This window comes from Saccopteryx bilineata, chromosome 1, assembly GCF_036850765.1.
Source record: "Saccopteryx bilineata isolate mSacBil1 chromosome 1, mSacBil1_pri_phased_curated, whole genome shotgun sequence".
In the NCBI taxonomy this organism is placed as follows: domain Eukaryota; kingdom Metazoa; phylum Chordata; class Mammalia; order Chiroptera; family Emballonuridae; genus Saccopteryx; species Saccopteryx bilineata.
The window spans coordinates 154,980,612-155,118,710 of NC_089490.1; the positions used below are offsets into that span (position 1 = coordinate 154,980,612).

At 51.0% G+C, this 138,099-nt stretch overlaps 7 protein-coding genes across 11 annotated transcripts; 3 read left to right on the plus strand and 4 right to left on the minus strand.

The window, feature by feature from the left end:
• The first annotated feature begins 2,849 nt into the window (after positions 1–2,849).
• On the plus strand, positions 2,850–18,651 carry CACTIN (cactin, spliceosome C complex subunit). Its single transcript, XM_066276402.1, has 10 exons — positions 2,850–3,071; positions 6,849–7,329; positions 10,018–10,113; positions 10,826–10,971; positions 11,899–12,061; positions 12,140–12,254; positions 14,981–15,173; positions 15,906–16,028; positions 16,163–16,446; positions 17,055–18,651. The coding sequence occupies exons 1-10, from the start codon at positions 2,908–2,910 to the stop codon at positions 17,543–17,545; spliced, it is 2,256 nt and encodes a 751-aa protein (XP_066132499.1). The 5' UTR covers positions 2,850–2,907; the 3' UTR covers positions 17,546–18,651.
• Positions 18,652–23,282: 4,631 nt separating this feature from the next.
• Positions 23,283–37,299, plus strand: TBXA2R (thromboxane A2 receptor). Its single transcript, XM_066276417.1, has 3 exons — positions 23,283–23,841; positions 28,518–29,386; positions 36,159–37,299. The coding sequence occupies exons 2-3, from the start codon at positions 28,601–28,603 to the stop codon at positions 36,402–36,404; spliced, it is 1,032 nt and encodes a 343-aa protein (XP_066132514.1). The 5' UTR covers positions 23,283–23,841; positions 28,518–28,600; the 3' UTR covers positions 36,405–37,299.
• Positions 37,300–37,553: 254 nt separating this feature from the next.
• Positions 37,554–43,727, minus strand: GIPC3 (GIPC PDZ domain containing family member 3). 3 transcript variants are annotated; one of them, XM_066276429.1, is made up of 6 exons: positions 43,445–43,727; positions 42,492–42,677; positions 42,175–42,355; positions 41,267–41,379; positions 40,902–40,996; positions 37,554–40,790 (listed from the first exon to the last, which is right to left on the minus strand). In XM_066276429.1, the coding sequence occupies exons 1-6, from the start codon at positions 43,667–43,669 to the stop codon at positions 37,721–37,723; spliced, it is 3,870 nt and encodes a 1,289-aa protein (XP_066132526.1). In that variant the 5' UTR covers positions 43,670–43,727; the 3' UTR covers positions 37,554–37,720. The 3 variants fall into 3 exon arrangements, with proteins under 3 accessions (XP_066132526.1, XP_066132536.1, XP_066132544.1); XM_066276447.1 differs by having other exon boundaries at positions 40,501–40,790; positions 40,915–40,996; XM_066276439.1 differs by lacking the exon at positions 42,492–42,677.
• Positions 43,728–53,541: 9,814 nt separating this feature from the next.
• HMG20B (high mobility group 20B) lies at positions 53,542–59,415 on the minus strand. Its single transcript, XM_066276458.1, has 10 exons — positions 59,321–59,415; positions 58,985–59,040; positions 58,429–58,537; positions 57,679–57,882; positions 56,977–57,097; positions 56,737–56,783; positions 56,385–56,457; positions 55,601–55,816; positions 54,766–54,898; positions 53,542–54,202 (listed from the first exon to the last, which is right to left on the minus strand). Exons 2-10 carry the CDS (start codon positions 59,020–59,022, stop codon positions 54,190–54,192), a joined length of 954 nt encoding a protein of 317 aa, XP_066132555.1. The 5' UTR covers positions 59,023–59,040; positions 59,321–59,415; the 3' UTR covers positions 53,542–54,189.
• Positions 59,416–81,631: 22,216 nt separating this feature from the next.
• Positions 81,632–93,534, plus strand: MFSD12 (major facilitator superfamily domain containing 12). Its single transcript, XM_066276496.1, has 10 exons — positions 81,632–82,082; positions 87,240–87,450; positions 89,934–90,072; positions 90,195–90,377; positions 90,661–90,753; positions 90,849–90,941; positions 91,422–91,592; positions 91,679–91,773; positions 92,902–93,032; positions 93,131–93,534. Coding segments are annotated over exons 1-10 (1,416 nt in total). The 5' UTR covers positions 81,632–81,784; the 3' UTR covers positions 93,133–93,534.
• A 146-nt stretch (positions 93,535–93,680) lies between these two features.
• TEKTIP1 (tektin bundle interacting protein 1) lies at positions 93,681–98,586 on the minus strand. Its single transcript, XM_066276508.1, has 4 exons — positions 96,584–98,586; positions 94,207–94,445; positions 93,989–94,114; positions 93,681–93,894 (listed from the first exon to the last, which is right to left on the minus strand). Exons 1-4 carry the CDS (start codon positions 96,664–96,666, stop codon positions 93,716–93,718), a joined length of 627 nt encoding a protein of 208 aa, XP_066132605.1. The 5' UTR covers positions 96,667–98,586; the 3' UTR covers positions 93,681–93,715.
• Positions 98,587–98,725: 139 nt separating this feature from the next.
• Positions 98,726–126,858, minus strand: FZR1 (fizzy and cell division cycle 20 related 1). 3 transcript variants are annotated; one of them, XM_066276482.1, is made up of 15 exons: positions 109,510–109,630; positions 108,689–108,747; positions 108,119–108,255; positions 107,012–107,137; positions 106,835–106,898; positions 106,624–106,751; positions 105,931–106,013; positions 104,991–105,174; positions 104,218–104,283; positions 103,552–103,654; positions 103,224–103,408; positions 102,785–103,018; positions 102,283–102,387; positions 100,637–100,738; positions 98,726–100,393 (listed from the first exon to the last, which is right to left on the minus strand). In XM_066276482.1, exons 4-15 carry the CDS (start codon positions 107,126–107,128, stop codon positions 100,352–100,354), a joined length of 1,413 nt encoding a protein of 470 aa, XP_066132579.1. In that variant the 5' UTR covers positions 107,129–107,137; positions 108,119–108,255; positions 108,689–108,747; positions 109,510–109,630; the 3' UTR covers positions 98,726–100,351. The 3 variants fall into 3 exon arrangements, with proteins under 3 accessions (XP_066132579.1, XP_066132566.1, XP_066132573.1); XM_066276469.1 differs by lacking the exons at positions 108,119–108,255; positions 108,689–108,747 and adding an exon at positions 126,659–126,858; XM_066276476.1 differs by lacking the exons at positions 108,119–108,255; positions 108,689–108,747 and adding an exon at positions 126,659–126,857 and having other exon boundaries at positions 100,646–100,738.
• Between the last annotated feature and the right edge of the window lie 11,241 nt (positions 126,859–138,099).

Here is a 138,099-nt window from a genome sequence, read left to right on the forward strand (position 1 = left end):
AGAGAGACAGAGAGGAAGGAGAGGGGGAGGGGTCGAGAAGCAGATGGGCGCTTCTCCTGTGTGCCCTGGCCGGGAATCGAACCCAGGACTTCCGCATGCCAGGTCGACGCTCTACCATCAAGCCAACCGGCCAGAGCCAACAGGACCCAAATATCTTAATTGCCTTAATAGTTGTTGCCTCCTGGGTTCCAGTTTAGCTCTAAAAACTTTTAAAAGCTTCTGACATCTGTGCAGCCCAGTTCAAAGGAACAAACACTCTGAAGTTTGTACTCCTTCTGCCAGAGTGGCTCTCTATTGGGTAATGCATGGATCCCATTTAAGGAGAAAATATTTCTCCCAGACTCTCAGTTTAAGAAGCATTGTGTTGGCCTGACCAGGCGGTGGCGCAGTGAATAGAGCGTCAGACTGCGATGCGGAAGGACCCAGGTTTGAGACCCCAAGTTTGCCAGCTTGAGCAAAAAGCTCACCAGCTTGGACCCAAGGCTGGTCGCTGGCTCAAGTGAGGAGTTACTCGGTCTGCCTAAGGCCTGCGGTCAAGGCACATATGAGAAAGCAATCCATGAACAACTAAGGTGTTGCAACAAAAAACTGATGGTTGATGCTTCTCATCTCTCTCCGTTCCTTTCAGTCTGTCCCTGTCTATCCCTCTCTCTGACTCTCTCTCTGTCCCTGTAAAAAATAAATAAATAAATAAAAATAAAATAAAATACATTATGTTGAAAGATCCTGTCTGTAAGGAAGGCTTTGAAAACTTAATTGTAATCTTAGATGCAGATGCAGAACACCTCTACTCGTATAAACTACACGATAGGTGATCTGGAAGGTGCTTTCCTTACATTCTAGATTAGAATTCATATACCCTCACGGATACATCTGCATTTTGAAGAACTCCGTGCCAGGCTCCTCTCACATTTTTGGCCATCTCTTCCCAGGTACAATCCACATCCCATGACAAGCAGGGTTGTCATCAGGATGGTGGGAGATAGATGGTCTTCTGTTGTTTCCTTTGGAAGACTCCTGCACCTCTACTCCCACCTTGCACCTTGGCACCAAGCAGAAGCACAGCATACAAAGCCAGCATTTAGAATGGTGTTATGAAGCTATATTTTGAGATAAAGATTTAAAGAATTAGCTTAAAATATTAAGTACCATCCTCTGGTGGGCTGGGGAGCTTGGAGCGAGTGTTTGGGGTCCTCCAAATCTCCAGGTCTCCTGTCCTGTCCCCTGTGGTTTATCTTTCCCATCAGCCCTAGCAGGACTCCCCCTAACAGCCAGTCCCTCGTTTGTCCCTTGGATCCCCAGGTTCCACAGAACAAAGCTGAACAACCTAGTTCAAATCGCAACTGTTTCTTTGAGGTCAAAGGAGGGGTGTCAAAGTGACTTTCACTCTCCAAGCTTGTTTCCCCATCTATAAAAAAAAGAAACCACCTGACCTGTGGCGGCGCAGTGGATAAAGCGTCGACCTGGAAATGCTGAGGTCGCTGGTTCAAAACCCTGGGCTTGCCTGGTCAAGGCACATATGGGAGTTGATGCTTCCAGCTCCTCCCCCCTTCTCTCTCTCTCCCTCTCTCCTCTCTAAAAATGAATAAATAAATTTAAAAAAAAAAAAAAAAAAAAAGGAACTGCCCTGGCCGGTTGGCTCAGCGGTAGAGCGTCGGCCTAGCGTGTGGAGGACCCGGGTTCGATTCCCAGCCAGGGCACACAGGAGAAGCGCCCATTTGCTTCTCCACCCCTCTGCCGCGCTTTCCTCTCTGTCTCTCTCTTCCCCTCCCGCAGCCAAGGCTCCATTGGAGCAAAGATGGCCCGGGCGCTGGGGATGGCTCTATGGCCTCTGCCTCAGGCGCTAGAGTGGCTCTGGTCGCAACATGGCGACGCCCAGGATGGGCAGAGCGTCGCCCCATGGTGGGCGTGCCGGGTGGATCCCGGTCGGGCGCATGCGGGAGACTGTATGACTGTCTCTCCCTGTTTCCAGCTTCAGAAAAATGAAAAAGAAAGAAAGAAAAAAAAAAGGAACCTAAGGGAGTCAGCCAAGAGTTTTATTATTTTTTAATTGATTGATTTGGAGAGAGAGAGAGGGAAGCATTCATTTGTTGCTCCACTTATTTGTGCTTTCGTTGCTTGCTTTCCCTGCCCTGATCCAGTTGGAACCCGCAAGGTTGGCGTTTTTGGAACGACGCTCTAACCGACTGAGCTAACATGTCAGGGCCTAATTATTTTTTTTAAGCTTAATTTACCCCCTACCCCCATCTCCCGCCCCCCCCCTCCAAAAAAAAAATCTTAATCCCTTAAATATTGTACATAGGTCTTCATTGGCGGATGGTGGAGTATGATGGTGATTCTAATAGGTCAAGCCAACATGTGAGACTTTTTAGCCTCCGTCCCAGCTCCCATTCTTCGCCCCCTTGAGAGATTGGGACTTGAACCTAGGGTGTTGATTTGAGGCTTCTCCGCCTACAACGACCAAGAAACCTAGCTCTGGGGACGGGCTTCCACAGGGCTTCGCTCACGCCAGCTCCACCTCCTCCCTGAACCCGCCCCTCCTTGGTTCCGCCCCCCTCAAGCCCCGCCCCACTAGCTGTTCCTGGTTCGCCTTTGCTGCGCTCACAGCTCTGAACCTCCAATATTAAGGCACGAGGACCCACCCTGGGACTGCCCCTAGCACTGCCTGAAGGGCGGGTTCTCCGACACTGAAGGCCATAGTTCGGCTGGAGTTTATTACGCGGACTACGTTTGCTGGATGTGGGAGATTACAAGGCGTCAGAGCCCCCGCGGGATGGGGTGGCGGAATGGGTTCTCATCTACCGGCTCAGGTTCAGATGGGGCAGCCTGGTACGCGCCTCGGCCAAGGAAGGCCCCCGGCGCAGGTCCCGGATATTTGTGTCAGCGCCGCCGCCACTGTCCCAGCCGATGGGTCGGGATACACGTTCGCGCTCGCGGTCAACGGGTCGCAGGGGCCGAAGGCAGCGGAGCCGGAGCAGGAGTCGCAGCCGAAATCGGAGCGGGAGACATGGGCGGAACCGGCGACGCCGGGACGAAGAAGGGCGGCGGAGGCGGCGAAGCCGGGAGCGCAGGTAAGTCAGGGAGGGCTTCCTGTAGAAGGGGACGTCAGGTAACGAAAAGAAAGCGAGATATATTTCACCCAGGGCACCTAGTGTTTGGAGGGACAGCAACACCAGGTGTTTGCTGGTTTGGAGGCAGGTGAGAAAGGTAATGGGAAACCAGGAAATCGTGCAGATTCCTGTGTATCGTGGTGAAGAGTTTGGCCATTATTTGTAGGGAAGTAGGGGGCCATGGGAGGATTTTGAACAAGGGAGTGATGTGGTCTGACTTACTTTGCAGAACTTCTGGCTTTCGCTAGGAAAAGGAACTGACTGAAGGAGTAGTCAGGAGTGACACCAAGGAGGAGGATAATACGGTTGTCCGGGCAACAGATGATAGCATAGCATTCACGAGAGGGAGGCTGTGGGAGGTACAATGAGAAAGAGGGTAGATTCGAGTGGGAAGTAGAGGTGACAACACTTGCTAATAGAGATGGTGTTGATGACCAGTGGCAGGATTAAGTTGACTCCTCGGACCTAGGTCTTAGCTTCTCCGTGACCCACAGTCATTTTCTTCTGAAGATGAGCACGTTGCCAGATTTGCCTTGAGTCTGCTTCAGCACAGAGGAACCAGCACAGTGATGGTGACTCACTCAAAAACCTGGGTCCCCTTGCTGGCTCAGCCCCTAACAGGCTATGACACTCAGGCCATTTTCTTCCCCTCTGTAATCCAAGTTTACTCATCTGTGCCTTCAAGATTTCCATGGGGCCTCTCCAGATATTCATTGTCTCCCATTCCTACAGTCCAGAGATTTTCAATATTTTTCATGCCACACTTAAACTAATTACTAAAATACTGCAGCACACCAAAAAATATGGTATATTGTTTGCCACCCTGACCCAAGAAGAAGATATAATTTTGATTCATTCAAACTGGACAGCTATTGTTGGCTATTGTCATTTTTTTATTTGACAGTCTCAGGAAAAAGAGTTAAGTACCCCTGACTAAATAGTCAGGTATTACATGTTTTTTTTTTTTTCTTGTTTTTGTTGTTGTTGTTGTTGTTTTACGTGAGAGGAGGAGAAATAGTGAGACAGACTCCAGCCTGAGCCCCGACCAGGATCTACCTGGCAACCTCATCTGGGGCTGATTTTCAAGTATTGAGCTATTTTTAGCACCTGAGGCTGACGCTTTTGGACCAACTGAGCTATCCTTAGCTCTAGGGCCACACTAGAACCAATCAAGGCAGTGACTGCGGGAGAGGAAGAGGGAAAGAAAGGGAATAGGGAGGCAGAGACAAGCAGATGGTCTCTTCTCCTGTGTGCCCTGACCTGGAATCGAACCTGGGACATCCACTGAGTCGATGCTCTATTCACTGAGCCACCATTCAGGGCCCAGGTGTTGCATGTTTTAAAAACTCTTGTGGCGCACCAGTTGAAAATCGCTGCTCCAGCCTGTTCTCCACACCATAATCAGAGTAGCTGTAGTCAGACACAGTTGATTGCCCTCTAGGGTGACAAGGTGGCTTTTCCTTTTGAGCCTTCTAAAATCGTTATCACTGGGAATTCCAGGAAGCTATAAGCAGCAAAACAGAAATGATGAAGAGATGGTTTAAACCAGGGCTTGGCCAACTACATATAGCCTGTGACTGAGAATAGTTTTTACATTTTAAAATTGTAAGGAAAAAAATCAAAAGAGTAGGATTTCATGATGTATGGAAATTATATGAAATTCAAATTTTGGTGTCTAGAAATAAAATTTTACTTGAACACAGCCATGCCCTTTTGTTTACATACTGTTCATGGCTGCTTTTGCACTACAACAGCAGAGCTTTTTTTTTTTTTTGTATTTTTCTGAAGCTGGAAACAGGGAGAGACAGTCAGACAGACTCCGGCATGCGCCCGACCGGGATCCACCCGGCACGCCCACCAGAGGCGACGCTCTGCCCACCAGGGGGCGATGTTCTGCCCCTCCGGGGTGTCGCTCTGCCGTGACCAGAGCCACTCTAGCGCGTGGGGCAGAGGCCAAGGAGCCATCCCCAGTGCCCGGGCCATCTTTGCTCCAGTGGAGCCTTGGCTGCGGGAGGGGAAGAGAGAGACAGAGAGGAAGGAGGGGGGTGGAGAAGCAAATGGGCACTTCTCCTATGTGCCCTGGCTTGGAATCGAACCCGGGTCCCCCGTATGCCAGGCCAACGCTCTACCGCTGAGCCAACCGGCCAGGGCCAGCAGAGCTATTTTTTTACAGAAAAAGTTTGCTGACTGGATTAAGGCCCTGGTGTTGGTATTTTAGCTCACATGTAGCAATAAGTCTTGTTACTATCTTTGTATTTTTTCATATATTACTCTCTAGTATTTGAATTATTTATAAAAATAAACCACCCTAGATACGTAATTATTGTTTATAAAAACTTGATCATATTTGTAGTCTTTGTTCAGTAGCTCCAAAATAATTTGTTTTCATATTTGAGATTTAAAATTTTTTCAGTTGATTGATTGGGAGGGGAGAGAAAGAGAAAGAAACATCGATTTGTTTTTCCACTTATTTATGCATTTATTGGTTGATTCTTGTAAGTGCCCTGACCGGGAACCCTCAGGCTTGGGTGTATTGGGACAACATTCTAACTGGCTACCCAGCCAGGGCATAGTTCAGATTTTTTGACTTGAGTTTATTAGGTGGAACATTTAACAAACTAAAGACAAATTTTGTTTTTCATCTCCTTGTTTAAAGGCCCCCAACACTAAAGAATCCATCCCTAGAGGCTTGCCCATTCTGTTTCCTATTCCCAGTGCCCTTCCCTGGCCCTTGATTGCTGCCAGTTGTATTCCACTTCACTCCTGCCATCCTGTACAATCAGTTTAAACACCACTTTCTGGCCCTGGCCGGTTGGCTCAGTGGTAGAGCGTCGGCGTGCAGGAGTCCCGGGTTCGATTCTCGGCCAGGGCACACAGGAGAAGCGCCCATCTGCTTCTCCACCCCTCCCCCTCTCCTTCCTCTCTGTCTCTCTCTTCCCCTCCCGCAGCCGAGGCTCCATTGGAGCAAAGATGGCCCGGGCGCTGGGGATGGCTCTGTGGCCTCTGCCTCAGGCGCTGGAATGGCTCAGGATGCAGCAGAGGGACGCCCCAGAGGGGCAGAGCATCGCCCCCTGGTGGGCATGCCGGATGGATCCCAGTCGGGCGCATGCAGGAGTCTGTCTGACTGCCTCCCCGTTTCCAGCTTTGGAAAAATGAAATAAATAAATAAATAAAATTCAATTAAACACCACTTTCTCCTGCGAGCCTTCCCTTAAGAAGAGAGTTGGAGAGTTCAGAATCTCTGATTCAAACCCCTATAGCTCTTGCACCATCTACTTCCAGCCCACCTCCCTGCCCCCATCCTCTCACTCTTCCCCTTGCTTACTCTGTCCCAGCCACATGGGCCTTCTTGCTATTCTGTGGACCTGCCAAGTAAATTGCTGCGCCAAGGCCTTTGCTCTTGTTATGCCCTCTGCTTGGATCACCCTCTACCCAGATCTCCCCATAGCTCTATATGCCACTTCCTCCAGAGTTACCTCTTCAGAGAGAACCTCTCTGATCTTCTATCCCCAAATTTTGCATCATTTTTGTGTGGTTCAAAGCACGATCCAGTATCACATTGTATGTTTTCTTGTTGATTTGAGCTGCACAAAGAAGGAGACCATTAATGTTTTGGTCACTGCTTTGTTCTCAGAGCCTAGAAGAACAGTGCCTGGAGCACACAGATACTCATTAAATATGTCAAACCAATGACTGACCAGGGGGCAGTGAACAGATCCTTTTGGATTCCCTCCCCAGGTCGGATTCAGAGGAAGACCAGTGGCAGCAGCAAGGAAGACAGAACTGGAGCCCACAACCACCCCGAGGACACTCACAGGACCGGTCCCCTCAGTCCGACTCAAGCAGTGAGCTGCAGAGGCAGCAGCGGGGCCGCTGGATCCACCACCACCGGCCCCGCTCTTGGCTCCCAGGCTCCTCCTCGTCCAGCTCTGCATCCCCAGACCACTCCCACAGCCCACGGGAGGTGGCCGTAGCCCTGAGCCAGCAACAGAGCTTGCAGGAGCGGCTGCGGCTACGCGAGGAGCGGAAGCAGCAGGAGGAACTAATGAAGGCCTTCGAGACACCTGAGGAGAAGCGGGCCCGGCGGCTGGCCAAGAAGGAGGCCAAGGAGAGGAAGAAGCGGGAGAAGATGGGCTGGGGTGAGGAGTACATGGGCTACACCAACACCGACAACCCCTTTGGTGACAACAACCTCCTGGGCACCTTCATCTGGAACAAGGTGAGCCAGTCTTAGCCACAGAGCACTTGGTGGTTAGTTTTGTGTGCCATTCACAAATTTTCCCTGCCTTTCTAATCGTTTTCACTTGATAAACTTTTTATAGCTGTTGTTTCAAGAGATGTTATTTAGCACTCGTAGGACACATTCTGGGACTGCACTCTGCCATGCAGTTACACACACACACACAAGTTCTGCCAGCTCTCATTCTGCTGCCTGTTGCAGTATATCATTCAGGCGTGCTTTGCCCCAGAACAAGCCTAACCTCATTGTGACCGGAGAACAGGTTCCCAGTGTAACACCCTCAAGATGGGATTCCATGCTTATGCTCTGTCAGCTCAAAGCTGCCACTTTATTCTTTTTTCTTTTTTTATTGCAACACCTTAGTTGTTCATTGATTGCTTTCTCATATGTGCCTTGACCGTGGGCCTTCAGCAGACCGAGGGACCCCTTGCTTAAGCCAGCGACCTTGGGTCCACGCTGGTGAGCTTTGCTCAAACCAGATGAGCCTGCGCTCAAGCTGGCGACCTCGGGGTCTTGAACCTAGGTCCTCTGCATCGCAGCCCGATGCCCTATCCACTGCACCACCGCCTGGTCAGGCAGCCACTTTATTCTTGAGATGAAAATTACTCACTGATCACTTAACTGTGGTCATGGCCTTGACCACATCACTGAAAACAATCTAATCCAGTATGACCTCATCTTAACTAATTACATCTGCAGAGACTCTGTTTCCAAATAAGTTCACATTCACAGCTTCCAGGTGTTGAGATGTGGACACATCTTTTGGGTAACACAGTTTAACCTGACACAGCATCCATTGGTGGTGGGGGAGGATGAGGGCAGGGGGGCACAGTTGGAGGCTAGAGTGTCTCCACTCATTGCCCACACTCCAGGCACAGACTTTTGCCACTGTCTTAAGCACACCAAGCACATTTCACCTCAGCCTTTGTACTCGCCATTCCTCTGCTTTAGAACACGCCCTACTTCCTCCATGTCTGGTTCTTTCTCATCCTTCAGATCTCAGCTGACATGGTCCCTCTTCTGAGAGGCCCTCTAGCCCTTTGGTCTCCCAGGTCCTCCTGGTATTCTTTTTTTTATTTTTTATTTTTTTTACAGAGACAGAGAGTGAGTCAGAGAGAGGGATAGACAGGGACAGACAGACAGGAACAGAGAGAGATGAGAAACATCAATCATCAGTTTTTCATTGCAACACCTTAGTTGTTCATTGATTGCCTTCTCATATGTGCCTTGACCGCGGGCCTTCAGAAGACTGAGTAACTCCTTGCTGGAGCCAGCGACCTTGGGTTCAAGCTGGTGGGCTTTTTGCTCAAACCCGATGAGCCCGTGCTCAAGTTGGCGACCTCGGGGTCTTGAACCTGGGTCCTCTGCATCCCAGTCCAACACTCTATCCACTGCGCCACTGCCTGGTCAGGCCCTCCTGGTATTCTTTATCAGGGCACTGCCCCTGTGTTCCTCGCACTTTACTAACTTGTACTATGTACCTGATGGATGCTGGATACTGTGTGGGCCCTGGGCACACATCCACAAATGAGGGAAACAAAGATCCCTATCCCTTTGAGGCCAGCGGTCTCATGGGGGAGATGAGCTGTAATAAATAAAGCAGCAAAGTAGAGGGGTGAATGGAGGCAGGTGTTGGGGTGTAGTGGTGACCACAATTTAATAAGCAGGCCCAGAAAGGTCCCATGGCAAAGTTGGTGTCTAAATAGTACATATCCTGCCTGATTGGGCGGTGACACAATGGATAGAGCGTCAGACTGGGATGCGGAGGACCCAGGTTTGAAACCCCGAGGTCGCCAGCTTGAGTGAGGGCTCGTCTGGTTTGAGCAAAAGCTCACCAGCTTGAGGCCAAGGTCGCTGGCTCGAGCAAGGGGTTATTCGGTCTGCTGAAGGCCTGCGGTCAAGGCACGTATGAGAGGGCAATCAATGAACAATTAAGGTGTTGCAATGTGCAATGAAAGACTGATGATTGATGCTTCTCACCTCTCCGTTCCTGTCTGTCCCTGTCTATCCCTCTCTCTGACTCTCTCTCAGTAAAAAAAATAAATAAATAGTACATATCCTAATTTATAATGTGTAGTTCGTGCCAAACTGAACTACATTGAGCAAACTCTGTCCTCAGTGCCTGGCAGAGTAGGCACTCAATAAATGCAAATGAACAAGCTTGCTGTTACTTTGGTTGGTGTATTCACATATGTTCAGGCATTTCCCCAGTGAGCCTTTCTCTACCCAGTTTGGCCTTGGGGAGTTACCCCGTGAGAGGGCTTCATCACACACAGCCAGTGCAGCTAGGTTTCTGTGTAAAACGAGTGAGCAGGTCCCAGATGAGACTGTCCTATGAGCCCCGCAGGAGTGGGCCCAGCTGCCTCTCCTCTGTGCTTCAGCACATGCCTCATTCACAGTAGAGGGAGCTGTGTAGATTGGATTGTATCAAATTGATTTTGTAGACAGGGGCACCTTCTAGTGGAAGGCAGTGAGGTGTGCCTGGGAATGGGCCACTTCTCTTAGCTTCACTCTCCTCATCTGCAAAGCAGGTGCTGGGGTCCAGTCATCTCGGTCTTACACACTCTTGTGTCAGTGCTCCCTCATGGGAGGTTCCAGGGAGGGCAGCAGGAGGGAGGCATCTCTGCTCTTTGGGCTGCTCAACAGGCATGTGGTTGACCCTTCCAGGCCCTGGAGAAGAAGGGGATCAGCCACCTGGAGGAGAAGGAGCTGAAGGAGCGGAACAAGAGGATCCAGGAGGACAATCGACTGGAGTTACAGAAGGTGGGGTGCCCTTGGCCTGTCCACATGTGGTCAGCAGGCCTTCCCTCATGGGGCCCCAAAGCTGGTTTGCCCTCATTTATTTTATTTATTTTTCTTGAGAGAAGGAAGGAGGGGGGGAAAGAGAGAGAGAAGCATCAACTCCTCACCCCACTTAGTTGTGCACTCATTGATTGCCTCTCATACATGCTCTGACCAGGGCTGTTTGAACCATCACTTTTGGAATTGAGCCGGCAATCCCAGCACTCTGGGATGATGCTCTCTCTATTCACAGCACTGCCAGCCAGGGCTGGTTTGCTCTCATATAAATCAAACAGGACCTGATTGTCCTACATGGAAAGTCCAGGAGATGCTACCTGTAGGCATAGCTGGATTCTGGGGCTCAGGCAGTGTCTCTAGCATGCTGCTTCTCTCCACCTCGGCTCTACTGGCCTCTGGGCTTTACTGTCAAATGCTCCTCTGAGAGTGGCCAAAATGGTCCTGCCAACTCCAGACTGCTGTGTCTCCAGTAGAAAGAGCCTCTCTTGCCCCAGGGTCTGTCTGAAATCTCAGGCGTTTCTGGACCAATTTCTGTGTCCAGGGCTGGTGGCTGTGGTCAGGCCTAGGTTATAGTCCCAGCCCTAACCCTAGGGGACTCCACGACTTGAGAGAGCATAGGGTAGGCCCCACAAAGACCCCCATCCTCCAGCCCTCACGCTCCCTGTGTACTCCCCAGGTGAAGCAGCTGAGGCTGGAGCGGGAGCGGGAAAAGGCCATGCGTGAGCAGGAGCTAGAGATGCTGCAGCGGGAGAAGGAGGCAGAGCACTTCAAGACGTGGGAGGAGCAAGAAGACAACTTCCATCTCCAGCAGGCCAAGCTTCGGTGCAGTGCATGGGCGAGCTGGGAGAAGGGCTGCCTATTGCCAGCCTTTTTTCATCACCACCCTGCATCTCTTCCCTTCACCCACCAGACTGCTTCTGGACCCAAACACATGGAGCCTGTTTCTGCCCCATGGCCTTTGCACTTGCTATTCATGCTTCCTAGAAACTACTGTCCCAGCTGCTCCCACTCAACTTTTGGGTTTCTGCCTATTGCTTCCTTGGGGAGGCCCTCCCCAACCTCCTTTCTGGCACTAGTCCCTGCTTTGTGTGTGCACCTATTATGGTACATCCTATCTCCCCCATTGGACAGGGTGCAGAGGAGACCCCTAAAAGAACTGGTTCCACGTGGTGGAGCTGCACAAGCTGTGTAGAGTGTGTTGGGCCATGGGCCACACCCACTGTGCTAGTTCCTCCACCCACAGACCACAGGTGCATTTATAGAAAAGGAAGATGAGGCTCCGGGGGGTTATGAGTTGTCTGAGGCCACACAGGTATCTAAGCCTGGAGGCTGGTGTGTGTACACCCAGAGCCCGCCCCCAATCCCCTCCTCGCCCCTCTCCTTGTCAGCCACACAATCCTGGACAGGGGATGGTACCTCTGATCATGAGGCTCCCTCAGGTTAGACTAGGGTCAGCCTCTGACATGTGTCCCTGAGGGCACAGCACTGAGAAGTGGCTCCTCTGGCCCCACTCCCACCCACTGCTCTTCAAATCCCATGCTCACTCTGGCCCCTGCCCTTTTCCAGGCCTCTGCCTCTGCCTTCTGGCTGACCCACCTTCTTCTCCTAACACCTCTTTCAGGAAGCCTGTGCTGACCACAACAACAGGCTGTGCTCCTCTCTTGGCTCCCACACCGGTCACCCCTGTGGACAGGATTTTGTGAGGGAAGTCACAGCCTGGGCTCTGACATTACCCCCTACTCCCTGCAGCTCGAAGATTCGAATCCGGGATGGACGGGCCAAGCCCATTGACCTGTTGGCCAAGTACATCAGCGCCGAGGACGATGACCTGGCTGTGGAGATGCACGAGCCTTACACCTTCCTCAATGGCCTCACGGTGGCTGACATGGAGGACCTGCTGGAGGACATCCAGGTACTGCGGCCTTACCACCCACAGCCTGGCCTCCCCAAGACCTGCCTTCATCCTTCCCCTCTGTGCCTCCACCTCTAGGTATACATGGAACTCGAGCAGGGCAAGAACGTGGACTTCTGGCGAGATATGACAATCATCACAGAGGATGAGATCTCCAAGCTTCGCAAGCTGGAGGCTTCGGGCAAGGGCCCAGGTAACAGAGGGACAGTGCTGACTCCAAGCTGGCTGACCAGAAAGACACCAGGGTGTGCTTTTGGGAACATATATGGGCATTGGTGGGTAGTTCCACTGGAAGCTAGCCTCAGGTGCTCTGCAGACTTCAGTTTCTTCCATCTGGGCTTTCCACAACCCTCTGGAGTCCTCTATGGGAGTCACCAGGGGGCAGCACTGGGCAGTGAGAGCCCCAGTTTCTGGGCCAGGGGCTGTCCTCTGGAAGGGGGTAGGAGGCTTCCCTGGGAGCAGTGTCTGCAGGGACTTCTTTGTTTGAATTTCAAGTTTTCTCTGGAGGCTCAGTCTGAGTGCAAGCAGGACCCAGCTCTCTTGGCCAGAATCCCCTACAACCCCAGTCTGTTCAACCTGACGGTATTTTTTAACTCAGTTTTCTTTTTATCAAAATGATCACATGTGCATTCACAAGAGAAATGACCTCCCCCAGTGGTTCACTGTTAGAATCACCCCCATTGGGAACCACTGCTCTAAAAGTTCAGGAACAACCACAGCAGCCCCCTCCAGCTCCCTAGAGCCACCACCGGCTTTAACAGTTCCAGCTTCTGTGGGCCTCGTGTCTCTGTACTAACTTTATCCTTCACCCAATTCTGGTGGCTGAAGACAGAAGCCCTCCCCTCCTCCTGGTCTCTGACTGTCATTCATGGCTCAGATAAATTTCCTTCCTCTTATGAAAAGGACGAACGTCCTTTATTTTTGTAAATGGAGTTGTGTTTCTCATGTCCTCTTAGCAGTTACATCCTGCAGTAAGTTCCGGAGAAAGGAAGGGAAACTCTTTGCGCCAGAAACATGCCCAGGAAATCTTTGGTGGCAGTGGGACTGGATATAGAACCGATTGGAGGGGTGCTGTGGGGTTGGTGGACAGAGTAACAGTTATGAGCGTGGCTTGCAAATCCAGGCCACTGAGCAGCTCAGTGACCTTGGCTGGTTGGCTGTCTCCTGGATGCCCAGTTGTCCCTTTCATTGTATGGAGACAATAAAATACCTCCAGGAGGACTGAATGAAAGGAAATGAGTAAGCGATGTCAAACACTGGAAAGAGCGCCTGCACTTCCGATGCTGACTGTCCACCACTAATCCCAGGCTTTCAGCTGAACCTTGGAGGTGCTCAGACACATTGAGAAGCCCATTAGGCTTCCTTTTTCTTGTCCCCAGGCTCTTTCTCTCCCAGCCCCCAACATGGTAGGTTGGCCCCTGCCATCCTCCTGGGGCTTCCTTCACTTCCTTCAGTGAAAGAGCCCCCCTTTCTGGGGCCCCACATACCCCTTTTTGTGGTTTGTGCCCTCATCTTAGTGGGGCACATCCTGTGCTGCCTTAACTTTTGGAGGAAGGCAGGTAGTTCTTTGACTCTCATATGTCAGGAAATGCTTCTCATTCCCTCTGGATGGTGGCAGTGGGCTGAATATAGACTTTGGGAGTAGGATGTTTTCTTCAGAGACTGAAGACCCTGCCCCACTGGCTGAAGGGACATTCCAAGTGTCTGCCCGCCTCCAAAGCTCTATCAGTGGATATTTGGGTGGCGTCCAGGCCCAAGACGTGACTTCCTGTAAACATGACTTAGCAGTTCTTGGCGTCTTTGGGAGCACGTTTGGGTTGTAAGTTTTCACCGGTGGCTTCATCTCTTTGAGTGAGTACAGGACTAAGTTCTACTTGACTTGGTATGGGGGTTGTTGCCGAACACAGTTTTGGTCCTGTGATACTTCTGCGCCTCTCACAGACCAAGGCCAGGTTACTGGCCCATAGGTTGACTACTGAGTCCAGCACTGCTGAGGGCCACTCAGTTACACAGCAAAGGAGCTGAGTCTCTGGATGCTGATTCTGGGGCTCGAGGTTGGTTGGCTATAGGGACTCCAGTCTCTTTCAGTCCTGTCTGATCAACTGTGACCTTGTGCCCAGCGGCAAGGGTTCTTAAATCCTGCTTTCGAGCAGGGAGTATGAGCTAGTCGCTCACTCTTTCATTTACCCCGCAGCTGCATACAGAGGTCCCCGTGGTCCCAGCCCAGTCCTAGCAAAACGGCAGTGGGAAGCCCAAGGGGCTTCCTCTCCTCAGAGCCACATATTAGGTATGCAGGCCTAGGGGCAATCTCGTCAAGGAAGCTTCCTAGTAGAAGGTACATTCTTGCTGAGTACTGAGGTTGGGTGTTGCTAATGGAAAGTATCATATGTGCAAAGGTCCTGGGGCAGGGAGTGGGTTTGGCATCTTTGATGAGCAACAGGAGACTGGTGTGCCCAAGCATGTAGGGTCAGTTAGTACACAGCCTTGTCCTTAGGGGCTTCTTGTCTAGAGGGAATGGATGTGTCCTTGGGCCCCCAGCCCATGATAGATGCTGGGACAGACTTCCCTGCAGGACAGAGGAGCCTGTTTATGTCGGGGTGGTATCAGAACTTCCCACCGTGCCTGAGAAATGAGCAGCTTTTCCTGCTGTGATAAAGTGCCAGGCACAGCACAGCGCTCACATGCAGGGTTTCATCAGGCTTTATAGAGGGGGAAACTGAGGCCCAGAAAGGGTGAGCCACTTCCCCAAGGTCACACACCTGGGACTGGCAGAATAGGATCTGAATTCCAAACAGTTTGGCTACCAGGTGAACCCTTCTAGCTCTCCCATGTGGTTTGGGGAAGGCAGTGGTGAGCATGGTTGGTAAGCTGGGCACCTAGCTCCCAGCCTGGTGTTGAGTGGCCACCACCTCATTGCAGGGGAACGGCGAGAGGGCGTCAACACCTCAGTCAGCTCCGATGTGCAGTCAGTCTTCAAGGGGAAGACATACAGCCAGCTGCAGGTCATCTTCCAGGGTATTGAGGGCAAGATCCGGGCCGGGGGCCCCAACCTGGACATGGGATACTGGGAGAGCCTGCTGCAACAGCTGCGTGCCCACATGGCACGTGCCAGGTGAGTGGGTACCGAGTCTCAGTCACCTCAGCCAGGCACTGTACTGGGTGGCTCTTGTCCCTCTTGGGATCTCACCTGGGGAACAGGAGCCATCTCCATCAGGCCTGCTGGGCCCTAAGTAATCTTGGAGGCCATAGGCCAGTGTCCTGGCCAAAGGTCCTCGCCATGCTACTGTTCCCCCGACCTGGAGTTGGGCTGTGGAAGTCAGGACTTCCCACAGTGGCCTGCCCTTTGTTTTGGCATTTACTAAGCACCTGACCTTTGTTTTCCATAAGGTTAGCAGATATGACTGGAAGCCCTGGGGTTCCTGTCCCTGCCTTCTGGTGGCCCCACACACCCTGTATACAAATTCTCAGCATGCTTGGCACCACTGTATAAACACAGAGCCTGCCTGCAGCTAACTGTGTCCTTGCCTCTAAATTTATCTTTGCCTGCTCCGCCTCTTGTTCAGCTCAGCCTGGCTGTTAGGTTACACCCACGGGTGAATACCCTGATACAGGGACCTGCCCCCTCCTAGCCATGGGATAGTTCTCTGGAGTCCATGACCCCAAGTCCCATTTTTTCATGGCCAAAACCTTGACCCTGGAATGGCCATGCTGGCCTGGAGCCTCACTCACTTACTGCCCTCTCAACTGTGTCCTTGCAATGAAAGGGGAGTCATGAGAAAGCCTGAGGGAGGGCGGGACCTCCTTCCCCCACCCAGTCAGGGTGACCACCTGGCCCATATTCCAGGCTTCGCGAGCGGCACCAAGACGTGCTGCGGCAGAAGCTTTACAAGCTGAAGCAGGAGCAGGGTGTGGAGAGCGAGCCACTATTCCCCATCCTCAAGCAGGAGCCCCAGTCTCCTGGCCACAGGTAGGCCCAGCCCTGAAGTCCCGCTTCCTCACCTGGGGGCCCAGGATGTACCCCCCACCCCACAGGGCCCACCTGCCTCTGGAAGGGTCAGGGCAGCTGCCCACCCAGCCTAGACCAGGCTTCTCTCCTCGAAGCTTGGAGCCTGAGGACCCAGCCCTGACCCCGCCTGGACCTTCTTTGGAGGCGGACCCCGTGGATCCTGAGGTAGAGGGGGCAACACCAGCAGAGGGTGAAGCAGAGGGGGAGGCTGTGCTCATGGAGGAGGACCTGATCCAGCAGAGCCTGGATGACTACGATGCTGGCAAGTACAGCCCCCGGCTGCTCACAGCGCATGAGCTGCCGCTGGACGCCCACGTGCTAGAGCCTGACGAGGACCTGCAGCGCTTGCAGCTGTCACGGCAGCAGCTCCAGGTCACAGGTATGCACCATGGGAAAAATGAGGCCATCGCTGGGTGTGGGCAGCAAGAGGATTGGGACAAGAGGCTGCCAGGGGCCTTGATGACGAGCTGTTTCTGTCCCCTTCCCTTCCTGTCTGAGAGCATCCATTCATTATCTTCACTCATTCATTCATTCAGTTGGGCTCAATGACTGGCTGGCCCCAAGGACAGAGGGGTGGTCATTTTTGCTTCCTCGGCCTCCCTGGGTTACTGTTGTTCTGGGTATAGAGGAAAAACAACCTCAGAAAACCCTCTGGTAGTGGTCTCCTCTCCCCAGCCCTGGCTTGTCTCTGACCACCAGCCTCTCTGGCCACTCAGCAAGGGACACATGGTGTTTGGTGCCCATATCAGGAGGACAGTGAAGCTAGGTGGCTGAGAATAGGAGCACTGGTCAGGCAGAGCAAGTTGGGAGCCAGGGCCTGCCTCTCCCTGGGCCTTTACCCTGAGTCTCAGTTCTTCTGAGAAGCCTGGTAGGGTGGTAGGTTTGGGCTGCCCTTCACATCACCCTAGGAGGCACAGCTTCCCTGTGATGGGGGAAACTGAGGCTCAGCGATACTACAGTCCTGGATAATGGCTACCCTGCCCACAGGTGATGCGAGCGAGAGTGCAGAGGACATCTTCTTCCGGCGGGCCAAGGAGGGTATGGGCCAGGACGAAGCACAGTTCAGCGTGGAGATGCCACTGACTGGCAAGGCCTATCTGTGGGCCGACAAGTACCGGCCGCGCAAGCCACGCTTCTTCAACCGTGTACACACAGGCTTTGAGTGGAACAAATACAACCAGACACACTATGACTTCGACAACCCGCCACCCAAGATCGTACAGGGCTACAAGTTCAACATCTTCTATCCTGACCTCATTGACAAGCGCTCCACCCCTGAGTACTTCCTGGAGGCCTGCCTCGACAACAAGGACTTTGCTACCCTGCGCTTCCATGCTGGGCCGCCCTATGAGGACATTGCCTTCAAGATCGTCAATCGTGAGTGGGAGTACTCACACCGCCATGGCTTCCGCTGCCAGTTCGCCAATGGCATCTTCCAGCTCTGGTTCCACTTCAAACGCTACCGGTACCGGCGGTGAAGGCCCTTCATTCCTCCCAGAGCACCTGACAGGGTGGCGAAGCTGGCAGCCTTCCCTGATTGGTTGGTTCACAGCCCGCCTCAGGCTGGATCTTCTCTTCTCTGGCTTCACTTTCTCTGCGTTAAGCAGTGAGTCACAGCGGAACTGCCTCAGAGGGTTGAGGGGATTAATGGGACAAGCTAGCCCAGGATTCTGACATGCAGGAAGGAATGCTGGTTGGATTCTTTGAGCACAGGGAACCCAGCAAGTATCAACCAACTTCACTGTCCACATGGCCGGGCTGAGGCCCAAGCCCTGCCCTAGACATAAGCCCTGAGCTGGGGGCAACATGTGGCCCACTTATGGGATACCAAGCTTTGGAGGGGCAGGAAACTCAAGTTCAGAGCACTGATTGGCCCTCAGACATAGCCGGTGCTACAGGACCCACACTCTGGGCCCTTTCCCAGCCAGCCTCCCTGAGAACTGGTACCAATGGAACCTGGACCCTTGCTGTGAAGATTCCAAAAGAGCATTTGAAGGATATCTCACTCCCTTTGCCCCTGGTGCTGGCTGTGGGGTCAGTCTCCCCCTTACGTGGCCATGAAAGACACATTATCATCCACCATCAGGTCCAGGAATGAAGGGTCACTGAGAAGTCCTGCAGCTACTGAGCAAAGGAGCACCAAGGAATGCAGCCCCTGTGGGTGCAGCTGTGGTGACCCCATCTGGCCTGGTGTTCCCCTCACCTCACAACAGCTGTGTTCTTCAAGGCTACCTCCCAGCCACCACAGAACTGCTGTCTTTGTTCTTAGATGGGAACAGTCAAGACACTGACAGTCAGTTACTTAGTCACAAACTGTCAGCTAGGCTGACTGACCCCAGAAACATTTCTTTTAGCGATCTATTATGGAGACATTTTCAACCTCAAGTGGGAAGAGCCTCCATCCACCCTGCAGCGCCACTGCCCGGCCTCTCGGACAGCCCTGCCCAGCACCCGGTTCCACCTGCGAATGTTTCAGCTGCTTTCTCTAAAAAGACTTTTTTTTAGGTCAGGAGGGAAAATCTTATTTTCTTGTAACTGGTCTATTCACAAGAGTACTTTTAATAAACGCTTTATTTTAGAATAATTTTAGATTTTTCAGAAATGCTGAAAAAATAGCTTCAAGTTTCTTCACCCACATTCTGCTATTGTCCCCATTATTAACATCTCGTGTAACTGCGGCACATTTGTCACAACTAAGGCACAAAACCCAACCAAGACCTTTTTTTTAACGAGGGAGGGAGGAAAGACAGGAAGGGGGTGAGATGAGAAGCATCATTGATTGCTTCCCATACATGCCCTGTGCCAGGGACTCAAGCCAGCGACCATGGGATCATGTCTATGAGCCCACGCTCAAGCTGGCGAGCCTGCACTCAAACCAGCGACCTCAGAATTTTGAACCTGGGACCTCAGTGCCCCAGGTCAGTGCTCTATCCACTGCACCACCACTGGTCAGGCACCAAGAAAACCTTTTATTTTTTTTTTTTATTTTTTTTTTTATTTTTATTTATTCATTTTTAGAGAGGACAGAGAGAGGGAGAGAGAGAGAGACAGAGAAGGAGAGAGAGGAGAGAGAGAGAAGGGGGGAGGAGCAGGAAGCATCAACTCCCATATGTGCCTTGACCAGGCAAGCCCAGGGTTTTGAACCGGCGACCTCAGCATTTCCAGGTCGATGCTTTATCCACTGAGCCACCACAGGTCAGGCAAGAAAACCTTTTAAAAATAACTACAACACCTAAAAATAGTTGAGCTGTCCTTAGGAAGCTTCTTATAGTCGGGTTTGCTCCATCTCTGCCTTCAGCCCATCGACCTTCCTCCCATTAGGAGGGCATAATCATAAACGCTCCAGAGTTGACCGTGGATATGGGAGGTCAGTGGCTGCTCACTAGACCAGGGGTGGCTGCACCCTGACCACACAAGGACCATTTCTGTTCCCTTCAGAACCCTAGGCCAACATCACTTAACTGATCACTTCACTGATTGCCATAGCAACTTTAGAATCCCTGACAGCCAGCAGCCACTACCAATTGATCCATGGCCTGCTTGCCTGTCACTACATCAGGGCAGACCCCTGGAAGTAGGTTGAGTCTGGAGCAGGCCCCAAAGGAACTTGCATGACTAGGTCAGGGCTCAGTCATGAGATGGGTAAGGCCGCATTCAGTTCTCACAGCATGGGCTGTGTGTAGCTGCTGTAGCCCAGCCCTGACCTCACCTGCTCTATGTGACGGGATTTATGTTGTCATGGGAAACAGGCTCACTGAGGCCCACATTTTCCAGCCTAGAAAAGTGGCAGTCGGGGTTTAAGCCTGGATTTCTCCAACTTGGAGAATACCTCCCAGGCCACCACCCATGTCCCACCCTCAATTTTCTCACCTGCCCCCAGAGGAGTCCTCCCAACCCCAATGTCCAAGTTCCTCCTCATATGCCCCTACAATCCAGGAAGTGGGGTCTACCCCAAAAGAGGAGGTGGCTACATTGGGTAAAGGGGGCCATCTGCCCGACTTGCTGGGTGTATTTAACCAGGAGCTGGTAGTCTGGAGGGAGGAGAGCTGGGCTCAGATGCCAGCAGCCCAAGGAGTCAGGCTAAGGTGGGAGGAAGGCACTGGGTCTGAGGGACCTCAGAAGGGACACTGAAGGCTTCCTGGAAGAGGGCTGCTGGGAGAAGAAAGATGGAGCCTGCCTTGCAGGGGAAAAGACAGGCAGCAGATTCACCCAGCACAGGGGGCAGGGCAGGGCAGGGCTGAGTGCAAGCCCAGGAGCTGGACTCCTCAGGGCACTGGGGAACCATTCAGGGTGAGTGAGCTGGGCAGGGACACAAGCTAGGTGTCAAGGAACCCCCTCAGGCTGACTAGAGGTACCATACCCATGCAGGTACCCCATCACCCCCACCCGGGCCCAAGGTCCACCCGGTGTCCTTTAAGCTGCCCTCTACCCCAGCTTCTTCCTGCCTTGGGCTGTGTCCAAATCTAAGAATAGATGCTCCCTGCCTGGTCCCCACCGGAAACCACAGCCACAGGGGGCACGTCCTGCAACTAGCCTTTGCTCTCACCATCTGGGCCCCTCTAGGCCATCTTAAAGTCTCCCAAGCCTCCCATGTGCCCCTTGAGCTAGGATGGGGTAATTTAATGGCCAGAAGATTTCCAGCCACCAGCCCAGGAGGTGGAGGAAGCCCAAGGCTCAAATTCAAATCCCACACTTGTGTGGCCTTGGCCATGTCATTTCCTCTCTCTGGGTCTCAGTTTCCCCATTTATAAAATGAGCATCTTTTCCCTATTTATAAAACCTCCTGCATCTTCACCTCCCAGACTAAATGCAAGACAAGGGCACATCTCTTACCCCTGTCCTGGCTGTTTCCCAGAAGGAGCATTGTACTTATCTCCAGGCAGAAGTGGGAATAGAACAGAACAGTCTCCATCTCTCCTCGCCATCTGGAGCCCCGGCTTCACATTCTCTTCCCACCACATCTGCCTTCATTGAAGGTCCCCAAAGCCTTATGCTCCCTTTTTTTTTTTTTTTTTTTTTTTGTATTTTTCTGAAGCTGGAAATGGGGAGAGACAGTCAGACAGACTCCCACATGCGCCCGACCGGGATCCACCCGGCACGCCCACCAGGGGCAACGCTCTGCCCACCAGGGGGCGATGCTCTGCCCCTCCAGGGCGTTGCTCTGCCGCAACCAGAGCCACTCTAGCACCTGGGGCAGAGGCCAAGGAGCCATCCCCAGCGCCCGGGCCATCTTTTGCTCCAATGGAGCCTTGGCTGCGGGAGGGGAAGAGAGAGACAGAGAGGAAGGAGGGGTGGGGGGGTGGAGAAGCAAATGGGTGCTTCTCCTATGTGCCCTGGCCGGGAATCGAACCCGGGTCCCCCGCACGCCAGGCCGACGCTCTACCGCTGAGCCAACCGGCCAGGGCTTATGTTCCCTTTTGCCTTAGAAGTCTTGCACGTGGCCCTGGCTGATTGGCTCAGTGGTAGAGCGTCGACCTGGCGTGCAGGAGTCCCGGGTTCGATTCCCGGCCACAGCACACAGAAGTGCCCATCTGCTTCTCCACCCCTCCCCCTCTCCTTCCTCTCTGTCTCTCTCTTCCCCTCCCACAGCCAAGGCTCCATTGGAGCAAAGTTGGCCCCGGGCGCTAGAATGACTCTGGTTGCAGTGGAGCAACGCCCCAGATGGGCAGAGCATCGCCCCCTGGTGGGCATGCTGGGTGAATCCCGGTTGGACGCATGCGAGAGTCTGTCTGACTGCCTCCCTGTTTCCAACTCCAGAAAAATAAAAAAAATAAAAAATAAAAAAAGTCTTGCAGTGATATCTGCCATGTCTCTTGCACCTGGGGAACTCCTACTCATCCCACAAAGCACCAGTTCTTATGCCTTCTTCCTCCAGGATGCCTTCCTGGCTTACCATCTGGGCTCCAGTATGCCCTATTACTTCCTCTGTCCTGGTGTGACTGCAGGGGATTAGGAATGTCTGAGTTCAACTCTGTCTTTTTCCAGCCTGGGGGCGGTAGTGGGCGGGGTGGGGGGGGGGTCCTTGAGAGCAGGTCTTACTTCCAGTCCTACCTGGGGCTCATAATTGTCCCAACACAGGGGCCAAATACAGAATTACCCTTGAGGAGGAATTAAAGAAGAGCAAGACTGCCTGGGGGTGACTGCCAATCAAGAAAAGTTAGGGTTAAATGGTTCAGCAAGGCAGACAAGGGGATGGAACTAGGGAGGGGCCATTTGGAGAGATAGGGGGTGTGAACCAAGGCCTGGAGACTGGAAAAGTGGTGGACAGGGAAAACAGAGAAGGGGCTTCCAGACAAACAGCCTAGGGGAGTTCAGGGCTAGAATTCACCTTCACTCAGAACCTGTACTTGTGTACCCCTCCCAGGCCTCAAGGAAGCCAGTTAGTCATGACCCACTCTAGGCCCTAACTGGGTCAACAAAGCCCAAGGTCATGGCTCCATGCCCAGGCCTATGGACCCACTCCACCACCTGAGCCCCAGGACTGTGGGCAGGAAGGGCCTTCAAGAAGCTTCTCACTTTCCTACTGCACAGTCCAGCCACCATGCCTTTGCTCTTGCTGTGCCCAGCCTAGTCACTTTGGGCTGATGAGATCCTGGCCCAGAGCCCCAAGTGTGTGTCTGGGGGCTTCCAAGGAAGTCGAACCTGCCTGGGAAACCCATTCTGGAGCCCTGTTCCTGCTCCCTGGCCTCAACCTGTAAATCATTCCCTCAGTGACAGACTGGAGGCCCTTCCCCACCCTGCATTGGTGGTGGTGGTGGCGGGGCAGAGGGGCTGGGGGGCTGGAGGTGGGTGGTAAAGCAGCCTCCCCACCCCCCACTGCAGGCTTTCTCCCAGTGCCAGTGCCATCTCCCAGCCTTTGTCTCACTGGCCCCCCGCAGGACTGGCCTTTCCCTGGGTGTGCCTCACCCTTAGTCACCCACAGCCCTCTCAGCTCTCCAGCTATAGGAAGGCCTGTCTCAGAATCTGCCCACCAAGCTTCTGGCTGGAGAGTCTAGCCCTTCTAAACACCCTGTACCCTCAACCCCCAGCCCTGGAAGGGGCCTCAAACCTACCTACTGTGTGCGAGACCCAGCCCCAGTGGGTTCACCAGCTCACAACCCTGGGATCTTTTGTGGGGGTCTGGGAACGCTCAGGACCTGACCCCGCCTTACCCAGAACCTGCCCCGCCCCCTCCTGCCCTCGGATGCTTTCCAGATAGTGAATGGGAAGCGGGTGGCGGGGCTCCCGGATGGTGCTGGCCACGCCGGCTACTACACCCCTGCCCCTGCAGCCCCTGGTCTCTCTTTCTCAGGAGGCTACGCAGTCTCCCCGGAGGGCTGGGGAGCGCTCGTTAACCCCCAACAGCCAGGCCGGGGCCTGAAGGGCGTGGCCACTGCAGCGGGGAAGGGCTGACGAGAGACAAACGGATGGAAAGACAGACCGCGAGAGACGAGGATAGAGACCGAGAGCGTGCAGTCTGCACAGCGGATACCCCACCCCGGTTATTTTTAGTTCCCGAGAACGCCCCACCTTCAGTCCCGGAGGGGATCTAGCCCCTTCTGCCTCCCGACACCCCGCTCACCGGGACGTCTTGTGCCGCTGGCGACGTGGGCCCGCCCCCGCCGTGACTTGCTTTCCCCAGGAACCCGGGGAAGCCAGGTTGCCCGGTTCCGTCCACCTCATCCCCACTCTGAGCGGGGACTAGCACCTGCACGTCCGCCGGGCCCTTGCTCCTGGACAGCACGCGGCGACCTTAGCTGTCCCATCCATTCATCAATCTATTCATCATTGTCAGGTGAGAACGCAGCTGGCCAGATTAGGGGCGGGACATGAGTGTCCAGATGTTGCTGCTGTTCCCTGTGGTGACCAGCCCTGCTGTGGGTGTGTCACTCTGAGCAGTGACAGCAGCCAGGTGCTGGGTGTTCTGGGATGTTGATGAGACCAGGTCTGTGCCCCAGAGAGTGGCCTCCCACTTCTGCTGCCTGCCCTGCTCAGTGTATGGCTGTGTGTAGTTGAGGATGTGCTTGTGTGTGGGTTTCCCTGATTCTGAGGAGGGCCACTCAGGATTCTGTGGTGCCACAGGGAGGCTGTGGCTGGGAGAAAGTGTGTGTGTGTGCATGCAATGATGGACTCATATGATCACCGTAATTCTTGTGTCTATCATTGACCACTGGCCAGATGGCCTGGGTCTCCTACCCTTGTCTCATACGTGCCCTCTCTTGTGGACCTCCTGGCAGCCCTGAGTGGTGAGTGCTTCGAGGACACGTCTTGAATAGATAATGAGGCTCAGCGGGACCACATGAGTCTCAGCCAAGGTCCAGCACCAACCTAGTCAGGCTCACTGCACCCTCGGTGAGGGCTGTCCCAAACAGGAAAAGTTCCCGGAAACAGCCTTGTGGTAAAAGGGGTGGAGGCAGGCCTCGAGACTGACAGTGGCTCTGCTTATGTGTGTGTGTGTGTCTATATGGGTGTCTATGTTCACACAGCGGTATAGAAGCGGTCCCCATGAGCAGTTGCGTCTGCTCCAGCCTGGGCTGGAGCTGACCAATGCAGGGACTGGCCTGGACCCTACACTTTCATGCTAAAGGACGTCATCATTGGTCTCCTAGACTGTACAGCAGTTAGAGAACAGGAAACTTGGGAAACAGGCTGAGGGACAGGACCGGCCAAGGTCATGCACAGTATCAGGGCTCCTGCCTGGCTGTCCCTGTGTACCTGGCCAGGAGATATGAAATTAACACAGACAGATACAGGAAGGGCACACCATGCAGGAGGCACAGCTGAGGCAAAGGCTCCTTGGCAGCAGCAAAACAGGCCTGGGAAAACCAGCCAGAATGCCAGCAGGATAGTTGGTGTCCTTTTCATTCCCATTTCACAGAGGGGGAAAACTGAGGTTTAGCAACATTGATTCCCCAGTTTAGCAGTGGCAGATTAGGGACTTCAATCCAAGCTTGTCTGAGGCCAACATTGCCCTCGGGGGAGGGGGGGGTCTGGGTAGGCCTAAGGTGTGGGGTCAGGCAGACTGCCAGGCCAGGGGGCAGGATATTGAGTGGAGAAGGGACTTGTTGAAAGATGGATGGCTCGATGGAGGGGGGAGGAGGAGAGCGGGGCGGGCAATGATGGATGATCAGACAGAGGCAGGCCTGGCACTTGGAAACTAAAGGATCGCATTCCACTAGGCAGTGGGGGAGTTCTGCCCCGTTGTCCAATCTCCAGTAAGGAGCAGTCGCTGAGACAAAGATTTCTGGTACTCAGGACCCAGCCAAAGTCCTGTCAAAGTTCTGGAACCTTAACCCCTTGGAATTCTAGACTCTGGAGGCCTTCCCAGTTCCAGAACTGGGAGATCATTCAAATTCCAGAACCCTGGACCCTCAGAGTCTAAACCTCCCTGTTCTCAGGCTATAGGATCCTGGATTTGTCCAGCTAATCTGGGGTGGGAATCTGGAGTCCATGCTTCCCATGAAGCACAGTGAGGGAGATGGATTCCCCCAAGGGCCACACAGTGCTGTTTCTGGACCTGGAGCTGGGATGAGAATGGTCCCTTGTAGGTTAGGGGCCCTGCCAGCTCTCCTGGCCAATGTGAAAGGGGAACGGAGGCCTTGCCAGGTGCCTCTACTGGCCTGCTTGCCTGGGGAACTTGAGCTGGCCACTATCACTTGAACCAATGGGAGGGGGGGACTGGAAACCACAGGCTGTGGCCAGAGGGAGTTGTGCCAGTTTCCAGCCTCCCCCAGGCCAAAGGCTCTGGGTTATAGGATTGTTCCCAGACATGGGAAACATGAAAATGTCTTAGGGATGTGTGTCCCGGGTGAGTGGGTGGTACAGGAAGGAGCTCCCACAGGAAGGTGGGGACAAGGGGACAATGAGACAACAGGGGCTGGCAATTATTCCAGGCAGAGGCCAGGGCAGTGACTGTAGGCACAGCCCAAGTTCCCAGGAATGTTCAGAAATGGCGCATACCAGCTCTCAAGGGAGGGAGTGCCCTGTCCCAGAAGGAATTCAAGTATAGGTCAAATCTGAGATGGCAGAGTACACCCTGGTCCGGAGTAGAAGACTAAGGTCACTAGTCACCATGGAAAGCACCCCCTCTGCCTGCCCCACCTCCCCCAGCCTTAGTTTCCCCACTTGAGTCCCTACCGCCACCAAAGTGTTGGTGGCCCTGGTGATCAGCCTGGGAGGGAAGCTCTGGGCAGCTGTCAGGAGCTGAATAATTTATGAGACTAGATAAGGAGCTGTGGAGGCGAGAGGCTGGGTCTAGGCGCCAATTATTGAGATGAAGAGTGAGGGCTGGCAGCCACCTGCTGGGCACATTTGCAGGAATTGAGCAACTATAATGTGCTAAGCCCTGTACCCAGATGAACTCATTGCCATCATGAGCCCTGTTTTACAGGAAAGGGAACTGAGGCTCAGAGTGGGCACATGAGAAGCCCAAAGTTAGTGAGACGGTATGTGGCATAGTCAGGATTTGATCTGGTCTGATTAACTTTTTAGAAAATTTTATCCTTTCTTAGAGAAATCCCAATGATTATGAACCCCACACCCACCTGGCACCAGCCTCCATCCAATGGGCAGAATTTGGAATCACTAACACATTTTATGTAATAAGGCCCAAGTTTAAATTTCAGATTAGCTTGGGCCTGGCTCTATGACCTTGAACAACTTAATTAATCTCTTTGTGCCTCAGTCTGCCTCTTCTACAAAAAGCAGATCATCATAGGACCTTTATGAACATAAATTGCTTGACTCTTCCGTCCCTGTCCCTCTCACAGTCCTGCCCCCCCACATTTGCCCACTCTGATCCCTCTATTGGGTACACCCTCACTGCCAACACAAGGGTGACTTGTATTATGTGCCCAAGGTGGAAGGCTGGGAACCTGGGTGCTAGCCCCAGCTCCCTGGATGGCTTTATGTCTTTCCTGATGTGTCCTTTTTTGGAACTGGGAGCTGTTATTTGAATGTTCTTGTTTTACTGCTACTTGACATCCCCACATCTGGCTGATTTGTCCATATTTGCATCAGCCAAGCCTAGATGTCTCTCCAGTCTTTTCCCCCAGCCCCACACTGTGTAATGTGTCCCTCCTGTTGCCTTTTATGGCCCACCCTTGGAGAAACTTTCACTCCAGATAAGCTCTTTTTTGTTCCCAGAATGGAACTGGATTTCTGGATTTATTTCTTTTCTAAAAGCAATGCCATGTAATGGGGGAAAGTGCCTTGGCCAGGTAGCTCAGTTGGTTAGAGCATTGTCCCAATACGTAAAGGTTGAGAGTTTGATCCCCAGGCAGGGCACAATTAAGAGTTAGCCAATGAATGCATAAGTAATTGGAGAACAACAGTCAATGTTTCTCTCTCTCTCTCTCTCTCTCTCTCTCTCTCTCTCTCTCTCTCAAACTGATTAAGCTCTGGCTAGGTAGCTTGGTTGCTTACAGAATCACCCCGAAGCGCAAAGGTTGCTAGTTCGATTCCCGGTCAAGGCACATACAGGAACAGCTCAAAGTTCCTGTCTCTCTCTCTCTCCCTCTCCCTTCCTCTCTTGCTGAAATCAATAAATAAAACATTTTTAAATAAAATCAATATATTTAAAAAATGACAGAAAAGGTCCACATAGTTTTTAAAAATTAAGAAGTAATAAAAATAAGCCCATATGATTTCAACATTTGTGAGAAAGAATATCCCTAAAACATCAGTGAAATGGGGCCTCACCCTCATGCATTCATGAGAAATTGTGACCCATGAGGCTGACCCCAGGGCTGATACAAAGGACAGTGACCTCTGGCCAAGAGTTAGCCTCCCTCTCCACACTGAATGTGTCCTGTCTTACTGCAGCTGCAATCTGTCCTGGATGGTGCAGTCCACCAAGAGCTTGGATGGGAGACCAGCGGGGAAACAGAAGCTCAGAGAGAAGAAATCACTTGCGTGGGGTCATGCAGTAGGTCCCAGAGCTGGAGTTCAAACTTGGGGCTTCTTGGCCCTTTTTAACCCAGCAGATACTAACTGGTGTCCCCCAGGAGTCCCAGAGAAAACAGCACTGGTCTTTACACTTGAAGGTCACTGATTCTGGGGTAGGAGTGAGATAGAGGTAGTAATATTAGTAAAACTTATGAATGCAGAGTGAGAGAAGTCAGGAAAGGCTTCCTTCAGAAGGGGTTGGTCTTGGCTGGGTAGCTCAGTTGTTAAAGCATCATCCAGATGCACCAAGGTTGCAGGTTCAATTCCTGGTCAGGGAACATACAGGAATTAACTAATGAATGCATAAATAAATGGAAAAACAAATCCATATTTCTTTCTCTCCCTTTCTCTCTCTCCCTTTATCTCTCTCTGTCTGTCCCCCTCCCCCAATTCCTCTCTTTAAAGTCAGTACATTTTTTAAAATTTAAAGGGGTTGAGTTGGGGCATTGAAAGTTGCACAGGGTCACTCAGATGAAATAAAATACAGAATGAATCACCAGCAAATCATCTCTCTGCTCCCACCAGGTTTGCCAGAGCCAGTGCCAACCTGCCCCACCTACAGCCTCAGCCCGATGGGGTGGTGACCCTCCCCACTCTGTTCCAGCACCATGTGGTCCAATGGCAGTGCTCTGGGACCCTGTTTCCGGCCAACAAACATCACGTGGGAGGAGCGACGCCTGATTGCCTCTCCCTGGTTTGCTGCCTCCTTCTGCCTAGTGGGCTTGGCCTCCAACCTGCTAGCCCTGAGCGTGCTGGCAGGTGCGCGGCAGGGCAGCTCACCCATGCGATCCTCCTTCCTCACCTTCCTCTGTGGTCTGGTCCTCACCGACTTCTTGGGGCTGCTGATCACCGGTGCCATTGTGGTGTCTCAACATGCCGTCCTCTTTGACTGGCATGCTGTGGACCCCAGCTGTCGCCTCTGCCATTTTATGGGCGTTGTCATGATCTTCTTTGGCTTGTCCCCGCTGCTGTTGGGGGCCACCATGGCCTCAGAGCGCTACCTGGGTATCACACGGCCCTTCTCGCGCCCCACAGCGGCCTCGCAGCGGCGTGCCTGGACTATCGTGGGGCTGGTGTGGGCTACAGCCCTGGCGCTGGGCCTGCTGCCCCTGTTGGGCCTTGGCCGTTACACTGTGCAATACCCTGGCTCCTGGTGCTTCCTCACAATGGGGCCTGAGCCTGGAGATGTGGCCTTTGGCCTGCTGTTTGTGTTCCTTGGCGGCTTCTCAGTGGGACTGTCCTTCCTGCTCAACACCATCAGTGTGGCCACCCTGTGCCATGTCTACCACGGGCAGGAGGCTGCCCAGCAGCGCCCACGGGACTCCGAAGTTGAGATGATGACTCAGCTCCTGGGCATCATGGTGGTGGCCAGCATCTGCTGGATGCCTCTGCTGGTGAGTGGCTGGTACAGAGTCTGCCCTGGGTTCCCGCCATCATGGTGACTGGATTTCAATCCTCAGGTTCTTGTCTGCCCAAGAAAATATGGGCACATAGCCCCACTGTTCAGGTGTACTTCCTTGAGGAGCTCATGAGCAAGATGCAGATAACCCCAAAACTGAGGCAGAATGAGGCGCCTCATCCACTACAGTGTCCCCAGCCTTGCCCAGCACACAATAAACAGTGCTCAGGAAACCATTTCAATAGAATTTTAATATAATAATTCATTTTAATATAGTATGACTATTACTATGTAAATTATATTTAACATAATATAAGTTTTAATTATAAAATCTACATATTATAATTAATATATTGTTACATATTATATAATATGTATTTATATAATTATATAATTACACATAAAATTCTAAAATAGATAATACATAACTATACATAATTATAATGAACTATTTATTAATTACTATATAATTATACTTCATTATAATTTGTAAATAACAATATTAAATGAAAATTTCAGTATTTACTAAAATATATTAAAATAATTTAACCTAAGAATTTAATATAAAAATTTTTTAAATTTTTTAAATTGATTTGAGAGAGAAGAAGGGAGAGGGAGGGAGAGAGAGGGAGGAAACATCAGTTTGATGTTTCACTTATTCATGCATTTATTTGTGGATTCTTGTATGCGTTCTGACTGGGGATTGAACCCAAAACCTTGGCATATCAGGACGCTCCAACAAACTGAGCTACCTATCCAGGGCTAAAAATTATTGATATAAAATTATTTGTCGTCCTGGCTAGATAGCTCAGTTGGTTAGAGCAGTGGTCCCCAACCCCCAGGCCGCGGACCGGTACCAGTCCGTGGGCCATTTGGTACCGGTCCACAGAGAAAGAATAAATAACTTACATTATTTCCGTTTTATTTATATTTAAGTCTGAACGATGTTTGTTTTTTTGTTTTTGTTTCAGAGTGAGGGATAGACAGGGACAGACAGACAGGAACAGAGAGATGAAAAGCATCAATCATTAGTTTTTCGTTGCGCATTGCGACACCTTAGTGGTTCATTGATTGCTTTCTTTCTTTTTTTTTTTCTTTTTTTTTTTTTTACAGAGACAGAGAGTGAGTCAGAGAGAGGGATAGACAGGGACAGACAGACAGGAATGGAGAGAGATGAGAAGCATCAATCATTAGTTTTTCATTGCGCGTTGCAACATCTTAGTTGTTCATTGATTGCTTTCTCATATGTGCCTTGACCGTGGGCCTTCAGCAGGCTGAGTAACCCCTTGCTGGAGCCAGCGACCTTGGGTTCACGCTGATGGGCTTTTGCTCAAACCAGATGAGCCCGCGCTCAAGCTGGCGACCTCGGGGTCTCGAACCTGGGTCCTCAGCATCCCAGTCCGATGCTCTATCAAGTGCACCACCACCTGGTCAGGCTGAACAATGTTTTATTTTTAAAAAATGACCAGATTCAAGGCCCTGGACGGTTGGCTCAGCGGTAGAGCATCGGCCTAGCGTGCGGAGGACCCGGGTTCGATTCCCGGCCAGGGCACACAGGAGAAGCGCCCATTTGCTTCTCCACCCTTCCGCCGCGCTTTCCTCTCTGTCTCTCTCTTCCCCTCCCGCAGCCAAGGCTCCATTGGAGCAAAGATGGCCCGGGCGCTGGGGATGGCTCTGTGGCTTCTGCCTCAGGCGCTAGAGTGGCTCTGGTCGCAACATGGCGATGCCCAGGATGGGCAGAGCACCCCCTCCTGGTGGGCAGAGCGTCGCCCCTGGTGGGCGTGCCGGGTGGATCCCGGTCGGGCGCACGCGGGAGTCTGTCTGACTGTCTCTCGCTGTTTCCAGCTTCAGAAAAATGAAAGAAAAGAAAAAAAAAAATTTAAAAAAATGACCAGATTCCTCCTGTTACATCCATCTAAGACTCACTCGACGCTGTCTTGGTCACATGATACATTTATCCATCCCACCCTAAAGGCTGGTCCGTGAAAATATTTTCTGACATTAAGCCGATCCGTGCCCCAAAAAAGGTTGGGGACCACTGGGTTAGAGCATCATCCAGAAGCTCAGAAATTGTTGATTGGATCACCTGTCAGGACACATACAGGAACAGATCAATGTTCCTGTCTCTCTCTCCCTCTTTCCCTTTCTCTCTCTAAAATCAATTTTAAAAAATTATTTGTCACCTGACCAGTCAGTGGTGCAGTGGATAGACCATTGGACTGGGACATGGAGGAGCTACATTCGAAACTCCAAGTTCACCAGCTTGAGTGCAAGGTTGCTGGCTTGAGCATGTGATCATAGACATGATGCCATGATTGCTGGCTTGAGCCCAAGGTCACTGGCTGGAGCAAGGGGTCACTTGCTCTGCTGTATCCACCCCCCCCCCCGTCAAGGCACATGTGAGTGAGAAAGCGATCAATGAACAACTAAGGCGCTGCAATGAAGAATTGATGCTTCTCATCTCTCTCCTTGTCTGTCCCTCTCTCTGACTCTCTGTCTCTGTCAAAAAAATTGTCATAAAAATTTATAAAATATGAAATTTAATATTATATTAACCCTTTAAAAGAAAATATATACTATAAAATTAATTTTTTTCATATACAACTTTATACTATAGTTTTATAATATACAGTGGTACCTTGAGGTATGAACAGACCAACATACAATATTTTAAGATACGAGCTATGACTTGGTCCTTATTTTTGTTCAAGATCTGAGCAAAATTCCGAGATACGAGTCGTGATTCGGGAAGCTGCCACTAGTTGGCGCGTTGGCACATGGGTCCAGTATCGGCAGCACAACACCAGCATCTCGTTCTTTCTCACGTGTTATCCACAGAATCAAGTCGAATCTTGTGTGCTGTACTCATTCTTGCAGCATTTTTGCATTTTTTACTAACTTTTTGTGTGTGCTATCATAGGGCCAAAGAAAGTGAGTGTAAAGGACAGTGGTGACAAGAAGAAGAGAATGATGTCGATAGAAGTAAAGCAAGAGCCTGACCAAATGGTGGCGCAGTGGAGAGAGCGTTGGTCTGGGACGCGGAGGACCCAGGTTCGAGACCCCAAGGTCACCAGCTTGAGCGCGGGCTCATCTGGCTTAAGCAAAAAGCTCACCAGCTTGGACCCAAGGTCAATGGCTGGAGCAAGGGGTTACTCGGTGTGCTGAAGGCCCGCGGTCAAGGCACATATAAGAAAGCAATCAATAAACAACTAAGGTGTTGCAACGAAAAACTGATGATTGATGCCTCTCATCTCTCTCCGTTCCTGTCTGTCCCTATCTGTCCCTCTCTCTGACTCTCTCTCTGTCCCTGAAAAAAAAAAAAAAAAAGAAGTAAAGCAAGAAATAATAGGAAAACATAAGTGTGGTGTACGAGTGATTGAACTGGCAAGGCTGTACAACTGCAATACATCTACAATTTGTACCATCCTTAAACAAAAGGATGCCATCAAAAGTGCAAATCCAGTGAAAGAAATTACAATTCTGTCCCAATTAAGGACAAATATCCATGAAGAAATGAAGAAGCTTCTGCTGGTGTGGGCGAAAGAGAAAGAGCTGGCAAGAGATACAGTGACGGAGACTATGATATTCGAAAAGGCATGTATTATTTACACCGACTTGAAGAAGAAAGAACCACCAACCTCAAAAGAGGCTGCAGAAGATACATTTAAAGCAAGTCACGGCCGGTTTGAAAATTTCAAGAAGAGATCTGGCATCCACTGGTGGTGAGGCATACTGAAGCTGCGAGTGCTGACGTTAAGGCAGCTGAGGAATACATTGCACAATTTGTTGAGCTTATTGCAAAGGAAGGTTACATCCCCCAACAAGTGTTCAACTGTGACGAAACAGGATTGTTTTGGGGGAAAATGCCCTGGAGGACTTTCATCACTGCAGAGGAGAAGAAGCTGCCAGGCCATAAACCCATGAAGGACCCTCTGACCCTTGCATTGTGTGCAAATGCTAGCGGTGACTGTAAAGTAAAGCTACTGCTAGTGTATCATCCCGAAAATCCTCAAGCCTTTAAGACTCACAAGATTCTTAAAGAAAAACTGCAGGTTATGTGGCGCGCCAATGCTAGAGCACGGGTTACACGGCAGTTTATTATTGAATGGGTAAATCTTGTCTTTGGTCCTGCAGTGAGGAAGTATCTTCAAGAAAATAAACTCCTGATGAAAGCATTACTAATCCTTGAAAATGCTCCAGCCCACCCTCCTGGTCTTGAAGATGACATTCTCTATGAGTTCAAATTTGTGAAAGTCCTCTTCCTCCCACCCAACACGACTTCAATCTTGCAACCTATGGATCAGCAGGTCATTTCCAACTTTAAAAAAGTGCTTTACACAAAGCACTGAGAATACAAATCTGACCCTCCAAGAATTTTGGAAAGATCACTACAACATCATGATATATTTATGCATTATTGACTTGGCATGGCAAGAGGTTACAAGAAGAACCTTGAGGCCTGACCTGTGGTGGCGCAGTGGATAAAGCGTCGACCTGGAAATGCTGAGGTTGCTGGTTCGAAACCCTGGGCTTGCCTGGTCAAGGCACATATGGGAGTTGATGCTTCCAGCTCCTCCCCCCTTCTCTCTCTCTGTTTCTCTCTCTCCCTCTCTCTCTCTCCTCTCTAAAAATGAATAAATAAAATTAAAAAAAAAAAAAGAAGAACCTTGAACTTGGCATGGAAAAAGTTATGGCCTGATGTTGTTGCAGACAGGGACTTCGAAGGATTTGAACCAGAGACCGAGACCAAGGTAGAAGCGTTGGAGGAGATTGTGTCCCTCAGAAAGTCGATGGGTCTGGAGGTAGATGAGGGTGATGTAAATGAGCTCGTCGAGGAACATGAGAAGTAACTCTCAACCGAAGAGTTGAAGGAGCTACAGATGATGCAACATATGGAGCTTCTGCAGGAGATTAGTAGTGAGGAGGAGGCAGAGTCGGAGGAAGTGATTTCTACAAGTGAAATTAAAGACATGCTGGCAATGTGGGAGAAGCTTTCAAGTTTCAGTGAAAAGAAACACCCAGAAAAAATTTCAACTGGTCCTGCTTCAGCACTTTTTAATGACACTTGTTTGTCACATTTCCGTAACATTTTATTATTTTACAGAGGCAGAGATAGACAGGGACAGACAGACAGGAACAGAGAGAGATGAGAAGCATCAATCATCAGTTTCTCGTTGCGCGTTGCGACTTTTTAGTTGTTCATTGATTGCTTTCTCACATGTGCCTTGACCGCGGGCCTTCAGCAGACCGAGTAACCCCCTGCAGGAGCCAGGGGCCTTGGGTCCAAGCTGCCGAGCTCTTTGCTCAAGATGAGCCCGCGCGCAGGACCTCGGGGTCTGGAACCTGGGTACTTTCGCATCCCAGTCCGACGCTCTATCCACTGCGCCACCGCCTGGCCAGGCTCCGTAACATTTTAAAAGGCAGGCAAAAGCAAACCTCTTTGGATAGATTTTTATTCAAAAGTCCTGCAAGTGAAAGTGCCGAAAGTGCAGCCAAAAAGGCAGAAACAGGTGTTCATTAAATGAAAAAATACGTAATGTTAAGCTCAGGTTAAGTTTAAAGTTAAGAAATTGCATTTTTTTACAATTAAGTTTTTGTGGTTTCATTTTTAGTAAAGAAAGTGCAGTTTTAGTTTTGTTTAAAGTAAAGAAAAGCAGCTTTAGTTTACATTTAGTGTTAAGAAAGTGCAGTTTTAGTTTATGTGTCTACAGTGCCTGCATCCCTTCCTCCCTCCCTCCTCCTCCGCCATTCACCTCCGTTAGCCTCCATTAGACTCATCTGTCTCCAAGGTAAGAATACAGTACTAAATAACACTTTTTAAAAATTTCATATATTGGCCCTGGCCGGTTGGCTCAGCGGTAGAGCGTCGGCCTAGCGTGCGGAGGACCCGGGTTCGATTCCCGGCCAGGGCACACAGGAGAAGCGCCCATTTGCTTCTCCACCCCTCCGCCGCGCTTTCCTCTCTGTCTCTCTCTTCCCCTCCCGCAGCCAAGGCTCCATTGGAGCAAAGATGGCCCGGGCGCTGGGGATGGCTCTGTGGCCTCTGCCTCAGGCGCTAGAGTGGCTCTGGTCGCAATATGGCAACGCCCAGGATGGGCAGAGCATCGCCCCCTGGTGGGCAGAGCGTCGCCCCTGGTGGGCGTGCCGGGTGGATCCCGGTCGGGCGCATGCGGGAGTCTGTCTGACTGTCTCTCCCTGTTTCCAGCTTCAGAAAAATGGAAAAAAAAAAAAAAAATTTCATATATTTTGTTATGCATTGGTAAAGTATACATGTGTGTTTCTTAATTAAAAACATATTATTTCATAATTTAGGATGGTATGGGGATGTTTCACAGGTCTGGAACGGATTAAATCTATTTCAGTTATTTTAAATGGGAGAAATTTGTTTGATATTCAAGTTGACTGACTTATGAGCACAGTTACAGAACAAATTGAATTCGTATCTCAAGGTACCACTGTATTATGAAATGTTTACAAAATATAAAATGTTTACTAGAATAACAATGTTGGTTGTGACAGTAATTCCAACTATTTGTACCTGCAAGTCTTTTCCACCACATTTAATTGTGCCCAGGAGAGGAGCAGGGAAAGAGAGCTATTTTGTGGCCACACCAACTGAAGCTCAGAGAAGTCAGGCAGCTCCTCCAAGGTCATACAGCAAAGCAGTGATAGAATCAGTACTCGATCTCAGGGGACCGCAGGTGCTGGTGGAAGGGCAGGGTTGGAGGCCAGCCTGGCTCTTGGCTAACCACTTTGGCCCTTTACAGGTCTTCATCGCCCAGACATTACTGCGGACTCCGCCAGCCATGAGTTCAACTGGGCAGCTGTCCCGAGCCACGGAGCAACAGCTGCTCATTTACCTGCGTGTGGCCACCTGGAACCAGATTCTGGACCCCTGGGTGTACATCCTGTTCCGCCGGGCCGTGATCCGTCGCCTCCACCCTGGCCTCAGTGTCCGGCCCAGGTCACTCTCCTTGCAGACCCAGCTCAACAGGAGGCCCACCATGGCATAGGGCTGGGGGTAGACATCAGTGGTGGTTCTGGAATGACAGCTGGACAGAGTACTCTGTCAGCCATGTCCCCCATTCAACCTCCGTCCTCCCTGATAGTTGCATATGCCCATTCTGAAGTCCAGGAGCTGGGAGTGCAGGGTGAACACAGAGTTTGAGTGTCAGGATTATGAGCTGTCTTCCATCAGCCCTGGAACCCCTCAACTCTTCTCTGATCCCCCTTTCCAAGGTCTCTCTTTTCTCTCAGCCCCCTCCCAACCCCAGGAAAGATGAGTGGGGGTATAGGGAGGGTGTCTGGCAGAGACAATCAGACTTGTAAGCCTCCTGTTCCAGAAGTCCTCAGGAAACTGGAGATTCTGACCACTGAGTATGACCTGTTCTCTGAGGGTCTTCATCCCTTTGACACCCCAACCCTAGAAGGTTCTAGCTAGAAAAGATTGAATGTAAATGGACAGGACACCCCATCTCTTGCCAAAATATATCTCAGCCCAACTTTATTTTCCTTTGGGTGTGAAAGTCAGGCATCATTTGTTAGAGTTTGGTGCATCAGATTGCTATCCAACCATGTGGCAGCCAAGAACAGGACAGGGGAAGGGCAGAGAAGGTGAGGCTGGGTTCTGGCTCCTCTCCTCGCCTCCTTGATTGAGTCAGTTCTCCTGGAATCCTCCCTACAGCCTCTAGAGAGGATTCTGGTATTAAAGCTATTTTAAGGGTGAGGACACAAGAGGGAAAAGACACACACAAAAGATACATGGAGTGATACCTGCTTCCTCCACTCTAGACGGTCATTCCCTCATAAGCTTATCATTGAGCTGTTCACCCACTTAACACTCAGACTCTCAGTGCCTTGAACAAACAGCACCTGACCCATAGTAGGTGCTCAATAAAGACTGATTGAATGGACAAACGACTGAGCTTTTGAGGAGCACCGTGTATGTGCAAGTACATGAACACATGCACAGTGAGTACTTGTAAAGCCACTGTCGTCGTAGTCCCCCAGACCCTAATGCCTGCCCCTTCCTGGGCTCTCCTCCACACTCCCTCAAAAATGACACACTTGGCTGCAAGGGTGGGATGTGCCTTTATTCCCCATAAGCCCTCGAGGTACATGAAGAGCAAAACATCCCCCCCCCCCCCCACAGAACTGGGATCTGCTTACACCTCCCAGAGCCAGGCCCATTGAAACTGAAGCCCCTGTTTCCATTCTCCCTCCTCCCACCTGTGGAGGAATGAGGTCACCTGCTGCTTCTTGGGGACAGCTAGGAGGGGAAGGAGAGGGGATATAGTCCACCAGGGGCCAAAACTATGTCACCCTCAAGCTACAGCTCCCTGTGGTGGGGGAGGAGTTCTGACCCATGTGAAGAAGTTGCTGACTCCCTGAGCATGGGGGAGGGGGCAGGCTGAGCTGGGGGTTCAGGAGCCTGGGACTGCACGAAGGCCACCCTGGAGGCAGAACTAGGGGTGACAAATATTTTGGGTGGAGTGGGCTTATAGGGTCCTATCTGGGGCTTGGGTAAAAGGGCTGGTTTCTGGGGAGCCAAGGGGGCCTGGGGCTGTCGGGCCAGGTGAGAAGTTGATGGGCTTCTGCCCGAGCCAGTATTGGCCTGGGTTCCATGTACCAGATCATGGGGCTGGGGCTGAGACTGAGACACTTTGCTAGGGGCTGGAGTCAGGGCTTTAGGTGGTGGGCCAGGGGGCTGAGGTTGGCCTGGCAGTGTGGGATCAGACTGGGTTTCAGGATCAAGGCCCGGGGTCTGCGGGTGAAGCCCATTTCTAGAGCTGGGCTGGATTCTTATGCTGGTCTGGGTTATGAAACTCTGGTGGATTCCAGAGCAGGGTTGAGTTCTTATACTGGTCTGGTTTTCAGAATTGGGTTGGACCTCAGAGCTGAACTGAATCCTAGACCTAGTCTCAGTTCTGGATCTGAGCTGGGCTCCAGAGCTGGGCTGAATTCTTATACTGGTCTGGTTTCCAGAGCTGGGCTGGGTCTCTGAGCTAAGCTGGGCCTCAGATCTAATCTGGGTTCTGGAACTGGTTTGGGTTCCAGAAACAGCCTGGGTTTTGGAACTGAGAGGGGTTCCACAGCTGGGCTGCATTCTTGCAGTGGTCTGAGTTTCAGGGCTGGGGTGAGTCTCAGAAGTGAACTGAATCCTAGAGCTGGGCTGGGTTCTGGGGATGAGCTGAGTCTCAGAGCTAAGCTGGGTGCCAGAGCTGGACTGGGTTCTGAAGCTAAGATGGGCTCCAGAGCTGGGTTGCATTTTTGAATTCATATGGGCTCCAGAGCTGGGCTGCATTCTTGAACTCGTCTGGGTTCCGGGGCCAGGCTGAGTCTCAGAGCTAAACTGAATCCTGGTACTAAACTGGGTTCTGGAGCTGAGTTGGGCTTCATAACTGGGTTGAATTCCTATATTGGTCTGGGTCCCAGAGCTGGGCTGGGTCTCAGAACCAAGCTTGGTTCCAGAACTTGTCTGGGTTCTAAAGCTGGGTTGAGTTCCAGAAACAGGCAGGGTTCTAGAACTAAGGTGGGTTCCAGAGCTGGGCTGTATTCTTGAACTGGTCTGGGTTTCAGAGTTGAGCTGAGTTGCAGAGCTGATCTGCTTTGTAAAATCTGGCTCAATACCAGAGTGTCCTTGGGTTGTGGCCTGGAGTTGGTACCTAGAACTTGGCTGGGTTTCCATGATGGGCTGAGTCCCAGGAGTTGATTGAACCATGAAGGACTGGGTCCTGTAGCTGGGCCTGCTTTTGGAGCTAGAAGGAGTTGTGCAGCTTAAATCTGTTGCTTCATTGGTCTGGGTCGTAGAACTAGATTGGATTCCAGAGTTTAGCTGCATTCTGGAACTCAGCTGGGTCTCAGCAATTGACTGTGTTTTGGAGCTAGATGAGACTTCAGAGTCAATCTGTGCTCCATGAATGAGCTGAGTTCTGGAGCTGTGTTGGGCACCTAATCTGGACTGAGCTCTGGAAATTGGCCAGTCCTTGAAGTTGGTCTGGGTCTCAGAGTTGGATGGTGTTCTAGAGCTGGGCTGCATACTGCAGTGAGAATGCAGCTCAGTGTCAAGCTGAGCTGTGGAGACAGGCCTCACCTCAGAAATGGACAAGGTTCCAGGGCTCATCTGAATTCTGGAGATGGGCCTGGTTGTAACACTAGGCTGGGATCTAGAGCTCAGCTCATTTTCTGAGCTGAACTCATCGCTAGAACTGGACTGGGCCCCAGAATGGGGATGGGTACTTGAGTGAAACTGGGTTTTAGAACAGGGTTGGGGTCTGGATATGGACTGAGCTGCCACATTCATCTGGGTTCCTGAGCTGCTCTGGGTTCGTGAACAGGGTTGAGTTTGGGAGCTGTCTTTGAATCCTAAGCTGGAAAGGCTTTGGTAGCTGGGCTGCTTCTTGATTCTTACCTGGGTTTCAGAACTAACTGGTGTCCCTGAGCTAGACTGGCTGTCCAAGTATGGGTTTGTCATATAGCTGTCTTGCATTCCAGAGTCAGGTCGAGTTTTATGGCAAGGCTTGGTCATAGAGCTGGGCTGGTTTCCAAAACTGGCATTGGTCATAGAGCTGGGCTGGGTCTTAAAACTTATCTGGGTTCCAGAACTTGACTTAATGCTAGAGCTCGGCTTGGCCTCAGAGCTGTCCTGGGTTCTAGAAGAAGGCTGAGTTTTGGAACTGGGCTGGGTTCTAGAGCTGGGTTGGTTGTCAGAACTGGATTGTGTTCTAGAGATGAACCTAGTTTCAGAGCTGGCCTGGGCTTTAGAACAGGGCTTGGTCTCAGTGCTGGGCGTGGTTTCGGAACTGAGCTTGGTTCTAGAGCAGGGTTTGGTCTCAGAGCTGAGCTGGGTTTTAGAACAGGGCTTTGTCTCAGAGCTGGGCTTAGTCTCAGAACTGATATGGGTTCTGGAGCTGTACTTGGTCTCAGAGCTAGCCTGGGTTCTAGAGGAGGGCTGAGTTCTAGAGCTGGGTTGGGTCTCAGAACCAGAGGAAATCTTAGAGATGAACTTGGCCTCAGAGCTGGCTTGGAGTCTAGAGCAGGGCTTGGTCTCAGAAATAGGCTTGGTCTCAGAACTGGTATGGGTTCTAGAGGTGACCTTGGTCTCAGAGATGACCTGGGCTCTAGAGGGGGACTGAGTCTCAGATCTGGACTGGGCTCTGGAGCAGGGCTGGTCTTCGGGAACCTGCTGGCAGGGCTGGGGCAGGGGGCTGGGCTCAGGACTGGGGCTGCGCTCAGCCCCAGGGCAAACTAGCCACAGGCCTCCCTGGCCTCGCCGATGGCGGCCCACACCTCCACCACAAACTCGTCCGGGAAGGCGAACTCGCCCAAGACGGAGTCTAAATGGCGCGCAAACTCCTGAACGCTCACTGTCTTCTTGGACGTCTCCACCATGGTGGATGCTGCCAGAGTGGGAGGAGAAGTGGGTAAGGGTGCTCTGGGGCCCCAACTTCCCCTTGGGACCCCTACCTCCTCCCCATGGGCTGGCCTCCCCCCAGGGTCCACCAGCTTACCCTGGCCCCTTACCCAGCTCTGGGTCCCGAATGCCCATGTAACTCTCTAGCAGGTCATCCACCCTCCGAGATGCCTCTTCCTCAAATTCACTGGGCTGAGGGCATAGGGGGACAAAACAGAAGGTCAGAAGTTCAGATCCCTCCAGCCCAGCTCCCTCCCAAGGCCTCATCCCTTGGGTGACAGCACGCTGGGACTTTATGAGTCAATACTTCTGTACAACCATTATTGTCCTGCCTCACCAAGACCAGTTTTGCAGATGAGGAAACTGAGGCTGGGCAAAGGAGGTCTTGCCCAAGGTCATGCTGACTCAGCGGCAGAGCTCTAGGTACAAGAGCCTTTGAAGACCCCCCTCCCCTGTACTCACCCCTTCCTCTACTGTGGCAGCTCCCCCAGAACGAAGCCGCAAGGTCTCCCGCCCACTGGTCACTTTTGCTTCCATAGGGCATTTGCTGCTTCGGCTCCTCTGGCTGATCATATCTGGAAGGGACAGATTAGTGGAGGGGCATGTGTTCTGGGTGGATCCACTCTTTGTAAACACTGGTAAACCACCAGCTGAGACTTTCTAGAACTTTCTTATCCTTCAAAAGCCTCCTTATGTCCATAGCTGTAAAGCAGCACTTAAAAGCTCCCAGCCAAGTGACAAAATGGATCTAAACACTTCACCCTTTCTCCATCTTCCCAAACTTCCCCCATATCCAGATGGACTATAAAAATATAGAAACTAGGCCCTGGCCAGTTGGCTCAGTGGTAGAGCATCGGCTTGGCGTGCAGGAGTCCGGGGTTCGATTCCCGGCCAGGGCACACAGGAGAAGCGCCCATCTGCTTCTCCACCCCTCCCCCTCTCCTTCCTTTCTGTCTCTCTCTTCCCTTCCCACAGTGGAGGCTCCATTGGAGCAAGGTTTGCTCAGGCGCTGAGAATGGCTCCATGGCCTCTGCCTCAGGTGCTAGAATGGCTCTGGTTGCAACAGAGCGAGGCCCCAGATGGGCAGAGCATTGCCCCCTGGTGGGCATGCCGGGTGGATCCCGGTCGGGCGCATGCGGGAGTCTGACTGCCTCCCCGTTTCTAACTTCAGGGGAAAAAAAAAGAAAGAAGGAAACTACCTCACTGTTCCTGATACAATGCCAAAAGTTTTATGTCATGTCATATCATCAGAGGCATCTAGAATCTTCCATCCTGTCCCATCCACCCTCCATTTTCCCGGCATCCAGAGAACTCACTTCCGCAAGAGCTCCCCCCACCCGCGTGTCCCTGAGGCCACAAGTGGCCCTCACCGAAGGCTCTCTTGGGCTGCACCAGGCGCAGGGTGAAGGGCTGGGCCTTGGGCAGCTCACGGAGCATCTTGGCGACTTCGTAGTGGCGGCAGCCGACGATAGAGTGGTCGTTTATGGCCTCGATGCTATCACCCACACAAACAGCTTCGATCCTGTTGATGATGCTGCCCTCCTTGATCCTCTGCAGGGACTCAGAGTCACTCAAGGGGCCACCCCTGCAGAGCTCACTTAGACCAGAGAGGGGCATGGCTCACCCCAGGTCATCTAGCAAACCGAAAAGATACCTGCCCCACCCCCCACCCTGCCACCGTGGGCACCTTGATGAAGGCGTATCCAGCCCCGTTGTCTGTGATGGTCAGCCCCAGGGCATCCTCCGTCTTAGTGACCTCCACCTCCTTGGTCTCACCGCGCACATGAGCAAAGATAAAGTCCTCCAACCCTATCTGGCCGCCCAGGAGTTTCTGCATGTCCACTTTGTGGCTGTTTAGTGTGCAGAATAAGATCTGTCCCGAGGGGAGGGGGAGCCCAGAATTAATGACAACGCTCATACTCCACCGTCTGCGCAGAACCACAGGGGGATCGGCTCATGGGCCTGAAGGAAACCGAGGCACCAAGAGGCACGAAACTGGCCTAGTCGCCTGGTGCAAAGGATCCCAGCCCACAGGATCTTCAGAATGGGGTAGGGGGTGAGGAGAAAACTTCTAGAATGAGGAACAGGGTAAGAAGGAAACTGGGAACAGGAAGAAATCTCCTCTCCCACCCCCAGATTTCCAGTTTTAACTTTGTGGTGCCCTGACCCCCTTCCCCACAACCATCTTTTTCAGGCCGTTCTGCATCCGCTGGCGCCCCCTGGAGGCTGCCAGGCGCACCGCTCTGCAGCCCAGCCCAAAACCCATGCCTCCTCCGACGTATCTCCCAGAAAGGAGCTGCCTGGAATCCCAGGCCCCAGCCGCGCCCCAGGTACCACAGATAGGCTTCCCTGAGCGCTGATATCCAACTTAGCTGTGTGGGTGAAGTGAGTTCCCGGATGATCTAGGGACTCTCTAACCCTAGGACCTGTTCATATTTTGTCCAGGGTGCTCAGTGAGGGTGTCTCCAGGCCATGAGCATTACTGGATCTGAGAGGTGCATCTCTGCGATCTGGATCCAATCTCCTCCATCTGGGAGTGTGGGTTCCAGGGACTCCCAGCCCAAGGTTCCAGGCTCCCCCATGTACCCCTCGATCAGTCCAGTGGGCCTCAGGCACTGGTGGTTTGGAGTCCTCACTCACCTCAGTGGGCGCGATCCCGAAGGCTTCGGCTATCTTGGCGTAGAGCTCGCGAACGTTGGTGAAGCCCTCTATCTTGCCGGTGGGGCTGCCGTGCGCCAGTTGCGTGCGGAAGACAAGGCGCGGGCGGGCGCGGGGTGTGGTTGGGGGCTCCGAGGGCGAGGGCGGAGGTGCAGGCGGGCGCGGGGCCTCGGCCCCCCGGGCCTCGCGGGCCGCTGCGCTCTCCATGGCCGGAGGAGCTAGGCCACCCGGGCCACCGCCTCCGCCGCTGCCGGATCTGCTGCTTCCTGCAGCCTCCCCTCCCCCGGCCCAGGGCGCGACAGCCGAGCCGACCAGGTAAGGGGATCCAGGAACCCGAGCCGCCCAGGAAGGCGACACCGCGGGGTGCGGGAGGGGGTGGCCCCAGGTGTCCAGGCCCTGCCAGGGCCAGATGCGCACTCTCCGGGGACCCTGGGAGGTCTGCGGTGGTCTGAACTATGGCGCGGGAAAAACAGGGATCACAAATGAGGAGTGGGACAGCTGAGCGCACCGGAGCGCTCACTCCGCAAAATGCGCTCATTTAATCCTTGCAACAGCCAGGATAAGAAGTGGTAGTAAGGTTATCCTGGTATAACCTGAGCCTCATCCTGTCCCTCTTCTGCCCACACACAGTCCTCCAGGGCTCCTACCTCCCTCAGGGTAAAAGCCCTGAGTTTTTCCTCTGGCCCACGTGGTCCTGCACAATCTCCCTCCCCTTTGCTCTCTCTGCTCTCTAGTCACACAGGCCTCAACTGTTCCTGCAACATGCCAGGCATAGTCTTGCCCCAGGGCCTTTGCATGTGCTTTTGTCCTTGCCTGGAACACCTTCTCCCAGATCTTCAGGTGGTTCTTTCCCTCACTTCCTTCAGCTCTTTGCTTAAATGTCACCTCTTCTAACCACCTCCGATCTCTCTTCTCAGCTTTTTTTTTTCTCTCTCGCATTGAACACCACTTGACAAATCAGATATTTTTACTAATCTATCTTGTGTCCTGTCTCCCTAACTGGAATGTCAGCTCCAGGAGAAAAGGGTTTCTTATCTCTTGTTCACCACTGTACTTGGGTGCCCAGTGCCTGGCGCAGAGTGAGCAGGTGCTCAGGCAGTATTTGATGAGAGAATAAATGAACCCCCAGGTTACAGATGAAGAAGAGGCTTTGGCATCAGGAGGCCTCTGTAAGAAACCCCTGGGAATACAATACTAGGCATCAGGGAATTTGGCTCAATAAGCAATGGTGGAATGAATGCCATTCGGCAGCATAAAAGAGGGGCCTCCAACCTTGGAAGAACCTCAGAAACCAGACATTGATGGGAAAGGCTTTGGATGATGTAAAAAAAAAAGTAAAGTTTGAAAGCCTATAAAACATGACACACACCATAACATGGATGAACTTGAACACATGATGCTCAGTGAGAGAAGCCAGACACAAAAGGCCACACAGTGTGTGACTCCATTTATATGAAATGTCCAGAACCACAAAATCCTCAAAGACAGTAAATAGATTAATGGAGAGGGGATGGGGAAGGTGACTGCTAAGCGATGCAAGGTTTCTTTTTGGAGTGATGGAATGTTCTGGAATTAGATAGTGCCAATAGTTGCAAAACTTTGTGAATAGACTAGAATTGTGCACATCAAAATCTTTAAAAATGGCCTGACCTGTGGTGGCGCAGTGGATAAAGCATCGACCTGGAAATGCTGCGGTTGCCGGTTCAAAACCCTGGGCTTACCTGGTCGAGGCACATATGGGAGTTGATGTTTCCTGCTCCTCCCCCCCCCCTTCTCTCTCTGTCTCTCTCCTCTCTCTCTCTCTCTCTCCCTCTCTCCTTTCTAAAAATGAATAAATTTTTAAAAAAAAATTAAAAAACAAAAAAACAAAAAACAAAATCTTTAAAAATGAAAGAAAAAAAACAACCCAAATGATCAAAATAGTACTTTTTTAGGAAGGCATGCTCATGTGCTACACTCAAGCAGGAGTCTCAAACTTGCGGCCCGCCGAAAAATTTTGTGTGGCCCGCAGACTAATCCACGAAGTTCAAAATATTTAAGATAAAATTAAGTAAGCCCGTGGATTAGTCTGCAGGCCGCACAAAATTGTTCGGGCCGCGAGTTTGAGACCCCTGTTATAGTATGCAAAGACCTGCCCAGAAATAATAAATTCCAAATTTGGGATGGAAGTACCTGTCCCAGGGAGGCAGTTGGTAGGGAGCTTACACCTTGGGGTGGGGTGGGGGAAATATACAGTTGTATCAGTCCCCTAGGGCTGTCATAACAAAGTACCACAAAACATGTGCCTTAAAACAATAATTTAGGCCCTGGCCGGTTGGCTCAGCGGTAGAGCGTCGGCCTGGCGTGCGGGGGACCTGGGTTCGATTCCCAGCCAGGGCACATAGGAGAAGCGCCCATTTGCTTCTCCACCCCTCCCCCTCCTTCCTCTCTGTCTCTCTCTTCCCTTCTCGCAGCCAAGGCTCCATTGGAGCAAAGATGGCCCGGGCGCTGGGGATGGCTCCTTGGCCTCTGCCCCAGGCGCTAGAGTGGCTCTGGTCGCAGCAGAGCGTTGCCCCCGGTGGGCAGAGCGTCGCCCCCTGGTGGGCGTGCCGGGTGGATCCCGGTCAGGCGCATGCGGGAGTCTGTCTGACTGTCTCTCCCCATTTCCAGCTTCAGAAAAATACAAAAACAAAACAAAACAAAACAAAAAAACAGTAATTTACTCTCTCACAGTTCTGGAAGCCAGAAGTCTGAAATCAGGTTGTCAGCAAGACCATGCTCCAAGACCCGGAGTAAGATCCTCCCTTGCCTCTCCTGGCCGACAAATCCTTGGCATTCCTCGGCAGCTTGCAGTACTCTAATGTCTGCCTTTGTCATCACACAGCTGTCTCCTTTCTGTGTCTAAATTTTCATCTTATAAGGACACCAGTCATATTGGATCAGGCCCACTCTACTCCAGGATGACCTCATCTTAATTCATATCTGCAAAGACCCTATTTTCAAATAAGGTCACATTCTGAGGTTCCAGGGGTTTGGAGTTCAACATATCTTTTTTTCCCCCCTTAAGTGAAAAGTGGGAAGGCAGAAACAGCCTCCCACATGTGCCCCCACCGGGATCCACCTGGCAAACCCCCTACGAGGAGGGGTGCTCTGTTCGTTAGGAGTGTTGTTCCGTTTTTCAGCAACCAAGCTGTGCCTGAGGTGAGGCTGTGGATCCATCCTCAGCATCTGGGGCCAATTCGCTCCAATTGAGCCATGGCTGCAGGAGAGGAACACAGAGAGAGAGAGGGAGAGAGAGAGAGAGAGAAAGAGAGAGAGAGAGAGGGAGAAATGAGAAAAGGAGGGTTGGAGAAGCAGATGGGTGCTTCTGTGTGCTCTGACTGGAAATCAAATCTGGGACATCCATACTCTGGGCTGATGCTCTACCACAGATCCAACTGGCCAGGGCCTCAACATATCTTTTGAGAGGACAAACAGTGGTACCTTGAGATACGAGTTTAATTCGTTCTGTAACTGAGCTCATAAGTCAGTCAACTTGTATATCAGACAAATTTCTCCCATTTAGAATAACTGAAATAGATTTAATCCATTCCAGCCCAGTGAAACATCCCCAAACCATCCTAAATTATGAAGACTTTTTTTTTTAACAGGGACAGAGAGAGTCAGACAGAGGGATAGATAGGGACAGACAGACAGGAACGAAGAGAGATGAGAAGCATCAATCATCAGTTTTTCATTGCGACACCTTAGTTGTTCATTGATTGCTTTCTCATATGTGCCTTGACTGCAGGCTTTCAGCAGATCGAGTAACCCCTTGCTTGAGCCAGCGACTTTGAGTCTAAGCTGGTGAGCTTTGCTCAAACCGATGAGCCCACGTTCAAGTTGGCGACCGCGGGGTCTCGAACCTGGGTCCTCTGCGTCCCAGTCTGACGCTCTATCCACTGCGCCACCACCTGGTCAGGCAAGAAAGACGGTTTTTATTTTATTTTTTTAAGGTTTTTTTAAAAAAATTATTTATTTATTTATTCATTATTAGAGAGGAGAAACAGAGGGAGAGAGAGGAGAGAGAGACAGAGAGAGAGAAGGGAGGAGGAGCTGGAAGCATCAACTCCCATATGTGCCTTGACCAGGCAAGCCCAGGGTTTTGAACTGGCGATCTCAGCATTTCCAGGTAGACGCTTTATCCACTGCGCCACCACAGGTCAGGCCTATTTTATTTTATTTTTATAAAGATTTTATTTATTCATTATAGAGAGGGGAGAGAGAGAGAGAGAGAGAGAGAGAGAGAGAAGGGAGGAGGAGCAGAAAGCATCAACTCCCATATGTGCCTTGACCAGGCAAGCCCAGGGTTTTGAACCAGCAACCTCAGCATTTCCAGGTTGACACTTTATCCACTGCGCCACCACAGGTCAGGCAAAAAAGACGTTTTTTAATTAAGAAACACACATGTATACTTTAGCAATGCATAACAAAATATATGAAATAAAAGAAAAAAGTGTTATTTAGTACTGTATTCTTACCTTGGAGACAGACGAGTGCGGCTAACAGAGGTGAATGGCGAAGGAGAAAGGAGGGAGGAAGGGATGCAGGCACTGTAGACACGTAAACTAAAACCGCACTTTCTTAACACTAAATGTAAACTAAAACTGAATTTTCTTTACTTTAAATAACACTAAAACTGCACTTTCTTTACTAAAAATGAAACCACAAAAACTTAATTGTAAAAAAATGCATTTTCTTAACTTTAAACTTAACCTGGCCCTGGCCGGTTGGCTCAGCGGTAGAGCGTCGGCCTGGCGTGCAGGGGACCCTGGTTTGATTCCCGGCCAGGGCACATAGGAGAAGCACCCATTTGCTTCTCCACCCACCCCGCCTTCCTCTCTGTCTCTCTCTTCCCCTCCCGCAGCCAAGGCTCCATTGGAGCAAAGATGGCCCGGGCGCTGGGGATGGCTCCTTGGCCTCTGCCCCAGGCGCTAGAGTGGCTCTGGTCGTGGCAGAGCTACGCCCTTGAGGGGCAGAGCATCACCCCCTGGTGGGCAGAGCATCGCCCCTGGTGGGCGTGCTGGGTGGATCCCAGTCGGGCGCATGCGGGAGTCTGTCTGACTGTCTCTCCCCATTTCCAGCTTCAGAAAGAAAGAAAGAAAGAAAAAAAACTTAACCTAAGCTTAACATTATGTATTTTTTCATTTAATGATCACCTGTTTCTGCCTTTTTGGCTGCAGTTTCAGCACTTTCACTTGCAGGACTTTTGAATAAAAATCCATCCAAAGAGGTTTGCTTTTGCCTGCCTTTTAAAATGTTACGGAAATGGGCCCTGGCCGGTTAGCTCAGTGGTAGAGCGTCAGCCTGGCGTGCGGGAGTCCTGGGTTCGATTCCCGGCCAGGGCACACAGGAGATGTGCCCATCTGCTTCTCCACCCCTCCCCCTCTCCTTCCTCTCTGTCTCTCTCTTCCCCTCCCTCAGCCAAGGCTCCATTGGAGCAAAGTTGGCCCGGGCGCTGAGGATGGCTCTGTGGCCTCTGCCTGAGGCCCTAGGATGGCTCTGATTGCGGCAGAGTGATGCCTCAGATGGGCAGAGCATCGCCCCCTGGTGGGCATGCTGGGTGGATCCCAGTCGGGCGCATGCAGGAGTCTGTCTGACTGCCTCCCGGTTTCCAACTTCAGAAAAATACAAAAAAAAAAAAAAGATGTTACAGAAATGTGCCTGACCAGGTGGTGGTGCAGTGGGTAGAGCGCCGGACTGGGATGCGGAAGGATCCAGGTTCAAGACCCTGAGGTCACCAGCTTGAGCATGGGCTCATCTGGTCACCATGAAAAACTGATGATTGATGCTTCTCATCTCTCTCTGTTCCTGTCTATCTGTCCCTATCTATCCCTCTCTCTGACTCTCTCTCTCTGTCTCTGTTAAAAAAAAATTTAAATTAAATTAAGTTCACCTTATGAAAAAAATGTTACGGAAATGTGACAAACAAGTGTCATTAAAAAGTGCTGAAGCAGGACCAGTTGAAGCTTTTTCTGGGTGTTTCTTTTCAATGAAACTTGAAAGCTTCTCCCACATTGCCAGCATGTCTTTAATTTCACTTGTAGAAATCACTTCCTCCGACTCTACCTCCTCCTCACTACTAATCTCTTGCAGAAGCTCCGTATGTTGCATCATCTGTAGCTCCTTCAACTCCAGTTGAGCGTTCCTCCTCATGTTCCTCGACGAGCTCATTTACATCACCCTCATCTACCTCCAGACCCATCGACTTTCTGAGGGACACAATCTCCTCCAACGCTTTTACCTTGGTCTCGGTCTCTGGTTCGAATCCTTCGAAGTCCCTGTCTGCAACAACATCAGGCCATAACTTTTTCCATGCCAAGTTCAAGGTTCTTCTTATAACCTCTTGCCATGCCAAGTCAATAATGCATAAATATATCACGATGTTGTAGTGATCTTTCCAAAACTCTCTAAGGGTTAGATTTGTATTCTCTTTTTTTTTTTTTTTTATGACTGCTTCTTTTTTTTTTAATTTTTTTTAAATTTTTTATTTATTCATTTTTTTAGAGTGGAGAGGGAGAGACACACTGAGAGAGAGAGAGGAGAGACGAAGAGAGAGAAGTGGGGGAGGAGCTGGAAGCATCAACTCCCATATGTGCCTTGACCAGGCAAGCCCAGGGTTTCGAACCGGCGACCTCAGCATTTCCAGGTCGACGCTTTATCCACTGCGTCACCACAGGTCAGGCTAGATTTGTATTCTCAATCACCTCAAAGCAGTGGCGGAACAAGTGCTTTGTGTAAAGCTTTTTAAAGTTGGAAATGACCTGCTAGATTGAAGTCGTGTTGGGTGGGAGGTAGAGGACTTTCACGAATTTGAACTCATCAAGAATGTCATCTTCAGCCCTGGCCGGTTGGCTCAGCGGTAGAGCGTCAGCCTGGCGTGTGGGGACCCGGGTTCGATTCCTGGCCAGGGCACATAGGAGAAGCGCCCATTTGCTTCTCCACCCCACCCCCCTCCTTCCTCCCTGTCTCTCTCTTCCCCTCCCGCAGCCAAGGCTCCATTGGAGTAAAGATGGCCCGGGCGCTGGGGGTGGCTCCTTGGCCTCTGCCCCAGGCGCTAGAGTGGCTCTGGTCGCAGCAGAGCGACGCCCCGGAAGGGCAGAGCATCGCCCCCTGGTGGGCAGAGCGTTGCCCCTGGTGGGCGTGCCAGGTGGATCCCGGTCGGGCACATGAGGGAGTCTGTCTGACTGTCTCTCCCCGTTTCCAGCTTCAGAAAAATAAAAAAAATAAAAAAAAGAATGTCATCTTCAAGACCAGGAGGGTGGGCTGGAGCATTTTCAAGGATTAGTAATGCTTTCATCAGGAGTTTATTTTCTTGAAGATATTTCTTTCTTTTTTTTTTTTTTTTGTATTTTTCTGAAGCTGGAAACAGGGAGAGACAGTCAGACAGACTCCCGCATGCGCCCGACCGGGATCCACCCGGCACGCCCACCAGGGGGCGACGCTCTGCCCACCAGGGGGCGATGCTCTGCCCCTCCGGGCTGTCGCTCTGTCGCGACCAGAGCCACTCTAGCGCCTGGGGCAGAGGCCAAGGAGCCATCCCCAGCGCCCAGGCCATCTTTGCTCCAATGGAGCCTCGCTGCGGGAGGGGAAGAGAGAGACAGGGAGGAAGGAGAGGGGGAGAGGTGGAGAAGCAGATGGGCACTTCTCCTGTGTGCCCTGGCCGGGAATTGAACCCAGGACTTCTGCACGCCAGGCTGACGCTCTACCACTGAGCCAACCGGCCAGGGCTTGAAGATATTTCTTCACTGCAGGACCAAAGACGAGATTTATCCATTCAATAATAAACTGCCACATAACCCGTGCCCTAGCATTGGCGCACCACATAACCTGCAGTTTTTCTTTAAGAATCTTGTGAGTCTTGCCTGACCAGGCTGTGGTGCAGTGGATAGAGCATCAGACTGGGATGCAGAAGACCCAGGTTCGAGACTCCAAGGTTGCCAGCTTGAGCGTGGGCTCATCTGGTTTGAGCAAAAATTCACCAGCTTGGACCCAAGGTCACTGGCTCAAGCAAGGGGTTACTCAGTCTGCTGAAGGCCCGCGGTCAAGGCACGTATGAGAAAGCAATCAATGAACAACTAAGATGTCACAATGTGCAACGAAAAACTAATGATTGATGCTTCTCATCTCTCCATTCATGTCTGTCTGTCCCTGTCTATCCCTCACTCTGACTCTCTCTGTCTCTGTAAAAAAAAAAAAAAAAAAAAGAATCTTGTGAGTCTTAAAGGCTTGAGGATTTTCGGGATGATACACTAGCAGTAGCTTTACTTTTCAGTCACTGCTTGCATTTGCACACAATGCAAGGGTCAGAGGGTCCTTCATGAGTTTATGGCCTGGCAGCTTCTTCTGCTCTGCAGTGATGAAAGTCCTCCGGGGCATTTTTCCCCAAAACAATCCTGTTTCGTCACAGTTGAACACTAGTTGGGGGGATGTAGCCTTACTTTGAGATAAACACAGCAAAACATATGACGTACTCCTCAGCTGCCTTATCGTCAGCACTCGCAGCTTCAGTATGCCTCACCACCGAGTGGATGCCAGATCTCTTCTTGAAATTTTCAAACTGGCCGTGACTTGCTTTAAATGTATCTTCTGCTGCCTCTTTTGAGGTTGATGGTTCTTTCTTCTTCAAGTCGCTGTAAATAATACATGCCTTTTCGAATATCATAGTCTCCGTCACTGTATCTCCTGCCAGCTCTTTCTCTTTCACCCACACCAGCAGAAGCTTCTTCATTTCTTCATGGATATTTGTCCTTAATTAGGACAGAATTGTAGTTTCTTTCGCTGGATTTGCACTTTTGATGGCATCCTTTTGTTTAAGGATGGTACAAATTGTAGATGTATTACGGTTGTACAGCCTTGCCAGTTCACTCACTCATACACCACACTCATGTTTTTCTTTTTTTTTAAATAATGGTCTTTTTTTTATAAATTTATTTTTTTATTTATTCATTTTAGAGAGGAGAGGGAGAGACAGAGAGAGAGAGAGAGAGAGAGAGAGAGAAGGGGAGGAGGAGCTGGAAATATCAACTCCCATATGTGCCTTGACCAGGCAAGCCCAGGGTTTTGAACCGGCGACCTCAGCATTTCCAGGTCGACACTTTATCCACTGCGCCACCACAGGTCAGGCTCATGTTTTTCTATTATTTCTTGCTTTACTTCTGTCGAGATCATTCTCTTCTTCTTGTCACCACTGTCCTTTACACTCACTTTCTTTGGCTCCATGATAGCACACAAAAAAGTTAGTAAAAATGCAAAAATGATGCAAGAACAAGCACAGCGCACGAGATTTGACTTGATTCTGCGGGTAACACGTGAGAAAGAACAAGATGCTGGTATTGTGGACCCGTGTGCCAACGCGCCAACTAGCGGCAGCTTCTTGAATCACAACTCGTATTTTGGAATTTCGCTTGGATCTCAAACAAAATACAAACCGAGTAGCAGCTTGTATGTTAAAAAATTCATGATGGTCTGCTCATATCTCAAGGTACCACTGTAATTCAACCTGTAACACAGTGTTGGTCAAATTAGTCTCCAAAAGTTCTAAAATGTTTTAAATATTTCATTAAATGCAGAAGTCTCTGGGAGGTTTCTCAACCAGTGAAGCATAGCATTACCACATAACACAACAGTCCCATTCCTGGGGATGGAACCCAGGGAATTGAAAACGGGCTCAAACAAAAGACTGTAAATGCATGTTCACAGAAGCACAATTCACAATGGCCAAGAGGTGGCAACAGCCCAAATGTCCATCAATGGATAAACACAATGTGTCCATCCACAGTGGAATATTACTCAGCCATAAAAAGGAGTAAAGCACTGACACTTGCTACGACATGGATAGACCTTCAAAACAAAACTGGCAGTGAGAAAAGCCACACACAAAAGGTCACAGACTGCGGGATTCCATTCACATGAAATGTTCAGAACAGGCAAATCCAGAGATATAGGAAGTCATGGACTGGAGGAGGGCAAGCCTGAGGCCCCCAGGTGGGACATCTTGGGGAATCCTAGGAACATCTTCAGGCCCAAACACCTACAAATACACAATCACAAGTTTGAAATTCAAATTCCACTTTATTTTTCATTTTAAAATGTCCAGATTAAGCAGTAGCAAAGGGGCCATCTCCATGAGGGTCCCTTAGCTGGATGAGGGCAAAGGATTAGTACCAGCTCCCCAATTCTGGGGTGCAGAAATTTGAGGGCCACAAGCAGAAGGCCCTCACCCAAGTGTGAGAGCGTATCCTGCAAGTGCCTGCTTGTGTGGGGCACTTGTAGTCAGCACCGTTGGGACATCCCTCCAAGTATGTCAGGTGGATTTTCTCTGCCCCATGTCCTGGGCCAGATCCCGAGAGCCACTGTAACTTGTGTCACCCTCTCTATGCCAGTATGAGAGCTGTTGTGGGTCCCCTTGTGTTCTGGGTTATGCTGCCTCCTGTGTGGTGTTCCCACATTCCCGTAGTGTGGCATGACTTGTCAGGCCATAGGGTTCGATGTGTTGTCCAAGGTGGGTGACTTTTCTGGATTTGGGGTACTGGGGAGGTTGAAAGCTAGAGGATGTTGTAGAACTTTAGGGGGCTGGAGCTCCCAAGGCGCAGGATGGGGCTTGGTGCTAAAGAGAGTAAACCCCACCCCACTTCCATGGGGTATGGGTGGGAGGGACCACAAGCAGAGCTTGGTCTTCTTGGGATCCATGGGCGTGACCAATACCCTCATAGGTGCTCACTGCAACGAGAGGAGAGGAGTGCTAATGGGGACTCCATCATCTCAGCCCCCATCACCATCCTGGGGAAGACTAGAGGGCACCCTCCCTTAGCTACTCCAAACAGATTTCAGAGTGGGAGGGCCTAGAGTTGACCCCATCTAACCTAGGCAGCAAGAAATCACCCAGAATAAACTGCCAAGAAGCTTTAGAGAAGTTCTAGTTCCCCAGAATGAATCCAACTGGCCAGGGGGACTGGCAAATCCCACTTGGCAGTGTTAATACAGCACCCAGCCTGATCAGCATACCCCAGTGGTCCCAGCATTAGCCTCATGCCCCATGAATATATAAGTCCCATCTGGTAAATCCCAAATGGGCGGGAACCTCAGAACAAGATACCCTGCTAAACCCCATCCTGCAGAGCCCACAGACCGTGGAAACCCCACTGGAGTACAAAATGCAGGCATTTCTGCTGAAGTAGGTCAAGACAGGTCGAACCAGAGGGGCAGTTTCCCATGCAGGGCTGCCCAACTGGCCTGAATGGGCCGGGGGACCCGGGGGGGGGGGCACAGACTCAGGCACACACCTAGCGACCTGGGCCAGGATCTCCTTGATTCGGACGATGAGCTTTTCATGCTGGGCGGGGTCGCGCTCAATGGCTCCGTGCAGCCGGGCCATGTAAAAGTCAAGCGTGCTGAGTGTGGGAGTCTCGCCCGTGCCTGGGGATGGCAGGGGATCAGTCAGCTGAACCCAGTGGAGGAGTGGACGGCGTCTGGGCTCCACAGAAGTAGAGAGATCAAAGATCGGGTCTGTAAGGGAGGGGTCCTGGGGAGGGGGACCTTGATGGGTGTCAGTGGGGTTAAGTGACGGGATCAAGGCATCTGGGGGTGGGGTGGCCCAGAAGATGTTAGTTGGCCCGAGCGAAGTTGCAGTGGGGGTGGGGTATGGAGGTCTAGAGGAAAGGAAATTGGCTAAGCTAAGACAATTACTAAAAGTGAGACCTATAGGGTTGCAGCAGACGGAAGCGCAGGTCTGTGAGGGTGGGGCTGGCGTAAGCAAGGGCCAGTGAGTGCTGGCAGCAACTCTGACAAGTGCTGTGGGGGTCAGCAGTGCGAAGGAGGGTTAAGGGGGGAGGGGTTTGGGGAGGGCAACAGGGGTGAGGGGCGAGGGGGATGACCAGTGCGTGCAATACTCAAGGTAGGGAGAAGTTCATATGGAGCCGGGCTCAGCTTGTGGAGGGAAACGGGGTCAGTGGGGTAGGGTCTCGCAGTGAACAGGACGGGGCTCACTATGCCCAGAGTCTGCACAAGGAGGCAGAAACACCAGGGGCAAGAATTACAGTGATTAGAATGGGGTTCAAGGTAGTGGAGGGTGGAGCTAGCGGGGCCAGGACTGGACGGACAGGGGCGGAGCTTCCGCACCAGGGACAGGCAACGAGGCGAAGCTGGCAGTGAGTGCCTGGCGCACGGCCTGGAGCTGCTGCTGCAGCGCCAGCGTCCGTCGCTCCTCCAGCGCCAGCTCCTGCTCCAGGCGCTCACGCGCGCTGCTCATGTTCTGTGTGTGCCTCTGCAGAACCGCGTTCTGCTCTTCGAAGACCACGTTCATCTTCCGCAGGCGCCGCAGTTCCGCCTCTCGTGCTGCAGGAGGAAGCCAGGTCAGACCCTGGCACTTCCTCCACCTACCCTCTGCCTGGCCATTGCCCAAACTGCCCCGCGCCAAGCCTTCAGACAGACATTGCTTTGCCTCCAGCCCCACCCTTTAGCTCCTGGGACTAAAGGACACGGGAAGAAGGTGGCTCGGCTTTTTTTTTTTTTTCTTTTCTTTCTAAGAGATGAGAAGCATCAATCATTAGTTTTTTGTTGAGCACTGCAACACCTGAGTTGTTTATTGATTGCTTTCTCATATGCCTTGCCCGCGGGCCTTCAGCAGACTGAGTAACCCCTTGCTTGAGCCAGCGACCTTGGGCTCAAGCTGGTGAGCTTTTGCTCAAACCAGATGAGCCTGTGCTCAAGCTGGCGACCTCGGGGGTCTCGAATCTGGGTCTTTCGCATCCCAGTCCAATGCTCTATCTACTGCGCCACCGCCTGGTCAGGCTCGGCTTTTAGGGGAAAATATCCCCACCCACTGCCTCCTGCCTTAGAGCTGTCTTTTGGCCCAGCTCTCTCCTATCACTTATTTCCCCAAGGACCCCTAGCTGGTACTCACCTTTGTTTTGGTCCAAGAACTCTTCTGTAAAAATGGGGACGTCGAAGGTGGAGAAGCCATCGCAGTCCCCACCCTGGGACAAGATAGGTGGCAACGTTTACTTTGAGGGGACATCCAAACACCCTCTTGGGATGTCCCCCAACTTGGGGGTGTCCTTGAGCCACTGAGGTTGGAGTACATTTAACAACATTCCCATGGTGTGGCTGCCCCTGCTTCTGCTTTTATAAGATCAACCAGAGCCACTCACTTCCCATAAGTGTTGGTCCTGGCACACCCAGGGGCCTCAGTCAAAAGCCTCAAGACTTCCAGACCTTTCTCACCTAGGTGCTCCCCTGGGAGGAGGGGCACTTACCTTGTGTCCATTCAAGAGAGTATTCATGAGCCCGGAGCCCGAGTCCTCTGGTGGGGGAGGGAGGAGGGCAGGGTCAGCCTCCCAGGTCTTCTCTGACTGCTTTGCATGTGCTTGTTCCCCCGGCTTGGAACACCCTCCTTCCCATCTCCCAGTATGAGCCCCGAGGAGGGTTATGGGTAGGTCTTGAGGGTCATGATCCCTTTTATAGAAGGCACTCGTCTGTCTCGGGTTCCTTCTCACCTTTCTTGATTTTCTTTTCCTGGATCTTCTCAGTGCACATCTTGTAGGCTTCCGACTGCTGGTAGGCCCGCAGCTCCTTCATGTACTGCTGCTTCTCCCGCTCAGCCTCGTCCAGGTACCGCTGGCAGGGCAGCATGAGAAGGCTTGGCCCAGTCCTGGTGTAGGTGAGGCCTCCAGGGCCAGGCCCCCATCTCCATCACATCTCACTATGCTGCACATTCCCAGAGTTCCTTACTACCTTCCAGACAAAACCTGGCCCCTCAGCCTACTGCTCAGGGTACCTTTTGCTCCCCATCCCAGGGTGTCTGAGTGACTACAGGCTCCCACCTCCAGGCTGCTCTCCTGCACTTATTTTCCTTGTTGAAATCCCACTAATGAGGATGCAAACCGGTCGTGGGTTGTTACCTTTCCTTGATGTTTATGCACTTTTTAAATTACCTGGATTTGAAAATCAGGTTTCATAGAAAAATCCAACCCCACCCCTACTTCTTTAGCTGTCAGGTAACCACACTAAGTTTTGTCTCGCCTATTGCTACCCTTCCCCCAATAAACTGGGCAGGTGTCATGGGTAGTCAGTTCTCCAGGAGTAAGGAAGGACCCTCCACATCAGGTCCTTTCGGGATGAGGCAGCGGGAGGAATCCGAGTGGGGTGGGAGGTCAGTGGCCCCGGACCAGCCCCACCCGCCGCCCCCTGCTGTCCACCTGCTTCTCTGTGGGCTGCAGTTTGCTCCACTCGGCACCCAGCATCTTAGTGATCTCAGGAAAGGGCAGGTCCGGGTGGCGCGTGCGGATCTGCTCCCGACGCTCGTTCAGGAAGCGCACGTAGCCAGTGACAGGTGCTTTAGGACCATTTGGCAGGATCTTCTTCCGTTTTTTGCCTTTGGGCCAGCCACGCTTCTTCACGGGCTGCAGAACCCCGCAGCGCCGTTGGAAGGGGCCTGGAGGGCTGGGGCGGGGCCCAGAGGAGGGGCGGGAGCCTTGCAAGATGTGGGCGGGGCCAGAGATGAGGGGTGCGGCTAGCCAGGACCCAGAAGGCCTGAAGGTGTGCCAGGTCAGGGGTTAGAATTGTGAGAGAGTAGGGGAACCCTGGATAGAAGTGAAGGGTATCAGGGGTACTGGGAACAGGGGTTCAGGGCTGGCCTGTCTTGTGAGTGTAGCCTCTGTAATGTGGGCGTGGCTTGAGCTGGAAGAAGGGCCCACAAGACCACCAAAAGGTGCTTTCCCCTGGGAGGCGAGCAGTTGGAAAAGCTGGCATTAGTAGTGGGTGGGGCCTGAACTTGGAGTGGCAGTGGACCTTATGGAGCGTGGCATCTAGTATGGGGCAGGGTCTCAACTTTCCGAAGGGAAATCTGGACTTTGGGCCGAGCCACAGCGAAATTAAATCTAATCTGAAGCGAGGTTTGGGGGCTGGGAGCGAGATCCAGAGCCACCCACCACTGCGGGGACTCTCACCTCCTCCTCATGGGACCCTTTCTCGCCGGCTCGTGGGCCCTCGCCGCGCTCTTGCTTAACAGCCACCACGAAGCCCCCATGCTGTCCAGGAGCCTTGCCACCGGCCGGCCTAGAATCACAGGACGCTAAAGTCACACCTACCCTCCACACCGGAGGCGGAGCTGGTAGAGTGGAGGCCTGAGTCCTGGAAGCAGGGGTCTTTGGGGGTTAGAATCCAGGGGTCGGATCAGAAGCACTAAAGGAGCCAGTAGGGACCCTGGGAGAGACTGAAGCCACAGGACGCCAGGGTCACCCCTACCCCTCACCCTCGATGGCAGATATAGCAGCAGCGAAGGGGCCCGACCCCTCCTCCTAGGGGAGCCAGTAGGGGCCCTTGGAAGGAACTAGAGCCCGGGCGGGGTGGTGGAAGGGAAGCCTGCGAGGGCCCTATGGGAGGGCCTTCCTAGGTAGCAAGGAGTCAAGATCCTGGGGGCCGGGGTCGAGGAGCTCCGACAGAGAGTGGGCGGAAGCTGAGTTGCAGCCCCGAGTGGGCAATGGGAGGGGAAGTCGCACTCACGCGCCCGCCGCGCCGGGCTGCTTGGGGCCGTGGGACATGGCCGCTCCCGGCCGCACCTGGAACGCAGACGCGTGGCCGAGTAAGGGGCGCCCGAGCTGCCGACGACGGGGCCCGAATGGGGAGCCCCGGAATGCTGGGCCCGGAGCGCTTGGGGGGGGCCAGATCCGGGGACTGGGAGGGCCTCCAGAGCGGGCGCCCCAGGGATCCTTTGTTGGGCGATCGGCCCCCCGGAGGCCCTGGTCCTTCCTCCCTGGCCTGGGAGCGTCCCTGTCCCAGTCACGAGACCCCCGCGCCCCCGGCCCCTAGCGGGGCCTCGAGTTCCGCGGCTGTTTTCACCTCCAAAGAAACTTTCCCGGACCTCTCGGCAACTGCGACTCTCCAACCAACCGCCGGGAGCCCGCCCCTGCCGTCCGCTCCGCCCCGCACCGCTCCGCCCCCGGCAAGCTAATGATGGCCTCCGTGAGCCTTCGGATTGGGATGCGCTCTTTCTCTGGGGCGTGACCATACAGATAAAAGTCGGCGCGCCGATCTGCGATTGGCTAGGGCGGCCCTTGAGCCGCGTGGGAGGTGGATAGGGAAGGCTGCGGGTGATGCATCAAGTTCGGCTGCGCCCGGCCGCTTTCGGGACTAATCAGGGCACTTTGAGGCCTCGCAGGTCGGAGCTTCTTAAAGGGCCAGTAGGCAAAGCCCGGACTCCTCCTCCTCCGCTCAGGGAGAGATTCCCGGCTTCTGCAGAACCCGCTTCGGTCCCGCCCAAGTTGCCATGGTGACGGGTGTAGGTTGCTAAGGAAGGAGCTATTGACCTTCGGGGCAGTTCCCTGCCTCAGGGCAAGGTTGAACCTGTTCTTAGCATCCTGCAAACCTGGCGGGTAAATTTACTGTTTATGGACTGGACTAAGGACCCCGGCGCTCCTCTGTGCCTGGTTCTGCACTGAGCCAAGGGCCCTGGCCAGGAGCTGCTCTCCTTGCTGTGCAATGGGAGGACATTGACGATGTCCAGGACCTGGAAGTTGGCCTGCTGTGAACCTGAGACCAGGAGCCGGGTTAGGCTGGGGTTGGGATCAGGACCTAGGCTGGAAGAATTTGGGAAGAGGTTGTGGGACGGGAAGGCTGCTACTACCTTGTGAAGTTGGAGGGGCAGGGGGCTCTGCCCTTGGATCTTGGGGACCCCCAGGCAGTAGCCTGCTCTTCTCATGGCCTGGGCTGGTGCTGCCGCTGCTCCCAGCTGCCAATAGGTCACTAGGTGCTCACATAAATCCATTAGATCATAAATAATCCGTTGACATAACCTCCTGCCCTCATCTCACTTTGCTGTCCCCTCTTACTCCACACCGGCTTCCACCACGTTCATCAAATACATTCATTTTATTCACTCCCACCTCTAGGGCTTTGCACTCGCTGTTCTCTCCGCTTGGCATTGCCTAACGCCAGACTATCTGACTGGCTCACTGCTTGACCTCCTTCAGGTCTTTACTCAAATGTCACCTTCTGAATGAAGCTTTCCCAGGCTTGCACCATACTCCATACACCCAGTCTTATTTTGTTTTACATATGTCCATATGTCCTGTTTGTTGATTGCTGTATTGCCAACACATAGAACAGTGGCCATAGAAGCTGCCTAATACATTTTCACTGACTAAATGAATGAATAAATGCTGTACATTTCTTTTTCTTTTTTTGTATTTTTCTGAAGCTGGAAACAGGGAGAGACAGTCAGACAGACTCCCGCATGCGCCCGACCGGGATCCACCCGGCACGCCCACCAGGGGGCGTCGCTCTGTGGTGACCAGAGCCACTCTAGTGCCTGGGGCAGAGGCCAAGGAGCCATCCCTAGCGTCCGGGCCATCTTTGCTCCAATGGAGCCTTGGCTGCGGGAGGGAGAGAGAGAGACAGAGAGGAAGGAGAGGGGGAGGGGTGGAGAAGCAGATGGGCGCTTCTCCTGTGTGCCCTGGCCGGGAATCGAACCCGGGACTTCTGCACGCCAGGCCGACGCTCTACCACTGAGCCAACCGGCCAGGGCCGTGCTGTACATTTCTAAACAGGCAGGTGCAGCTGCTTTGTAAACGATCTGGAAGTCCTCAAAGTGTTACATAAACACAAAGTTACCATGTGATCCAGCAATTCCACTCCTAGGTATCCACCCAACTGAAAACACTTGTCCACACAAAAACCTATGTAAGAATGTTCACAGCAGCAGAATTCACTATAGCCAAAAAGTAGAAAGAACCCAAATGCTCATCAATTGACTATTCGATAACCAAATTGTGGTCCAACAGAATATTTTGTGGAACAATAGAACATTATTGGCCATAAAAGGAATAAATCGCTGTTTCATGCTATAAAAGCAGTGAACATTGAAACAGGATGCTCAATAAAAAGATGCTAGTCACAAAAGGCCACATAGTGTAAGATTCCATTTATATGAAATATCTAAGAGACAAATCTGTAGAGACAGTGGATTTGTGGTTGCCTGGGGATAAAGAATTAATGGGGAGGGGGATAGGAGTGACTGTTGATGGGATGGAGTTTGTTCTAAGGAGATCAAAATGTTCTAAAATTAGACTGCAGTGAATATACTAAAAACCACAGAATTGTACACTTTAAATGGTGCATTATATGGTATGTGGTTTAAATCTAGCTAAGAAGATGAGCGTGCCTTGGAATCTTGGCAGACCTGGATTCCTGTTCTGTTGCTTCACTGGCTGTGTGTCCTCCCATGCCTCCCTTACATCTCTGTGCTCCATTAAAAACAATCTAGGTAGCCCTGAGGGTAAGACAAATATTCAAATTTTATAATTACATTCTTAAGTGTGTCCTAACTTTTAATAATTCTGAGCGATTGAATGACATCTTTTTGTTGCTTTTCATATTATCTATAGTATTCCTTTTATTTTTTTTTGTTCTCACTGAGGTTTTCTTTTCATTTTCAGATATGAATCAGGTGAAAATTCCTAAGTGATGTCACATATTTCTTTTTGTTCACTTATAAACCACCTCTTCTTCTTTTGTACTCATTGATTAGAGAGATGCATGTAACAACAACAAAAATAGCAGGCCAGGCCTTACCAGGGGACCCTAGTTCAATTTCCAGTCAGGGAACATATGAGAAGCAATGAATGCACAACTAAGTGGAACAACGGGTTGATGTTTCTCTCTATATGTATCAATGGAAAGTTAATTAAACAAACAAAAAATCCCAGCAAGCCAAACCATACATTCTTACCTCTGACAGTTATTGTTAAATTTCTTTTTCTGGCCTGACCTGTGGTGGCGCAGTGGATAAAGCGTCGACCTGGAAATGCTGAGGTCGCCGGTTCGAAACCCTGGGCTTGCCTGGTCAAGGCACATATGGGAGTTGATGCTTCCAGCTCCTCCCCCCTATCTCTCTCTCCTCTCTGTCTCTCTCTGTCTCTCTCTCTCTCCTCTCTAAAATGAATAAATAAATAAAGAATAAAAAAAAATGAATAAATAAATAAAAAATAAAAAAAAATTTCTTTTTCTGTGTGTGACAGAGACGGAGAGAGGAAACAGAGACAGAGAGAAGGACAGATAGGGACAGACAGAAAGGGAGAGAGATGAGAAGCATCAATTCTTCGTTGTGGTACCTTAGTTGTTCATTGATTGCTTTCTCATATGTACCTTGACCCTCAGAGAGCTACAGCAGAGCGAGTAACACTTTGCTCAAGCCAGTGACCTTGGACTCAAGCTGGTGAGCCTTGTTCAAACTAGATGATCTTGCGCTCAAGCTGGCCACCTCGGGGTTTCGAACCTGGGTCCTCTATGTCCCAGTCCAATGCTCTATCGACTGCGCCACTACCTGGTCGGGCTATTGTTAAATTATGATGATGAGGCCTGACCTGTGGTGGAGCAGTGGATAGGATAAAGCATCCATCTGATGAGGTCACTGGTTCAAAACCCTGCGCTTGCCTGGTCAAGGCACATATGGGAGGCCATGCTTCCTGCTCCTCCCCCTGCCCTTCTCTGTCTCTCTGCACCCCCACCCTCACCTCTCTAAAATGAAGAAATAAAAAAAAAATTATGATGATGACAAAACCCATTTGTTCACAAAAATACAGTTATCAATTTATTTATTTATTATTATTATTTTTTTTTTTCTGAAGTTGGAAACGGGGAGGCAGTCAGACAGACACCCGCATGCGCCTGGCCGGGATCCACCCGGCACGCCCACCAGGGGGCAATGCTCTACCCATCTGGGCGTTGCTCTGTTGTAACCAGAGCCATTCTAGCGCCTGAGGCAGAGGCCACAGAGCCATCCTCAGTGCCTGGGCCAACTTTGCTCCAATGGAGCCTTGGCTGCAGGAGGGGAAGAGAGAGACAGAGAGGAAGGAGAGGGAGAGGGGTGGAGAAGCAGATGGGTGCTTCTCCTGCGTGCCCTGGCCGGGAATCGAACCCGGGACTCCTGCATGCCAGGCCGACACTCTACCACTGAGCCAACCGGCCAGGGCCTACAGTTATCAATTTAAAGTATCTTTTTTTTGTTTCAAGTTCAGCAGAATTCACACATATATATTGTATGAGTATTAAAAATTTGAAAGTATAAGTCAGCATATTAAAAAACAAACAAACTAGAAACCCTGGCTGGATAGCTCAGTTGGTTGAAGTGTTGTCCTGGTGCAGAGATTGTCATTTCTATTGCCCTGTCAGAGCACACACAGGAGCACCTCAATGTTCCTGTCTTTCTCTCCCTGCCTCTCTAGAAGTAAATTTAAAAAAAACAAAAACTAGGTAGCACCACCATTAAGCTAGAAAACAGAGGAAGATCCGTCCTCTGAACCCCGTCTCTTTTGCTTGATTGGCAAGTTTGGTGTTGCCTAGGAAAGAGTTTTTCTGATCCCAAAGTACCACTCAAAGAATTAAGGGCTCTTCCTGCATATAAAAAAAAAAAAAGAAAGAAAAGCCTGATCAGATGGTGGTGCAGTGGATAGAGCATTGGGCGGGCCTAGGACGCTGCCCACCCACATTCCAACCCCAAGGTCGCCAGCTTGGCATGGGATGATAGACATGACCCCATGGTTGCTGGCTTGAGCCCAAGGTCGCTGGCTTGAGCAAGGGGTCACTGGCTCTGCTGGAGGCGTCCCCCCCATCCACATCAAGGCACATATGAAAAGGCAATCAATGAACAATTAAGGTGTCACAGCTATAACTTGATGCTTCTCATCTCTTTCTATCCCTTCCTCTCTCTAAAATCAATTAAGTAATCAATAAAGTAAACATTTTTATTTATTTATTTTCTTTTGAATAAGTGTTTTTTTGAAAGAGAGAGACAGGCAGGGAGAGAGATGACCTGAGCCATATTTTAGTGCCTGAGGTGGAGACATCCTCAGCGCCCAGGGGCCAATTTCCTCTAATTGAGCTATGGCTGCAGGAGGGGAGGAGAAGAGAGAGAGAGAGAGAGGCAAGAGGGGGAAGAGTGGAGAAGTAGATGGGTGCTTTTCCTGTGTGCCCTGACCGGGAATTGAATCTGGGACATCCACAGGCTGGGCTGACACTCTACCACTGAGCAAACCGGCCAGGGCCCGTTTAATTGCTTTCTTATATGTACTTTGACTGGGGGTTCCAGCAGAGCCAGTGACTCCTTGCTCAAATCAGTGACCTTGGGCTTCAAGCCAGCGACCTCTGGGCTAAGACAGCAACCATGGGGTCATGTCTATGATCCCATGGCCACCATGCTCCAGATGGCCACCTGATACTCCAGCTGGTGAGCCTGTGCTCAAGCTGCCAACCTCAGGGTTTTAAACCTGGGTCCTCAGTGTCCCAAGTTAATACTCTATCCACTGCACCATGATCTGGTCAGGCTAAAGTAAATATTTTTTAAAGTGTTAAAAAAGAAAACAGTATGGAGAGTGCTCAAAAAATTAACAATGAAACTGTATTATGACCCAGCAATTCCACTTTTGGGTATATATTTGAAGAAACCCAAACACTGGCCCTGGCCGGCTAGCTCAGCAGTAGAGCATTGGCCCAGTGAGTGGATGTCCCGGATTCGATTACTGGCCAGGGCACACAGGAGAAGCGCCCATTTGCTTCTCCACCCTTCCCCCTCTCCTTTCTCTCTGTCTCTCTCTTTCTCTCCAGCAGCCAAAGCTCCACTGGAGCAAAGTTGGCCTGGATGCTGAAGATGGCTCCATGGCCTCTTCCTCAGGCGCTAGAATCTGCAATGGAAGAATGCCCCAGAGGGGCCAAGCATTGCCCCCTAGTGGACATGCTGGGTGGATCCTGGTCAGGCGCATGCAGGAATCTGTCTCTCACTTCTCCTTTCAGGAAGAAAAAAAAGAAAGAAACCCAAACACTAATTTGAAAGAATATATTTGCATCCCTATGTTCACTGCATGATTGTTTACAATAGCCAAGCTATGGAAGCAACCCATATGCCCATCAATAGATAAGTGGATAAAAATGTAGTGGTACATATATACAATAAAATATTACTCAGCCATAAAAAAGAATGAAATCTTACCATTTGAAAAATGAAATAAGTCGGTCAGAGAAAGACAAATACCATATGATTTCACTTATATGTGGAATCTAAAGAACAATATAAATAAACAAACAACAGAAACAGACTATAGATACAGAGAACAGACTAATGGTGGCCAGAGGAGAGGGGGTGTTGGGGGACTGGGTGAAAAAGGTGAAGGGAGCCTGACCTGTGGTGGCACAGTGGATAAACCGTCGACCTGGAATACTGAGGTTGCCTGTTCAAAACCCTGGGCTTGCCAGGTCAAGACATATTCGGGAAGCAACTACTACAAGTTGATGCTTCCCACTTCTCCCTGCCCCCCACCCTGCCTCTCCTCTTTCTAAAAATCAATAAATTATTTTTTTTTAAAAAAAGAGAAAATAGTGCCTGACCAGGCGGTGGCGTAGTGGATAGAGCGTCGAACTGGAATGCCGAGGACCCAGGTTCGAGACCCCAAGGTCTCTAGCTTGAGTGCGGGCTCATCTGGTTTGAGCAAAAACTGACCAGCTTCAACCCAACGTCGCTGGCTTGAGCAAGGGGTTACTCGGTCTGCTGAAGGCCCACGGTCAAGGCACATATGAGAAAGCAATCAATGAACAACTAAGGTGTCGCAACAAAAAACTAATGTTTGATGCTTCTCATCTCTCCGTTCCTGTTTGTTCCTATCTATCCCTCTCTCTGACTCTCTCTCTCTGTCTCTGTAATAAAATAAAAGCATTCTTTAAAAAAAAGAAAATAATAAAAAGATTGAGAAGTACAGATTGGTAATTACAAAATAGTCATGAGGATGTAAAATAAGAAAGGAAATATAGTCAATAATATTGTAGTACCTATGTATGGTGCTAGGCAGGTACTGGACATATCAGGGGAACACTCTGTAAAGTATATGTTTGTCTAACCACTATGCTGTCCACCTGAAACTAATATGCAATAAAATGTCAGTGAAAAAGAAACACCTCTCCTTTTCATTATATTCAACAATGTCTTAACAGATATGCATCGAGTAAATACAGTATGGAGCAAAAGTAGGTTTACAGGTGCTTGTATGGAAAATAATACAATAATTAATAAATAATAATATGGCCCTGGCTGGTTAGCTCAGTCAGTTAAGAGTGTTGTCTGGTCCTGACCAGGCAGTGGTGCAGTGGATAGAGCGTTAGACTGGGACACAGAGGGACCCAGGTTTGAAACCCTGAGGTCATCAGCTTGAGCATGGGTTTGCTGGCTTGAGTGTGGGATCACAGACATGACCCCATGGTCACTGGCTTGAGCCCAAAAGGTCGCTGGCTTGAAGCCTATGGTCGCTGGCTTGAGCAAGGAGTCACTTGCTCTGTTGTAGCCTCCCAACCCCCCATCAAGGCACATATGAGAAAGCAATCAATGAACAACTAAGGAGCCACAACAAAGAATTAATGCTTCTCATCTCTCTCCCTTCCTGTTTGTCTGTCCCTGTCTATTCTTCTGTCTCTGTGTGTGTCACACACACACACACACACACACACACACACACACAAAGAGTGCTGTCCAAAAACAACAAGGTTGTGGGTTTGATTTCCATTCAGGGGACACATGGGAAGCAACTAATGAATGCACAACTGAGTGGAACAACAAATGAATGCTTCCTTTCCTCTTCCCCTCTCTCTCCCTTCCTCTCTTTGTCTCTCTAAAAGTCAATTACTCAAAAAAAAAAAAAGTCAGCCTGACCTGTGGTGGCGCAGTGGATAAAGCTTTGACCTGGAACGCTGAGGTCGCTGGTTCAAAACCCTGGGCTTGCCTTGTCAAGGCACATATGGGAGTTGATGCTTTCTGCTCCTCCCTTCTTCCTCTCTCTCTCTCTCTCTCTCTCTCTCTCTCTCTCCCCTCTCTAAAATAAATAAATAAAGTTAAAAAAAATCAATTCCTGGGTGAACAGCTCGGTTGGTTAGAGCACCCTCACAGAGCACGAAGATTGCCTGTTTGATTTCCTGGTCAGGGCACATACAGTAGCAGCTTGGTGTTTCTGCCTCTCTCAAAAATAAATAATAGCCTGACCTGTGGTGGCACAGTGGATAAAGCGTCGACCTGGAAATGCTGAGGTTGCCGGTTCGAAACCCTGGGCTTGCCTGGTCAAGGCATATATGGGAGTTGATGCTTCCAGCTCCTCCCCACCTTCTCTCTCTGTCTCTCTCTTCCTCTCTGTCTCTCTCTCTCTCCCTTTCTCTCTCCTCTCTAAAATGAATAAATTTTAAAAATAAATAAATAAAATAAAATAATGTTGCTATAAACACTGATGTACAAAAATCTCTTTGAGAACTTGTATTCAATTCCTTAAAAAAATAAATAATAGGCCTGACCAGGTGGTGGCGCAGGGGATAGAGCGTCGGACTGGGATGCGGAAGGACCCAGGTTCGAGACCCCGAGGTCACCAGCTTGAGCGCGGGCTCATCTGGCTTGAGCAAAAAGCTCACCAGCTTGGACCCAAGGTCGCTGGCTCCAGCAAGGAGTTACTCGGTCTGCTGAAGGCCCGCGGTCAAGGCACATATGAGAAAGCAATCAATGAACAACTAAGAAGTCGCAACGCGCAACGAAAAACTAATGATTGATGCTTCTCATCTCTCTCTCTGTTCCTGTCTGTCTGTCCCTGTCTATCTCTGCCTATGTAAAAAAATAAATAAATAAAAAATAAATAAATAAATAAATAATAGCCTGACCAGGCGGTGGTGCAGTGGATAGAGTGTCAGACTGGGATGCGAAGGACCCAGGTTTGAGACACTGAGGTCACCAACTTGAGCATGGGCTCATCTGGTTTGAGTAAAGCTCACCAGCTTGGACCCAAGGTTGCTGGCTCGAGCAAGGGGTTGCTCAGTCTGCTGTAGTCCATGGTCAGGGCACATATGAGAAAGCAATCAATGAACAACTAAAGTGCCACAACGAGGACCTGATGATTGATGCTTCTCGTCTTTCTCCGTTCCTGTCTGTCTGTCCTAATCTATCCCTCTCTCTGTCTCTGTAAAAAAAAAAAAAAAATTAAAACAAAACAAAAAAATAAATAATAGTACAAGAATGAACCCTGTGTTTTGTTTTATAGAGAGAGAGAGAGAGTCAGAGAGATGAGAAGCATCAATCATCAGTTTTTTGTTGCGACACCTTAGTTGTTCATCGATTGCTCTCTCACATGTGCCCTGACCTCGGGCCTTCAGCAGACAGAGTAACCCCTTGCTTGAGCCAGTGACCCTGGATCCAAGCTGGTGAGCTTTTGCTCAAACCATTTGAGCCCACGCTCAAGCTGGCCACCTCGGGGTCTCAAACCTGGGTCCTTCCGCATCCCAGTCCGATGCTCTATCCACTGCGCCACCGCCTGGTCAGGATGAACCCTGTGTTTTGATACAACTGTAAACTTACTTTTGCTCCACCTTGTACTTTTTCTGGGGAGAAATGTCTTGCTACGTTTTCTAGGGGGAAAAAAGGTGTATTTAGTCCAATTCATGCTATCCATACACTCCCCAAACAGCATGTATGCTATTTGACGTTACATCATTCATACATTTATTTAAAAGCATATCCATTTTGTACCCAAATTACAAATTGGTTTTTCTTGGCAGCATGAAGCTCTCTCAATTCCTCTCAGTACAACCAGTAACCATAGGTGTATGAAGGCATATAATTTTATGTTAGTTTCTTTGCATTCATTTCTATGCTTCACTTGGAATTTTTTTTTTTTTTTTTTTTGTATTTTTCTTAAGTTAGAAACGGGGAGGCAGTCAGACAGATTCCCACATGCACTTGACCGGGATCCACCCGGCATGCCCACCAGGGGGTGATGCTCTGCCCATCTGGGGTGTTGCTCTGTTGCGACCAGAGCCATTCTAGCGCCTGAGGCAGAGGCCATAGAGCCATCCTCAGCGCCTGGGCCAACTTTGCTCCAATGGAGCCTCGGCTGCGGGAGGGGAAGAGAGAGACAGAGAGGAAGGAGAGGGGGAGGGGTGGAGAAGCAGATGGGCGCTTCTCCTGTGTGCCCTGGCCGGGAATCAAACCCGGGACTCCTGCACGCCAGGCCGACGCTCTACCACTGAGCCAACTGGCCATGGCTCACTTGGAAAATTTTATAGTATCAAACCAGGAAGAATATTCCAATTTGTAGGCCTAGCAATATGAGAGCCATTTAGGATGGCTTAAACTTTTTTTTTCTTTTTTATATCTTTTTATTTTTTACAGAGACAGAGAGTGAGTCAGAGAGAGGGATAGACAGGGACGGAGAGAGATGAGAAGCATCAATCATTAGTTTTTCATTGCATGTTGCAACACCTTAGTTGTTCATTGATTGCTTTCTCATATGTGCCTTGACCGCGGGCCTTCAGCAGACCGAGTAACCCCTTGGTGGAGCCAGCCACCTTGGGTTCACGCTGGTGGGCTTTTTGCTGAAGCTGATGACCTCGGGGTCTCGAACCTGGGTCTTCCGCATCCCAGTCTGACGCTCTATCCACTGCGCCACCGCCTGGTCAGGCTTAAACTTTTTGTTTTTGAAATTAATCTCTAAATACAAATATTGCCCAAATGCCCATTTGTACAAAATTAAATAAAGTGTTTTAAGGTCACCATACTCCCCATTGTCAGCTTGTTACATTTCATGCTAAATCTTTCACACACAATACAATAACAACAACACATGTTAGTGTCTTAGGGCTGCTTGAAGAAAGTACCACAGGTGGGGTGGCTTAAACAACAGAAATCTATTGTCTCACAGTTCCAGGGGACAGAATTCCAAGATCAAGGACTTGGTCTGGATTGGTTCCTACTGAGAGTTGAAAAGAAGAAGCTGTTCCTTTTCCTCTCTCAGCTTCCAGTAATGTGCTGGCAATCTCCGGCGTTCCGTGGCTTGTAGAAGCATCCCCCATCTCTGCTTCCGTCTCACATGACTTTCTCCCTGTGCATATGAGTCTGTTTCCAAATTTCCCCTTTGTATAAGTACAGTCATATTAAACTGGCTCCCAGCCTACTCCAGTGTGACAACTAATTCCATCTGCAACCACCTTGTTTCCAAATAAGGTCATAATCTGCACTGCTGGGCATTAGGACTTCCTCATATTAATTTTAGGGGACATAACACAAAGCACAATACCTGCATACACACATGCATGCATGTGAATGTGCATTTATTGCTATAAAAAATATGAGGTCAGCCTGACTTGTGGTGGCGCAGTGGATTAAAGCCTCAACCTGGAATGCTGAGGTCACTGGTTCAAAACCCTGGGCTTGCCCAGGCAAGGCACATACAGGAAGTAACTACGAGTTGATGCTTCACACTTCTCTCTCTCTCTCTCCTCTATCTAAAAATCAATAAATTTAAAAAAAATTTTAATATATGAGGTCAGCTCTGCCTTGGTACCTTGGTTGGTTAGAGGATCATCTGGAAGCATAGAGATTGCTGGTTCAATGCCCAGTTAGTGCACATACAGGAACAGATTGATATTCCAGTCTCTCTCTCTCTCTCTCTCTCTCTCTTTCTCTCCCTTCCTCTCACACTAATCAATCAATAAATATTAAATTTAAAAATGAGGTCAGATCTTGCTTTTGTGATCACACTGCCCTCAAGCTGTAAATAAATATCAGTCCGCAAATCTCCTTTTATCGGTAACCTTTCTCCGAGTGCTTTTACTTGTTAGGTGTACAGCAGTGCCTCAGTCCCTCCGACACTGGGTAGCATTCCACCAAGGGACTGGCCACCACCTGTTAGTGAGATCTGGCTGATGCACGTTAGTGTCCTTCCCAGTGCCACAGCACCAGCTACAAGCCTCCCTGACCTGCTGTCTGAGGCCATGGACTGCTTTGACTGGGTAGTCAGGAAGCCATGGTGGGTTGTGGCCCTTCCCATTTCATTTTGTGTGTGTGTGTGTGTGTGTGTGTGTGTGTGTGTGTGACAGAGACACAGAGAGGGACAGACAGGAAGGGAGAAAAATGAGAAAGATCAATTCTTTTTTTTTTAATTTTTTTTAAACATCAATCTATTTTTTTAATTTATGTATTCATTTTTTTTAGAGAAGAGAGAGAGAGAGAGAGAGAAGGGGGGAGGAGTAGGAAGCATCAACTCCCATATGTGCCTTGACCAGGGGCTACAGCAGAGCCAGTGACCCCTTGCTCAAGTCAGCGACCTTGGGCTTCAAGCCAGTGACCTCTGGGCTCAAGCCAGCAACCATGAGGTCATGTCTATGATGCCATGCTCAAGCCAGTGAGCCCATGTTCAAGCTGGATGAGCCCACACTCAAGCCAGCGACCTCGGGGTTTTTTTTTGTTTTTTGTTTTTTTTTCTGAAGCTGGAAATGGGGAGAGACAGTCAGACAGACTCCCACATGCGCCCGACCGGGATCCACCCGGCACGCTCACCAGCGGGCGATGCTCTGCCCCTCCGGGGCGTCGCTCTGCCACGACCAGAGCCACTCTAGCGCCTGGGGCAGAGGCCAAGGAGCCATCCCCAGCGCCCGGGCCATCTTTGCTCCAATGGAGCCTTGGCTGCAGGAGAGGAAGAGAGAGACAGAGAGGAAGGGTGGGGGTGGAGAAGCAAATGGGCGCTTCTCCTATGTGCCCTGGCCGGGAATCGAACCTGGGTCCCCCGCACGCCAGGCCGACGCTCTACCGCTAAGCCAACCGGCCAGGGCCGACCTCGGGGTTTTGAACCTGGGTCCTCTGCGTCCCAGTCTGAGGCTCCATCCACTGCACCACCGCCTGGTCAAGTCCTTTAAATTTTTTTTAAATTTTTTTTTTATTTACTCATTTTAGAGAGGAGAGAGAGAGAGAGAGAGAGAGAAGAGAGAGACAGGGGGGAGGAGCTGGAAGCATCAACTCCCATATGTGCCTTGACCAGGCAAGCCCAGGGTTTCGAACCGGTGACCTCAGCATTTCCAAGTTGACGCTTTATCCACTGCACCACCACAGGTCAGGACAAGTCCTTTAAATTTAAAATTTTTTTTTTATTTGTTTATTTTTTTACAGAGACAGAGAGTGAGTCAGAGAGAGGGATAGACAGGGACAGACAGACAGGAGTGGAGAGAGATGAGAAGCATCAATCATTAGTTTTTCGTTGCACATTGCGACACGTTAGTTGTTCATTGATTGCTTTCTCATATGTACCTTGACCGCGGGTCTTCAGCAGACCGAGTAACCCCTTCCTGGAGCCAGCGACCTTGGGTCCAAGCTGCTGAGCTTTTTGCTCTAACCAGATGAGCCCGCGCTCAAGCTGGCGACCTCGGGGTCTCGAACCTGGGTCCTCTGCATCCCAGTCCAACGCTCTATCCACTGCGCCACCACCTGGTCAGGCAAGTCCTTTAAATTTTTAATGCTTATTTGTCAACATGAGGTGATTCAACTCTGTTCCACACCCAGGAAGAGTTAGGGTGAGGGCCGTGCTCCCATAACATCCTTGCTCTCCTAGGGCTTCATTACAGTGTGAATTTAATATAGGGGATCACTTTAGTGGGGTGAAAGGCTGAAAGCACAAAAGGGAAGCACAGGGGTAGCAGCTGCTGGAACAAAAGGGGGGTGGGGACAGGAGTTGCAAGCACTTGAGGAGAGGGCACCCCCACAGCTGTTGGAAACTCAGCCACTCTAGGAGGTAGTGCTGAACCCCAGCTATGTGGCTTGGGCAATTTCCTGTGCCTCAGTTTGCCCTTCTGTGAAGTGGGACAATAACTACCTTGTGAGGTCATTGAAAGGACTAAATAAGTTTAATTCAGGCTTGGTCCTCAGAACCAGGCCTGGCCAGTCCAAGCTATATGAAGCATTAGCTACCCTTGTCCACCAAGAATCAAATCCCTTTTGCAATGAATTTTTCTAGTGCTGGGGTTCCCATTAGGGATAATTCATCCCTCAGAGGATACTGACCCATATCTAGAGATGTTTTTGGTTGTCACGACAGGGAGTGTGGGATGCCTCTGGCATTGAGTGGGTGGAGGCCAGGGATGTTACAATGCACAGGACAGCTGCCTGCCACAAAAAATGATCTGCTGTCATGTGTCTGCCACCTAGCCACTTATGACTTAAGCCTGAGGACATTTGTGCTGAGCCTCAAAATTCTCCCTCCCCTTTGGCCCTGGCCGGTTTGCTCAGTGGTAGAGTGTCGGCCTGGCGTGCAGGAGTCCCAGGTTCAATACCCAGCCAGGGCACACAGGAGAAGCGCCCATCTGCTTCTCCAGGCCTCCCCCTCTCTCCTTCCTCTCTGTCTCTCTCTACCCCTCCCACAGTCAAGGCTCCATTGGAGCAAGGTTGGCCCGGGTGCTGGGGGTGTCTCTATGGCCTCTGCCTCAGGCTCTAGAATGGCTCTGGTTGCAGCAGAGCAGCGCCCAGATGGGAAGAGCATCGCCCCCGGGTGGGCGTGCCGGGTGGATCCTGGTCGGGCGCATGCGGGAGTCTGACTGCATCCCCGTTTCCAACTTCAGGAAAAAAAAAATTCTCCCTCCTCTTTCTTCTCCTACCCTCTCCTCAACCCCCAGCCCTGGTCATCTTGGGCCTGAGTCAGAGAAAGAAGATCAAAGGAAACATCCCCATTCCCCCCTCTCTCCCTGTCCCCTCCCCAGATCTGAGGCTGGACTGGGGCCACCAGGACATCAGATTTCTGACCAGGGAGGGGGGGACGCAGGTCTGGCGTCAGGGGGCAGCTGGGGACGCTCTGCGGATATCAAAGGTAGTCTTTATCTCTCCTGATCCCAAGCCTGTCTGTCTGTCTGTCCTGTTCCAAGGTTTGGGCATTCATCTCTCTTTCCTGACTTCCCTCCTTCTAGGCAGAGGCTTATCTAATCTTTCTGGAAAATTGAATTTTCCCCTCTTAGTCCGGGCATATATGCCCTCCACTGGTTGCTCAACCTGCAACTGAAACCTGTCTTAGAATAAATCATTCCACCCCACCCCCATAGGACTTTTTATCAGATCCTCCCATTCTCTCTCAAAACCCTACCTTAGGTCCTCGATGGATGGGTGACCTGGGGGTAAAGTCCTGACTCCTCATCTGCCATTCAGTCACCCTTCTGGGTCTCATTTCTCTAGCCAAAGCCCTGGTCATGGGGGACTGGGAGGGTCCAGCTCTGTCCCAGTCCCTCAGACTAGGGGCTTCAAATCTTTAGGGCTCCAGCATTTCTTAGCATGAGGCCAGATCCACTGAATGAATGCATCTATAAATAAATTAATGAATGAATGACATACCACTGGGGCACCTTCCCAACTAGGCCCCAGGGTCAGGGGCAGATTTGTTTCTGCTTTCCCACAATCAGGACTAGGAAATAGCTGTCTCCAACAGGTTCAGACCAAGAGGTGTTTTGGGGCTTCCCCTCTTGCTGATGCTGGATCTGCCCCAAGGGGCTGCCAGGATGATCCCCTGGGTTCCTGCTCCACACAGGAAGCTGATAGAAAAGGAGACATTGAGCCAGCTTTTCCCGTTCAGGTGAACTCTCCCCTACCTTTGAATAAATGACTCAAAGATGTTGGAGATCACATGTTGCACAGCCCTCTGGCAAAGGACGCCAGTCTGAGCCTTAGTAAGCTTAGGCTAGTATTTTTATTTTATTTTAGTGATTGAGACAGAGACACATAGGGACAAAGAGACAGGAAGGGAGAGAGATGAGAAACATCAATTCTTCATTGGGGCTCCTTAGTTATTCATTGATTGATTTCTCATATGTGCCTTGACCGGGGGGGGGGGGGGGGGGGGGGGGGCTACAGCAGACTGAGTGACTCCTTGTTCAAGCCAGCAAACTTGGGCTCAAGCTGGTGAGCCTTGCTCAAACCAGATGATCCTGCACTCAAGCTGGCGACCTCAGGGTCTTGAACCTGGGTCTTCCACATCCCAGTCTGACACTCTATCCACTGCGCCACTGCCTGGTCAGGCTAGGATAGTATATTTAAAAGTTGCCTTTCATTTCTACACTTGATCTTAGCCAAAATGCAGAGAAGTGATGCCTTTCATTTATCGTGGTGAAATCTAAAGGGAGTTTGACTTGCAGGAAGGAAAGAATTGAGGTTCTTATCTCTCCTTATCCCTTTATCTCCTCCAAAGCGGTTTATCATTATTTCCCCTCTTCTCTTGCTAGGTTCTCTCTCTTGAGCCTGCCTCACCCCACCCATACCCGTTTCTCAGGCTTCTTTTTTTTCTTTTTAAAAACTTATTTATTGGCCCAGGCTGGTAGGCTCCGTGGTAGAGCATCAGCCTGGCATATGGATGTCCTGGGTTCGATTCCTGGTCAGAGCACACAGGAGAAGTGTGCTCCATTTGCTTCTCCACCCCTCTTTCTCTTTCTCTTTCTCTTCCTGCAGCCATGGCTCAATTGTTTCGAGCACATATGCCTGGGTGCTGAGGATGGCTCAGAGAAACCTCCACCTCAGGCACTAAAAATAGCTTGGTTGCAGCATGACCTCAGATAGGCAGAGCATTGTTCCCAGACGGGGCTTGCCAGGTGGATTCTGGTCGCAGCGCATGCGGGAGTCTGTCTCTTTATCTCCCCTCCTCTCACTTGGAAAAGAAAAAGAAAAAAAAATTATTGATTGATTTTAGAGAAAGAGGAAGGGAGAGAGAGAGAGACAAAAACATTGATCTATTTCTATATGTGCACTGACCTGGGATTGGGGATCAAACTTTTGCGTATCAGGAGGACACTTGAACCAACTCAGCTATTTGGCCGGGGCCAGACTTCTTTCCATAAAAGAGTGTGTGTTTTAGTGGATGGTCTATGTCAGTGTGGGGCTGGGCTGGACGCCATTAGGGCTGCCAGAGCCTCAGGTTTATAAGTGGGTTCCTGTCTATTTACCAATTTCTGTCTAAATTTCTAATTCTTTGCCTGTATGATCACCATTCACTTATTTGACAATATTTTTTATTTTAAATTTAATTAAATGTATTGGGTAACACTGGTTAATAACATTATATAAATATTAAGTGTACACCTTTATAATCCGACCTCTGTGTACTCCACTGTGTGTTCACAACCTGTGTGGCCGGGCAGTATACACAGCCACCATCACAGCCACCTGGCCCATGCAGGTTCGCATTGGATTCGGACAGATGGTAATGAAACAATGAAGCCAAGAATTGGTGGGCCATTAGCTTTAATCCTAGCTTGTACCCAGCAAGCAAGTAAAAACACACACTGAGCTAAAAAACCCACTCATTCAGCACTCACAAAGCTACTGACTTATCCAAGTTTCCTAGAATCAAAGGTTTCTAGCTCACTAGCCTTATTCACCTCTGCTCCCCATCTCCTTCTCTCAACACAAACTCTGCACTAACTAGCTTCTCTTTCAGCACTCCACCATCTTGGCTGCCTCTCCTCTCCTCCATGTGGCCATACTGTGCGCTCCAACCTGCTCTCTGCTCTAATGCTAATCTCAGGAACCAAGAGAGCAAGCTCCCAGTCTGCCCCACTTTTTTTTTTAATTATTGTTCCTTTTTTCTTTTTTTTAATTTTTATTTTATTTATTCATTTTAGAGAGGAGAGAGAGACAGGGGGGAGGAGCTGGAAGCATCAACTCCCATATGTGTCTTGACCAGGCAAGCCCAGGGTTTTGAACCGGTGACCTCAGCATTTCCAGGTCGACGCTTTATCCACTGCGCCACCACAGGTCAGGCCCGGTCTGCCCCGCTTTATAGTGCAGAAATCAAAACCTTTAATCCAATACACAAAATAGGGAAGTCTCTAATACAAAGTCACTTATCTGAGGCATGATGGGATTGCACCACCCCACATCAAAAAGGGTGGGAAAGGCCTGACCTGTGGTGGCGCAGTGGATAAAGCATTGACCTGGAAATGCTGAGGTCGCTGGTTCGAAACCCTGGGCTTGCCTGGTCAAGGCACATATGGGAGTTGATGGTTCCAGCTCCTCCCCCCTTCTCTCTCTCTCTCCTCTCTAAAAATGAATAAATAAAATTTAAAAAACAAAACAAAACAAAAACAAAAACAAACAAACAAAAAAAAAGGGTGGGAAAGGCTTAGTCCTAAAACCAAGCCCCAGGCTACAAGGATCCTGCCTGCCCACAGCCTACCCCCAACACACATTAATATCACCTAGGTGAAGGCTTCCACATGGGTGGGCAGCGCCATCTTTAACAAAGTGAGCATAATGTATTTTATATGACCAATACAACCCAAAGTCTGCTCTCCTTTCCTCACCCTGTATTTTACCCGCTTTACCCTCTTTGTCCTCCCCCCAACATCCTCCCTTCTGGCAACAACCATTCTGTTGTCTCAGATTTTTTTTTTTTTTTTTTTTTTTTTTTTTTTTTTTTTTTTTTACATAGGCAGAGATAGACAGGGACAGACAGACAGGAACGGAGAGAGATGAGAAGCATCAATCATCAGTTTCTCGTTGCGCATTGCGACTTCTTAGTTGTTCATTGATTGCTTTCTCACATGTGCCTTGACCGTGGGCCTTCAGCAGACCGAGTAACCCACTGCTGGAGCCAGTGACCTTGGGTCCAAGCTGGTGAGCTCTTTGCTCAAGCCAGATGAGCCCGCCTCAAGCTGGCGACCTCGGGGTCTCGAACCTGGGTCCTTCCACATCCCAGTCCGACGCTTTATCCACTGCGCCATCACCTGGTCAGGCGTCTCAGATATTTCTTGAGCTCCTACTATGTGCCAGGCATTGCTGGGGACAAATGCAAGAACTAAGACTGCCCTGGTCCCAGCCTCCCTGTGGATCATAGTCCACTGGGCATACAGTTACAGCTGGGAGGGGGAGAGAGCAGATGTCAGGGTTGTGATGCAGGCAGCCCAGGGCACTGTGGGAGCCCAGAGTAATAACTGACAGGGGACAAGGATTTTTGGCTGAGAATTTTTTTTTTTTTTAAAGAATGTATTTATTTATTTATTTTTACAGGGACAGAGAGTGAGTCAGAGAGTGGGATAGACAGGGACAGACAGACAGGAACGGAGAGATGAGAAGCATCAATCATTAGTTTTTCATTGCACGTTGCAACACCTTAGTTGTTCATTGATTGCTTTCTCATATGTGCCTTGACCGCGGGCCTTCAGCAGACCGAGTAACCCCTTGCTGGGGCCAGCGACCTTGGGTTCAAGTTGGTGGGCTTTTGCTCAAACCAGATGAGCCCGTGCTCAAGCTGGCGACCTTGGGGTCTCGAACCTGGGTCCTTTGCATCCCAGTCTGACGCTCTATCCACTGCGCCACCGCCTGGTCAGGCTGGCTGAGAATATTAACAGCTAACACTTCTGTCCTGGTAGCTTAGTTGGTTAGAGCATCATTCTGATATGCAGAGGCAGATTTAACGGCGGGTGCACCAGGGCTGCACCATGGGCCCCTATTTCTGAAGGGCCCTGCAAAACCCCAACTTTACACTTTTTTAAAAATTTTATTTATTCATTTTAGAAAGGAGAGAGAGAGAGAGAGACAGAGAGAAAGAAGGGGGGAGGAGCAGGAAGCATCAACTCCCATATGTGCCTTGACCAGGCAAGCCCAGGTTTTCAAACCGGTGACCTCAGCATTTCCAGGTCGACGCTTTATCCACTGCACCACCACAGGTCAGGCTACACTTTTTTTTTATGTAAGGGGCCCAATATTTTCTTCTGCACCAGGGGCCTCAACCGACCTTAATCCCATCAGAGCCCATACAAAAATCAAACAATGACTATATAAATAAGTGGAACAACAATCAATGTTTCTATCTACCCTCCTCTCTAAAGTCAATTTTAAAAAGTTTATTCAATTCCTGGCCAGGGCACACAGGAGAAGTGCCCATCTGCTTCTCCACCCTTCCCTCTCTACTTTCTCTCTATCTCTCTTTTCTCCTCCTGCAGCCAAGACTGCATTGGAGCAAAGTTGCTGCATTGGAGCAAAGCCATCCCCGGTGCTGAGGATGGCTCCGTGGCCTCTGCCTCAGGGGCTAGAATGGCTCCAGGTGCAAAGGAGCAAGGCCCCAGATGGGTGGGCAGAGCATCACCCCCCAGTGGGCATACCAGGTGGATCCTGGTCAGGCGCATATGGGAGTCGGCTTCTCTGCCTCCCACTTAAGAAAAAAAAAAAAAGTAAAAGTTTAAAAAGAGCTAACACTTTTTTTTTTTTTTTTTTTTTTTTTTTACAGAGAGTCAGAGAGAAGGATAGACAGGGACAGAGAGATGAGAAGCATCAATTGCAACACCTTAGTTTTCATTGATTGCTTTCTCATACGTGCCTTGACCGTGGGCCTTCAGCAGACTGGCTCAAGCTGGTGAGCTTTTTTTTTTTTTACTTTATTTATTGGTTTTGCAGAGACAGGAGAGAAAGGGGAGCATGGAATGGGAAGTATCAACTTGTAGTTGCTTCACGTCAGCCGTTCATTGCTTGCTTGTTGTATATCAGGGGTCCCCAAACTACGGCCCGCGGGCCGCATGCGGCCCCCTGAGGCCATTTATCTGGCTCCCGCTGCACTTCTGGAAGGGGCACCTGTTTCATTGGTGGTCAGTGAGAGGAGCATAGTTCCCATTGAAATACTGGTCAGTTTGTTGATTTAAATTTACTTGTTCTTTATTTTAAATATTGTATTTGTTCCCGTTTTGTTTTTTTACTTTAAAATAAGATATGTGCAGTGTGCATAGGGATTTGTTTATAGTTTTTTTTATAGTACGGCCCTCCAACAGTCTGAGGGACAGTGAACTGGCCCCCTGTGTAAAAAGTTTGGGACCCCTGATTTACAGGGTCCAAACAGGAAAAACAATGGCACTGTCTCTTCAGGTGTTGTGAGAAATATTACGTCCCTTCCTCTAGACCAGGGGTCCCCAAACTGCGGCCTACGGGCCACATGCGGCCCCCTGAGGCCATTTATCCGGCCCCCACCGCACTTCTGGAAGGGGCACCTGTTTCACTGGTGGTCAGTGAGAGGAGCATAGTTCCCATTGAAATACTGGTCAGTTTGTTGATTTAAATTTACTTGTTCTTTATTTTAAATATTGTATTTGTTCCCGTTTTGTTTTTTTACTTAAAAATAAGATATGTACAGTGTGCATAGGGATTTGTTCATAGTTTTTTTTATACTCCAGCCCTCCAACGGTCTGAGGGGCAGAAAACTGGCCCCCTGTGTAAAAAGTTTGGGGACCCCTGTTGTATATGCCTTGACCAGGGAAGCCCAGGGTTCTGAACCTGCAAACTTGGCATTCCAGGCCCAAGATTTATCCACTCCGCCACCACAGGTCAGGCTGGTGAGCTTTTTGCTCAAACCAGATGAGCCCTCGTTCAAGCTGGTGAGCTCGGGGTCTCGAACCTGGTTTTTCCAGCATCCCAGTCTGATGCTCTATCCCCTGCACCACCTCCCGCTCAGGCAAGAGCTAACACTTTTAACATATATTACACCCAGTCTAGAGCTGAGGAGACTGAGGCCTGGGAAGTTAAGGGGCTTGTCCTAGCTAGGAGGAGGGCTGGTCTGGACTCCATGATTCTGGCCATGCAGTTTTAAAACCACCTCTGGAGGAGATCTGGAGGCTCAGGCCGGAGGCGAGGAAACGTTTGTTAGAACTTGAAACCGCTTGTGCGGTGACCTAGTCTAGGAGGACAGTTGAAGGAGGGCAGGGAGAGTCTGGACCACTGGATTTCTGAGCGCTGGCACCCTCTCTGCTCTAGGCGTATTTCTGGCCTGTGAAATAGGAGAGACTTGCTCCGCCTCCTGCCCAGCTGGGATGAGAAAATCCACCTGGGGCGCTTGGCACAGTCGGTGTTCATTAAATGCCAGCTGATGTTATTATGATGATTATCCCATTATTATCCTTAAAAACTAATTAATTAGAACTAATACTTCTTCTCCTTGTCCAATTGGATCTCTTCCGTCTGGGACTCCACCAGACCTCGTGGAGAGCCGAGCTGGGGCTCAGACCTCGCCCTAACCCACGCCCCAACCTACCCCGTTCTCCCCAACCCACCCCGTTCTCTCCAGACCACATTAGGCCTCATAAAGCGGTGACTAGCTGGGGTGGTGCGGGCCTGGCAGCAGAAGTCTGGGTGGTGGCGACCCTTGCCTTACCCCCAGCTTCGGTGGTGAGGGGGGCTCCCACAATCTCAAGACCGTAGAGCGCTAGGACCATGCAGTTCAGTTTGCTCCTAGTGTGGAGGTCGGGCTAACCAAGAGACCACGCTCATGTCCCCGATGATTGGCTTTCCGGCCCCGGCACACGATCTCGATTGGTGGAGAAAGCCGCTGCTCCTGAGATGCCCCGCCCCCCACGCCTTAGTCTCGGGTCCACCGGCTCAGCTGCCGCAGGCGCTTTCGGCGGGGCGGACGAGGCCGGTGCGGTCTGTGGCTGAGAGAGAGTGGTGTCCACGGCCGGGTTCACGGTCCCGTTTGTGGTGCGTTCGACGTCCCGGCCCGAGCCCGGAGTGCCACCATGGGCCCGGGACCCCCGGCGGCCGGAGCTGGGGCACTCCCGCGGCCGCTGTCGCTGGCGGCGCGGCTGAGCTACGCCGTGGGCCACTTCCTCAACGACCTGTGCGCGTCCATGTGGTTCACTTACCTGCTGCTCTACCTGCACTCGGTGCGCGCCTACAGCTCGCGCGGCGCCGGGGTGCTGCTGCTGCTTGGCCAGGTGGCCGACGGGCTCTGCACGCCCCTCGTGGGCTATGAGGCCGACCGCGCCGCCGGCCGCTGCGCCCGCTGCGGGCCTCGCAAGACCTGGCATCTAGTTGGTAAGTCGCGGCCCAGCCGCCCCTGTTCATCTGCCTCCCTGTTGTGTTGAGCCTCCCCCTCTATGTCTGCCCCAGAGCCTGAGCCTACCCCCTCTGCTTAACTCCCTGCTCCCCTTATGTCTCTCTGTCCCATGGTCTGAACCCCCCCTCCTGTTGTCTGTAACATGGCCTGAGTCTCCTCTGTTTGTCTTCCCCTTGTCCTGAGTCTCTCCCCTCCGTCTGCCTCATTGCTGCTGTCTGACCTGTCAAGTCCCCTTCATCTATCTGACTTGGTGTGATCCTCCAGTGTCGCTTCCCTTTGACCCCTTTGGGCTCCTTGAACCATCTTCAGGTTGGGTCTGACTGCCCAGAGCCTCCTCTGTCAATCTATCTGGTCTGGCTTGACCTTCCCATCTCTCTTTCAGGGTGACCACCAGGACAACTTGGTCTGAGAGAGGGTCAGACTGTCTAGAGCCCCCTCTGTCTGTCGTGTTTATTCCCCCAGTACTCTATCCATCCCCTCCCCCATCTCAAGCAACCTGGCCCTTGGGCATTTTGGGGTAGCCAGGGCAGCTGAGAGACGGGGGGCAGGTGAGACAGAAAGGTCTGAGGTCTGTGCCTGACTAATGAGGATGGGGTCTGCAGGGCAGGTAATGAGGTTGTCCTCTGGCCTGGGGCCTTTGCCCACCTAGAGGGTTATCAGGGAAGTTAGGAGACAGGTCCTGGGGGGTTGGGGCACCCTGCCCTGTGTGCACTAGTGATAAGGCCTGCATCCATGCGTCCCTTCTCTGCCCACTCTGGCCCTGGGCTTTGAGATTAGCTCTGGACACTTTTTCTGCTGTTCCTCCCCTGGCAGGAGTGCCCACCACATCCTGGCACTGGGGGGCCTGCTGGGCATTTCAGGAGGCAGGGCCAGGAATCCTGCCATTTAGAGAATTCTGGGCAGCAGCTTTCTAGAAGGAGGAGGGGGTGGCTGGTATCTTCTTGCCTTTGGGAACAATGACTAGGAAGACAGTGATTTGCCCCAGGCCCTCATAGATGACATTTTTGCAAGGTGCAGCAGATCTCCGATTTCCGATTTCCGAGTGGCCCTAGGGTGACTGGTATCAATATGGCCACATCCAAGGCTGGATTTCAGGTTTGTCAGGTGCTTAGTATGCTGAGATTGTTCTTGGGCCACTTTGGACTGCAGGGACACTCAGACCAGTGTCAGCATCATTTGAAAATAGACATTTGAGGTGTTCCACCTTCAGCTGGTGTTGGGTTTTGCTTGCAGAACTGATCCCAGAGTCTCAAAGGCAGTTTTTTGTTTTTGTTTTTTTTAAAGTTATTTGTTTATTTACTTATTTATTTTGACAGAGACAGAGAGAGAATCAGAGATAGGGATAGACAGGGACAGACAGACAGGAACGGAGAGATGAGAAGCATCAATCATTAGTTTTTCGTTGCGCATTGCAACACCTTAGTTCATTGATTGCTCTCTCATATGTGCCTTGACCGCGGGCCTTCAGCAGACCAAGTAACCCCTTGCTTGAGCCAGTGACCTTGGGTCCAAGCTGGTCAGCTTTTGCTCAAACCAGATGAGCCCGCGCTCAAGCTGGCGACCTCGGGGTCTTGAACCTGGGTCCTCGGCATCCCAGTCCGACGCTGTATCCACTGCGCCATTGCTGGTCAGGCTCAAAGGCAGTTTTTTTTAAATAATAGTAGGATCAACTCATGTTGACAGGTATACAGGTATTTCCTGGGCCAGAGAGATGTGTGGAGTAGTGTGGGGGGGAAGGGCTGTTTTGGGTGGCGTGGGGGGTTGTCAGGGGAAACCTTTCCAAGGAGATGGAGCCAGTGTTGGGAAGGTAGCCCTGGCAGAGGGCACTGCATGTGCAAAATCCCTGAGGTAAGACCTGTTACCAGCTCAGAGCCTCCAGGGCCTTTTGTAGTCAGAGGCCTGGGATATGGTGAGGGTCCTCACAAAGAACTTGATTCCCCCTACAGAGGCAGGGGTTAAGTGGACTGGAGGCATTTTTTTTTTTTAAAGACAGATGCTTCCATTTATTTATTTACTTATTTATTTATTTATTTAGTTAGTTAGTTATTGTGACAGGGACAGAAAGAGACAGAGAGAGGGACAGACAGACAGGAAGACAGAGAGATGAGAAGCATCAGTTCTTCATTGCAGCACCTTAGTTGTTCATTGATTGCTTTCTCATGTGTGCCTTGACTGGGGAGCTACAGCAGAGCCAGTGATCCCTTGCTCAAGCCAACGACCTTGGGTCCAAGCTGGTGAGCCTTGCTCAAAGCAGATGAGCTTGAGCTCAAGGTGGAGACCTCAGGGTCTCAAACCTGGGTCCTCTGTGTCCCAGTCCGACACTATCCACTGCGCCACCGCCTGGTCAGGATGGAGGCATTTTTGTAAATAAAAAAACTGAAGGATTTGTGTTTATGCAAAACAGACTTGAGGGCTGAGTGCTCTGACCAGACAACAGGGTCTATTCTACCTGTACCCCTTTCCCGTCTTGAGGTGGAGGCCCTGTGGGGAGAGAAAGTGGAGGTGGCCCCTCGTGATAGCTGATAAGGTGGCTTGAGCAAAAGTCATTCTGGCAACAATTCCCACTTCTCTATTTGCCCGTGAGTCTGTGGGTGGTAGTGATGAACTCACTCTTTCCCTTAACAAGCCCTCAGTTCCCCCCCTCTAGCTTAGAAAGGACCATCAGAGCGAGACGACATTCTTGTGGGGTCCAGACTGGGATAGGTGCATGGACTGGGTTTCATAAGAAGGAAGCAGAGTTCTGGAGAACAGATGCCTTTGGGTGTTTGTTTTTTAATTTTTATTTATTCATTTTAGGGGGGGGAGAGAGAGAAGGAGGACTAGTGATCTCAGCATTCTGGGTTGACGCTGTATCCACTGCGCCACCACAGGTCAGGTGCCTCTGGGTTTTTTGTTTTTTTTTTGCATTTTTCTGAAGCTGGAAACAGGGAGAGACAGTCAGACAGACTCCCGCATGCGCCCGACCGGGATCCACCTGGCACGCCCACCATGGGGCGACGCTCTGCCCACCAGGGGGCGATGCTCTGCCCATCCTGGGCGTCGCCATGTTGCGACCAGAGCCACTCTAGCGTCTGAGGCAGAGGCCACAGAGCCAACCCCAGCGCCCAGGCCATTTTTGCTCCAATGGAGCCTTGGCTGCGGGAGGGGAAGAGAGAGACAGAGAGGAAGGCGCGGCGGAGGGGTGGAGAAGCAAATGGGCGCTTCTCCTGTGTGCCCTGGCTGGGAATCGAACCCGGGTCCTCCGCACGCTAGGCCGACGCTCTACCGCTGAGCCAACCGGCCAGGGCCGCCTCTGGGGTTTTGAAGTATGAATAGAAGTGTGTGTGTGTGTATGTGTGTGTGTGTGTGTGTGTGTTAAAAGGGCTTATGCAAAGGTATGGAATACTTTGTCTTTGAAGCTGCTGAGGTAGGAAGTAGCTCAGAGTAGTAGGAGCTCCCACTTTCATACATTAACTCTCAATTCTCAGATCTACCTCAGGAAGCAGATATTTCCATTTTCTGCAAGAGACCCCAAGAGGCAAAAATCACATGTCCAAAGCCTCCCAGCCGGGCAGCCTAGCTCCAACAATGGTTAACCGGTCTGAACAGCAACAGGGTGGAATCCAGCCCGGGCAGCACATTCTTCTGACCAGAGTCTGCAGTTGGTGCCTGACCCTGCTCAGCATGTCCCCTCCCAGTTCCAGAGAAATAGCCAGGCTAGTTTTGGTTTCATTTCCTCATCTTAGGGCTCCCCAGGGTCTGGGGATGAGGTCACCTCCAAAGCCTGGGGGAGGAGGGAAGTCCAACTGCCAGACTCCTTCTGGGCGTAGGGGTAGGAGGAAAAGTGACTTAAATAGACCTGGTCCCTACCCCAACAGGCCCACAGTCTGGTGGTATAGGTAGGCAGGAAACAAGCAAGTAAACAAAAGAATTCTCATGTGTGCTGAGGGGTGAGAAGAAAAGCAAGCAGGGTCCAGAATAGAGTGTGTTGAGCGATGAGGAGACTGTTGGTAACTGAGCTGGTCAGGGAGGGCTTCTTTGAGGAAGTGGCATTTGAGTTGAGCCCTGAGGGATGAAAAGGAAAGGAGCAACCCAGACAGAGGGCACAGCATGTGCAAGGTCCTGAGGCAGGACTGTGCCTAGTGTGTTGGAGGAACAGCCAGGAGCTCTGTGTGGTTGGATCAGAAAGAGCAAGGGGGAGAGAGGGAGGAGGGTAGGATAGGGAAGGGATGGGGCAGGTTGTGCAGGACCTTGTGGGCCCCAGGGAGGACTTGGGCTTGTTCTGAGATATTGGAGTGTTTGCCAAGGAGAGGTTCCCTTATGAGCTGATGGGGACTCAAGGACGTCATGGTCCAGCATATCCCGGCCTCCTGACTCCTGCTGGCCCCACAGGATCCTTGATAGGGACTAGGAAAAGGCTTGCTCCTGGGGCAAGACAGAAGGGGGAAGTTGTGGGTGTAAATAGTGTGTCTGTAGTGGGTAGTTTTTCAGGGGACCCCACAGTACCCTTTCAACCTGTTGTGTGACCTCAGATTCTCTGTGCTTTAGTTTCCTCACCTCTCATTAGGTGCAACCCCGGGGAGCCCTGGACTGAAAGAGAGAGAGAGAGAGAGAGACACATCTATTTGTTGTTCCACTTATTTATGCATTCATTGGCTGATTCTTCTATGTGCCCTGATTGGGGATCAGAACTGCAAACTTGATGTATCAGGATGACACTCCAATCACCTGAACTACCCGGCCATGGCCATGGGAGGCCCCATTCTTGCTCCCTGTTATTACCTGGCCATACATCCTGGTCCTGCCCCCTCACCTGATATAGTGTGTGACCTCAGGCCTGCTCCAGCCTGTTCTGAGCTCCACTGGACAAAAGGGGCATATAGCTTGGACTGGTGAGTAGAGGCCTGGCCTCTCTGTCCTGTTCGGCTGTTTGACTTCTAGGGGGCCCTGGATATGCTTCAGTTCTATTTGTCACAGGGGCCATAAGCCTGGGGCACCCTGGGCTGCTCATCCCACATACCTCATTGTGACTTTGGGAGGGTCGCTAGCCTTTTTTGTGTCTCTATTTTATTTCCATCTGGTCATACCCCAGGGCGACCTGGGCCACTTTGGGAAGGCCTGGTGATGTGATCTCCCCTTGCTCTGCCCATCCACAGGCACCATCTGCGTCCTGCTTTCTTTCCCCTTCATCTTCAGTCCCTGCCTGGGCTGTGGGGCAACCACGCCTGAATGGGCCGCCCTCCTCTACTACGGGCCTTTCATTGTCATCTTCCAGTTTGGTTGGGCCGCTACGCAGATTGCCCATCTCAGCCTCATCCCCGAGCTCGTCACCAATGACCATGAGAAGGTGGAGCTCACAGCTCTCAGGTACTACGTTGGCAGGGCAGAGTGGGGAGGGCACACGCATAGCAGGCGAGGACACGGGACCCAGGGCCACCTCTGTGTAGGTGTCTGCTTGGCTGTGTGGCTCTGGGACTCTCAGCCTCAGCTTATACATCTGTAACATAGTATATCAGTCATCTGCTGCTGTTTGTGTAACAAATGACCATAAATCAGCTTCAAGTAGCATGTGTTTATGTTATGGTTTCTATGGGTTAGAAATCTGTCTTGGTTTAGCTAGGTTTTCTGTTTCAGTGTGTCTCGAAGCTTCAGTCAAGGTGATGGCTAGAGCTGGTCTCATCTGAGGCTTGGGGGTCCCTCTACCCTGCTCATGTAGTTGGTGGCAGAATTCATTTTCTTTTTTTAAATTTTATTTATTCATTTTAGAGAGGAGAGAGAGAGAGAGAGAGAGAGAGAGAGAGAGAGAGACGGGGGAGGAGCTGGAAGCATCAACTCCCATATTCCCATATGTGCCTTGACCAGGCAAGCCCAGGGTTTCGAACCGGCGACCTCAGCATTTCCAGGTCAATGCTTTATCCACTGCGCCACCACAGGTCAGGCCAGAATTCATTTTCTTACAGATATAGAGCTCCAGGTGTCTTGCTGATTCTTTGACAGTAGCAGAAGAGTCAGATCTCAGGGTGGCGTAAACCAGTGTTTTTATTTATTTTCTTTTTACGAGACAGAGAGACCACAGGATCAACTTGTAGTTGTGGCACTCTTAGTTATTCATTGATTGCTTCTCATATGTGCCTTGACTAGGGGGCTCCAGCCAAGCCAGCGACCTTGGGCTTAAAACCAGTGACCATGGGGTCATATCTATGATCCCATGCTCAAACCAGATGAGCCCACACTCGAGCAAGGGACCTTAAGGTTTTGAACCTGGGTCCTTAGCGTCCCAGGTCAATGCTCTATCTGTTGTGCCACCACCTGGTCAGGCAGGCCAGTGATCTTTATTTGCTTGTCTGCAAACTGGTGCCAGTCTGCCAGAAATTTTGTGCCAATACGGGTAAGAATTAACCGCCCTGATGGTGTATGAAGATTATAGATCTAGTGATCTTAGTCAAATTTGTTTATGCTTAGGGTGATTTCTGCCTTAGTGGTTCCTAAAATAATTCTATTTTCACTGGTCCCCAAGTATAAAAATGTTGAAAACCAGTAGCTTAAACCCTTTTTTCTAAGAAGCACCTAAAGAGGTCAGGCCTACCCAGGATAATCTTTAATTACATCTGCAAAATATCTTCACCTGTGTCACAGAAGTTGCCTAAAGATGGGAGTGACATCCCATCATATTCACAGATCCCATCTCCAAGGGGAGGGGATTAGGTAGGGCAGGGCCAGGATGTGGAAGTCTTCAGGGCCATCTGAGAATCTTACATGCTACACATGCATACAGTTGGTGCCCAGCTTATTCAACGCTTGCTTGAGGTGTTAAGGAAGGTTATTCTGGATTTGATGATCACAAGAGCATTTACGGAGCACTTGCCGTAAGCCAGGCACAGTTCTAGGCCCTTCACATAAATTATCTCCTTTAATTCTCACAACAAACCCAGGTTGTCATGTGCCCAAGGCCAGAGTGCCTATGGGACGTGTGCAGTAGGAAAAAGGTACAGGAGATGGCAGTTCCAACCATAAGGGACAGCATATGTGAGTGTGGCCAGTGTTGCCGGACCTCAAAGAGCCTGGCTTAATTAGCACCAGGTAAGTGCACGTACTCTTGCTATTAGGGTAGTGTCTTTGTTGAGAGTCCCGCCTGTCTGCAACTTAGCCTCTTTGGCTCCAGTCTGGCCTCCTCCTCTGCCTTTGAGTTCCCATTATAGCCAGGAAATGCAGCACTAATGACAGGGGTTGCTCAATGCCCGGGCCCCTGAGGGCCCCAGAGGATAAGAGACAGGCTAGGGCAAACCAAGTTCTGGTGTGTTTTCTATGTGCAAGTGCTTTAGTGCCAACCTTGTGTCATCTTCACTGTGATCTCTGGGGATAGTATTGTACTTTTAGAAAGGGAAACTGAGTCCTGGTGAGGTCTAGAGGCTGCCCCTCACCTGCCCTTGCCAGTCCCTGGAGGGACTTTGCTCTGGGGCTGCAGGCAGGAGCCTTGGATGATTCTAGACCTTGCCTTGCTGAAGCCCAGAATCTGGGTACCAGGAATTCCAGTCTTCGCTATTGAGCATCTTGAGTTCTCAGACTTGGGTTGTAGTCCTGACTGAGCCCTGCTTTGCTGATTCTCTGAATCTCAGCCCTCTGTCATGGTGGTTGAGGGTCAGAATTGTAAATCATCAGATAACATGCAGGCTAGCTAGCTGGAGCCAGCAGGGGTACCCTGGGGCCACCCAAGGTTCGGTGGCTGAAATCTCCCTTAGGCCAGAGGTTCACCAGATGCCACATCAGCTTTGACTGTATGGCTGCCTGGGAAGGAAGTAGCCATGTGGTTTTCTGGGTTGCTGTGCTGAACCCTTGCCTGTCCACACCAGGTACGCCTTCACCGTGGTGGCCAACATCACAGTCTATGGTGCTGCCTGGCTCCTGCTCCACCTGCAGGCGTCTCCACACATGGGGTCCATCCAGGATGTCAGTGACCAGCTGGGGGTCCAAGATGTGCCAGTGTTTCGGGTGAGCTGGGGCGAGGGTGGGGGGCAAGGATGCTGCTGGCAGAATGGACATTGCCCCAGGCCCTGAACTTGTAAGTTGGGCTGTGATAGCCACTACTGACCCCTCTCCTGCTGGACCCCCAGAACCTCTCCCTGTTGGTGGTGGGCATTGGAGCCGTCTTCTCATTGCTGTTCCACCTGGGCACCAAGGAGGAATGCCAACAGCTAGTGGAGGAGCCAGATGAACACAGCCCCTTGTTGGCTCCCACCACAGCCCGCCCCTTGCTGCTCTGGAAACACTGGCTTTGGCAGCCAGCCTTTTACCAGGTACTTCTTGAGGGCAGAGAGGGCCGGAGTTGATGCCTCCCACCTGGCCCTTACTATGTGGAACTACAGGCAGGGATAGCCAATAAAGCAAACTGCAGATTTTCTATTCCACAGGCAGGGCAGACATTGCTATTCAATTATTGTTCTCTTTTCCACCTGGCCAGCTATGGTCACTGATAGTGGGTCAGGTGGCAGCTGCAACTAGGCTCCTAGTGTCTGCTACTGGTGGGAGTGGAGACGGGCCCTGTCTGACCCCTGAACCAGTCCCTCTGTCTGCCCATAGGTGGGCTTGCTGTACATGAGCACAAGGCTCATTGTGAACCTGTCCCAGACATACATTGCCATGTACCTCACCTACTCCCTCAACCTGCCTAAGGTGAGCTGGGTAGGGTGGCCTAGGGATGTGGGGTGGGATCTGAGCCCAAGGAGCCCCACCTGACTGACACACCTTTGCCCACTCTGTCCCAACAGAAGTTCATCGCCACCATCCCATTGGTGATGTATCTCAGCGGTTTCTTCTCCTCCTTCCTCATGAACCCAGTCAACAAATGGATCGGGAGGAATGTGAGTGTGTGGGTCAGTGAGGAACAGTGGGGGAATATCACAGATAAGGATCCTTGGAACTCAGATGCACAGAACCCAGGTGATTCCAAATCTTGGCCTCTACACCTTGTAGATGCCCTGTGTCTTGGACCCATGTTCTAGAATCCTGGCTTCTGAGGGTCTTGTGGCTGCAGAGCTCTATAATTTTCTGTGATAAGCAGTTTACTAGTCAGGGTGGCTCTTGAGTACTTAGAATGTGGCAGGCATGACTGAAGACCTGAATGTTTCATTTTATTTAATTGGTTTGCATTTAAAATGTAAGTAGCCATCTGTCTCTAGAATGTCAGTTGTCTGGTAACATCAGAGCTGGGGGACTCTTTAGGGATGGGCCAACTTGACCCCCTTACTCTCTGGGATTTGGGGCAGTGGATTGAAGACCAAAGAAGTCTTCAGGCTAGGAGCTGCACAGTGAGACAGGCCTGCTTCTGGTCTCTTCTGCAGATGACTTACTTTGCGGGTCTCCTGGTGATCCTGGCCTTTGCGGCCTGGGTGGCACTGGCAGATGGGCTGGGTGTGACTGTGTATGCAGCAGCTGTGATGCTGGGCATTGGCTGTGCCACCATCCTTGTCACCTCACTGGCTATGACAGCTGACCTCATTGGCCCCCACACGGTAGGGCTGGTGGGCAAGGCTGGGTGGGGGTTGGGGACCAGGGCCCAGGCCATAGGTGCTGACCTTCCTGCCTGTGTCCCCCCCAGCACAGTGGAGCCTTCGTGTACGGTGCCATGAGCTTTTCAGATAAGGTGGCCAATGGGCTGGCAGTCATGTTCATCCAGAGCCTGCACCCCTGTTCGTGAGTGTGACTCATTTATTAACTTATTTAACAAAAGTGTCCTGAGTATGTGCTAGGCACTGCTGTAGCTCTAAGGATTTGGTGTGGACAAGAGATCCCACCCTGGTGGAGTTCACAGGCCTGGGACACCTGGTTCTTTCTGACCTCAAGCACTTCGTTTTTTCATTTAACAAACTCCAAGTCTATTGTGTGCCAATTCTGAGGGCACATCAAATAGGTGTATTGGGGGAATGTAAGTGGACAGTGCTACAGGGTAGCCAGAATCTGTGTCACTCAGAACGTGGGGTTTCAGATCTGTGATTTTGGATCACTGAGTTTTTGCTTTATCTGGGAACTAGAACCAGCCTGGTCCTCTGTCATTAACGAGCTGGGGGTAATACCAGCCACATTAATCATAGGAATAAATGTGTGATCCAGACCAGTGACCAGAGGTATGAGACACCACATATGGAGGCCTGACTAGTACAGGAGGCCAGGGAGGACTTCTTTGAGGAGGTGACATCAGTCTTGAGATCTGGTGGATATCAAGGAGTACTAGAAAATGGAAATAGCCAGTGAAAAGGCCCTGGGGTAGGACCAGGCTTGATGTGTTGGAAGGCAGGATGGAAGCCCATGTGACTGCAGCAGAGTGAGTGAAGAGGAGTGAAGGTGGGGAGAGGTTGGGAGCAAGTTAAGCAGGGCCTTGTGGAGGATTTGGGCTTCTACCCCAAGGGAGTTGGGAGCAGTGGAGGGCTCTGGGCAGAGGGGGGGGGGGCTGTCACAGGTGTTCATAGGCACCCACTTGTGGCCGCCTTCGGGAGAACAGTCTGTGGAAGGTGAGGGCTGGAGCCTGGGGACCAGGGTGAAAGCATCTATCTACACTGGTCCAGGTGGGTAATGATGGGCTGGACCATTGGAGGTAGAGGAGGGAGCAGTGGCCAGATTCCCTGAGGAGCCCCATCTATCTGACTTTGAAGGCAGAGCTGGCAGTATTAGCTAAAGTGCTAGATATGGGAGGAAAAAAGGGGGTCAAGGGTGACCCCAGGTTCTGGCCTGAGTGCTTGGAAAGATGAGGCTGCCAAGGTCCAGGCTGAGGCTGGAAGGTCCCCACAACTGTCCACTCACCTGCTTTGTCCTCCCCTACCCCAGCTCGGAGCTCTGCTGCAGGGCCTGTGTGGGCTTCTACCACTGGGTGATGGTGGCTGTGACAGGTGGCGTAGGCGTGGCTGCCACACTTTCTCTGTGCAGTCTTCTTATCTGGCCCATCCGCCTGCGGAGCTGTAAGTCGTACACATCCCCCTCTATTCTCAACCTGGCCATGGGTGAGAGGTCTGGGGCAGGCCCTACGCTTACTAACCCTACCCTGTTCCTCTTGCAGGAGCTCCTGGAGCCAACCCTGACATTCTCCATGGCCTCCCTTCCTATGCAAATGAGCCATAACTGCACATTCCATGCCCTGCAACTTTGGTCCCCAACCCTTGCCTTCCTTGCCTGGCTGCAGGGATGGTGGGTGAGAACAGGATGGGCTGAACACCAGTGGCTCATCTCTGCTGGGGCAAGACACTTCACTAGGCCCTCTGGTATCCAGGGGCCCATGGGTGTGGGGTTGTCCAAGCCTAACTATAACGGATGGCTTGGGGTGCCCTCTATGTTGCATGGGGTCAGGATGTGATGGTTCTGGGGCCCAAGGCTGCCCTGAGCTCAGCCCCAGCTCCACCTCTCCCCTGGCCCAGCTGGGGTCTCTATGGCACTGCTGACTGATTAAAGCACCACTCACGGTGAGGACTGGCCTCAGCTGTCTGCCTGAACCTGGGATGGGAAGGGCAGCGGGGCTCTTGCCCTGGACCTCTGGTTGCTGGGGGCTTGACTAACTCCCTTTACCTGACCAACCAGTTCCCTGGTCCCCAGATGTGGACAGACACCAGAGCAGAGGTGCAGTGTCCCCACAAAGAGACGGTCTTTATCAGAGAGTGGGCGTGGCCATGGGTGGGTGCTGCCGGCCAGTGGATGGGCAGTAGGGTTCCAGGTCCCACTGCCGGTAGTTCTGGGCTGTATAGCGTGGACGCTGCGGTGCCGACAGGTAGGGCACGTAGTCTGACACACCCCTCAGGGGCTCTACCACATATTGGTGCCTGTTGACCACTGTGGAGTAAGACCCAGGTCAACTTCTAGCTCCAGCTTCCTGGACCCAAGCAGTTTCAACTCCACCCTTTGGCCCCTGTGATGCCAGCCTCACCATATTCCTTGCCCCAGATGGGTCTGTCTTGCCACAACATGGTCCCCCACCTCGTGCTGGGGGTCCTGTACTGGGAAGGCACGATGGAGTCGTACCAGGCAGTCTCCTGGAGGTGCTGGGTGTGGGCTGCAGGTAGAGTCAGGGAGGTCATCGTCATCTCTGGCCCTTATCCTCCCCTCAGGGCTGGCCTTGGTCAAAGCAGGTGGCCAGGCACTCACCCAAGGGCATGCTGTGCTTCTGGTGGCTGTAGCATCCATGCCAGCGGGTGTAAGCCTCTCGGTAGGGGTTGTCCAGGGCCCTTGGGAACGTGAACCAGGCTTCGCGGGAGTCCGAATTGGTTAGGCCTGTGTACCACAGCTGGCCAGCTGAGTCACATCCCATGGGTGTGTATTCCCAGCGCACTGCCTGCTTGATGGCTGGTGTCCAGCGGGGCCCCTCCAGGGACAGGTAGTCATCACTAAGGGTTGGGAGAGGGGATAGAGGCTAAGCCTGTGACCATCCCTTGCCCCTTCCTGAACCACAGCTTGCTCATCTCTAGAATGGGCCTTTTACCTTCATTGCCACGTTGTGACATGGAGGGTGCAAAAAGACCTGGCCAACACGGCAAAGGACCTTCCTCCATCTCCAAGTTGGCAGAGTTCTCACTCCAGTAGACTCAAAACTAGAAACACGTTTCATAAAAGGTGGGGTGAGCCTGATCAGTTCTGAACATCAGTCTCAGGACCTGACACGGACTGATTTGCCATCCAAAAGGACATTTCAAGATCACTTGCGGTGCCCTACCCTTTTGAAACAAATTTTTCTGAACTACAAAATGAACATGGTTTGTAAAATGCAATTAAAAATGCTCTAAAGTAATACACCACGAACAAGTATTCCCTTACTCAGCTGCCAGCCTGGACCTAGGCTGCCATTCTAATTTCTGCCTTTCAGAAGTAGGCAGTGCGTGCATGTGTCCCTACTAGTACAGAAATATGGGAACTTACTACAGTTTCACATCTTTTAAGTATTCGTGGAAATGGGGCCCTGGCCAGTTGGCTCAGTAGTAGAGCATCGGCCTGGTGTGCAAAAGTCCCAGGTTCAATTCCCGTCCAGGGCACACAGGAGAAGCGCCCATCTGCTTCTCCACCCCTCCCCCTCTCCTTCCTCTCTCCCCTCTCGCAGCCAAGGCTCCATTGGAGCAAAGATGGCCCAGGCGCTGGGGATGGCTCCTTGGCCTCTGCCCCAGGCGCTAGAGTGGCTCTGGTCACGACAGAGCGATGCCCCCTGGTGGGCGTGCCGGGTGGATCCCGGTAGGGTGCATGCTGGAGTCTGACTGCCTCCCGTTTCCAGCTTCAGAAAAATACAAAATAAATATTCTTGGAAATGGAGTAGCACAAAGGGCACTTACTCATTTTTGTTTTTATAGCTGCAGAATATCCTGACTGAAACACTTAACTAATGGATACTATACCTAGGTTGTGTCCTCCAGGATTCACATCCAACTGGAACCTCAGCATATGACCTTATTTGGAAAGTGGGTCTTAGCAGATAAAATTAAGATGTCACAGTGGGGGTAGGGTGGCCCCTGCTTTTTTAAAAATTTTTATTTATTTTAGAGAAGGGGGAGGAGCAGGAAGCATCAACTCCCATATATGCCTTGACCAGGCAAGCCCAAGTTTTTTTTTTTTCTTCTTCTTCTTCCACCCCCTAAGCCCAGGGTTTTGAACCTGCGACCTCAGCATTCCAGGTTGATGTTTAATCCACTGTGCCACCACAGGTCAGGCCTTTTTTTTTTTTTTTTTTTTAAACGAGGTAAGATCATGAGACAGACTCCTGCCTGCGCCCCCACTGGGATCCATCTGGCAACACCCGTCTGGGGCTGATGCTCAAATCAACTGAGCTATCCTCAGTGCCTGGGGTGATGCTTGAACCAGCTGAGCCACTGGCTGTGAGAGAATGGGGAGAGGGGAAGAGATGCAGATGGTTGCTTCTCATAGATGCCCCTTGACCAGGGATTGAACCTGCGATGTCCACATGCCAGGCCAATGCTCTATCCACTGAGCAAACTGGCCAGGGCCTGATGTCTTTGTAAGGAGGGAACTCTGTGGACATAGACACATAGATGGAAGGATAGATGGAGTGCTGTGTCTATAAGCCAAAGAACACCAAGACTTGCCAGTAAATCACCAGGAGCTAGAATGTGGAACAGATTCTCCCTCAGTCTCAAAGGGAACTAGCCCTGCTGATCCCTTGATCTTGGGACTTATGGCTTCTAGAACTGGGAGAATTTCTGGTGTTTAAGCTGCCCAGTGTGTGGTGTTCTGTTATAGCAGTCCCAGGAAACTCCTAGATAACCTAGTTTCTCAGTTTGTTGTGTGTGCGCATAGTTGTGTTTACAGTGAGTGATCATGTGTGACCTGTGCACACCCCTGCCAATCTCCAAGCCTGCCTTGCTCTAACCACTTGTAGGGAGGAGAGGACCCAGGTGCAGGTGAGTGGGAGATGTAGCACCAACATACCTTTTATGAAGAATTAGTGAGACATGGAAGAAGCCACACCAAATCCCATCATGTGACCCAAAGAGACTTTGTCTGGGACAGGGCAAGTACTCACCTGTAGAGAGGTGCTGGGAAGTCCATTTCAAGGGTCCCCTGGGGGACACAGGGCTTGATAGCTTCCTGCTTCAAGGTCTGCATGTCTGCCTCTGGGTTCCTGAGTGCTCTTGCCTAGAAGGCCTATGAGGTCATTGTTGACAGCAACAAAGACCATCCTCTGTATCCTGGCAATGCTGCTGGTGGTCTTGGCACCCCTGTAGACCGCTCCCTCCCTCCCTCCCACCCTAGCTGAGGGGCTGAAGGAGATGGGGCCACTTGGGTGGCTTGGGGCTCAGTGCTCCCCTGACCCCCTCCCCACATGGGGGTCTCTAAGCCAAATGGAGCTTCTGAATTTTGCTCCTGCATCCTTAGTTTCACCTTTCCAGACATGGGTTAGGACCCGTGTCTCCAACTCCTCCCTTATTCTCAACCCACCCCATCCAGTCCTTGATCTGTTCTAAAATACATCAGAACAAAACCTGCAAAGTTCAACCTGTGGTGGCGCAGTGGATAGAGCATTGACCTGGAAATGCTGAGGTCGCTGGTTCGAAACCCTGGGCTTGCCTGGTCAAGGCACATATGGGAGTTGATGCTTCCAGCTCCTCCTCCCTGTCTCTCTCCCCTGTCTCTGTCTCTCTTCCTCTCTTCCTCCTCTCTAAAATGAATAAAAATTAAAAAAAAAAGTAAAACCAAAACCTGCAAAGTTCATAGCATGATTCACAATAACCAGAAAGTGGAAACAACCCAAATGCCCACAGACCAAATAAACATAACTTGGTTTATCCACACACTGGATATCAGCCATGAAAGGGTGTGGAGAACTGACACTTGCTACAATGCAGATGAACCTTGAACACATGATGCTCAGTGAGAGAAGCCAAACACAAAAAGGCCGCACCGTGTGTGATTACATTTATGTGAAATGTCCGGAACAGGCACATCCAGAGACAGAAAGTGGGTTTATGTTTGCCAAGGGCTGGGTGGTGACTGCTAATGGACATAGGTTTTCTTTTTGGGGTGATGGAAATGTTCTGAAATTAGAGGTGCTGTTTACACATTGTGAATGCACTAAATGCCACCAAACTGTTCAGTTTAAGATGGTAAACTATAAATTAAGCATACTTTACCACAATTAAGAAACAAAACAAAGTCCAGATTCTGCCCTCCTATTACCACCTCCACTCGGTCCTGGCCAATCATATCACTGACCTGGCAGAGCCTCCTCTGTGGCCTCTCTGGGCCACTGCACCAGTGGTTAGGCCTCCACACAGTGATCTTCTCAACTCAGTACCATCCCCCTCCCTCATGGTAGAGACCCAGGATGACCCGCCCAGACCTTTCTCTGCCCTCGCTTCCTCTCCTCGCTCATTCTGCACCAGTCACAGGGGCCTCCTCACTGTTCTTAACACACCAGGAACTCTCCTCCCCAGAACGTTTGCACAGGCAGTGCCCATTACCAGGAAAGACTGCCCAGGTGTCTCCTGCTCTTTAAATTCTTGCTCAAATATTAGGTTTGTAGCAAGCCCTGGATTCAAAGCTGTCCTTTCTCAAAACCTCCTACCTTTGTCACATAGCACACACACCCCTCTCTCACCCAAGAACAGATCTTGGGATCTGGTCTGTTTTGTTCCCAGCACCTAGCGCGGGGATCTTCACCTGCAGGGAAGGGCCTGGAATGCTCCACCAGTCATGGGCAGGTGCAAGGTCTGCTCACCTCTGCCTTGGGCTCTCAGGGCCTCACTCTTAACTCTTACCCCTTTATCAAAAAAGGCTACATTAAACGATCAAAGGACACCTGACATACCTTGCTTATACCACCCAACCCTTCAACCTTGCCCAAATACAGACGCTGGGTAGGAGATGCTTTGGTCATGTCAGGTGGAGGTGGCAGCAGTGCCTGCTCTGCCCCCACCTCACTGCCTGTGGAAACTACCCTCTCCCCCAGCCCTGTGGGCACCTCTTCCCCAGCTGGACTGCAAGGACCAGCATGAAAGGACATCATCCTCACCTCCACTAGACTACAAGGTCAGGGACACTGGCATCCCTCAAAGACAGCTCACAGGGTAGACTGCTCACCACCTGGTCTGGGGCCCCCAGTGTGTGCAGACTGGAGCTGTCAGCCACCTCAGCTAGGGACCAGAAAGATGAACAGCCAGCCCTAGCCATGCACAAGCCCATGCCTGGTTTAATGACAATGATACTGCATCAGACGAAAAACAAGGCTTGCCGGGCAGCCCACCAGTCTCGCAGGCAGAGGACATACATTTCACACTGTTCGTCTCAACTCCCAGGTACAAGTCCTACTCATAGAGCCAGCCCCTGGGCAAGCTTCACATGGTGATGGTGTGACAGAGAAAGATCATTTTCTTATTAAAAAAAAAAGTAAACAAAAATAAGATGCTGATCAACCAAAATACATCTATATACAGTGTCCTGGCTTGAGGCTGCAGCATGCAGATGCTCAAATGGGGCATGGGAGGCAGGGTTCCACCCTTCCCCAAATCCACAGAGATTTAACTAATCACTCCTCCTAAATGAAGGCTTTAAAAGCTGTGACCCTGTATCACCCCCAGGCATAATGGGTGGGCTGTGCCCCTCCACAACTAGCTTTAAACATTTCTGGGACCCATCTACAAAACACAGAGAAAATTGCAAATACATATATACACATGCACACACATGGCCAATTGCAAGGGGAACACTAGAGTGGGGCCTCGAAGCAGAGCCAGAGCGATCCCCACTCTGCCCCAGGACTGCCTTCCATTCTGAGGATGGATGGGGCTGCTCAGGACCCTGGCCATACCTGGATCCTCCTCTCTCCCTCTGATTTCTCCAGATCTGGAAATGAGATGGTGCACAGGTACTGGGCAGAGGATGACAAGGTGGGGGTAGGGTTAACCTGGGAAGCTTCTGGGAGGACCAGTGGGTACCCGCCCTCTCCCTGGCTTCCACAGGGCCACGGGCACAGATGGACAGGACACAATGGCACAGCCTAATGGGGATGAAGCTGGAGAGGGTGAGGCACCACCCTTAGGTCACCTGGATCTGTATACCAGCAAGCCACAGGAACCATAGTCCCACTGGTGATAGAGCTCAGCTGTGACCCCATTAGTAACAAGAACAGGGCAGGGTCAGGGCAAGCACTTCATGGTGAGTAGATTCAACTTCAGATTTCCTTGAACAAGTCCATCTCAAGATGACCTCCTCTGGTGCAAAGCCTGCCTGGGGCCTGCTTCTGATGCCCGGCCCCTAGTAAAGTCACCAGGATGACTGCCAGCACACGCAGAGGCGGCCACAAAGAGACCTATTAGGAGCGTCCTGTTGATCCATGGGTTGACCTGAGCCGTCCTACTGCTGGGCCCCTCCTAGCTGACCAGCTTGGCATCCAGCTGTCTGTCCTGTTGGAGGCGTGGGTGGTGGCAGTAGTGGTGAACCCATACTTCCGGAAAGAGCATGCAGCCCAACAAGGTGGTGATGGACACAAAGGGAAGATGGCAGGGGTCCAGGGAGGCGTCCATCCCCATCTGAGTGCAGGTCAGAGCTGGGGCCATGGGCTTCCTAGTGTGGAGGGACCTGGAAGCCCTGTGCCTGCTGGTGCCCAACAATATCCCCGCCCCAAACACCGCTGACAGGGTTCACAATCAGGCTTTAATGAGAATCTTCAGGGTCTCTCTGGGCCTGGCTCCCCGCCCACCTGGCTGCTTCCTCTGGGGACATGTGCAGGAAGGGAGGGTCATGCACATGATGACAGGTGGTGCTCCTCTGCCCTGATGGCTTGGCCTGTGGTTTACCGGATCCTGGTGAAGAGGTTGAGGACGGACACAGATTCCTGCAGAGCACACAGGAGGGAAAGCTGAGCCCACAGCTGGAGGAGAACAGATGCTTTGGGCCGGAGAAACATGAGTAGTCACTATTGTTTCCTGGCACTGAGAGCACCTGGCTGGGGGTGCAGAGCCATACAGGAACACAGAGAGGGGCGCAGGGGCCTCAGGGGGAAGTTATAGCAGTTTGGTGAATAGGGCTGACAGGCTAAGGGGACACACATGGGGGAACACCTGCAGCTGATACCGACCCACTTTACCTTTGTTGAACGGGTTTTGCTAAAGACATTCCAGAACCTCAGGGTTTCGTCTCCAGCACCAGTGACAATGGCCTCTCCATCAGGGGACATAGCCTACAGGAAGAGAGACCTTCATTGTCCCTGTGCTCTGCAGCTAGCCCCATGGATGGAGCCCATTTTGGGGAGAGGGCAGGGGGAGCCAAACCCTTATGAAAGCCAAAAACAGGATGCCCCTGCCCCCCACCCGGGAGGGTGGGTCTATTGTTTGCACTAAGGCAAAGGACATGACGGTTTAAGCAAAGAACATTTCTTCTGGAAAGAAAGAAAACAGTTGAGGAAGGACTGTGTTTGGAGAGGGTCTCCTGTCCCCAGGCACATGCAAATAGGTGAACCATTCTCAGACATTAAAATTTTATTTATTTATTAATTTGAAAGAGAGCAAGCGAGGGAAAGAGAGAGAGAGAGAGAAAGAGAGAGAGAGAGAGAGAGACATTGATTTGTTGTTCCACTTATTTTTGTATTCATTGGTTGATCTTGTATGTGCCCTGATTGGGGATCAAACCTGAAACCTTGGCGGATCAAGGACGATGCTGTAACCAACTAAGCTACCAGGCCAGAGACTCAGAGATTTTCTGAATAGTTGGGTGGGGTTTAATTGTGCTTCTTCATATATATATTTTGTTAAAGATAAACTAATGGGGCCTGACCAGGCAGTGGCGCAGTGGATAGAGCACTGGACTGGAATCCAGAGAACCCAGGTTCGAAACCCTGAGGTCGCCGGCTTGAGCGCGGGCTCATCTGGTTTGAGCACAGCTCACCAGCATGAACCCAAGGTCGCTGGCTTGAGTAAGGAGTCACTCAGTCTGCTATAGGCCCCTGGTCAAGCACATATGAGAAAGCAATCAATGAACAACTAAGGTGCCACAACGAAGAATTGATGCTTCTCATCTCTCTCCCTTCCTGTCTGTCTATCCCTATCTGTCCCTCTCTCTGTCACACACATACAAAAATAAATAATAAATAAATGTGTTTCTTAAAAAAAAAAAAGAGATAAACTAATGGGGTCTTGGCCAGTTGGCTCAGTGGATAAAGTGTAGGCCCAGTGTGTGGATGTCCCAGTTTAATCCCTGGTCAGGACACACATGAGAAATGACCACCTGCTTCTCTTCCCATCCCTCTTCCCTTTCTCTCTTTCCCTCTTGTAGCCAGTAGGTTGACTGGTCCGAGCAGAGGCCCAAGGCAGAGGATAGCTCAGTTGGTCTGAGTATTCGCCTGAGGCACTGAGGATAGCTCAGCTGATTCAAGCATCGGCCCCAGATGGGGGTTGCTGGGTGGATCTGGTTGGGGTGCATGTAGGAGTCTATCTCCCCTCCTCTCACTTAAAAGAAAAAGAAAAAACTAATGTGTGGAGATTCTCAGGGCAGAGCTGCCCTTCCTCACAGACCTGAGGAGTTCAGAAACATAGATTTAAAGTGATAACACAACCAACATCAAAAGCAGAACAAAGTGGCCCTGTTTTTGGGACCAGACATGGGAACTGGTCTGGATTATCCCACCCCCACTCCAAAGACCCAGGTTGGGGAAACTTCCAGCTGGATCTGTACCCAGCCTTCCTAGGGGCCCAGTGCTGGGTCTGGGACCCACCAGTGTAGACTCACCAAATATAGAACCCGGTAGGAGTGCCCGGTCAACTTGGCCACCTGGGTCAGGGACGGGTACTTCCAGACCAGGATCTGGTTCTGTGAGTAGCCATGTGTACTCACCTGGGGGGTAGAGAGAGGGCTATCAGAACCTGGGGCTCTCCTCCCACAAACCCACAGCTCAGACACAAGCTGTCCACTCCCCCTGATGCACCCAATGAAGAGCAAGGACACCTGGACTGGCTTGGCTCCTTAATCTCCAACTCTGGTTGATGACTGGAGGGTAACAGGAAGCTACAGCACCCAGAGCTCAGCCTCTCCTGATGGTCAGTAGGCATGGGCGCCCAGATTGGGGCGGACACCTCCAGACTGAGATCTGGTTCTATGACCTGAGTGGCAGGGGCCTGGTTTCACCCCAGAATCTAAGGGGAGGCCATGCTGTGGCCCAGGGTTCCTGCTCCCATACGTTCTTGTGCATGCCACAAGGTACACCCCAGCTGGATCTGCACCCTGTACTTACCAGCTCGTTGGCATGCTTAGACCAGGCCAGGTTGCACACCTGGGAGCCTGTGTCTATGCACTGCAGCGGCTGCCCTGTGAGTGTGTTCCAGAAGCGGATGCAGCGGTCAGCTGTGCCACCGCCGGATGCCAGCAGCCCGTGCTGGTGTGGGGACCAGGCTATAGCCTTCACAGCCGCCAGGTGCTCCGTGTACTGCTGCACAGGACTCAGGCTTGAGTGGTTCCAGACCAGCAGCTGGTGGTGGGTGTGGGTGTGGGGGCAGCAGCTGTGAGACCCCCAAGTGGCTGTGGCCCCAGGGGAGAAGATGAATGGCCTCACCCCAATTCATCATGGTCCTCCCTCAGGGTATATCCTTATCAACCCTGCTCTATGGATGGGGGCTGGCCTGCTGGGTGGAACAACCCAGAGGCTGGGACAGTGAGGGGCCCAGGGCATCTACCTTGTTGTCATTGCCTCCTGAGGCGAGAAGCTGGTGGTCAGTGGACCACTTCAGCCCACACACCTCCTGCCGGTGGCCTTGCAGCCTCCGCTCAGACTGAAGAGGTGGGGTACGGATGTCCCTTTGCAGGATCATGCGATCCCGGCTCCCAGATGAGAGCTGGTCGGCATTCCAGGCCAGCGCCCCTGGAATCCAGGCAGAAGGTGGGGTAAGGCCAATGCCTGGCCTCTCAGGAGCAGGGTGCTCTGGGAATCATCACTCCTTCATGCCTAGGATCACTCCCACCCACTGGGATCACACCCAGCCACCAGGACCATGGGCTCCTCACCAACACGTGCTGTGTGGCCTTCCAGCATGGAGAGTTTCTTCCCTGCGGCTGCATCCCAGATCTGTACAAAGCCCTTGTGCGTGCCTACGGCTACTAGGTTCCCCTAGGACCAAGGATGCAGTCGAATGGACATCAGGCCCAGGTGTGGGGACCCAGCATCCTTGGGCTCTCCCCTCCCTCCTCTTGGGCTTCAGGGCCTTGTGGCCATTTCTTTGCAAGATCTTTAATACATGTCCTTTCTGATCATGGTGATTGTTCCCACCCCCGGGAATTCTTGGGGAAATGGTCACACAGCACATGGATTTGTCAAAATCCAGCCAACACACACTTAAGACCCATGCACTTCAATGTGTAGACTTGACTGCCTGAGCCTGGGCTGCCTGCTGGCTGGGGTGGGGGGTGGGGCTCTATGGAGGCTTTGGCAAACCCTGTGTCTCTGTGGAGGAGTTCTGCCAGCAATCCTGTCACTGTAACAATCTCTACCAGACTGCAGACAGACAGGTTACAGACATCACCCTGGAGCTTGGACAAGACCTCCAGGATGGGCTCTGGCTACCCTGGGTCTCCCAAGTCCCCAAACACTGAGGAGGGCCCTAGCCAGCAAGGCCCAGTTAGACGATCCCTGCCCAGCCCTGCTCAGCCAGGGAACAAGTCCAGTGTACTGACCCGCTCAGACCAGCCCACGGAGGTCACTGAGTCTCCTTCGACAGAGAGGTCACACAGCCGGGTCACCTGGGAGAAGGAGGGAGCAGTCGGTATGAGATGACGTGCCGCCTGCTGATCCTTCAAGGTCCCAACTGTTCACTTGTCTATTCATCCATCTGTTCATTCATTCAGTCAGTCAGCTCGGGCCTATGGGCACTGGTGTCAGTACTGGGACCTGCAATAATAATGCCGGGGTGCCCAAGAGGCTGCAGGCTGCAAGGGGACACATGCCAGTAAAGGAATGAGTAATTGGAAAGTCTGAAGAAGGATGCTCAGGTGATGAGGGCATCACACAGATTAATCTCTGAAAACTACCTACCCTGAAGGGCAGTGCCTGACTCCATGGCAGGCCTGGCAACAGCTCAGAGTTAGTGCTGGGGTGGGGTGGAGCAGCCCCTAGGCCTAGCCAGGCCTGAACATCCACCTCCTCTCCTCTGCAGACCCCGGCAGAAGCTGAACTCAGACAGAAAACAAGGGCTCCCCATCATCACAGGAGATAGCCCACAGCAGGAGGGACACAGGGGCCTCCGCTCACCCCTGATGACTATTCCTGAGTTCCAGTCTGCCCTTGGAAGGTAGGCCTCAGGGGTGAGAGGGTGGCTGGGTGCTGCCCCAGGCTCTGGAGCATCCAACCACACTCATCCTTCACACAGGCCGGTCAGCTACTATACCTCTGAGGCACAAACATAAACGCGAGTACTTGCACACACACTTGTAGACACTAGGGCACTCACCTGGCTGGTGCAGGCGCTCCAAAGGTACACACAGGTGCCCAGCCCCACACTGAGCACGTTGAGAGATGACCAGTCCACCAGGTTCAGGTAGAAGTCATCTTGCAGCTCAGGTGCATCCAGAACCTTGAAGGGGATCTTGGAGATCTTGCGCGTGGGTTTCCGTGGTGACCGCAGTAACTTCTGACTGTAAGGAGAGCCCAAGATGGTGATTTTCTGTCAATCAGCCACGTGGTTATCACTACTCATTGGCTAATGTTACTACCCCTAGTGCACAATAGTCCTTGATGTATCTCCTCCTGCTAATCCTGCTCCTCTGCCCATGTGACCCCATAACTGTGGGTGACCCCATGAACACAAGGCTTTTCTTTTCTTTTTTTTACAGAGACAGAGAGAGAGTCAGAGAGAGGGATAGATAGGGACAGACAGACAGGAATGGAGAGAGATAAGAAGCATCAATCATTAGTTTTTCGTTGTGACACCTTAGTTGTTCATTGATTGCTTTCTCGTATGTGCCTTGACCATGGGCCGTCAGCAGACCGAGTAACCCCTTGCTCGAGCCAGCAACCTTGGGTCCAAGCTGGTGAACTTTTGCTCAAACCAGATGAGCCCATGCTCAAGCTGGCGACCTCAGGGTCTCGAACCTGGGTCCTCCGCATCCCAGTCCAATGCTCTATCCACTGCACCACCGCCTGGTCAGGCGAACACAAGGCTTTTTGCATTCAGGTGTTTGGCCACTCCAGGCCTTGACAGTCACATCATCCCCTTTGTTTGGCTCTTCCTCCAGAGAGCCCTTCCTGATTCCCCCTTACCCAGTCCGAACCCAAAGTGTTTGGGCTGACAGTGTACCCCAGTGAAGAGTCCTAAGACTAAACTGTAGGTTTCATGTACTACCCTGCTGTCCACTCCCACCCTGTCCCAGTTCTTGAAGACCCAGACTCACCTTTTGTTGCTGACGGGAGACAAGGAGTAGGGAGACACATCATTGCCATCATCAGGGCTCGAGCGCTTGGTACTGAGGGAATACTGAAAAGGGACACACACACACCTACTGAGTGGACACTTTGGGCCCTGAACTCAGGAACCTCAGACCCAAAGCCTGAGTGCCCTGTGCTCCTGGTGTTGGGTGGAAGAGTGGGGGTACTGCTTGCTCTAACCAGGAGGACCTCTAACTGGGGCATCTTGGGTTCCAGAAACCTGGAGAAGCAAACCAGGCCTCTCTTAGCAGTGACTGTCAGCATGCTCCTGCCCCTTTGCACCACCAGCCCCTTAGCCACCTTGAGGGACTGAAGCCAGAATCTTTCCAGCACTCCTAGGGGCCTCCATGATCCGGCATGGTATGGACATGCTCTGTGGGGTGGCTCTGCTGAGGCCACTGCTCCTGCACTCTGCACCTAAGCAACTGCCCCAGGGTCACCACTCTTTCAGCATGTGCCTAAGAGGGCCACAGGGCAAGCCTCGGGGTCTGGCTCTGCCTTCCCCTGCACTCTCTGGGGTTCAACACAGCTGGTGCACAGGGGACGAGGAACTGACAGGAGACTGGGGACAAGGGCCAAGCCTGATCAGTCATGGAGGAGAGGGATCTCTATCCCCAGCGAGAAGCAGTGGTCAGTGTGAACATGGCTGGCAGGCTCACCGTGAAGAGGCCTTTCTTCTCAGGTGTGGAGGGCTGTAGCCTGCGGTCCTCCGTCTGTGGGTCCTGCACCTTCTCGATGCCAGCTCCTAGCAGCTCATTCTTCAGCAGGGCTGAGTAGGCCAGGCCATCTGCGAGCACCAAATATGTTGAGAGGCTAGGATGGGACCAGGTGAGCGGGTGAAAGAGGTTGTCTGGAGCCCTGATTCCTGACCTTTGCCATTGTCCGAGGTGGCATCCTTGGCTTTCCGGTTCTGGCTGGGAGACTTCTCATTTTCCTGTGGGAGAGGGAGGGAGAGGAAGGAAGGGTGAGCTGGAATGTCCTGGCCTTGCCCCAGGCTTTGGGGTCAGTGGTGCTTCTCCCCTGCCCCTCCTTGCCCTCTGCCCTCACATTGATCCTGTGGAAATTGACACTCCAGTTGGCACCGGCTCTCGAGGGGATGAAGCGGTCCCCGTGCTTGCTGGGGGAGGACACAGGGGAGTTGGCAGGTGTCAGGGTCCGCCGCATTTCCGAAACCTGAAAGGATGGCAGGGTGGGGCTGTGTGCTTCAGAGCCTCCAGCCTGACCCACACTGCCTGCTATATTTGGCATCTGGCCACTGAATGAGGGGGTCAATCTTGGAAACCCAAGGGGCAGAGGTAAAACATTTAAGTAAATAATTCATATGCTGGACCCTCTTGGCAGCTTCATGAGGCAGGAAGAGGCCAGGGAGCAACAAAGCCCAAGACATTAGCACACTATAAGGTGGCTTTATTTCTAAGTGATCATAAGGAACAGAAAGTTGAATATTTATTCCTTGAGCACTGAGAACTTGTCTCATCACTCTCATATCCCACACATGGGGATCTTCTCCAATAGAACAATAACCCAACCACCAGAACTAAGATATGAAGGCAGGTGCATCACTTCCAGCCAACCCTCTGACCCCATGTGACTGTCTGACAAATGTCCTTAATCTATAAGTGATCTGCTCTGGGTTGAACTTTGTCTCCACAAAAGCATACATTGATGGCCTAACCCATGGCACTTGGGATGCTACCTTATTTGGAAATAGTGTCTGCAGATTGAGTCAAGTTAAGACAAGGTCACACTGGTGGGCCTGGTGTCCTTAGGAGAGTCAGAGACACTGACACAGAAAAGATGATGTGAAAACGAAGCAGAGACCTAGATGATGGGTCTGAAAGCCAAGGATTGCCAGCAGCACAAGAAGCTGGAAGAGACAGAAAGGATCCTTCCCAGACCCCTTAGCTCTGTCAACCCCATCCCATAGGCTGTGTCCCAGCACCCTGACCCCTTCCCATGTAGACTGGCTGTTCCAAGGCCAACTCCCCTGCCTGTGGGGTTGTGGGGCTGGGCCCTACACTACTCCATCTGGAAAATGTGAAGGTAGGTCCTGGCAGGGTATCTCAGTTGGTTAGAGCGTCATCCCAAAATACCAAGGCTGCAAGTTCAATCCCTGGTCAGGGCACATATAAGAATCAACCAATGGGGCCTGACCTGTGGTGGCGCAGTGGGATAAAGCGTCGACCTGGAACACTGAGGTTGCCGGTTCGAAACCCTGGGCTTGCCTGGTCAAGGCACATATGGGAGTTGATGCTTCCTGCTCCTCCCCCTTCTCTCTCTCTCCCCTCTCTCTAAAAATCAATTAAAAAAATCAATAAAAAAAAAAAAAAAAGAATCAACCAATGAATGCATAAATAAGTGGAACAACAAATCAATATTTTTCTCTCTCCCTTCCTCTCTCAATTAATAAATACTATTTTATGTTTTTCCACTGATTTGAGAAAGAAAGGGAGAAGAGAGGAAGGGAGAAAGAGGGAGGGGGAGAGAGGGGAGGGGGGAAGAGAAGAAAGGGGAGAGGAGCAAGGGGAAAAGGGGAAGGGGAGAAGGGGAGAGGGGGTGGGAGGGAAAGGAGAGAGGGAAATGAAGGGAAGGGAGAGAGGGGTGGGAAGGGAAGGGAAAGAGGGAAGGGAGGGAGAGAGAAGCATCAACTTGTTCTATTTAGCTGTTCCATTTAATTGTGTTACATTGGTTGCTTCTCATATGTGCCTTGACCAGGGAATGAACCTGTGGGATGATCAGCATGCTGGAACGATGCTCTATCTACTGTACCACCTGGCCAGGGCCTAAGTAAATAAAATAAAAAAGAAAAGGGGTGTGTGTGAGGAGGGTGGCTCACATTCCCTCATCCCCCTGGTCCTGACTATAGCCCACGGGAAGGGCCGGCACCCCCTGCAGACCAAGAGGCACAGGTCCTATAAAGAAGGGGTCTTGCCCTAGCCGGTTGGGTCAGTGGTAGAGCCAGTGTGTGGATACCTTGGGTTTGATTCCTGGTCAGGGCATCCATCTGCTTCTCCACCCTTCCCCTCTCCTTTCTCTCTGTCTCTCTCTTCCCCTCCCACAGCCAAGGCTCCATTGGAGCCAAGATGGCCCAGGCCCTGAGGATGGCTCCATGGCCTCTGCCTCATGGAGGTGCTAGAATGGCTCCAGTTGCAAAGAATGGGCAGAGTATTGCCCCCTAGTGGGCATACAGGTGGATCCTGGTGGGGTGCATGTGGGAGTCTGTTTCTCTGCCTACCTGCTTCTCACTTCAGAAAAATACTAAATAAATAAATAAATAAATAAGTAAATAATGGGGGTGGGGGGAGAATAAGAGGTCTCCAGCAGAAGGGGAGGTGCACTGAACCTCTGGTGGAACTTCACACTGAGGTATGACCGTAGTGCCACCATGGGGGAGTTCTGGGGAAGGATGTGTTTTTCACCTGCATGGCACCTCCCTCTGTTTGCTGAGGGCTGAAACCTACTGGCCAACCACAGCCTCATCCTGTCTTCTCACCAGCTCCACCGGTCCAGGCCAGCACTAGCAGGGGTGACCACCAGGTACTCACACACGGCATCGTATTCTCATTCTGGATGATGATCTGCCGAAGGAGGCGCCGCTCATAGTCCTGGTCCATGGCAAGGCAGGGCAGGTACAGCTGCCAGCTAAGTCAGCCAGCCAAAGTTAGCCTGGGGCAGGAAGGGCAGGACAGCTCAGCATCAGTGGGCAGCAGCCCCTACCATCACCTGGTGACCACACAGTACTCCTCAGGAATGTCCAAGTCCCCCTACCACATCCTCCCTCCCAGGATCCCAGAGCTCAGGCTTGGCCATACCCCAGAAGCCCTTGGAAGTCAGAGTGAGATGGAAACGGGACAAACAGGACTCCTCTCTGCTTCCTCTGTGGAGACCTTCTGACAGGACCTTTCACTTTTGTTCTGGTTAGGGCAAGGCTCCCTCTATCCCTACCCTCAAGGGCTAGTCCTAGGTCCCCCTGCTCCTCCAGCCCGAGCCCCACATCTCATTGCCTTTCTGCTTCAGACCTTCTGAGCCATGAGACATCCGGGGGACCATGTCCCTCATCTTTGGCCTTGAGAGGAAGGCATGAGACTGGGCAAGGGTTCCTCCTCCGGAGAGGCCTGTGTATCCTAATGTAGAAAACAGGTATGGGACAATAATGCCTCACAGGAGTCTGCCAGAGCTGACTTGGCACAGGCTCTACGCAGGCACTTGGGATCTGGGGCCAGGCAGACCAAGTTGTGGCACAGGAAAATTGGCCTCCAGCTCTCACTCAGCTCCATCCAATCTGGGAGGCCTCTCTGAGAAAGAGGAGCAAGAGCTCACCAGCAAAATGAGGCTGGGAAAAAAACATTCTAGAGAGGGCAGAGCAGATCTGAGAAGAAAAGGGCTGCATGTGGTTCCAGAATGTGGCACAGTTGAGAGGCCTCAGAGAGAAGGGGTGTTCTTTACAGTGGGCATGGCAAATCAGACCCACGGCCACACCTCTGGCTGCTTTCAGAAGAAAATGATTGCCAGTCCTGCTTCCCCTCAAGGTACTGCAGAGCATGGAGGGTGAAACAGGTTTCCAGGACAGAGCCTGGCACAAAGGGGCTTGGCAACTGCAGCTCCTTGCTGTGGGCCTGCTCTGTACCCTGGCACTCCCTCAGAGTCACTGCCCCCCTGCCCCTTTGCCTGGAGCCCAAAGGCCTACACTGTGAGATATTTAAAACAGGTCTGCCTAAGTTCTATTTTCACATCCCTAAATGAACTTTCTGATGAATTCCTGGGCTCATCGTGGACATCATGCATATTGTGTGGCTCTTGCACCAGTTCTAGCCTGCCAGGCCCTTGTCCCTCATCTGTCATTACTGGACACGTAGGGTTGCCTTCATATGGCCCAATCCCAAAGCCAGATCTTTAGTCAAAATTCAGGATGCAGCCACTGGCCACCACAGCATGTTCCCATCACATCGCACATTAGTGGGTTTGAACGTTTTATCTCATGCTCCCCCTGCATGGGACCCACAGCCTTGTGCAGATGAGGACATGAAAGCTGAGCAAGGGGCAGCAACAGTGTGCCCATGGCCCTCCCTCCATAGCCTGGGGCTCCTCTGAGTCTGTGCTAGTCCAGGGTCCTGAGCCTCATTATCCTCTATCTACCTCAGCAGACAGCAGGCCTTATGCTTTGGTGAGAAAAGTGGGACTGTAGCACCTCAGCGCCCCTCCACTTTGGGTAAACTTCCAGGAGCAGATACCCCCTTCTTGGCTACATTCTTCCTGCCCCCTCCACCTACCCTGGCCCAGCAGAGGTCCCCAGATACGTTTTGGTTCATTGTGGCCACAGGACAGTCTCCTGAAGGGGCTGATGGCTGTCTCCCTCCGTCAGGTCTTCCTCACCTCTCCAGGGGCTAGGGCCAATCCCCAACCTTCTCTTCCTCCTCCTGCCCTGCCAGCCCAGCCCAGCACTGCCTAGCTCAAAGTCTACCCACTGGCTTAACCCAGGATATACCTGCTTCCTTCCTCATCCCCTTCCAGGTTCCCCCAAAAGCCTAAGCCTTGCCTAGCAACCACTCCTCCATGTATGCCCTCATACCTGACCACTCCTGTGGCAGCACAGCCATACAGGGGACACAGAATCCTGTGTCTGTCTGAGCATCTGTCCCAGGTAAATACTTGTTCAAAGGATAGTTTCACAAAGGCGGGCCCAAATCATCTTGATGACTAACACACTGGCCTGCATGCAAACCAGAATAAGACCCAGGTCCACCTTGACCGAGCGTCCTGTGAGTGGGGTTCATGGGGACTGGACACAAAAAGGAGCAGCCACAGCTCTATTCTAGTTAGATCCAACTATCAGCGGGTGTGTTCCCAGAGGTGGGTCAGTTGCCTCTTCCCCAACCCCCTCCCCAATTTGCAGACAAAACACAAAAAACAACAAAAATAATAAGGCTCAGAGGCTGGCTAACTTTCCCCACCAGCCTGCCTGGGGCCTCATGGGCCATCCACCAGTGAGTCCTCAGGAGACAAAGTAGAAGGCATGCCTTGGTCCCTGTGCTCAGCAGCTGCCCATCTCCATGGCTTCCAAAAGTGCTGCAAGCCACCCAGTTATTGCTGCTGAAAGCTAACTTTTCCAGACCAAGTCAGCAACTCACTCTCCCCAGACAGGGAGGCTCAGGGTCGAGGGGTCTGGGGGAAATAAGGACTCCTCAAGAAAGGACCCTAGGGGCCTCATTGCAGATGACAGCTATTTAAGCCTGTTAGCTCAGACGAGCTCATTTCCCATGGAGACTACCTCCATTCACAGACCAATGGCACCATACTGAGGCCAGTGGAGCTGGTCTGTGCCAGGACAGCAGGCCTTAGACAACAGCTTGGATGCACTCTGCATATCAGAAATTAAACAGAGCCCAACACGCTGCAGTCATCTCTGAGACACGGAGTGGGAGACCAGTTGTCCAGGGCAAGTTAAGAATATAAGTGCCCGCCTGACCTGTGGTGGCGCAGTGGATAAAGCGTCGACCTGGAAATGCTGAGGTCGCTGGTTCGAAACCCTGGGCTTGCCTGGTCAAGGCACATATGGGAGTTGGTGCTTCCAGCTCCTCCCCCCTTCTCTCTCTCTCATTCTCTGTCTCTCTCTCCTCTCTAAAAATGAATAAAAAAAAAAAAAAAAAAAAAAAGAATATAAGTGCCATACAGTGGCCGTGTGCTGAATTTGCTTAAGTCCAGAAGAACATGTCCAGCATGGTACACCCTCCTATCATCAGTAGATCAGCTGCCCCTCCGTCTGCCCACTACATTCCAATGTGGTCACTTACAGAATTCTGTGCGGTGGGCGGCATCTCACCATTTAGACATGGCTGCTGAGGGCCAGAGAGGTTCCAGACTGCCTACATGTGTAGGGTCCTAGTCCCTGGGACCTGTGGACACGTCACCCCATGAGGCAAAAGGGAATTTGCAGATGTAAGTTTGGGGGATGATCCTGGATTACTTGGAGGGCCCAGTGGGCCCTTATCACAGGGTCCTTATAAGAGAGACAGGAGGATGAGAGTGATGATGGGAAAGGCTGTGTGGCTGTGAAGATGGAGGGAGGGGCCAAGAGCCCAGGATATGGCACCTCTAGAAGCTGGAAACTATCTCCTTCTGGAGCTTCAAGAGGGACTAGCCCCATACACACCTGAGTTTTAGCCCCGTGAGACCCATGTTGGACTCCCGACCTCCAGAACTGTGAGAAACTTTATTGTTTTAAGCCACCAAGTTGTAGTGATTTGTTATAGCAGCTGCAGGACACACACTGAGGCAGGGCAGAGGAAGGCGGCGACCATGCTGCAGCCTTCCTTCACGGGTCTTTCTGGGGGGTGGCTGACAAGAGGTTTCCTGGCATGTTTGTGCTCAACACAGACCCTTACAGGCCTTCTCTCTATCCAGCCTGTGTGGCTCACTGTGGATGGCTAACCAATCTTTCTGTCTCACTTTTCTCTGCATAACCCCCACTCCCCACCACCCTGACTTCTGAGATCTCTGTGTCTGTTAAAGAGGCAGTGGGTCTTCATTCTGCCAACACACATATTTGCTGAGTCCCTGCCCAGAGGCCTGGGGCAGGTGCCAGGGTTGAGCAGGCAAGGAGATGGATATGGTCCCACTCTTCTGAGCTCCTTTTGTATCAGGGGCAGCAGGCCAAAAACAAGGAACTAGGTAAAAAAATTATTTCAGGTGGTGGCACCTGCTACCAGGAAACATTTTTTTTTTTTTTTTCTGAAGCTGGAAATGGGGAGAGACAGTCAGACTCCCGCATGCGCCCGACCGGGATCCACCCGGCACGCCCACCAGGGGCGACGCTCTGCCCACCAGGGGGCGATGCTCTGCCCCTCCCGGGTGTCGCTCTGCCGCGACCAGAGCCACTCTAGCGCCTGGGGCAGAGGCCAAGGAGCCATCCCCAGCGCCCGGGCCATCTTTGCTCCAATGGAGCCTCGGCTGCGGGAGGGGAAGAGAGAGACAGAGAGGAAGGAGGGGGTGGGGGTGGAGAAGCAAATGGGTGCTTCTCCTATGTGCCCTGGCCGGGAATCGAACCCGGGTCCCCCGCATGCCAGGCTGACGCTCTACCGCTGAGCCAACCGGCCAGGGCCCAGGAAACATATTTTAAGTGGCTTCATGCCCTGGCCAGACAGCTTGGTTGGTTGACCTACTATTCAAACGTTGCTGGTATGATCCCCAGTCATGGCACATATAGAACAGATTGATGTTTCTGTTTCTTTCTGTCCTTTCCTCACTTTAAAATCAACTAAAGCCCTGGCCGGTTGGCTCAGCGGTAGAGCGTCGGCCTGGCGTGCAGGAGTCCCGGGTTCGATTCCCGGCCAGGGCACACAGGAGAAGCGCCCATCTGCTTCTCCACCCCTCCCCCTCTCCTTCCTCTCTGTCTCTCTCTTTCCCTCCCGCAGCCAAGGCTCCACTGGAGCAAAGATGACCCGAGCGCTGGGGATGGCTCCTTGGCCTCTGCCTCAGGCGCTAGAATGGCTCTGGATGCAACAGAGCGACGCCCCAGAGGGGCAGAACATCGCCCCCTGGTGGGCATGCCGGGTGGATCCCAGTCAGGCGCATGCGGGAGTCTGTCTGACTGCCTCCCCGTTTCCAGCTTCAGAAAAATAAAAAAAAAATCAACTAAAAAAACAAAACAAAAAAACTCTGCTCCAACATCAAGCTACGTAAGGGCAAGTTGGAGGAGATGGGAGTGGGTGTACTAGATCCTACCACCCAGCATAGGATGGACTTTCCAAGACCAGGCAACCACAGAAGGACCCAGAGGGGAACAGGCACGGTAGAGGGACTCCAGAACTAACTCTTCCCAGGTTCTGACCTGGTAAATGCAGATAATGTCCCCAGTGAGGTAAGTCTTCCCTCTGGCCAGTGGGGATGCTGCTCATTTCTAAAGTGAGCTGCCACCCTTGGGGGCACCCTACCCCCTCACCAGGTTTTCTTGAGGAGAAAGTAGAGGTAGACAGACAGGAGGGACAAGACCAAGATCTTAGGAGAATGATAACCAGCAGGTTCAATCAGCCACAAACTCATACTCAAACTGCATGATTCTGGGGAACAGAAACATACAACCAGGCCTGCCCAGCAGCCCAAAGACCCTGCTCCAGCCTGAACTCAGAACCAAGGCCTAGAGCTCAGCCAGTATATAGACCGGCTAATTGCAGAGAGCTGAAGGCCTCCTAGGTCCAAGGACTGGGACCTCAGGGGAGGCCCCCCCCTACCTCTTCTAAGATTGCCGCTTGCTGTACCAAAGACAAGATCCCAAAGCCATAAGAGAAAAGGCAGTCAATTCATCGCCGGAGAAATGAAAAGTACCTGCAAGGCAAACACACCCCAAAATGGCAAGAGAAGACGAATAACCATTCCTGGAAAAAGTATGCATCCTCACTCACAGTTGGAGAAGGTGGTTTCCACCTCCCAGCCCTGTATGATTCTGAGATTAGGTGACACGCCCTTGCCACAGAGACATGGGGACTGATTGCTCGCCTGCACTGCTGGCAGGAGCTGAAACTAATATGACTTCTAAGAAAGGCAGTTTGGCAACTGCTTGCAAAATCTAAAAATGCACATCCTTTTCAATGCTATTTCTACTTCTAAGAATTTGCCCTTAGCAACTCCAGGCGTGTGTGCAAAACCTTGTGTACAGAGCTGTTCTGTGCAGACAGCTTATGAGAGCAGACCATGAGAAAGGACTCACGTGGCTACCTTAAGGGCAGGCTGCTTCCCTACCAGGAGACATTTCAGTAAAAAGGGCAGACTGACGGTCTTGGGCACTGTGGGGATGAGCCATTTCTGGAAGGCTGGAGAACAAACTTGTAGCAGTTTGCTCTGGCATGAGAAACTAAAGGACAGCAGTTAGGAGAGGGAGGAAGCTTTGCTTCCCTGGGGTCATAATTTGGTACTTCTTTTTGTTTGTGTTAAATGAGAGGAGGGGAGGCCCTGGCCAGATGGCTCAGTGTGGTAGAGCGTAGGCTTGGTGTGCAGGAGTCCTGGGTTCGATTCCCGGCCAGGGCACACAGGAGAAGCGCCCATCTGCTTCTCCACCCCTCCCCCTCTCCTTCCTCTCTGTCTCTCTCTTCCCCTCCCGCAGCCAAGGCTCCATTAGAGCAAAGTTGGCCCGGGCGCTGAGGATGGCTCTATGGCCTTTGCCTCAGGCGCTAGAATGCCTCTGGTTGCAACAGAGCATCGCCCCCTGGTGGGCATGCCGGTGGATCCCGGTGCATGCGGGAGTCTGTCTGACTGCCTCCCCGCTTCCAACTTCAGAAAAATACGAAAAAAAAAAAAGAGAGGAGGGGAAACAGTGAGACAGACTCCCGCATGTGCCCTGATCAGGATCCACCCCGCAACCTGTCTGGGGCCAATGCTTAAATCAACTGAGCTATTTTTGGCACCTAAGGCTGAAGTTTGAACCAACTGAGCCACTGGCTGTGGTAAAGGGAGAGGAAGAGGAAGAGAGGGAGGGGGAGAGAAGCAGATGGTCGCCTCTCCTGTGTGCTCTGAAAAGGAATTGAACATGGGACGTCCATATGCCAGCTGATGCTCTATCCAAAAAACTTTTATTTATTGATTGATTTTAGAGAGAGAAGAACAGAGAAAGAGGATGTTATTCCACTTATTATGCATTCAATGGTTGATTTTCTTATGTGCCTGACGAGGATTGAACCCACAACATTAGCATATCAGAAGGACTCTTGAACCAACTAAGCCACCCAGCCAGAACACTAATTTGGTACTTTTTGTATTCTGTAGCATGGGAACCTGTTAGCTATTCAAAGAAATAAACCTGCTGGGGAGAGATGGGACCACATAAGCCCAGGATGTGACTGGAAGAGTCTCACTGGTGGGAGAATGGTTGGCTGTGCTATATAAATTTTAGAGAAAGAAAGTAATGATTTCTGTTAGTGAATAGTTACTGAGCAAGGACTTGTGATTGGGAAAGTGGGGGTAGGGGCGAGGCTGGTGGCAGCACAAGAACTCTGGCCCTAGAGAGGTACCTGCCCTGATCTGGGAGGCTCTGTCCTGAAGGGTGCCACTTGCAGGTTAGTGTCCCTGGTCTGATGAGGTGGCCAAATCCCTGGCTTCCTGGCTTCCCAATTCCACTGTTCCCTCTGCAGGATGTTGCCATTAGAGGTCTGATTCACCTACCTAGCCAGCCCTAAAGAGGAGCACCTCCTCTTGCCGCTGGGTCCCCCAGAATGAAAAGCCAGGAGGCCTACTTCTGCCACTGCCTCAGACAAGCCTCAACCTGCTTCTCTGGGAAAGGTGCACAACTCGTTACCTCAAATGACAATGATGAGGTCCCAATGTGGCTAGGGTTACATGTCAGGGATTGCTCAACAACCTGAAGGCTGCCCTCCTGTGAGATTTGCATAGGCATCCTGGCCAGGCTACTCAGGCAACAGTGGAGCAGGGCCCTTGCTTTCAACTTAGCTGCCCAGTGGCCTGCTGCACCCTCTTGAGGGGCTGTTCCTGCCATTCCTGGCTACCCTAACCTCACTGGTCCTGTTGGATTCACATGGTTCCCACTTACCCGATACTTATGAAGATGGGTTGCTCTGAGAATAAACCTGTTCTCACTGGAGTGACTGCTCCCAGGGGGCGCTGGGCAATGCTGGGGAGATCTGTGGTCTCATGAAGATTACTCCTGGCATTGAGTGAGTGGGGGCCAGGGAAGCTATTCAACTCCCTCAAAGTGCCCAGATGGCCACCACAGAGAATGATCCGGCCTCCGCATCATAAGTGCCAAGACAACTGGTCAAGGGCCAGGCCACAGAGGCTACCTGCTGAGTGAAACAATGTTGCATGTGTAAGTTGACCCTGGGCCAAAGTTGATAGCAGGGCCAAAGGGGCCTGAAGACAATCCTGTGCCAACGCTTGCAAGTCCTTTTCCCAGCTGAAGCCAGTAGTATGCTAGGGTCCTGTGTGTGAATTATAAGGCAAGCGAGCTTTAACCCCACCAAGTCACCCACTGCCTTCCCCCACCTCAGAAATTAGAAAATGAGGTAGAGGGGCCTGTTGGGACACAACAGATGTCACAGCATGCAGCACATCATGATTATCTTCGGGGCTTCCTTAAGAGGGGCCATGGCCATGGAGGAAAGGTACACAGGACCTCCTGTCTGGCCTGGGTACAGCATGGGCACACCTCCTATGAATTCACAGGATAAGAGCACTTTGCTTCCTGAAGCCAAGTTTCAAGGCCTACAAGGTCTTACTTATCTTGAAAAACTGGTCCCCACTGTTTTTATATTTTATAAGGCTCTTCAAGGAGCCAAAGGAAATGAGACATTCTCATGACACATCTTCCATGACTCAGTGCTTTGAGGCTGACTGTAGTCTGGATGTGCTACCTACAAAATGGGTTATATCACAGTCTCTCACTTAGTACTACTGACCCCAGGGTCTAGTCACTCTCTGTGGGGGGTCATCCTGGGCAGTTTGTTTGGTTGAATAGCATCCCCGGCCCCACCCCTCAATGTCAGAGCACCCCTAACAACTACAAATGCCCCAGATATCACCAGTGTCCCCTGGAGGCAGAACCACCCCAGATGAAGGTGGAGCAACTTTCCTTCTTGGGGGACCAGAAAACAGTGAGAGCAGTCAGGTGGCACCTGCTACTCATGAGGGACATGGAGATGGTGAGGGAGGAAAGCTTGCCAACAGAACCCTGTTATCACCCACGCGGCCACATCCTGTGCAGGCACCAGGATCCAGGTGTACAGGACACACTGCTCCTGGCACTATGGGAGACTATCACAACACATATGACAATGACAGTGGCAAACCCCACCTGCACCCCTCTATAAGCCAGCACAGTTCAAAGCACTTGACATGCTTTATTTTTGTCCCCAGACATGACCCTACTCTATTTCATAAACTGAGAAAAATAGGGCACTGGCAGCTGGTGGGTGGTAGCCCACTCAGGTCACCATGCTCCCAAGAGTGAGGGTCCCCAGACTCAGCATGGAGCAAGCCAGCAGTCCAAAGCTCAAAAGACTGTCCTGGATGATTCATTACATCACATGTGAACCTCTCCCAGGCACTTCCTGCAGGAATCATCCAGTTAGGGGTCATGATGACAAATGGGGGCTCCCTGGGAACTGTCATCTTGGGGCACAGATTTTCACAGGGCTCTGAAACCTCTGGAGAAAAGTGTTCCTGTCTGACAGGCACACAGGAGGTCAGGAGGTGGTACCCAAGACTACCTGTGGGCCTTGAACTAGCCCCTTCCTCTTAGGAAAGGTGGGGGATCATGCCAGGGGCCCAAGGGCCATCATCTTATTCCCAGCCATTCTTTAAGGGGTTGGTGAAGTACCATGATAAAGAGCCAATCAGAAACAGGAGTTTTCCAATTTTTGGCTCACACTGGATCTGGGAGGAAGAAGAAGCTCTTCCATTGTTCTTTTGCCTTGACTCGGACAAGCCTGTGTCCAGACCTTGAGGATCCCTCCCTTCCACTACAGCAAATCAAAATTGTGTACTGTCGGTCAGCCAGTTATGCAGTGTGTAATGCAGAAAGGAGAGGCAGACCTGGATTTGAGTCCTGGTTCCAAGCCTTACTGGCTACATAGTTTCAGACAAGCAATTTGTTTCTGAACCTCTGTCTCTTCATCTAGAAAGTGGGGATAAGGGGATAACACCTTGTTGTGAAACTGGGCCCAATTTCTTTGAAACAGGTAGCTGAGTGCCTGACACAAAAGAGATACTAGGAAGTGGTAGCTGTTTCCATGGGCCCCGTGACAGGTGCACTATAGGTTCCAGATAAACATGCTTCCTGCTCCTCCATCACGCAAGTGCCTGGGCTATGCGGCAGGGGAGGTGCCCTGGTGGCCAAGTGGCTGTCCCAATGACCTCTTGGCCACAGCTGCAGGCTAGGTGGCCAGGTGGGGCCTCATCTTTTTCCACACTATCGTCAAAGGTGAAAATGACAGCCGTTCCTAAGAGTATGTCCTCAGTTAAGGAAATAGGAAGAACAGGGCAGCCTGCAGGAGGGCTGCCTGTAGTCTTACAGATGTGGACTCTGGACTGGAACCCGGCACCTGGCCTTATGACAGATGAAGCACAAACTGGGACCTTTGAGGAGAGTAGTCTGACCCCACAGAGGGAACACAAGCTAATAGCCCCTTACCACTAACAAAAACAAAACACGCAGTGGTAAGACAACATACCTTTCCTAGGTGGCTGATGTGAAATCACCACAAGGCAAGTTATTTTGGGGACCTGTGCTGGGGACCCCTGAGGAGCATATTTCAGCATGCACCTATGTACATACGTATGTATATATATATGTATGCATTCATTCAGCTGATGGGTACTCCCACCTACCATGTGCAACTGGTCCTAGGAATTAAGGGGCCAGAAAGTACAGACCTGAAATCACTGTCCCCACAAGGTACACAGACCAGAGACTAAGAATTCCATTAACACTTCCTCTCTGGACCCACGGTCATACTGCTGGCAGCAGGGGCTGCACCAACTGCTGCTCTACGCCCCAGAAATGATGCCCAAAGGGAAGTAAGCCCGTGTTTGTCCCCACCTCTTGCTCAGCAGAACTCCCGTCTACCTTCATGAAATATTCAGACCTAAGGCTGTTTGGTCTACTAAAGCCCAAAGGACACAAACCCCATGCCAAGGGAGAACATCAACTGGGGTACCACACCCAAATGATTTCTGATAATTTATGTGATCCTAACGGTGATTGATGTTAGAGGGCCAACTCTCAAGGCTGAATGGAGCCTCAAAGGTTCCCAGAGCCCTCTCATAACTCTGTATCTGCTTGCATAACTGCAGGGACTAGGAACTCACCCCCTAACAAGCAGCCTGAATATCAGGAAATGCTTCTTCAGTCTGTCTCACTGATGTTCCCATCCATGAGTCCAAGGTGGGGGTGGCAGAAGGAAAAACCTAGTATGTTAAGGGTAAGGTATCTCCCCTCTGCAGCACTGCTGACATTGGGGATGGGTCTTTCTCTGTGGAGCCATCCTGGGCACTGTGGGGAATTGAGCAGCATCCCTGGCCCCCACCTACTCAATGACAGAAGCACCCCTGTTGTGATAACCATAGAAGTCTCTAGATATTGACCCTAGTGAAGACGCCCTGGTTTATGGGAATTCTTAGGGAAATAAATAGTTGCTTTCATAGACCAGTTAACCTCTCCCAGCTGCTCAGCTTTTTTTTTTTTAAACAGAGACAAAGAGAGGGATAGACAGGGACAGACAGACAGGAACGGAGAGATGAGAAGCATCAATCATTAGTTTTTTGTTGCATGTTGCAACACCTTAGCTGCTCATTGATTGCTTTCTCATATATGCCTTAACTGCGGGCCTTCAGCAGACTGAGTAACCCCTTGCTCGAGCCAGCGACCTTGGGCTCAAGCCGGTGAGCTTTTGCTCCAACCAGATGAGCCTGTGCTCAAGTTGGAGACCTCGGGGTCTCGAACCCGGGTCCTCTGCATCCCAGTCCGACGCTCTATCCACTGCGCCACCGCCTGGTCAGGCTGCTCAGCCCTTCTAAAAGTGCAAATACCTTCCATCTGGCTATCTACCCCTTCCTGTGCTACTACCATCCTCCTACCCGCCACCTAGCTGGCCTTTCCTTATTGTGGGAGACAGTGCACAAATGTAGTCTGGTCCTTTCTGCAGCAGCTGTCATGACCATAGGGATGAGACCTCCCTAAGAGTCACAAAGCAGATTTCTGGATCTAATATGATCTGGGAAGAACATGCCACAAAAAAGCATGTGGGCCTGCCTGACCAGCCGGTGGCGCAGTGGATAGAGCGTCAGACTGGGATGCAGAGGACCCAGGTTAGAGACCCCGAGGTCGCCGGCTTGAGCACGGGCTCATCTGGCTTGAGCAAAAAGCTCACCAGCTTGAGCCCAAGGTCGCTCAAGCAAGGGGTTGCTCGGTCTGCTGAAGGCCCGAAAGCAATCAATGAGCAACTGAGGTGTCACAATGAAAAACTGATAATTGATGCTTCTCATCTCTCTCCGTTCCTGTCTGTCCCTGGGATGGCTGGAAACATGGAACACACTGGGAGCAGGAAGAGAGAAAGGTGGCAAGGCCAAAAAGGTAGTCTCCTGGGATTGGTGGCAGGGAAGTGGCAAAGGGACCAGAAATGGCATGATCAGATATAAGTTTACCAGCTGGCAGCGGTGTGGTGTGAAGGCCAGGGAAAGCAGCAGTTAGCAGGGGGACCAAGGAGCAGGTGTCTGCCAATCAGTGAGAAAGTAGGCAATCCTGAGTCCTGAGATGTGGGGGTATGGAAAGGAGGGGTCCAGAGCAAAGAGTGACTTCTTCTGGATACACTCAGCCTGAGGTACAAAGGAGATGGACAGAGACACTCAGGAGAGATGATAACTGGCCGCTGGTTACATGGGCCTGGAATTCAGGAGTCAGCTTTGAGCACCAGCAGCAAACAAGGACAGGAAGCTAAGTAAGGATGAGGGGTAGGCCACCAAGAAGCATGTACACAGGAGCAAAGAGGCATCTGAGTACAGATCAGTAAGGGCCACCACACAAGAACCTGTTCCTGACTGTTCACAGCAATTCCATTCACAACAGGCAAAAGGTGGAAACAGCTCAGATGTCCACCACCTGGGATGGACAAAATGTGCCACATACATACACAGGAATATTACTCAGCCACAAAAAGGGACAAAGCACTAACATGTTACAACCCTGAAAACATGATGCTCAGTAAGAAGACAGACACAACACACCACAATATATGATTGCATCTATATGAAATGTTCACAAAAGGCAAATCCACAGACAGGAAGTGAATTTGTGGGTGTCAGAGGCTGGGTGAAAAGGGATAGGGAGTGTCTGCTGATGGGGAAGGGATTTCTTTATGGGGTAATGAGAATATTCTGGAACTAGATAGTGGTGACTGATGCACGAGCTTCTGAATATACTGAAAACCACAAACTGTAACTTTAAATAAGTGGATTGTGTGGCATGAAAATTATATATGAATAAAGCTGTTACTAACAAAAATTAGTAAGATAATAAAAAGGAGGGCCAGTGAGGGAGACAGATAGAATACATAGGAAGCCATGCGAGTGGATTCTACATTCTACTTTATTTGGGGAGGTGCACCATTTATTATGTATAATGGTCAAACGGTTAAATGAGCAATGTAGTGTGTTCCGTCATTCCATTCACATGTGAGGAAACTGAGGCAGGAGAAAGTAGTCACTCACCAAAGAAAAAATGGACATATGGCAGTCAGGAGCATGAATGTCCTGGCAAGAGTGTCGCATAGGGGGAGCTTTGGTTATATGTTCAGCCTCAGTGCTTAACAGATGTCTGTGTACTGGGAGGAGCTGCGGGACTTGCCTGGCTCCTGTCTGCATGCACCCACAGGCCTCGCAGTGGCCAAACCCTCAGGGATGTTGAATAAGTGGGCAGGGTAGTGATTGGTAGAATTGATGAGGAGACCACTAGGGCCTATGATGGGACAGAAACCAGACCACAAGGAGCTCTCGGGGCAGAAAAGGGGCCATTAAACATTCCTTTCCCAGTTTTGCAGGCTCCTTGTACCAACCCTCAGAATGGGCCTGGCCATCAGCACCCAATCCAGCGTGCTCCAGCTTCAGCCTTGCTAGGGCACTATGCAGACTCCAGAGACGAAGTCCCCACCCTCCCAAGGCTCACAGTCTGCACCCTCAGCACTGCTGACATTGAAGCCAGGTCATTTACTGTGAAGGTCTGTCCTGGGCATTCTGAGGTATTGAACAGCATCCCCGGCCTCCACCCACTCAATGCCAGGAGCATCCTCAGTGTAACAACCACAGGTGTCCTCAGTTGAGAACCTCTGCTCTCAAAGAGAAAAACTACAGGGAAACTGCAATTTGGCTAGTTCTTAAAAGACCACCAACCAGGAGTCCCTGAGTGGGCCCTACAGATAGAACGACTTTATTTATTCATTTATTTTGATAGAGAGAGACAGACAGATAGATAGGAAAAGAGAGAGAGAGATGAGAAGCATCAACTCGTAGCTGTGGCACTTTAGTTGTTCATTGATTGCTTCTCGTATGTGCCTTGACGGGCAGTGGGGGGGCCCCTCCAGCTGAGTCAGTGACCCCTTGCTCAAGCCAGTGACTTTTGGGCTCAAGCCAGCAACCTTGTGCTCAAGCTGGTGAGTCTGCTCAAGCTGGATGAGCTCCCACTGAAGCCAACGAGTTTCAAACCTGAGACTTCAGCACCCCAGGTCAAAACTATCCACTGTGTCACTACCAATCAGGCCAGACAGAATGACTTTAGATCCCCTCCCTCTCAGTAACATTAAGCAAAAAGTTCCCACAACCAATCCCACTCTGGACCTCCCCAAACTCAGGAGACCCAAGTATACAAAAGCCACCTGGCCAGAGGTCCTACTAAAATAGCAATGGTGGATTTCTGCTGAAATAGAGGAGTTGGTGTAAAATCAATGTAAACCCACTTTTGTGTGTGTATATGTGTGTGTGTGACAAAGACAGAGAGAGAGAAAGAGAAAGAGAGAGAGAGAGAGAGAGAGAGAGAGCTATGGATGTGAGAGAGATGAGAAGCATCAATTCTCCATTGTGGCAATTTAGTTGTTCACTGATTGCATTCTCATGTTCCTTAATGGGGAAGAGGAGTGTGCTACAGCAGAGCAAGTGACCCCTTGCTCAAGCTAGCAACCTTGGGCTTCAAGCCAGCAACCATGGGGTCATGCCCATGATCCCACACTCAAGCTGGCAAACCCCTGCTCAAGCTGGTGACCTCAGGGTTTCAAACCTGGGTCCTCTGTGTCCCAGTCTGACGCTCTATCCACTGTGCCACCACCTGGTCAAGCCAGACCCATTTTGTGTGTGTGTGTGTGTGTGTGTGTGTGTGTGTGTGTGAGGACGGGAGGCAGAGAGAGACAGACGACTCCTGCATGCACCCCGACCAAGATCCACCCGGCAAGGCAAGCCCACTAGGGGCCGATGCTCTGCTCACTGGGGCCCTTGATCCATTGCAACCTGTTACTTCTTAGCACCTGAGGCTAGAGGCCATGGAGCCATTCTCAGCGCCCTGAGGCCATGGCTGTAGGAGGGGAGGAGGGAAGAAGGAGAGAAAGAGAAAGAGAGAGGGAGAGGTGTGGAGAAGCAGATAGGTGCTTTTCCTGTGTGCCCTGACTGGGAATGACCCAGGACATCTATATGCCAGGCCAACACTCTATTACTGAGCCAACTGTCCAGGGCAGGTTAGACTCACCAAAGATTCATTAGGTTTTCTTATTTGCTTCCAGGTACTCCCCCCCCCCCTCCATACAGCCACCAAAACCAGCCAGGGCACCTCTTCTGAGATTTTTGTGGGAGCGAGGGGAGCTGGCCAGCACAGACACCTTAAACACTGCCCCCACTGCAGCAAACCAACTGTCCTTTTTGATCCACGAGCTATCCAAAGACGAGGGCCTAGAGTCTTGGCTTTTGGAGGGGGGAGGGCCCGACTTCTTAACAAACATCTCCCAGAGAAATCTAGGCGCCACTTGTAAACACAAAGAAGACAGTGGCCAGCATACCTGCTTTCACTCTCAGTTCAAAGGAAATGCCAGCACATTATCACCAAAACAGAAAGGGCCTTTGACATCAAAGGCCATGACGGCCCATGAACAACTCTGCCCAAAAGCAGGCTAGGATGTGTTTTAGGGAACAATGTCCCACTCTGGGGACTGTCCCCAGAGGATCATATCAGCTTCCAGGATGCAAATTCTTCCCACCTCCAGGAAAGACCACCCAACCTACTTCTTTTCAAAGTCCCTTCCACCTGTCTCCACTTCAGGGGGTTTGGCTATATATATTGTGGGTAGATGGTTTTTCTTTAGGTGAATAATCCCCACTTAAAGTGTGGTAAGACAGACCAGTCCTGGATTTCAGAGCAGTTGGGCACAGACAGGCCACTTCAGATTTTGGTAGGGTCAGCGCCAAAATGGGAGAGCTTGATTGATTCTGGGTGGCTAGAATGGGTCAAGCTGAGCGAGTGAAGGATTAGGAAGCAGAGGGGCTGGGAGTGAGGGGGGCATTTATGCATTCAAACCGCGTTGCCTACGTGCTTCTGTGTGTCAGGAGCTGAGAGGGTGCAGTGAATACAATGGGCCAGCCAGACAAGGTCTCCACATCTCAGCCTACTTGATTCAGAGTCCATAAAGCTCAGACTGAATGTTACTGAGGTGGGGGCTGGTTCAAGCCTAAGTGAGTTGCAACAGCTATGGAAGGCTATTTAAATTTGGGTAGGGCCTGAGCTGGAATGGTCCGAATTTGGAAGACGTGGGTTTGTAGTATAGATTAAGGCACAGGCTCTCTGTTCTGGGGATGGAACAGAGCCCGGCCGCATCTTTATAAAAAAGTTGTGAACAATGACTGCGGGGGAAGGTCGAGGGCTACAGGTAGCCCGGGTTGGGAAGGTAACTCAGGACCGGAATTGGGGATGAGACCTGGATTTACGAGTTAACACGGTAGTGGGATGCTGAGGTCACCCCGGGCCTAGCCTAGCTCGGGGGGCGGTGTAAGGGGGTCCTGCCAGCTCCTGGAAAGCCCTAGCTTGGGGGTCGCAGCACAGACTGTCGGCTCGGTTCCAGCGGAATCTGGGTTGGTCCGCGCCGCTGCCAGGCCTGGCTCTGGGGTCGCGGCTCGGGCCTGGAGGAGAGCGGGGGGCGGGTCCCCAGATTCCGGTCACCTCACCTGTCTCGCCCCCGTCACCCGCAGGCTCCGTCGGCCCCGCCTCTTCCGGCGCCACGCCGCGCCGCCTCTGCTGTCCGCAGCCCGCCGGGTCCGGCTGCGGCCGCCGCTGACGGGATTCCCGGCTCCGCGCTCCCTAATATGGCGGCGATCACGACTCCGCGGCCTCCCGCGCCTTCCTCAGCCGCGCGCGCCCCCGCGGGCGGCCACGCCCCCGCGCCGGCGCGCTGCGTGCCACCCCAGGGCCCGTCACGCCCCCAGCGTCCGGGCCACGCCCACCTTACAGGGCTGCGCCTGCGCGCGTTGGGCATCTCGGGAGGACGTAACGTAGCCCGCCATTCAAATCAATACAGGAACCGGGGCGCTACGAGTTGCCAGGGGCAACAGTGGAGAGTCGCGGTACCTGCAGCCAGCGGAGGTGGCTCCCTAGAATACAGGGGAAAGGACGTGGTTCTTAGTAATATATGGTCGCAGGAATGTATACTGTGGACGGAAATCCAACCCCCACAATGAGGCAGTTACAGCAGGGGATGGGACTCAAGGATAGGTTGTAAGGCTGGTGGCGGTGGTCGTGCAAGTTCGCTTTGGGCAGACGGTAAAGGAACTGTGGAGCCAGAGGATGTTGAGCCATTCCATTTATTAGTCTCCCAAGGGTGGAAGAGCAAGCAGGCAGGGAAAACCGCTTTTCTTTCTCAGCACTGATGTCCAAAAACATGGTGGGTGGCGGGGGAAGGAGGAGGATAGAAACTCCTTCTCTGGCAAACAATAGCAAAAATGGCCCCTCCCAATGGCGCAGGCAATCGATATCTACAATCTGCTGCCCTGAGGTCAAGCACTTGCTGCCTTACATAGGCTATACACACGTAGTGCTGCCCCGTGCCTATGCACCAATCAAGCAAAGTACAAGCGAGCAAGTCTAACACACTTGTTTGCCCAACACAGGTGCATGTGCAGGACGTGCAAACCCCACTGCCTGCGAACATTGATTTATTCATTCAACGCCTGTTGCTCCTACTGAGTGCTCCTCCAGTCCCGCCAAGGAGGGAATAGAACAGATAAAAATCTCTACTTTAAATATGAGCAAAGGATCCCAACAGACAACTCTTCAAAGAAAATAAGCACATAAAAAGATGCTCATTGCTTGTGACCAGGCGGTGGTGCAGTGGATAGAGCAGTGGTTCTCAAAGTGTGCACCAGGGCGCACTGGTGCGCCCAAAGATTTCCAGGTGCACTCTATTCCAGAGAAATATATGCCTATTGGGGGAGTTTAGATTTTGGGGGGACAGAGGTGTGGGGAATTGGCTGTAAGCTGCTAGTCTGCCCAACCCCCCACCTCACTTGCCTGATTCGGTTGCAAAAGGTTGTTAAACTGTGGTGATGGATTGTTTACACTCCTCCCCCCATGTTCCCCGGAAAAGCTGGAGCCAAGTTTCTTCTATCCTTTGGTGTCAAGTTAAGATGATATGTATGGTGGGAGTTTTGGATTGATGATTAAACATAAGGAATTGTCTCTTGAAGCCTTTTGGATTTCTATAAAAGAAGAATATGTGGCAATATCTAAAAAAGCTTTGAACATTTTACTACAATTTTCAACATCCTATTTATATGAATTAGGATTTTCTACCCTCAACACAGTTAAGAGTAAAAAGAGAGGAATTCTTCAATGTATTGATGAGTAAATGAGAATGTGCCTTTCAAATATATGCCCAAACATTGAAGAAATCGCTAGGACACTTCAGGCTCATGTTTCCCATAAACACAAGAATGAAACAACACATTTGCACCAGGACCTGCCAAATTTACTAAATCTTACTAAGAATGTATCTATATATTTAAAAAGATAACATTTTTGTAATTGTTAATATTTTTTTACAAATTCTAAAAAGCATAACTCAAAAAATATAACATAAAAATGTTTTTTTAATGTCAGAATAAATTTAGTTTTGTCATATTTATTTTGATTAATTACCATAAAAGCACGCTTGGACTTTATTTTTTTCTTTAATATTTGACTTAATTATTATAACTTATTTCTCAGAAATTTGTATATAGTGCTCCTACAATTATTTGTAGAATTTTAAATGCTCCCCGACTTCAAAAACTTTGAGAACCACTGGGATAGAACATGGTCCTGGGAAACTGAGGACACAGGTTTGAAATCCCAATGATGTAGGCTTGAGCCTGGGATCATAGACATGACCCTATGGTAGCTGGCTTGAGGTTCAAGGTCGCTGGCTTGAGCAAGGAGTTACTTGCTCAGCTAGAACCCCTGGGTCAAGGCACATATGAGAAAGCAATCAATTAACAACCAAGGTGCCACAACTATGAGTTGATGCTTTTCATCTCTCTCCCTTCCTGTTTGTCCCTGTCTGTCCCTCTCTCTCTGTTTTTCTCAAAACAGTGAGTGAGGAAATGGAGAGTGAGGGGACACAGTATCAAACGCAGTGATCAGGTCAGGTCTCACTGTAATGATGACATTTGGGCAAAGATTGGAAAAAAAAGAGCACACTGTGGTGCACGACTTCTATTCATTCAGTGTGAAATTATATAACTTGTTCATCTGATTTCAGTGAACTCTGCAACCACTGTAGGATTTAGAGCAGTGTCATCCAATGGAAACATACCATTAGCTACATAAATAATTTTAAAACTTCTAGTAGCACATTTAAAAAGTACATAAAAACCAGTGTCATTCATTTTAATAATATATTTTTTATCAACTTGATATGTCAAAAAGTATTTACATTTCAAAATAAAATCAACAATTATAAATGAGATATTTTATGTAACTTTTCTCATACTAGGTCCTTTCTAAAAATTTTTTATTTTAAAATTTATTGTGTTGGCCCTGGTCAGTTTGCTCAGTGGTAAAGCATTGCTGGGTATGTGGATGTCATAGTCGATTCCCAGTCAGGGAACGCAGGAGAAGTGACCATTTGCTTCTCCACCCTTCCCCTTCTCACTTCTCTTTCTCTCTCTCTCTCTCTCTCTCTCTCTCTCTCTCTCTCTCTCCCTCCCTCCTGCAGCCATGGCTTGATTGGAGCGAGTTGGCCCTTGGTGCTGAGGATGGTTTCAGGGCCTCTACCTCAGCTACTAAGAATAGCTTGGTTGCTGAGCAATGGAGCAACACCCCAGATGGGCAGGGCATCCCCCCATAGGGGGCTTGCTGGATAGATCATGATCAGGGTGCATGCAGTAGTCTTTCTCTGCCTACCCTCCTCTTAATTAATAATAATAATAATAATTTATTGTGTTGACATGGTTTCAAGTGTCCCAATCAATATAAGTCCTTTCTTTTTTTTTCTTTTTTTTTGTATTTTTCTGAAGTTGGAAACAGGGAGGCAGTCAGACAGACTACTGCATGCGCCCGACTGGGATCCACCCAGCATGCCCAACAGGGGGCGATGCTCTGCCCATCCGGGGTGTTGCTTTGTTGCAATCAGAGCCATTCCAGCACCTGAGGCAGAGGCCATAGAGCCATCCCCAGCGCCCGGGCCAACTTTGCTCCAATGGAGCCTCGGCTGCAGGAGGGGAAGAGAGAGACAGAGAGGAAGGAGAGGGGGAGGGGTGAAGAAGCAGATGAGCGCCTCCCCTGTGTGCCCTGGCTGGGAATCGAACTTGGGACTCCTGCACGCCAGGCCGACGCTCTACCACTGAGCCAACCGGCCAGGGTCAATATAGGTCCTATCTTTAAAATGATTTTTTCCATTGATTTTTGGGAGAGAGACAGAGGCATCATCTTGTTGTTCCACTTAGTTGTGTACCCACTGAATGCTTCTCATATGAACCCTGAGGGTTCCAGCCAGCACCCCCAGGATCAAGGCAGCAACTATGGTGCTCTGGGACAACACTCTATCCACTGTGCTACTGGCCAGGGCTTTCATGCTAGGTCTTAAAATCCAGTATGTGGCCTGACCTGTGGTGGCACAGTGGTTAAAGCATTGATCTGGAACGCTGAGTCACTGGTCCCAAACCCTGGGCTTGCCTGGTGAAGGCACATATGAGAGTTGATGCTTCTTGCTCCTCCTCCCTTCTCTCTGTCTCTAGCTCTTCTCTCTCTCTCTCTAAAAATGAACAAATAAAATCTAACAAAATAATTTTTTTAATCCAGTGTGTATTGAATATTAACAGCTTATCTCGATTTGGGTTATAATTTTCACTGGGAATACTTGATCTCTATTTATGTTTTATAAAATTTTATGGTGAAAAACTAGATTCACAGACCCACGGTGTTCCAAGAATGCTTTAGAGTTTTTTCCATAACTGAATCAAATATCAGAATTTCTTTGTTTCCATTTAAAATTTTAAGAGTTAGGCCCTGGCAGGTTAGCTCAGTTTAAGCGCGTCGTCCCGAAACAACAAGGTTGCAGGTTTGATATCCAGTCAGATCACACATGGGAAGCAACCAAAAGATGGATGCCTGGGTAAAACAACAAATGAATGCTTCTCTTCCCCCTCCTCCCTCTCTACCTTCCTCTCTCTGACTCTTTAAAAATCAATTAAAATTAAGCCCTGGCCGGATAGCTTGGAGCATAGAGGTTGCCGGTTCAATTCCCCAGTCAGGGCACATACAGTAGCTGCCCTATGTTCCTGTCTCTCTCTATCTCCCTGCCTCTCTAAGATAATAAAAAATTAAAAGTTAAAGATTCAGTCCATAGTGGCCATATTTCAAATGCTCTGTAGCCACAGCTAGCCAGTATTTACTACATTGGATGGTGCAGATATAGACTGTGTCTATCATAGAAAATTCTATTGGACAAAGAAGGTCAAGGGCAGTGTCAGGCATAGGGTAGGAGATCAATAAATGTCAAGTGAAGAAGCTTCTTGACTATCTGCCCCTCCAGACTAGGTCTGATTTATCTCTTTCTTCAGATCCTGTACCAGACTCAATAAACACATGTCTAATATTTACTGCTCTTCTCCCCAAACCCAGATTATCAACATTCCAGCTAAAACATGACACGTGGAACTAAACAAAATGATTCAGGGGCACTACACTTTAAAAAAAATTCTGATGGTGATGAAAGAGTCCAAATCCACATATGTCTGTTTTTGGTTTCAGACCAAACTTGGTGCTCACTCAGAGAACAAAAGAGAGTGAGCAAATTTTATCTGAATCAGAATTCCACCTCTGCCATCTGGCTTTTTTTTCTTTTCTTTTCTTTTTTTTTTTTTTAAGCAAAGGAGAGAGACAGACAGACAGACAGGAAGGGAGAGAGATGAGGAGCATCAGCTCATAGTTGCCACACTTTAATTGTTCATCAATTGCTTTCTCATATGTGCCTTGACTGAGGAGCTCCAGCTGAGCCTGTGACTGACCCCTTGCTTAAGCCAAATGACCTTGGGCTTCAAGCCAGTGTCCATGATCCCACACTTAAGCTGGCAGCCCCACACTCAAGCTGGTGAGCCTGCGCTCAAGCTGGATGAGCCCACACTCAACAGCGACCTCAGGGTTTTGAACCTGGGTCCTCAGCATTCCAGGCCAAAGTGCTATCGCCTGCACCACTATTTGGTCAGGCTGACTTGGTTGTTTTCTTTCCAATAAAAACAGCATTGAGGCCCTGGCCGGTTGGCTCAGAGGTAGAGCGTCGGCCTGGCATGCGGGGGACCCAGGTTCGATTCCCGGCCAGGGCACATAGGAGAAGCGCCCATTTGCTTCTACACCCCCCCCCTTCCTCTCTGTCTCTCTCTTCCCCTCCCACAGCCAAGGCTCCATTGGAGCAAAGATGGCCCGGGCACTGGGGATGGCTCCTTGGCCTCTGCCCTAGGCGCTAGAGTGGCTCTGGTCGCGGCAGAGCGACGCCCGGAGGGGCAGAGCATCGCCCCCTGGTGGGCAGAGCGTCGCCCCTGGCGGGCGTGCCGGGTGGATCCCGGTCGGGCGCATACGGGAGTCTGTCTGACTGTCTCTCCCCGTTTCCAGCTTCAGAAAAATACAAAAAAAAACAAACAAAAACAAAAACAAAAAAAACAAAACAGCATTGACAGGGCTAGGGTGGAAGTTATCCACAAGCCAAAGTGGATCCTGTCTTTATTTAAAAGTATAAATTTTTTTGCATTAATTTTGAATTTTTTTATTTATTCATTTTAGAGGGGGGGGGGAGAGAGAGCGAGAGAGAGAGTGAGAGAGAGAGAGAGAGAAAGGGGGGAGGAGCAGGAAGCCTCAAATCCCATATGTGCCTTGACCAGGCAAGGCCAGGGTTTTGAACCGGCGACCTCAGCATTCCAGGCTGACGCTTTATCCACTGCGCCACCACAGTCAGGCTAATTTTTAATTTTTAATACTGCATTAATGAGGGAAGGACATTTTAATTTTTTTTTTCTCTTTTCTGAAGCTGGAAACGGGGAGAGACAGTCAGACAGACTCCCGCATGCGCCCGACCGGGATCCACCCGGCACACCCACCAGGGGCGACGCTCTGCCCACCAGGGGGCGATGCTCTGCCCCTCTGGGGCGTTGCTCTGCTGCGACCAGAGCCACTCTAGCGCCTGGGGCAGCGGCCAAGGAGCCATCCCCAGCGCCCGGGCCATCTTTGCTCCAATGGAGCCTTGGCTGTGGGAGGGGAAGAGAGACAGAGAGGAAGGAGGGGAAGTGGGGGTGTAGAAGCAAATGGGCGCTTCTCCTATGTGCCCTGGCCGGGAATCGAACCCGGGTCCCCCGCACGCCAGGCTGACGCTCTACCGCTGAACCAACAGGCCAGGGCCAAGGGAAGGACATTTTATAAGAGAACAATATTAGAACTCATGGTACATTCGTTTCTGATTGCTGCTATAAAAAATAACCATAAACCTAGTAGCATTAAATGACACAAATTTATTATCTTACCTTCTGGAAGTCAGGAGTTTGACAAGGGTCTCATGAGGATAAACCTAGGTGTAGGTAGGGCTGGTCCTTCCAGAGACTCCAGGGAGAATATTTCCAGCCTTTTCCAGCTTCTTGAGGTAGCACATCCCTGGCTCATGGCCCCTCCCTCCATCCTCACGGAAGCACCTCTTCCATCTCTGTCTCTGACTCTCCTGCCTCCCTCTTGTGAGGACCCTGTGATGATATTGGAACCCCTGGGTAATCCAGGATCATCTCATTCCCATTTTAGGATCCTTGACTTAATCCCACCTGCAAAGTTTCTCTCTCTCTTTTTTTGTTTTTTGTATTTTTCTGAAGTGAAAAGTAGGGAGGTGGATAGACAGACTCCTGCATGCACCCGACTGGGATCCACCCTGCATGCCCACGAGGGGGCAATGCTCGGCCCATCTGGGGCATTGCTCTGCTGCAACTGGAGCCATTCTAGCACCTGAGGTGGAGGCCATGGAGCCATCCTCAAAGCCCAGGCCAGCTTTGCTCCACTGGAGCCTTGGCTACAAGAGGGGAAGAGAGAGAGATAGAGAGAAAGGAGACGGGGAAGGGTAGAGAAACAGATGGGCGCTTCTCCTCTGTGCCCTGGCTGGGAATCGAACCTGAGACATACACATGCCAGGCTGATGCTCTACCACTGAGACAACTGGCCAGGGCCAGTATCTTTTATATCATGAAAGATAACATATTCATAGGTTTTGGGGATGCAGGCACAAATGTCCTTTGAGAAGTCATTATTCAGCCTCCCACATTTGTGGTGTTGGTGCTGTTTTAATTTTAATTTTTATTGATTGATTAATTTTAGAGAGAGGAAGAGGGAAGAGAGAGAGAGAAGCATTCATTTGTTGTTCCACTTAGTTGTGCATTCATTGGTTGCTTCCAGTATGTGCCCTGACAGGGTTCGAACCCGCAACCTTGGCGCTTCAAAACAACACTCCAACCAACTGAGCCAACCAGCCTGGGCCATCGTTGTTTTTATATTATCATTTGTGGTGTGGACACACAAACTTACAGAGTAACAGAATTGCATAGAACTTAAAATGTTTTAAAATTTATTGATTTTGGAGAGAGAAAAAGAGAGAGGGAGAGAGAAAGAAACATTGACTGCTGCTTCACCCATCCATGCATTCCCTGGTGGATTCTCATCAAACCCACTGGCTGGCATCAAACCCGCAACCTTTGTGTAGCAGAACAATGCTTTAACCAACTGAACTACCAGACCAGGGCAATTGTATAGAACTTAAATAGAACTTAACACACACACACACACACACACACACATAATTGGTATACGGAAAACCGGAGAAGTCCAAATAAAACTGGTGTGTTGTGTCAATGTCAATATCGTGGTCATGATATTATACTAAAGTTTTGCCTGTGTTTTATACCAGTTAGCATTTAGGAAAACTGGGTGAAGGGTACGCTGCATTTTTCATATTAGTTATTACAACTGCATGTGAATCTACAATGATCTCAATATAAATGACAATTTTAAAAGATTACAATTTTCATTAAAATAGTATTCCCTGGCTGGTTGACTCAGTAGTAGAGCATTAGCCCGACGTGTGTATGTCCCAGGTTTGATTCCCAGTCAAGGCACACAGGAGAAGTGCCCATCTGCTTCTGCACTCCTCCCCCTCTCTTCTCTCTCTTTCTCTCTCTCTCTCTCTCTCTCTCTCTCTCCCCTCCCTTTCTCTCTCTCTCTTCTCCTTCCCTCCTGCAGCCAAGGTTTGGTTAGAACAAGTTGGCCCCGGGCACTGAGGATGGTTTCATGGCCTCCACCTCAGATACTAAAGAATAGCTCTGGTTGCAAAATGAAGCAAGGGCCCCAGATGGGTAGAGCTTCATCCCCTAGTGGGCTTGCTGGGTGGGTCTCGGTCAGGTCCTGGTAGGTCCCAGTACAGGAGTCTGTCTCTGCCTCCCCTCCTCTCACTAAAAAAAAATATATATATATATATATATATATATATATATATATATATATATATATATATATATATATTATTAATCACATTTACTGAGTTTTGGGGGCAATTTTCAATTTTGTGTTCATCTCCCATCCACACGGCTGAAAATTGTGTCCTCTCTGGTCCCATTTGTAAAGAGTATCATTTGATTCTTATTTTGCCCTTTTTTAGCAGAGGTTCACGTTTTGACAAAGGGGTGACAGAGCCCAGTAAACATTCAATAAATTGTTCCTGGGCTCTGCACTGGGTGCAGAGAGAGAACGGGATCAGAGCTCAGGAAGTCTCTCACTCTACACGGGTTGGGGCAGGAGGCTAGGCTAGATGCCCACGCTAAGATCAGAAATATAACTAAATGTGATAGGTTCAACTGTGTCCCCCAAAACGACATGTACACTCTCTGATCTCTGGTACCTGGAAATAAGAACTTATTTGGAAACTGAATCTTGACAGAAGGAATGAAGTTAAAGTAAGGTCACACTGGAGTAGGGTGGGCCCCCAATCCAGTTACTGGTGTCCTTATAGGAAGAGGGAAATTGGGATACAGACACAGAGTGATAGCCACCAGAAGACAAGACAGAGACTAGAGTGATGTGTCTATAAGCCAAGGACTGCCAGCCATCACCAAAAGCTGAAAGAGGCAGGAAAGGACCTCTTCTTGGGCCTTCAGAAGGAGGGTGGTCCTGCTGAGAGATCTTGAGTTTGGATTCTTGGCCTCCATGGCTTTGCTCAAGTAGAGAGGAGGCCTAGAAAACAGAAGGCATGGGAAGCAGGTTTCTCTCCTGCTATCACTGGTCTACAGGTCCAAGGTTCCAAGTTCCCTGGCAGGTACAGACCTTGCTTTTGGGTGTGGCTTCAATATCTGCTTCCTGCACCGCTGGGCCTATCTCCTTCCCCCAGGGCAGTCTTGGGGCCAATCACTCCTGGCCTGCTGCCCTGTAGCCTTCTAGAATCATAATCCACAAAATGTGTAGCCAGGGTCAGCCACAAAGTCAGTCATACGGAGTCAACTTTAGAACATACAGGAAGACAATAAAATAATAATAAAAATAATCAGAATGTTAGTTTCATGAGGCCATAGACTGTGTTTCATTTTATGTCCTTCTTGATTGGGACATGCATGGCACACAGTACCCAACAAGTATTTTTTACATGAATGACTGAATGTCTTAAACCCATAGTTGGCCTATCAAAGTGCATTTGTTGCTACACATGGCATATTTAATCCATTATTTAATCAGTCCCCCTACTGATGGATGATTCATTTATTCTTTCCTCGAATATTTATTCAGCACCTACTATATGTCAGGTGTGTTGTGTAACAGCTGCTGCGGGTCCACATAGTGATGTGCTAGAGCCCGTATGTATTGACTCCCAAGAGTCACTAGCAGGAATTTCATGAGTATCTGCACCACTGGAACTGGCAAACACTACAAATCAGGGCTCTATTTTTATTTCCCTGTCAGGCTGTATCAGATCATGGAGAACAAAGCAGACACAAACCTCTGCTCTCATGGTACTTACAACTGCTCACAAAAATTAGGGGATCAGGCCCTGGCCAGTTGGCTCAGTGGTAGAACGTCGGCCTGGCGTGTGGGAGTCCCGGGTTTGATTCCCGGCCAGGGCACACAGGAGAAGCACCCATCTGCTTCTCCACCTCTTCCCCTTTCCTTCCTCTCTGTCTCTCTCTTCCCCTCCAGCAGCCAAGGCTCCATTGGAGCAAAGTTGGCCCAGGCGCTGAGGATGGCTCTGTGGCCTCTGCCTCAGGCGATAGAATGGCTCTGGTTGCGGCAGAGCAATGCCCCAGATGGGCAGAGCATCGCCCCCTGGTGGGCATGCCAGGTGGATCCCGGTCGGGCACATGCGGGAGTCTGTCTGACTGCCTCCCCGTTTCCAACTTCAGAAAAATACAAAAAAAAAATTAGGGGATCAGAGAATGTGTAGATACTCCAGTATTTTCAGCCTTTTGTACAGTGCATTTTCACCAATGAAATAAAAACTGGTTTTACATCTCATTTGCATAGTCAAACAACTTTCTTTGACTTGTCGTTTGCTTTTTAAATTTTATTTATTTATTTATTTGTGGCGGAGACAGAGAGAGTCAGAGAGAGGGACAGATAGGGACAGACAGACAGGAAAGGAGAGAGATGAGAAATATCAATTCTTCATGTGGTTCCTTAGTTGTTCATTGATTGCTTTCTCATATGTGCCTTGACCGGGAGGCTACAGCAGACTGAGTGACCCCTTGCTCAAGCCAGCGACCTTGGGCTCAAGCTGGTGAGTCTTGCTCAAACCCGATGAGCTTGCACTCAAGCTGGTCACCTCAAGGTCTTGAACCTGGGTCCTCCACATCCCAGTCTGACTCTCTATCCACTGCGCCACCGCCTGGTCAGGCTCTTTTGCTTTTCTGATGTTTTTGTTTAATAAAAAAAAAAATCAGCCTGGCCTGTGGTGGCACAGTGGATAAAGCGTCGACCTGGAATGCTGAGGTTGCCGGTTCAAATCCCTAGGCTTGCCTGGTCAAGGCGCATGTGGGAGTTGATGCTTTCTACTCCTCCCCCCTTCTCTCTGTCTCTCTCTCTCTCTCTGTCTCTCTTCTCTAAAATGAATAAATAAATTAAAAATATCAAA

Coding starts and splice junctions, on each gene's coding strand:
- FZR1 (XM_066276469.1), bottom strand. CDS start 109,578: ATGGACCAGGACTATGAGCGGCGCCTCCTTCGGCAGATCATCATCCAG. Junction 106,752..106,834: donor CACCTCGGACAATGGCAAAG/GTCAGGAATCAG, acceptor TGGTGCTCGCAG/ATGGCCTGGCCTACTCAGCC. Junction 103,655..104,217: donor CCGTGGGCTGGTCTGAGCGG/GTCAGTACACTG, acceptor CCTTGGTCCTAG/GGGAACCTAGTAGCCGTAGG.
- MFSD12 (XM_066276496.1), top strand. CDS start 81,785: ATGGGCCCGGGACCCCCGGCGGCCGGAGCTGGGGCACTCCCGCGGCCG. Junction 90,942..91,421: donor ACAAATGGATCGGGAGGAAT/GTGAGTGTGTGG, acceptor TCTCTTCTGCAG/ATGACTTACTTTGCGGGTCT. Junction 91,593..91,678: donor ACCTCATTGGCCCCCACACG/GTAGGGCTGGTG, acceptor TGTCCCCCCCAG/CACAGTGGAGCCTTCGTGTA.
- CACTIN (XM_066276402.1), top strand. CDS start 2,908: ATGGGTCGGGATACACGTTCGCGCTCGCGGTCAACGGGTCGCAGGGGC. Junction 3,072..6,848: donor CGGCGAAGCCGGGAGCGCAG/GTAAGTCAGGGA, acceptor TTCCCTCCCCAG/GTCGGATTCAGAGGAAGACC. Junction 16,029..16,162: donor CCCCAGTCTCCTGGCCACAG/GTAGGCCCAGCC, acceptor CTCTCCTCGAAG/CTTGGAGCCTGAGGACCCAG.
- TBXA2R (XM_066276417.1), top strand. CDS start 28,601: ATGTGGTCCAATGGCAGTGCTCTGGGACCCTGTTTCCGGCCAACAAAC. Junction 29,387..36,158: donor TCTGCTGGATGCCTCTGCTG/GTGAGTGGCTGG, acceptor GGCCCTTTACAG/GTCTTCATCGCCCAGACATT.
- TEKTIP1 (XM_066276508.1), bottom strand. CDS start 96,666: ATGCAGACCTTGAAGCAGGAAGCTATCAAGCCCTGTGTCCCCCAGGGG. Junction 94,115..94,206: donor GAAGCACAGCATGCCCTTGG/GTGAGTGCCTGG, acceptor CTCTACCTGCAG/CCCACACCCAGCACCTCCAG. Junction 93,895..93,988: donor CATCTGGGGCAAGGAATATG/GTGAGGCTGGCA, acceptor CTTACTCCACAG/TGGTCAACAGGCACCAATAT.
- HMG20B (XM_066276458.1), bottom strand. CDS start 59,022: ATGTCCCACGGCCCCAAGCAGCCCGGCGCGGCGGGCGC. Junction 58,538..58,984: donor CAGCCCGGCGCGGCGGGCGC/GTGAGTGCGACT, acceptor CTGTGATTCTAG/GCCGGCCGGTGGCAAGGCTC. Junction 54,899..55,600: donor CGCCTCGTTGCCTGTCCCTG/GTGCGGAAGCTC, acceptor TGCCATCCCCAG/GCACGGGCGAGACTCCCACA.
- GIPC3 (XM_066276429.1), bottom strand. CDS start 43,669: ATGGAGAGCGCAGCGGCCCGCGAGGCCCGGGGGGCCGAGGCCCCGCGC. Junction 42,678..43,444: donor TCGGGATCGCGCCCACTGAG/GTGAGTGAGGAC, acceptor CCCTCGGGACAG/ATCTTATTCTGCACACTAAA. Junction 42,356..42,491: donor CTGGATACGCCTTCATCAAG/GTGCCCACGGTG, acceptor GAGTCCCTGCAG/AGGATCAAGGAGGGCAGCAT.